Genomic DNA, 126,844 nt, shown 5'->3' with positions numbered 1-126,844 from the left:
GACACACCTAGACACAGTCAATATGTTCAAATTTGCTCATTTATTTACACAAGCTTTTCCACGGCACAAGCCTGTGAAATGACATTCACTACCCATGTGTATGCTTTGCACACTTTGTTTCTCCTTCGCACAGCATGTCCTGCTTGCGCTGTCACACTCCCACTCTCCTCTTCCACAGACCAGCTTCTGACACTGCTTTTTAGCCTCGTCATAAGCTGCTCTGCCACCTACTCTCTTACCAGATACTAAAAATAAGGGAGGCATGATTAGAAAGATAGTCCAATCTCACTCATAAATGTAGACATTAAAATACTTTGCAAAGCCCTTGCAAGAAGATTAGAAAAACTCACTCCATTCATAAATACATGCTGATCAAACAGGTTTTATCAAGGCAGACACTCAGCCAATAATACACAGAAATTAATTAAGGTAATAGATTATTGCTTTGATTCATTATTCATAAATTGGATCAAAACACTATACAGCTCTCTAAATACATCTGTTAAGACAAATTATGTTACATCCCAGAGCTGTCTAAATCTAAAGAGGTGCACCAGACAGTGGTCCATTTTCATCAAACCACTAGCAGCAGCAAAATGTAGATATTAAAGGAATTTAAACTGAAAATACAGACCATAAGATAAGCCTATATGCTGATGATGTATTGCCTTTCCTTCTGAAGACAATAACATTCATAGATAAGTTCTCATCCATATCAGACTACCCCATTAGCTGGAGTAGATCAACAGTTCTACATCTGAGCTGCGAATTTCAGAACACCTCCACCAGTCCACTACAATTAGGTAACATTAGATAATTAGGTATAGATTTTTCGACCAGGCTCTCACACTTGGTACAATTGAATCATATTCTCCCACTAAGAAGAAGAAGAAGATCCCACGCATTGGAATACTTTACTCATATCACTCATGGGAAGAGTCGCACCACTTAAAATGATGATTCTGTTTCAAATAGACAACTGGTTCTTGCTGATCTCGAATAAACTCTTTACTGCCTGGTTTAAGTCACTAGAAAAAAACCATCACGTATAAGTTTGAAAACTCTATTAAAGCCAATAAAAACCAAAACAAACAATGGTGGTCTACAACTACCAAAATTGTATTACTCCTTCTTGACCAATAGATTGCTTTATCTTTCGAAATGGATCAAATCAAGCTCGCCTGTGGCTGCACCTAGAAGAAGCATTGTGTGGGAAAGTGAAAATCTCTAGTCTGCCTTTCATAAGCCTAGAAAGCATTAAGCATCATAACTGCTTTAAAAGCCTTAACATAAACACCTCTCTGACAGCCTGGTGGGAATTTTTAATAAATAGCTCATTCTTGACTTATCCCATGTAAACTAACATCTATTTAACAATCCAGACATCTGCCAGAAACTTGCTGGTCTGCGTCCTTTGAAAGCTCTGAGGAGGGGAGGTCCATGGAGGTTTCCAGAATGTCTGGGGTATAATAGCAGGCCAGAGGGCAGGCAAGCAGACAAGGAGGTGAAGCAGATGTCCAGGTGAGACCAAACTGTGAGAAACAACAACCTCTAAATTCAAGGAGAACAAGGTTACACAGGGAAAAGCAGGTAGAGGAGGTCTACAAGTCCAGAGGTTCTGGCAGAGGTTATGTGAAGACTATCCACATGGTTTAGTTGCTGTATCCCAACCTCACTGAAGCTGAGCATCTTGGCTGACGTAAGTGAATTAGATAGGGAAACAAAAACATCACATATAGTCCTTACTGCCCTATGCATTGCTAAGAAAATTATCCTCATAACTGCAAATGAAAAAAAAAACAGTTTGTGTATTACTCAATGCAGAATTTTACTTCTAGATCACATTAGTTTGGAAAAAACGTCTGTCTCCTCGAAAAAACAAAAAAACAAAAAAACAAAAAAACAAACTACTGGATGAATTTATTTCTTATTGGTCTGCACTGATCAGTTCCTTTACTCAGTTGGGGGTGGTCGGCTATAGTCACATTTCCCTGTGTGGCTTGCAGGTGGCTGGGGGTGAACTCTAGGTCTAAGGAAGTCTGGCAGTTTTCTGGGGTCCTAAAGGTTGCAGCTGCTGTTTTGTGGCATACGTATGTCTGCTTTGGTCGGTGGTGGTGGGTGGCTGTGAGGAGTGCTGCCTTGTAGTCTTGGGATGTGGGGCCTGGGGTGGCGGGTGGCTGGTCTCCCTTGCGCAGGTCTGGGTGCAGGGCCCAGGATGGACCAGTTGAGCGGATGGCGTCACAACGGGACCCACACACAGATTCAATCACAGACACCAAGGATACAGTTCTCACACAAGCTTTAGTGCAAAACGTAAAAGTAAACAATGGCACAAGGAGAGATTGCTTAATGTGCTGGGAGGAGAAGACTAGGGAGAATCTTGTGGCTTACTTGGCAGGAGGAGCGGAAGAAGCTCCTGGGAGAAGTAATATTGACCGGGTGAGTGTCCAGAGAGATGGGAGTGTGAAGTGAATCCAACCTGGTTTGTACAGTGATCCAGAGCAGTGGAAGGCAGGAAGGCGGTGAAGCATGATCCAGAAAACCTGAAGCAGCCTGAGAATTTCCAAAATGGTGACCAGCATCCGGGTAGAGATGCAAACTGCACACAATGTGAGAACAAGGTAAGTTAATTATAGACGTGACTTGTGAAGCAAAGGTGGCCTGTTACTAACACAGGTTAGATAACAAACTGGCGAGGAACAGATGTGGACATTGGTCTTAAATACTGCCTGTTGATACTCCTGGATCAATGACAGGTGAGCATAACGGCCACCGTGCAGGGGAAAGCACAGCGTTCGATAATGTCGACCATAATATCCTATTAGAGCCATTAGAGCACGCTGTAGGTATTACAGGTACTGCGCTGCAATGGTTTGTATCATATCTACAGTGGGGCAAAAAAGTATTTAGTCAGCCACCGATTGTGCAAGTTCCCCCACTCAAAATGATGACAGAGGTCAGTAATTTGCACCAGAGGTACACTTCAACTGTGAGAGACAGAATGTGAAAAAAAAATCCATGAATCCACATGGTAGGATTTGTAAAGAATTTATTCGTAAATTAGGGTGGAAAATAAGTATTTGGTCACCTCAAACAAGGAAAATCTCTGGCTCTCACAGACCTGTAATGTCTTCTGTAAGAAGCTTCTCTGTCCCCCACTCGTTACCTGTATGAATGGCACCTGTTTGAACTCATCATCTGTATAAAAGACACCTGTCCACAGCCTCAAACAGTCAGACTCCAAACTCCGCCATGGCCAAGACTAAAGAGCTTTGGAAGGACACCAGGAAAAGTATTGTAGACCTGCACCAGACTGGGAAGAGTGAATCTACAATAGGCAAGCAGCTTGGTGTGAAAAAATCAACTGTGGGAGCAATCATCAGAAAATGGAAGACATACAAGACCACTGATAATCTCCCTCGATCTGGGGCTCCACGCAAGATCTCATCCCGTGGGGTCAAAATGATCATGAGAACGGTGAGCAAAGATCCCAGAACCACACGGGGGGACCTGGTGAATGACCTGCAGAGAGCTGGGACCAAAGTAACAAAGGTCACCATCAGTAACACACTACAACGGCAGGGAATCAAATCCCGCAGTGCCAGACGTGTTCCGCTGCTGAAGCCAGTGCATGTCCAGGCCCGTCTGAAGTTTGCCAGAGAGCACATGGATGATACAGCAGAGGATTGGGAGAATGTCATGTGGTCAGATGAAACCAAAGTAGAACTTTTTGGTATAAACTCAACTCGTCGTGTTTGGAGGACGAAGAATACTGAGTTGCATCCCAAGAACACCATACCTACTGTGAAGCATGGGGGTGGAAACATCATGCTATGGGGCTGTTTTTCTGCCAAGGGGACAGGACGACTGATCCGTGTTAAGGACAGAATGAATGGGGCCATGTATCGTGAGATTTTGAGCCAAAACCTCCTTCCATCAGTGAGAACTTTGAAGATGAAACGAGGCTGGGTCTTCCAACATGACAATGATCCAAAACACACCGCCCGGGCAACAAAGGAGTGGCTCCGTAAGAAGCATTTGAAAGTCCTGGAGTGGCCTAGCCAGTCTCCAGACCTCAACCCCATAGAAAATCTGTGGCGGGAGTTGAAAGTCCGTGTTGCTCGGCGACAGCCCCAAAACATCACTGCTCTCGAGAAGATCTGCATGGAGGAATGGGCCAAAATACCAGCTACTGTGTGTGCAAACCTGGTAAAGACCTATAGTAAACGTTTGACCTCTGTTATTGCCAACAAAGGTTATGTTACAAAGTATTGAGTTGTATTTTTGTTATTGACCAAATACTTATTTTCCACCCTTACGAATAAATTCTTTACAAATCCTACCATGTGGATTCATGGATTTTTTTTTTTTCACATTCTGTCTCTCACAGTTGAAGTGTACCTCTGGTGCAAATTACTGACCTCTGTCATCATTTTAGGTGGGGGAACTTGCACAATCGGTGGCTGACTAAATACTTTTTTGCCCCACTGTATCTAATAGACTCCAGTTTGTTGGAGAGTCTTCTTCACACACTGACGTTAATTATGGAGTTCCACAGGGTTCAGTGCTAGGACCAATTCTGTTTACATTATACTGCCTCGGGGAAGCATGTATGATCAGATTATTATGCATGCTTCCCATTAATGGCCTCATATTACCACATCACCCTATTAGAGCACATCACTCTCACACTGCAGGTTTCTTCTGTTAATTTGTGCATTTTACTCTGTGAGAGGAAGTTCTCACTCACTTCCTGTATTTATAGCTTCCTGTTTATTGTTGACTTCACAGAAAGGGACAAGATGAAGAGAGGGAAGAAAACTGTTGTCATTTAATAGAAGTGCATTTTAGGGTTTTGTTTGCTTTAGTGTTGTATGTAATATTGTAAAATGTAATGTACACTTTAGAAGTGTGTGTTTTGTTGCTGGTGAAAAGTGAGTAAGAGGATGATTATAATATTTAGTCTCATATATGTGTCTTACATGGATGACTGTATTCTATTTGTATGGACTAGCCCATTGGAGGCAATTTTGTTTGTATAGCTTGAGAGTATTTAAACAGAAGAACTTAGTTGTTCAAGAGACGAGGACCAGGTCAGTGTGCATGTGAGATTCATTTTGATTGGTTTAAGTTTAGTTATGTTTATTTGTCCAAGGCAGCTTTTGAGTTATTGATTCTTGTAAATATTTTTTGTCACAATGTTTGCAAATAAATCACCTGCTACATTGGACAGCATCTGTTTCCTGATCTTCTTCAGCCACTTTGGCCAAGCCATCTCAGTCATTTTGCAGAATTTAATTTCCTGCTCTTTTAGTTGTTCGGCTGTTTTGCAGGGTTATACAAAAATGTTTTCATGAGCTTTTGACTGAGATTCTGAGGTTTCTAAAGCTACGACTGATGTCTGTATTTAAAAAGACTTTGTGTCACATCATACTAAACCTGTTCCCAGGGGCAAGAGGGACTTAAGAAGTTAATAAGTTGTATTTGGGGAACTCCTGACTGAGGTTTCCCTGAGTCAAATCACCAAGAACAATGACTAAGGAGTCCCTGTTTCTCTGCTCCACACAGCATTTGCTGAGCAAACAAGCACTGGGCTTGAGGTTGCATGTACACACAGACCAGAATAAATTAATAAAACTCATGTGGGGAGATTGCAGTGAATGAAAAAAAATATTCCAGATGACTGTCACCAAAGCAGTTGCTAACAGGAAGTCATATGATTGTTGGGTTCTCTGTTGTATTACTGTAGGGTCTACCTTACAATACAAAGCACCTTTTGGCGACTGTTGTTGTGATTTGGTGCTGTATAAATAAAAATGAAACTGAGCTGAAAGCAGTGTTTCTGAATAACACTGAGCATCTTCTTCAGTGTTATTCAGTCCCATCTTTGTTGAGTCCTCCAGCAGTTCCTAGAAAACAAGTTAGATGCGTAAAGGTAGCATGTGTCAATTTCATGCTGACAATGTTTCCATCCTTGGCTACAGCTCTGAGAAGAGTCAAATCAGAGCCAACCCAGCTAAGGTCCAAGCAGTTCTGGACTGGCCAGAGCTAACCACTTGAAAACATCTTCAGCGCTGCCTCGGCTTCTCTATGTCTTTTATGTTGCTTCAGTTGTCCAGTCTTAGAATATACATTGGCCACGCATGTCAAAATTCACCTGTCATCCAGCCAAAGTTCAAGTTGCTACAATGTTGTCATATACAGACAACATTGTAGCAACATTTACCCATAATGTGAATCCTTAGACAAACAAAAGTCTCAGAGACGTCTGAGTGGCTGTCTGCCACCTGTCTTCAAAACAAAACTTCTCCCACTCTCCCAGTTGGTCTGCTGCATCATACCTGGAAGTGCCACTGCTCCCATATTGCACTGGATTTTGCTACCTGACTGCCTCCATCTGCAGGTAACACTGTCGTTCTCACAACTGACCGTTTTTCACACGCTGTGTACTTCATTACTCTCCCTAAGTTCCTCTCTGGCCATGAAACCCCCCACATCGGTTTACTTAGAAATAACTCAGGAAGTAAAAGTTATCAGCAATATTTTATTATCTTAGACAAATGCATTTATATGATATTCCGGTGCATACTCCATACCAGTTTTGAGTGTTCAAAAATCAGGCAGGTGGTAGTGTGCTCTGACTCGGCAGCTGTTCTTTCAAGTCTACAATCATTTTGTTCGAAGACAAGGCAGGGCATGCTGTATGCTATTCTGGAGACTATAAGAAGGATAAGGTGTTGTGGTGGCAATATTCACTTTCTTTGGGTGCCAGCTCATGTAGGGATCAGTGGAAATGAAAAGGTGGATAGGTTGGAAAAAAAGAGCGTTGACTAAAAATAGGACTGAGATGGCAATTACAAGCAGTGGATCTGAAGCAAAAGCTATTGTTTGGAGGCAGGTTGTTAAGGAGTGGCAGACGCGGTGGGACTCGGGAAGTAAGGGCAGACAATTGTATCATCTTAAGAAGGAGGTGGCAGAGAGTAGGTTGTATAGGGGTAATAGGAGAGATGAGGTGGTCATTACCAGGCTTAGACTGGGACATTGTGCATTAAATAAAACACTACAGATGATAGGAGAACATGAGACGGGGCTTTGTGGAGTGTGCCAGGAGGAGGTGGAGACAGTAGAGCATGTAATACTGCGGTGCAAGGGTTATGATGTGGAGAGGACAGTTCTGCAGAATAGGTTGACGGAGCGAGGAATTGGGGAATTTAATCTAAAGAGTGTGTTGGAGGGTAGTAGGGCACAGGTGAGGGAACTGGTGGGGTTTCTGAAGGATATAGGTGTTTATGAAAGAGTGTAGGGTTTTTTTGTTTTTGTTTTTGTTTTGATACAAATTGTAAACTCACTGTCTGACCCATACTCCGGAACAGTAGGAGGCGGTAATGCTCCTTTACGTTGGTTGCCAACCGCCGTTAAACACAAAGAAGAAGAAGAAGACTCCATACCAGTTGGTGGCGGTAATGCACCAATTCGTTGTTTGTCAACAGCCAATGAATACAAAGAAGAAGAAAAAGAATCAGCAGAATATCGTCAAGCATAGGAACTCGGCTGGAGCCACTTCCATCATGTCAGGATAGAAAAGCAAACAAACAGCAGACAAAGCTCGGTCGAACCATCCTTTTCCGAAACGGAGTCTTTACGATGGAAGGCGAGGAGGAGAGGGGTGTTGTTCGTGTCAAAGTCAAGGTGGGAGGATGATGGTTTCTTTGACTTCCACATAGGCTGCCAAAGACTGCTAACAGCGAGCAATCATATTATCGCATAGGTTAAATTGGCTGTTTAGACAGACACGCTCCCGCGTTAATGTTAAACATCGAAAATATGCACTCCGTAAACTGGATGTTTAGCAGTGTGCCATAACAGAGGGGGCCTCTTCTATTTATTTGGGGGTTTTCGGTAGAATTGCTTTTTCTCGATGCCGATCAGTCATTGTCCCTGTCAGTTTACACTGAGTAAACCTGTAATGTACACCTGACACGGTTATCGGTCATAACACGTTGACAATATCCAATGCAAACATCGGGCTGTCACAGAGGTGAGCTGACGTCACTTGCCTGCCCAGAAAATGTGTGCGTATTGTGCCTGTAGGTATCCCCGGCGGTGTTGTTTCCCCTGCGTCGGGAGCACGTCCGGTTGACTCCGCCTCCATTACAAACAGCGAGACGTGGAAGTAGCGATGTTTACTTTAGTGCAAAACTGAAAGATGACTGTCGTTACAAACAGAAAATGATACATTTATTGTTCTCACTTTATGAGATTATTTTAACAAACCGACGACCTTTTGCCCGATAATCATTTTTATCCTCCTGTACCTTCACTGCATAAAGAGCTAAAACTCCAAAATTTCAGGAGTAGCTGGTCATTAGAAGAAGTGTTTGTGAACTAAAAATCAAGAATGAGGGAAACTCTTTGTCCGTGATTTGGAGAGCCCAGTGGGAAGTCTGCCGGGGATGCCGTGGCAGGACAGGTGCACCAGCATTTTTGTTGTGTCAATTGTTATCTGCATCAAAGACATAACAGCTTATAATGTTACGAACCTTTTTGCTGTATGTTGCACAATACTTCAAAGTTTAAAGGTCATAATATGACAAACTTCATGCAGAGGAAAGAAATGTACACTGTATACCCTGCATCATTTAATTATACTGTTAAATTAATGGCCTTTTTGTGACACAAAAGAAATTTATAATACTGTTATAGTTGCATAAATAAAAGTAGGGTAGAATGTGTAGAAACTAAAAAGCTAGTTTCTACACATTATTTCTATCACATTATCAGATATCAAAAAGGTTTAATATTCGAATGCACATTTGAACAAAATGTATTCAAATATTGAACCAAATAATAATGTTGATTGATATAAAAACCAGAAAAAAAATCCCTTCATCCTTCAAGCTCGAGTCCTCTACCAGAGTCTTGGGAGCTCAAGGGTCCTGCACGGTATCTTTGCTGTTCCTAGTACTGCGCTCTGCTGGACACCACTACTGTATCCGGTTGGTCAGCCATCACCAGTTTATCCGCCTGTATCTGAAAGTCCCACAGAATCTTAACTCAGTCATGCTCAACCACCCTAGGGGGCGTATCCAATTTTGACCTCGTGACGTCCAGGACATACAGATGTTCCTGTACACTATGCCGGCCACTTGGTTATGGCGTTCCATGTATGCCCTGCCTGCTAGCATCTTACACCCTGCTGTTATGTGCTGGATTGTCTCAGGGGCATCTTTACACAGCCTGCACCTGGGGTCTTGTCTGGTGTGACAGACCCCAGCCTCTATGTGCTCAGTTCTTGTTCCTGTGCTGCCATGATTAGTGTCTATGTGCTGTCACTCCAGCTTTGTCCAGCCACTGGTAGGATTTCCAGCCACTTCGTCTATCTGCCGGTGGTACATACAGGGGCCTTTCCTTCATGATGGTTCTTCTTGCTCCACTTCTTTCTTAGGTTTCTGCTGCCTGAGCTGTTCACTAAGCACACAGTCAGTTGTGGCCAACTTCCTGATGTACTCATGGATGTTTGTTGTCTCATCCTGGACGGTGGTTCAGACACTCACTTGCCCTCTGCCTCCTTCCTTCCGCTTAGTGTACAGTCTCAAGGTGGTGGATTTGGGTTGAAACCCTCCACACATGGTAAGGAGATTGATGTAATCTCTCCAGCATGTCTTGGGTTTGCCTCGGTGCCTCCGTCTGGTGGGCCGTGCCCAGAACACCTCACCCAGAAGGCGCCGAGGAGGCATCCTAATCAGATACCCAAACCACCTCAACTGGTCGTGCTCCTTTTCCAGCTGAGGACCACAACCTCAGATTTGGAGGTGCTTGTTCTCATTCCCGCTGCTTTACACTTGGCTCCGAACTGCTTTAGTGCAAGCTGGAGGCAACCACCAAGGCCACATCATCTGCAAACACTGTTTTTCCCATGTGAGCGTTGAAGTTTTCCAGTAGAATGACAGAAACACTAGATGGATCACCCTAAAGCATCCCACTCAGTGACCCCAAGAAGGCTGGCTAGTCTGAACTGTCCATTGGTGCATAAGCACAGATGACAGTCAGGACCCAAAGGTGCAGGGAAGCAATCATCTCATCCACCAGCAAAAACCCCAGCATACTGGCAGCAAGGTGAGAGAATACAAGAATACCCATACCTGCCTACCACCTGTCACTGAGACCGGAACAGAGTCCAGCCCCAAGCTGTGCATTGAAGTGAGGCTACTGTAGCTTTATGTATCTGTTAACCTCAGGCTTCTTATTCACCACAGAGGTTACATTCCATGAGTGTGGTCCCATGACGCTTCTTTGGGCTGTGCCTGCCAGCACAGATGGCATAAGGCCCGACCCCCCAGACGCTCACCTTTGAGCTCCCTCTCCAGGCCTGGTTTCAGGGTGAGACCCCAGTAACCCTTTTGCAGATAGAATAAACAGTCCCTTGATTTCTATTCTTTTCATAGGGGTCGACTTAATCGTGCTTTGTCTGGCCCCTCATCCAGGACAAATTTGCCCTGAGAGACTGTAGCACCCCCTAGGCAACCCCCCACCCCCCAACAACAGAGGATGATGTGGAGCATTATTCCATTAATTTTATGTGTTTTGTATGCTTTACATTCAAATAGACGAATTATTATGTATTTTGTTTTATAATTATTTTACAGTTATGGTCTAGTAACAATGCATTGTTTTTTATTTTATTATAGGGTGGTATAGTATCCCATTGACTTGGTTTGTATCTCTTATTCTCCTACCATGGTTTAACCACACCAAGAATGTTTGTATGTTTACTTGTTTGTCAGTGATGAGATTGTAATATGATTTTTATTTATTTATTTATTTTTTCCCAGAAATGTGATGGGGCACTTCCTGTGGAGTTTCGCTCCTTTGCTGTTGATCCCCAGATAACATCGCTGGAGGTTTTGCAGCACATACTTATCAGAGCCTTTGATTTGAATGGGTAAGAATAGTCAGAATGGCCAAACAGACTTATAAACAGAGAAGTGCCCAAAGAATTTATCTAACATTGTTTAAATATCTTTCTTGAATTAGGAAGAGAAATTTCAGCGTTGGTTACCTGTCTCGCGATCGCAGCGGGGCTGAAATGTATATGTCTCTGGTCTCTGACTGGGATTTGGATGTTGCGTTTGTCAGTGCAGCCAGACCATTTCTGCAGCTCAAGATGGATATAAAACCTTCTGAGGACAGTAAGAACACCAGCAACTTAAATCAAGACTGAAAGCAAAAATGTTATAGATTTCTAATTTATGATGTAAATAATATAAATTTTAAAGATCAAAACTACAGTCTGTGGTAGAACATTTTGTTACCCATCACATCCAAACTTTTAAAAGTCTGTTTGCAGAAGAGAAATGATTACAACAAAGAATACCTCTTTCAGATTGAAACCAGGCATCAAAACGTGACACAGGAAGGACTAAAACACTGTTGCTGTTAAATCTGCTTGTCATTATTTCACTGCAGGCCCTGTTTTGGAAGACTGGGACATCATAAGCCCCAAAGACGTGATTGGCTCTGAGCAGCTTCTCACAGAGAAGACTAGATCCTTGGCATCTGCAGCTCTTCCCTTCACCCAGTCTCTACTGTCCCAGGTTCCTTTACCTTTCCTCACTCTGTTTAACCTAACCACACTCTCTGAGCCACGTTTTTGCTGATGCACCTGTTTCTATTCTGTTTAGGTGGGCCGGACCCTGTCGAAGGTCCAGCAGGCCTTCAGCTGGTCTTATGGGGAGGAGATCAAGCCTTTCAAGCCCCCTCTAAGTGACGCTGAGTTTCACAGTTACCTTAACGGACAGGGACAGTTGACCCGGCCTGAGGAACTCAGACTGCGAATCTACCATGGGGGTGTGGAGCCGTCGCTGCGGAAGGTTTAGCACCTGTGTTTGATTAATATTGTATATGAGCACCTTGTACGCTCTAAACAAAATAATCTGGTTATTGTTTCTGGTTATTATTTAAACTGAACAAATTCTCGTGCTAATTCTAGCTATCCTGCTATCCTAGCTCTCCCTCTTGGCTGAGAGTTTTAACAGTCAGCCAGCTTGCAACCAGATTTGAACTGATACGTTCAGTCATTTGCGATTTTTGGATGAAAAGATGGAACTTGAAGGACAATTAAGAACATATATGTGCAATTATAGAATTTGTATTTTATGACTTACATTTCTCAAGGATTAACTCCTCTGTTGTCCTCTGTTGGGTTAGGTGGTTTGGCGTTACCTCCTGAATGTCTATCCAGATGGACTTAGCGGACAGGAGAGAATGGACTACATGAAGAGGAAGACGAGAGAGTATGACCAGCTAAAGAGAGAGTGGACAACCCGGGTTAGTCATGAGGACCTTGAATTTATCCGTGGAAATGTTCTCAAAGACGTCCTGAGGACGGATCGAGCTCATCCATACTATGCAGGCTCTGAGGATAGTCCCCATTTGACTGCCCTCACAGATCTACTCACCACATTTGCCATCACTCATCCACAGGTTTGTATTGGCGCATTATCTGGAACGCAAATCTTCTCCTGCAGTCTGAATCTCTTAACCCTCTGTATCCACAGAAACGCCAGAATCTTGGCTAAAAGCTCAACAAACAAATAGAAGAGCATGTAAACACAAATGACATAAACACAAAGCACGGATTCCCTGTTTGCAGAGTCGCAGACAAGTATGTAACATTGAAAGCCGGCATCTCGCAGATTCCAAAACTGCAAGTTTCATCACGCTCCGACCAAAATTCAGTGAACCAGCAGCAAAAGAAAACCAGACCACGCTTCGAGTTTGAAAAATAGTAGCATGAATTTTGTCTTACCTTTGCTGTTTTTCATCTAAAACCTATTTTGTCACTGTTAAAGTTCATTAACTAAATAACTCCATCTCCTACAATGCCTCAGAGAAGTTTTTCATCAAAGGAAAATCACAATTTTCTGCCCGTTACAGAGATTACTGTCTGATAGTGACGGCACGTATGAGAAGAAAAGGAACAAACCAAGACAAAATAACAAGGCTGATATTTTTCTTTAAGAAAAGACTGATTTGCATGACTTTAGCTTTTCTAATGGTTTGCTCAAAGCAATCCAGTTTTGATTCCTTTAAAAGTATTTTAATGTCGGCTGTTTTAAGGAAGAAAGACCACAGTCTTAAATGATACATTTGATGATTGTGACATGACATATAACGTGATATAGAAATGTGTTCTTTGTGCAAACTGTCATCTTTTGTAACGTTTTGCCATTGTGTTGTTTTTCCAGATCTCTTACTGTCAAGGCATGAGTGACATTGCCTCCCCAATACTTGCAGTAATGGACAACGAGGCACACGCCTTCATTTGCTTTTGTGGCATCATGAAACGCTTAGAAGGAAACTTCCGGCCAGACGGGCAGCTCATGTCTGTTAAGTTCCAGCATCTGAAGCTCCTCCTGCAGTACTCCGATCCTGAATTCTACTCTTACCTAGTGTCCCGAGGAGCTGACGACCTCTTCTTCTGCTACCGTTGGCTTCTTCTGGAGCTTAAACGAGAGTTTGCGTTTGATGATGCTCTAAGGATGCTGGAAGTTACTTGGAGCTCTCTGCCCCCAGATCCTCCTGAAACTGAAGTGGAGCTTCTGGGGCCACCTCTGGAAGCCGACGAAACAATGTTCAGCAACTTTGAGGACAAGACGGTTGAGGACTACTTTCAAGATAAGGAACAAAAAGAGAAGCAGCGTCGACGGCACATGCTGCGACCTTCAAGAGAAGAAGCAGACATGAACATAAATGCCATCGCTGATGAAATGGACAGGCAAAGCGTGAGCTCGGACAAAGCAAATGTGGGTGACGAGTGTGATATCCCTCAGGTAACCATGGCAAAGACAGATTTGAAAGGTGCTCCCTTCGAGAGGCAGACTAGTTTTGGGGAGTTTAAATATTATACTGCCCGAAATGAAGACAGCTTTGATATGGAGGAGGTTGAACAGCATCCTCCATGTCAACAGGGTGCAGTGGTTTCAGAGTCGATAACGAGCATCCCGAGGCGCCAATCCACAACTGACACTGAGGAGGACACGGGAGAGCAAACACCACTGTTTAAAAATTTTGATAATGATGTTTCTCCACCTCTTTTCCCAAGCAGCCAACCCGTCTGGAAAACTGGCTCCTCTGTCTCTCCCATGTCTTCAGTGTCACCATCGAGTTGGCCTGGTGTTTCTCCAGACTCTCCTCCAAAGTCCACATCACCATACGTGAGCAACGAAAGTGAGGCCTTACCAAGAGCTGGCCTAAACGTGTCAGCTTCTTCTACTCAGTTGCCCAGCAGTACACGCATCAGTTCACCCACAACCCCCACTGCACGGACATCCGTCAGCTCTCTTTCTACTGCTCAAAACAGATCCCTGCTGTCTTCACCCATTTTGTCCTTTGGAAGAGGAACATCTTTGTCTGGTTCCAGGTTGTACTCAAACAGTCTCCTCTCACCTGGCAACAAATCCCCCAGCAGCGCTGCTAATACGCCCAGTTCTCTAAAAGCCGAGACCACTGGCATCAAGCCGTGCTCCTTGCCACCTCCTCAAGAGTTTGGTAAAGGCAACCCGTTCATGCTGTTCCTGTGCTTGTCCATCCTGTTGGAGCACAGAGACCATATCATCAAGAACAGTTTGGATTACAATGAGCTAGCCATGCACTTTGATCGCCTTGTGCGACGCCACAACCTGAGCAGAGTGCTGCAAAGAGCCAAGGCCCTGTTTGCAGAGTACTTGCAAAGTGAGGTGTGGGACTCAGAAGAAGGGGATGAGGTTAGCTCAGACTCTCCAACAACAGCTACTGCTACTCAGCACTCCCCTTCTTCAGCCATCTCTGCTAAGCCCATTTACAGCCCTTTAGCATCTCCACAGTTGTCATCTCCAAACTCAACCTATAATTTGGCAAACACCATTCCTTCTCTGATAGCTCAAAATTCCTTTTCCACCAGTTCCTGATTCTGTTGTACATCACTGGCCTCCTTTTCCGGACTGCTTAGTGGATTCAGCTCTTTCAATTCTGTCTCTAATTAAATACATATATTCCTTAAGGTCAGTGTAATATTTTTCATTTTTCTTGCTTGTTCTCTGGAAGTCGGGATAAAGAACCTAAGAAGCCTTTTTTCCATTGGGGTTGCTGATTCTTGAAGCTCAGTAATTTGGGGATCTGATATTTGACCCTGAGCCTGTCTGAATCATACACTTGGTGCATTTAAGCCGTGTTGCCACTTTTATCATGTTTGTTTACAATCTGATTTCCTCTCCAGGAAGCCATGGAAGTATGTTAATTAAAACACGGGAGTTCAATTATTTAAAAACATAATGGGATGGTGGTTTCTTGAACTCATGAGTCAAGTCTTTGCTTTCACTCATCCCGAGTGCACGAACCACTGAATAATTGCAGAATTTGTATGTTTTGTTTTGTTTTTTGTTTGTTTGTTTGTTTGCTTGTTTATTGTTTTTAAAAAAAAACAACCTCAAGTGTGACTTGTTACTCATAAAATAACATGCTCGATAGGGATGTGACCCTGTGACCCCAATAATTTAATCCGATAATCTAAATTCTTTTAGTTTGGATATTTTAAATAAGTGTGTGTGTGAACAAGGAGCCACTCGCTGACTATTTAGTTGGCATGTTGTTTCATTTCTTTGTATCTTCAAAGCAAACATGCAGAAAGGCATTTGCAGTGACATTCACTGTGCTCGGGAGCACATGGTACACCATCCAGGACTCATTTCTGCCTGAAATTGCTTCCTGTTGAAAGTAGGTTGTCCTCTAAAACACTCACTTGAGGCAACTAGTTGTGAACTGGTGCCATACAAATAATATTGAATTGAAAACATACTTGGCAATATTTGACACATAACACGACCATAGCTGCATACTTATTGGCCAGTAGTTCCTCATAGAGTAGCTATGGTCCAGATGAACTGGTTTACTTATTACAAACATATAGCTGCTGCGTATGGTCCAGTCTCTGCTCTTTAGACGTTTTCCAGTCAATTTCTAGTTCTTTCTAATTCATCTTGGAGTTGTAAGACTAGCTCACCATAACCACAACCTACCCTATACTGGAGCAGACAGTATGAAGGCGTAGGTTCTGATGTTGAAACTGAGATGGGGCCGCTGTCTCTGATCCAACCTCTGCTAAGCCGCTGTTAAAACAAACAGCTGTGACGTCTCTTTAAAACATGTTAGCCCAGGACAAAAACTGGCTGCCATGCTGTGAACATCAGTGTGGTTTCAGTCTACTTTGTACAAATGCCTTTTTATTAAGAGACCTTGTGCTGGGGTCACAAATTAAAACTACATCAGTAGTAAAGTAAGTACTGCACACTGTAAATGTGTTTATTGAGTAATGTTTAATTTTAGCACTTTGCTCATTGCTCTTTTCCAAAGACAGTGTTTTATGAATGTACAGCTCGCATCTTCTTTTGTCCTTTTTGGAGGGAAACTAAGATCTCACAGAGTGAACGCGACTAACAGCAATCAATCAAAAAGCAGCTGAAAGCTGTCAGGACACGCCCAGGAGGATTGGCCCTATTTTGTTGTTTTGGTTTTTTTTGAGTTGATTCACAGATTTATTGATCACATTAGATATGTGCCTGTGAAATCAAAGCTTGCATTGTGCTAGCTCTGATATAAACTCCACTTTAACAAAGCTTACATTCATCATTTTCTGTTATTGTTTGTGTCAAAGCAGTTATGCTCATGCTGTGGTTATAAAAGGTGGTGATGATATTCTGGTCTTATTTTTTACCAGCTCAACATAGGTGAAGGGAAGCAAAATACATATTTATGTTTTAGGCCATGACACTGTCAATAAGCTGGGCAGCTGGAGAAATGCTTACTCTGGATGGGTTTTGGCCCCGGTCACATGAATCCATCCTTAGACCACATGCTCGACGTTCCAGACCTCAGCTCAGTTGTGTGCCATCTGTTAGGGATATGAAGGCACAACTACAAATTTTGGGAGTAGATCTTAAAACATTCTTCTTCTTAGCATGGTTTACCTTACCTATTCTTACTTTTTAAGGGATAGGTATTCTGCAAACACAGTACTCATGCAAAAGTAACGCTTATTTGAGAATTACCTTCTGAGGACTGTTTCTGTTTAAACAGAATTTGAAGTGACTGATATCGTTGGAGAAGCTCGTATGGTTCTGATTCTGGGGTTCTGTTTTGCCTCCTTTTGTATGTCAGTATTTAATATCAAAATAAACCAATCTGAAGTAACTGTACTCACTGGACTGTGAGCTAGCAATATGTACATTTATTTAAAAAGATTTATCTCAAGTTATCTATGTAAACAAAAGTTAAAACACAATGTTACTGATTGTATATTGGACACAAATAAATATTCAGTGCAGCTGATTGCATGGAGGATGATTGTTTTGAACTGATTCATGAAGGCTACAAAAGTCCAAGTGTAGAATTTGAAATACAATCCTGTTCTCAAAACTGCCTCAATTTTAATTTTACTTGGGTGGATCTAGTACTTCTTTGTTAATTCATTTAAAGCAATTAAGCATTTTAAGAAGTTAGTCTAACTGATGCACACATGAGGTTCACGCCTGATTATAAATTCTGCTTCACACCCACCATCTGATGACAAAGTTGAGTTGTAGACACAGTAGGGTTGAATTCGATGTCAGCACATCCGTTGCAGCTGTAACAGCATCAGCTCTTCTTGGAAGGCTTTCTACAACGTTTAAGAGTTTAATTATGTCAATTCTGACCATTCTTCCGAAAGCACATTTATGAAATCGGACACTGACGTTGGACCAGAAGGCCTGGCCTATTCATCCCAAAGGTGTTCTGTCGAGTTGAGGCCAGGACTCTGGCGTGGAAGAGCTTGACTAGCCAGAACAAACTCCCTCATATATGTCTTTGACTTTGATTTGTACATTGATGCACAGTCATGTTGGCACAGGAGGGGCCATCTCCAAACTGTTCCTACAAAGGTGAGAGCATGAAATTGTCCAAAATGCCTTGGTATACTGACGCATTAAGAGTTCCTTTGACTGGAACAAAGGTGCATCTGACAGTTTGCATTAAGGTTTGGATGCAGCTGCTCAGCCATGGAAATCCATTCCATAAAGCTCTGTATGTGCTGAGCTAATCTGAAGGCCAGGCGAAGTTTGCAGGTGTGTATCCATTTACTCTACAGAAAAGCTCCGTGTTGCTGTCATTCCCAGTTGCTTCACTGTTATATTACCTGTATCAGTTGACTAAGGAGTTTTTAATGAGGAAATTTAAGATCTGGAATTGTTACACAGGTGGCATCCCGTGTAACAGGGTACTGCTCTGTCACAAGGAGCAGTCTGCAGACTTAGGTCCTTGCTTTTATACACCTGTGGCCAATGAAGTGATTGGAAAACCTGAATTCAATGATTTGGATGGGTGTGTGAATTATTTTGGCAACAGCATCATTTATATTGCTCATGTTATGTTTGAGCAGGGGTAGCTTGTCGGCTATTACGATTGGCTGTCTACCTGCAGAGAGTGTTGTCAGTGGAGGGAGTGTGCAAAATAATCAGCCCACCGCGTCTGTGGGCTTCACTTCCTGTTGTTGTAGCCAATTGTAGACATGAGCAAAGTTGTAACTTACAAAAGAGTTGAAGTGAAATCAAGTGGAGGACTATACAGGAGCACATTTGCAGTGGTTGAAAACATGTACATGGACCCTATGACAATGACAGATTTGCAGGATCATAAACCTTTAATACTTATTTTATGCTTGAACATGGATAGTTCAAAGGTAGCCTGTCGGCACTCACAGACTGATAAAAACGTAATACATCTGGTCTTTAGGCTACTCGTAATTGTTTTTGTCGGTCCATCAGCAAACTGCTGAGAAGATTAAAGTTATAACTTACAAACAGCTCAAGTAAAACGGAATTTTAAAACAATAAAAAATGGTCATTGCAGCTACTGTCTGTTATTTCCATCCTTTATTTTTCATCATTTATGATTATTTTTACATTTCAACTCTCTTCCCCTTTCAGTGTCACACAGTCAGCATTTTACTGAAAAATAGATGATCTGCGTCCAGCAACATGAATGCAAAACTGTTGAAAACATGACAAAATCAAAGCTGAAGAAATGTTTTAATCTTGGGATTTATCAAAGAACATTAAAAAAACAAAAAAACAAGCAGAGGACGAGGCTGTAGTGACAGATGTAGCTGTACTGAATGTCAGCAGCGTCAGGAAGAAGGAACACGAGAAGCTGGAGAAGAACCAAGAGCTGAGAGGAGAACAGGGAGAGCTGTGGAGCGTGTAGGGGTATGATATGGATCAGCCAGTTTGTGTTAGCGCTCTTTTAATCTTAGCAAACAAAATAGTTAAAGCAGATTAATGAACTTGCAGATATGCTAGGTGGTTAGTGATGTGTGGAACTGTGTATACACACGTAAATGTTGCCTGACATTTTTTTCCGAGTGTCATTTCGGTCCACACTCCATCACAGTTGGTGGCGGTAATGCAGCGTTTCGGTTTTTGGTAACCGTAAACAAAAAAAGAAGAAGAAGAGTTGAAACCGTAGTTTCCGGTTCCGGGCTAACAGTATCCTTCACAAGTGGCAAAATGTTGACCCGAATTTCGCGGTTTGGGCTGACTTTGCCCCGGTTACTTTATAATCCACCAGCCCGGTTGGTCTCCCAGTCTAAAGCGAACAGTGCTACAGGCTCAACCGCGGTGACGGAGCTCCACCCCGAGGTCCAGCATTCTGGTCACGGTGAGGTCAGCCCGTATGTCAAGGTGAGTTCTGCTCGATCAGATTTGAGGACAGCATGCTAATGTTATTTTTACACAGTAAAGGGCTTTACACACCGGACGCGTTCAATTCTGTGCGTTTAAATTATTCTCGGACACCCCCATTAATGCAGCCGTTCACGCCGACCGCGTATTTTCACTGGACGAATTTACGGCATTTATTTTTTCCCAACCAGGCTCGATTTTTGCGGTTCTTCAGATCCAAATAAACCGATCTGATTGGTCAGATCGGTTTATTTTGCAACAAGTGCGCTGAGAGTTTAAATTGCGCACCAGTTCTGAATATACAATAGTATCGCAATGATTAAAAATAAAAATTCATTGATTAAAAAATACTATTTTTACCGCAGACATACAGCTAGCCTGCTCTGGCTCAGTCGGTTCTCTGAAATGATTTGTCTGCCCGTGAGATCCGATCAGGTGTTCGTTTTGTTTCTGTTTGTTTGTTTTTTTTAAGCAGTGTATTTTGTGTGAGAACCATTGAATCTTACAAGGCCGCTATTAATTTAAAATAAAACACGAATATGCCTATCAGAAAAACAATTAATATTTCACAAATGTGTAAATATCAAAAACTGTCCATAATATTAGACTGATTTTAAAAGCTGCTTTAAGCTATTCCCTGTCAGAAGAGGTCACCTGATAATGCAGGAAAATGTCTGTGGGACATTTAAGCGTTTGCAAATTCTTCAGTTTATTCCTCAGGTTCAACTTTCCTCTGGCTTGTCTAGATGTAGTCAGATAAGGCGGTTTTAAGTCAGATTCTCCTGAATAAAACAAAGAACTTTAGTTGTTCTGTTAACATACAAATCATATCAGAAAGTGTAGACAGGCCAGTATCATCCTTCCAGTACTGACTGAAAACATGTTGGATACTTAAACTGGTCCCCTTTTGTGGGTTTTTTTCAGAATCCGGAATACCATGGCTTCTCCAGCGATCCAGTGGAGGACGAGTGGAATATGAAAGTGGGCTTCTTCTTCGGCATTTCAGTTGCTCTCGTCATTGGAGGAACTTTTATCCACTATTTACCCGACCATGGGTGAGTTCTCAATTTATCTTTTCATATCAGCTCATTTATATGGTGGCTAGACTTAGCTATGGTTCTTTGTCAAAGGACAGAGTGAAAATGTCAGATGTCTTGTCCTAAGTTAAAATAGGATTATATACACTACTCGTCAAAAGTTTCAGAACACCACAACTTTTTTCTTTTATTGAAAATTATTCAGTTTAATGTCTCATTGCACTCTGAAATGAAAGCATGCTACAAATAAGTAATTGGAGTTTAAAAAAAAACCAAACAAGTCATGGAATCAGTTTATAGACCAAAATTCTAAACCTTTACTCATCAAAGTAGCACCTGATATAACAGCTGAACACACCGGCTGCATTCTTTCTACAATGGAAATCAAATATTCTCCAGAAAGTTCTTCCCATATTCCCATCTTCCTTTTTTCCCAACATAGTTCTAGCACAGCTTGGACTTGTGTTTTGGGTCATTATCTTGCTGTAGGATGTATTGCACTGCAGAATGCTGTTGTAGCTGTTTTGGTTCAGGGAGCCTCTCACGCTGTACAAGTCACCGACCCTGGATCCAGCAAACAGCCCCAGACCATCACACTTCCTCCTCCATGTTTGACAGTCGATGCCACACACTGTGGAACCATCCTTCACCTACTCCACCGCAAAGATCCTGTGTGATGAACCCAAGATTTCAAATGTTGATCCATCAGCCCATAATACCTTCTTCTTCAGTAGTCCAATGGTGGTGTTTCATGTCCCAGCCAAGCCTCTTTGTCTTATTCTGACGTCTGGCTTTCTTGCTGCAACTCGTCCTGTCAAACCTGCAGCTCAAAGTCTTCTCTTCACAGCTGAAACTGAGACTTTCATACTACGACCACTATTAAGCTGCTTGAAGCTGTTGTCCTGTGAGCCGCCTATCACACAGCTGTTAACTTGTCCTCTGATTGAGTCGTGTCTTTGGGTCTGCAGACCTCTTCCTGTCAGTTTGTTTCTGAGCCTTTGGATGGTGAAGGAAACTGGACTCACTGACACCTTGACTTTCTTTTCAGTTTCTCTGTAGGACAGACCGACATTTATAAGTGTTATGATGGTCTGTCTCTCTTCCATTGTTAATCACCTTTTTCTCACCATTTGTGTACCATCACACTGCTTTCTGCATTACAACACTGTTCAACTGATGCTGACGAGCATATGGTACCACAGTGTGTTGCAACACTTCTTTAATGCAGACACAGGGGGAAGTAATCCAGAAAAGTCGGAACAGCTGTAGAAATTAGTAGCACCAGCTTTCAAGGCTTGATCAAGCTCCATTGTTGCAGAACAGATTACATTTTTAATCCGTTTTTGTATAATTCTGAAATGTACATGATATTTCCCCCTTTTTTTTAACCTCTGGCAGTTCACCGCTTTGTACCATTTCAAGCTATTTATTGGACTTGAATTGCAATAAATAACTGGATAAATGTGGGTGTTCTAAAACCACGCGTGTGTGCGTTATGTGTGTACACGGATTCTCTGTCACCATACCACCAACAACGGCGGGCTCCCAGCACACAATTTCAAAACCCCTGCTGACCCTGACCTCTCAGCATAGGTTGAACTTGGGATATAATTCAGTTTTACTAGAGTAAAAATAAAATCAGCTTAACACCTGATTTGATTGTGGCCCATCGAACCATTGACCCAGTAATGGCCAAGAAAAAGACTAAAGGCAGCGAGGTGTCCTTTCAATGTAAAGGTATGATCAATAATTGTCGGCACCACCAAGACTTATATCCAAGTTCATTTGTATGCACTTGTATGTTACTGATATATTAAGTGTGATTATATTTCAGTATAGTGGTGTGCAATTCTTTACCAGTTTGTACCAGTTCCTACTTGGAAAGTCCACTGGTGTCTGCTCAGATCTGCAAACACTTTAAACAACATTCTTTTAGTTATTATCCTGAGAAATGTGTGTTTTGTTTTGGCTTTTTTTCATGTTTTTATTTTTTTATTTTTGGTAAAGCGTCATGGTCAGAGGACGCTCCAAACTAGTAGAGCAGGGCGATATGACCAAAAATATTTATCTATGTCATTTTCTTATCGTTGCCCGACATTATACCAGTATTACCGTGAACGGTATGGCCCAGCTCTACAAACTAGTCACCAGTTCTTGAAATTGTCCCCATTTTGGCCTCATCAGAGTACCTTGGGATTAAGAACACTATGAATGCTGCAAAGTGAGCCGTCGTTTCTGAGCCGTGGTTAAGCCAGCCGCTTACATTTTCTCACCAGGGTGGAAATTGGCACCTGCCGCTGGCCAAATGTGGGTAAATTTCTGAAGTGGTGTGTAAATGTGAACAATGCACAAGCCACTGTGGTGGGTTTCACAGGAGGCTGTTGCTAGCATCAGCCTTGAAGAAGTGCAGTCCCTATAAGAGAGTGAGGAAGATGAAGGTGGAATTCACGTAAGAAAATCGACAATTCGGGCAAAATGAGTGGCTGCTTTGAACATGAGCCACCCTCAGTATCTAAAGTGTAGCAATTAATCCCCACATGCTGCCCTGCTGAGGAAACTAAGATGTCCTAACCAAGCAATAACTGTACCAGCCCGAATAAAAAGGAAAACTTTCAGTAATCAAACAAAATGAAATAAACTTATGTTTGCATGATGGCTTGATTCATAGTTAATCATCCAGGTAAAGAAATCCCCACAATGTTGATTCTGTTTATCTCCCCCTGAAAACACTACATCCAGTTGAATGAACTTCCTGTCATTAAATGTAATTGTTTGAGCGATCACGAAGGGCCGATTTTATTTTTGTTTTTGAATCCCCTCCCTGATCAGCTGTGTTCTTAGGACTGTGGTTAGAGGCGTAGCTGCCACTGACACGTTACATGAAAGGACTTTGAAATCTTTCTGATTCCATTCTGGCCCCTTTGAGCGCGTCCGTACTCGAGGCTCGTCTGTTTTTAACAGTTCACATCATCTTTGTCGCGTTTGTGTAATACAAAGCAGCAGAGGAATAGCGTGAGTGAAAACACTTTCTACATCCTTTTTGTGAAAATGTTATTTTTCACACCCTCCCGCATACACTCAGTATTTTGTTCTCATGTATTTTTTTTATTTATTTTTTTGGGTTAAAAATACAACTGCTTAGATCATCTGTGTTCTTGTCTCGTAGTTTGTGTGTGAGCACCCGTGTGTACACCTGTGAGCATGAGCTAGCTTTTATTCAAAAGGTTCCTTCATGTAATGACTGCTAGAGGGTGTGGGGGGGCCACAGCCCCGTCCTCCAGGGCATGAAGCAGGTATGGAGAAGATCCAGGCTCCAGACATCCAGAGGCCCTCAGAACACAAGAGACCAAGGAAGACCAACGCTTATCAATATATTAATAAGCAATACTTGGGAGCACAGCAGACGCTAACTGAATATCAAGTTAATAACACTTTTTTTTTTTTTTTAAAGAGTGACTTGAGATTAAGAAACTTAAATTTTACAGTTGGAATATTTTTAAAATGTAAATAGAATGAAAGTATTTGCGAAACTCTTTAGAATTGCCTCACATAGAGGATTTAAAGTATAACATGAGGCTTGCAGACAGCAGCGTTTGTAATTGTAAATTCATGAAGGAAATTGTCCCTTTTCCAATCAGTTATTGTCATTAATAACACAGTAATTTAAACTGTGGCTCTACTGAAGCAAGGTGCGAGCAGCATTATTGTAAATGTTCTTGTTCCTGTTGTTGTCAGAGTTTGTCCATAACAAACACAATGTCTGAATCTGAGTGTGTTCTTAGGTTGTCCAGGAGACTTGTGCATTTATGTCGCAGGTTGATTGATTGATTTTTGTATCACTGGATCTGCGGCGTGTGTTCTAGACACTCACGTAAAGAGAGAGGGTGAGCTCTTACTTGATGACTGCCCGGTGGTGAGCTGGATGGGTTGGTGGGGGAGGATCCAAGACACCATGCAAAGAAAAGATCCAAAAATGTACCCATCAACTCTGATTTAACATGGACGGATGAAAGTTGTCCTGTTGACAAAACATCACAATTGAATATTCTTTCTGGAATTCATGAGGGTCTAAGTGGAATAATGAAATGTTTACACCTAAACTTGAGTTAATTATTGTTTAATTATAGGTTTCATTCTGATTTTCTCACCGTCCATATCTGGTGTATTTTTGTGTTCCAGCATGCGGCAGTGGGCCAGAAGAGAGGCCGAACATTTGATTCAGCAGCGCGAGGCCGATGGTGGCCCTCTCATAGAGGAGAACTACTATGACACAAACAAAATCATTCTTCCCACAGCTGGAGGACAGTAACCTGTCCACTGTAATACCTGATTATTGTATTTCACTGATAAAAATAAAATATGTGTGTTGAATTTTGTTGTTATTTTTTGTGGACAGTGATGACGTACAGTGGCATTTTACTCAAAGCCCTGCTTGTGTCGTGGATGTCGATTTAGATGTCAGCCAGTCGTCACCTCTGTTTTTTGTAATGGGATTGTTATGTACTGTAAGTATTGTAAGATGGTGACAGAAATCTTACAGTAGGAGGTGTAAGACATATTAATCCGAGCCAATAAAAACATAGAATATGTTTGACCGTACCTGTCAACCCTCAGCCTCTTCTATTTAAAAAATACACTGTAACTTCAGACACCACATATCAGTATGTAACCATAATAACTGGGTACTTCTACGTTACATGACTTGTATAAAGCTCCTAGCCTGATATAATTCTGAAAATGAAAGACAATGAGGGAATATAATAACTACTCTGAAACATTTTTACAAACAAACCACTCATCCTAAAACACATTGATGAGAGTAATCGCACTACTACACATATTACACAAGTCATAGTTACTGTTGGGACCAAGTAGTGTTAATTATATTAATATTAATGAAAGACCTGAAATAAAACTGTATTCATGAAATAGACTAGAACTTACAGCTAGAGTTTCATAATCTGCATCTTATACACTTTGTTCACTCCACAGACATGCAGAGTGAACTAACAATGTCAAGCCTTTGTGTTTTCCCCAAACACTAAGGATTTGAAAGAAAAGCTCTTTCCATGATGACTTTGTAGTCACTTTGGTGTACTAGTGAGTTACACGATTTGTATAAAAGTCTTTGCCAAGAGGGCAACAGAAGTCACTACATAGTATAACACATAACAATATTCAGTACAGACAAGTGAATCAACGCAATAGCAAACATTCAACATTGTTACAGAAGAGCGATTCTCTCGCTCCTTTAACCTGGACCTAAACTCCCCCACTGTGGCGGCCCAACACTCCCACGTTTTGTTTAAACGTAAGTACTGAGTGTGTAATCCATGTTTTGTATAAATACATTTGACAGCACGGGTAAACCTTTACACAAAGTAGCTATGTAGCCGTCACTCACACATCACGGAGCCGTTGGTATTATGGTTTGTTTTTGATCATAGTGAATTTCATCACGCAAGCAGTTCATTAGGCATAAAGAAAGCTCAGACAGGACCACTCGAGCTACAATTCGAGGAGACTTGTTTATACCCCACAGACGGACAGCATTTGGGCAGAACGTCCTTTCTGTCCAGGGTGGCCATCTGTGGAACAGTCTTCCTCAACCCATTAGAGAATGCTCGACATTCAATTTGTTTAAGGCAAAGGTTAAAAACTGGTTATGGACAAATCAAGTGTGTGATGTATGAGTTGTATAGTTTTAATGTTTTATTTGGGAACAGAATGGTGTGTATGTGTAAGTTTGGTGATGGAGTTTTTATTATGAATGAATGATGAATTTTTATGAATTATTATGTCTATTTTTATGCTTAAGGACAACAGATGGAAATTAGCCCTTGGCTATAATCTGGTATGTTTACATTCATGTAATTTTCTTTTTTTACATTTATGTTCATTAACATGCACTGTCCTAAATAAATAAATAAATAAATCAGTCTGTTAGTTAAAAGTGGATTCTGAAATTAAGTAAAAAAAAAATGCTGGCCAAGTTTTGGGGGGATTGTTGAGAGAAGATGAAGAGTTCAGCAGATTGGTGAGACACTGGAAGAGCAGAAAGATGAAGAAGGTGTGAGAACACCTGCTTTAAGGAGAAAATATAGTTTTGTCTGCTTTCAACAGAAAATGTAATTTGCAGCATTAAGTGACTTCATCCTCACTACAATCCGTTACTTAAAGAATATGTTTATACTATAAAAAGAGACGCCAATAAAACTCTTTCATTAATTACAGGCGATCTATTTCTTAACAATTTTCACGACAGATGTGTGGGGTTCTTTTTCTTATGCAGGTTCACTATGACCAAAACTCCAGACTCCCAGTAAAACATCACGCCAGTGTCACAAGATAAAGTTCAGGAAAGTTTCTGCATAGTTCAGAGGCTGCTCAGCAGAGGATGAAGATGTGCGTGAAATGGACTGTTACGATTGGTCAGAATTATCCCATGAAAATGTTAACTTTTTTTTTATAAAGAAGGAAAACACATGTAGTCTTTTCATTTAAATGTATATTTTTAAGTTAATTAAAATCAAAGCTAACGCTATGCCAGCTTCTCACTTTGGTTGACAGTGTAAAACCAACCTGATGACATGAACTTCCAGAAAACCTAAAAGTCAAACAAACACATTCAAAGTTTCAGGGCTGTGAGCACAAACGAAGCCGTCTGAGCCCAAAAACAGCTGTAAATCAGTGTGGTCGTTACAGTGAACATCGCAGACTTTTCTCTGTTTGTTTTACTATATAAATTGATTTATTGTGAGCAGCAGGAATATTAACAGATGGAGAAATTTGCTGAAGCACATCGATCACTATAGTCACAGATCTGTCTTTAACAGTCTCATTATTTTTTTCCCCTTGTTTGTATGAAAACATCTGCTGATCACAATTACTGACAGTCTGATATAATAAGTAGCTTTGTTTGGAATTGTGCAGGGCATGTCTGCATCATTGTTTCACAGAAAGATGTAGTGATAGCCAAATTGGTCAGTAGATGTCACTGTGGAGATGAGTTTCAGATTATTTTAAAGCCTCGCTCATTTCCTTTGCGGCACTTTTAGGTACAACACCGGCATCGACGCGCGTTTTGTAGTCCATCTTCTGCACGTTGTAGTTTTAGCGTGGCAGACATCAATACTTTGGAGACTGTAAAAAGTCGTTGCGATTCTCAGTGCACTGCTTTTCTCCTTATGAGTTATCCTACCCATTTTCCCCGGACCTGCTCACTTTTTCCATTGAAGGCGAGAAAAGTGGTTTAGAAAATTAAAGGTTGTTGTTGGAGTGTTCAGGATTCCGTGACCCTTTGAACGCACCAGTCGTCAGCGTCACAGTGCGCATGGGCAAGTTAACAGAAAGCTGGCGCGAAACAACAAGAGTTGGGAACTCCTTTCTACTGAGTCTAAATGAGCCAGTGTTAAAAGTACATTATACCACAGTTCAGCCATTTTAACGGGTCAAACAGTAGAAGGGACTACAGCGCTAGAAGAAGTACCTCTCTAAACAAGAACAACTACTCTTGCTGCTGCCGACTGACGCCAGATGACAGAATGCCTTCACTGACTCTTAGCGGAGTGGCTGTAAATTTCCCTTTTTCTCCCTACGAATGTCAGAAGGCATACATGAACAAAGTGATCGAATGTCTTCAGAAGGTAAGAATCGACTGACATGTGTATGTCTGTTAATGGAAACGAGCTGCAAAGGGCAGTACTGAGTAGCCACAGCTATGCGGCCACCATGCTCACCGTTTGCCGCATGACAGAAGTGATCTCGCATCTGCTCGCGCAAAACGCCGCTTCCCAGAAAGCACAACGGCGTATTGCCGACATATATCTGCTGTGTCTGTCGGGATAGGCGCCGTTTCCTCTTTGGGAACAGGTCGTTTAGTGGTGCTTTGCCTGCGTTTCAGGTGGCAGTCGCATCTACGTATTGCTTTAGCGACTTCCTCCTGCTCTCTGTGCCATACTCATACAGGCTGATCTTCTCACTCAGGTCGTGGTGTAATGTGTGCATTAAAATACAGCAAGCATTCCTATATTCTTTAGTGATAGAACAGAGCCAGACAGATACACACGTTAGCTGTTTACATTCGGTCTTCTTCTCTTTATTATCCTATACCTGAAGAAGTTACACACACACACATAACATGGCGTGGTGCCCACTACTGGCGATAGCTTTTATAACACACAATATACCTCGGCTCATACATAACATTATGAATTAAGCAAAAAAGAAAAGCACGTGGATACTTAGTTCCTTTCTAAAATTCAGTGTAGACTACTGCAAACATCTGCTTAGGAATGAAAAGTGATCCAGGCACATGTATGACCTCTTTTTGAAACCTCAAAACACATTGAAGATGACAGAAAGACAACATATCCTTAATAAAGGTGAAAGTAATGGTTTTGCATCTTGATTTATTTTCAACATATACATTCATGCACAGCAAGACTGTGACTGAAGAGGATTCTGATGCAGCAGATTTAAAAATAAAGTAATCGAGTGCAGCTGAATGCACAGATATCTTTCAGGACTGTACAAATACACAAAATGAATGCATTTTAAACAGCTTTATCCAAGAAAAGACATTTCAGCAGGTCCAGAGTAAGCAAGACTTTACATCTTCTTCTTGCAGAAGATTTTTCATCATCTTCAGGTGTGTGTGTTTTGATATGAATTTTACCCCTAAGATTGCAACCATTAGAGGAACTGATTGTAATCAGAATCCACAACATTCAGCTAAAGAGGTTTCCTCCAGGTGAATGTGTTAATGGAGTTACCCTTTGGTAAAAAACAAAATGCTGGAAAATAATTTATTTTAATATACTTTGACTTTTATGTTTGAGGAACGCTGGCATGAAATGTGTTATCTGCCCAACATAGCAGCTAAGCACAGTTTTCTAACAGGGCGCCATCCGCAACAGGACATAATCATTAGGCGATCGTGGCTCAAGAGTTGGGAGTTCGCCTTGTAATTGGAAGGTTGCCGGTTCGAGCCCCGGCTCGGACAGTCTCGGTCGTTGTGTGCTTGGGCAAGACACTTCACCCGTTGCCTACTGGTGGTGGTCAGAGGGCCCGGTGGCGCACTGACAGCCTCGCCTCTGTCAGTGCGCCCCAGGGTGGCTGCGGCTACAATGTAGCTTGCCAGCACCAGTGTGTGAATGTAGTGTGAAGCGCTTTGGGGTCCTTAGGGACTAGAAAAGCGCTATACAAATGCAGGCCATTTACCATTAGCTAATGTTAGTAAACTCTCTGTAGTTTTTCAGACAAACACGTTAATATGATATGAAAATTCACATTATTTTATGTAGATGACTGTTCATCTTCTGTGTCTTCTATTTTCAAACTGTTAGCTTCATTCAAAATCCACACTCTATTTTCAAGACACACTAAATCACCAGGATGGATTGCCCGGAGAGTTAAAAAGCGTTGGTGAAATGGGGGTAAATTATGTTGGCAGTATGTCGCTGTGCTATACTGGATGAAGTGTGATTTATCGAATACGTTCCTATGTAATGCTGGTGTTGCAGTGATGTGCACCACTGGATTTTTGTAACCTCTTCCATTGTGTTGCTACAGTTACAGCTGGTTGAAGAAATGAGTGTACAATCATATTGGTTTTTAATTCAAGTTCAGTTTTATTTATACAGCACTAAATCACAACAACAGTCACCTCAAGGTGCTTTATATCGTAAGGTAGACCCTACAATAATACAACAGAGAAAACCCAACAATCATATGACCCCCTATCAGCAAGCACTTTGGCGACAGTGGGAAGGAAAAACTCCCTTTTAACAGGAAGAAACCTCCGGAAGAACCAGGCTCAGGGAGGGGCGGGGCCATCTGCTGCGACCGGTTGGGGTGAGAGAAGGAAGACAGGATAAAGACATGCTGTGGAAGAGAGATGGAGGTTAATAATGATTCATAATTAACAGCAGAGTGCCTAACACCACTCATCACAGTGAGTGAAAAGGGGTGAGAGATGCTGAAACACAGTGCATCATGGGAAGCTTCCAGCAGCCTAAGTCTATTGAAGCATAACTAAGGGTGGATTCAGGATCACGTGACCTAAAGTCAAAAGTCAAATTTATTTATATAGCACATTTAAAACAACAACTGTTGACCAAGGTGTTGTACAATTAAGATAATTAAAAGAAATAAAAGCATAGGGAGATATGATAAGAGTTAAGAAAGAGAATCACGAAATTAGAAGATTTGAGTGAGAAAGAAGATAAATAAAAGTAATACAAACTCATTCTGATTTAAAAGCCAAGGAATAAAAGTGTGTTTTCAGACGGGTTTTAAAAGTGTCCAATGTTGGGGAGGTCCTGATGTGAAGCGGCAGTTCGTTCCACAGTTTAGGAGCAGTCACAGCAAAGGCCCGATCTCCTCTTTGCTTTAATCTGGACCTCGGGACAGCCAGGAGCAATTGATCCGCAGACTTCAGTGATCTTGCAGGAATGTACCAGTTTAAAAGATCAGAAAGGTATGAGGGTGACCTAGCCCTGACAAAAAAGGAACCTGACTTTTTAACAGTGGCACCAAAAGGCAGCACACACAATAATGTGTTTCAGTGTGTTGTTTCACGTAAACCAGACACTAATTTTCAGCATGCCTCCATAATAAAAGAGATTGGTGATAAACTGACTTGCTTATGGTCCAGATCTGTTTTAATACTTGATGGGGAAAAAGACATGACAAAGGAGGCTTCATGTCATGGGTCTGTCCTTACAATTGCTGTATAGTTTCTATGTAAGAATAAATAAATAAATAAAATAAATAGCACTCTGGTGACCTGTCTGGGGTGTACTCTGGCTCTTGACTGCTGACAAACAGCTGAAATAGCCCCCATGTTAAGTTGAGAACTGATTTTAAAATCAATCTTGAATGTTTTTGAATGATAACATATTACCCAAGCAGGGCATTTTGCTCTGACAGTGAAAGCTTACTTGTGCTTCTTAGTCTAAATTTACCAGGCTCTTCTATTATTGAACTACCTCTAAGTTTGGGTTCTGGAGCCAGACGCCTTCCCTGCTTTTAACATTGGGCTTCAAACAATCCTCTTTGAACTGGATCAGGTGACCCTGAACCATCCTTAGATTAGGCTGCTGGGGAATGTCCCATCTTTGCACTGAACATTCTGGTTGTCTAGTTGCTCTGATAGTTTGCTTTGTGCCATGGCGAGGTGTATGTCTTACCGTTCAGCTGATCTGTGCAGATAACTGCCCTGATAACTGAACCTGGTTCTGCTAGAGATTTCTTCCTGTTAAAAGGGAGATCTTCCTCCACACTGCCAAGTGTTTGCTCATAGAAGCATAGTCTAATACCTGGAAGTCTCTAATACTGCAATATTGTCACTATCACAATGTGGGGTTTTTCTGTTTAGCTTTATCTGTCTGGTTATTTCAGAAAGTCAATGGTGTTCTGGAGAGCCCCACAGGCACAGGTAAGACTTTGTGCCTACTGTGCGCCACCCTGGCCTGGAGGGAGAACTTCAAGGACACCATCTCTGCTCGGAAGATAGCAGAGAGGCTGGGCAAGGAGATGTTTCCAAACACACCTCTGTCTTCCTGGGGGACAGCTGCCACTGACGGTGACAAACCAAGTATGTTTGTATCATCTGCACATCACGAGTCATTTCTAATTTTACTGGGCAGAAAAGAATAACAGATGCATATGCACACATACAGACATGCTGTGTGCTACATTACTGTGCAAAATAAAATGAGCTGGCACTGATTTCTTTATATTTTGGTAAATGGACTGTTTCCTATGTAGTGCTTTTCTACTCTATTTGAGTGTTCAAACCACTTTATATTTTGTTAGGAAAATAGGATTTAACAATTTACTGAAACATGTATATGTGTCCAAACATACACAGAAATATTGTACATAAGGCAAAATCAGCATTTGTACAAGTTTAACAAGGTGGAAGTCAATATTTGGTATGATGACCATTATTCTTCAACATCGTCTAAACTCCCTCTTTGTGATTTCTTCAGGAATAGTTCCTTTTGACTTTCAGTGGATGTTCCAAAGCTGTTCTTTGGTTGTCGGCTACTTTGTGTTCCATTCCCTGTCAATATGATCCCACACTTTTGAGTTATGGTGAGATCTTGGGAGGTCAACCATGACTGATGGTCTTCCATTGTGACTTTCTTCTATTCAAGTATGCTTTTAAAGCATTGGCAGTATGTTTGGGATCATTGGGAATGGCTTAAATTTTCATAACCAGATGTCTTTAAGATGGGATTGCATGCTGGAGCAAAGTCTGTATTAGAGCAGGGCGATATGACCAAAAATATTTATCACGATATACATTTGAAAATTTCTGATAACGATATAACTGACACTAGATAAAATACTTTACAACTCCACAACTTTATTAGTGAAAAAAAAACATCTATGTATTTTCACTTAAACAAGCAGCTGTTTTTTTTTTTTATGTGCATTAAAGTTATATAAAAATTTAACAGTGCAAATGCAAATTCCTTGCTCACAGTTTAACCAAAAGGCATTTCCAGTGGAAATTGGCCAACATATCCTCAGCATAACCATGTATAATATCCACAAAACTTAAAAAGAGGTTATACACACACAATACGGTAATATTATGTTGAAGCACAGTACGTATCACTCCGCCAGGCTCCTGACTACGATAGCTGTAATGCTCCGACAATCCATCAAGCGGTGCGGGTTCGTAGCTTAGCAAAGTCGTACTAAAACATTTGACAGATTTTCGAGCGCCGTGTACATAAAATCGTTTCGAGGTCAGTAAACACAACCAGAGTTCATACATAAGGCCCATTGGATTATAAGGGGCACTGTCGATTTTCAGAAAAATCAAAGGATTGATTTTAAGTGTGCCGTATTTTCCAAAGAACACGGTAATAACGACAGCCCACTAGCATGCTCTACCAAAAATAGTGCTTTGTTGTGTATCTGACGGACGAAAGCCAAACCAGTTCCACACTGAAGTTGCAGCATTTTTACAAACCAATTCTGGTTCATCTGTTTCATTCAACGATTTGCTTTTCCCGACATGTGCGTATGAAAACAAAGGCACTGCGCATGCGCGTTTTACCCATAATCTATCGCGATATTTCATTTTGCTATCATTGCCCAAAATTATACCGGTGTTACCGTGAATGGCATGATATGGCCCCGCCCTAGTCTGTATTCATAAGTTCACCAGTTCTGACAAAAGTCCAACACCACTTGTTGAAATACAGTCCTAAGCCATAAAGCCTCGACTGTGCTTTACAGATGACTGTAGACTCTTACGTTGTACTTCTCTCCTGACATCCTCCAAACATATTGACAATAATTTGAACCAGAACTTTGATATTTTGATTCATCAGACCCGTCACCATTGATTGTCATTGATTGTGTAATTTGGAATACTTTGTCCTTTTCTCTGTATCATGTGTACACAGAATGTAGTGTAATTCAGTTCAGTTTTATTCATATAGCACCAAATTACAACAACAGTTCCTCAAAGTGCTTTTTATTGTAAAGACCCTACAATAATACAAGGAAATGGAGAAAACCCCAACAATCACATGACCCCCTATGAGCAAACACTTTGGTAGGGATGGAAATGGATAAGAATTTAGCAATTCCAGTTCCATAATCGATATCACTTATTGTTTCGATTCCTTATCGATTCTCAATGGCTCTACTTTGAGGAATATATCAAAGACCTTGCCTTCATGCAAATCAGTTACATCCTGCATGGTCAAATGTTTGTGCATGTTGGAGATATTTGCTCTCTTTGCTGTGATCAGTGTTGGTGTCATTACTCCAAAAGAGTAAAGTTAAAAAAAGTTACTACACAACACTTTTCGTAAAAGTAATGCAGTACCTTACTTAATTACACCCAGGACAAAGACATTTGTTATATTACTCTGTTACAGTCGTAGAGAAGCTTTGTGACCAGGCTGCTGACAGTAATAGCAATCGAGGTTGTACCTTTGACTGCAATGTATAGGTTTCTTACCACACCTAGGGTCCAAGCTTTCAGCACTAGTTGCCCATGGAGGTTTTACCTCCACAAACCTTGGTCTCCCCACAGTTACAGTGGGGCAAAAAAGTATTTAGTCAGCCACCGATTGTGCAAGTTCCCCCACTTAAAATGATGACAGAGGTCAGTAATTTGCACCAGAGGTACACTTCAACTGTGAGAGACAGAATGTGAAAAAAAAATCCATGAATCCACATGGTAGGATTTGTAAAGAATTTATTCGTAAATCAGGGTGGAAAATAAGTATTTGGTCACCTCAAACAAGGAAAATCTCTGGCTCTCACAGACCTGTAACGTCTTCTGTAAGAAGCTTCTCTGTCCCCCACTCGTTACCTGTATGAATGGCACCTGTTTGAACTCATCATCTGTATAAAAGACACCTGTCCACAGCCTCAAACAGTCAGACTCCAAACTCCGCCATGGCCAAGACCAAAGAGCTTTCGAAGGACACCAGGAAAAGTATTGTAGACCTGCACCAGACTGGGAAGAGTGAATCTACAATAGGCAAGCAGCTTGGTGTGAAAAAATCAACTGTGGGAGCAATCATCAGAAAATGGAAGACATACAAGACCACTGATAATCTCCCTCGATCTGGGGCTCCACGCAAGATCTCATCCCGTGGGGTCAAAATGATCATGAGAACGGTGAGCAAAGATCCCAGAACCACACGGGGGGACCTGGTGAATGACCTGCAGAGAGCTGGGACCAAAGTAACAAAGGTCACCATCAGTAACACACTACAACGGCAGGGAATCAAATCCCACAGTGCCAGACGTGTTCCGCTGCTGAAGCCAGTGCATGTCCAGGCCCGTCTGAAGTTTGCCAGAGAGCACATGGATGATACAGCAGAGGATTGGGAGAATGTCATGTGGTCAGATGAAACCAAAGTAGAACTTTTTGGTATAAACTCAACTCGTCGTGTTTGGAGGAAGAAGAATACTGAGTTGCATCCCAAGAACGCCATACCTACTGTGAAGCATGGGGGTGGAAACATCATGCTATGGGGCTGTTTTTCTGCCAAGGGGACAGGACGACTGATCCGTGTTAAGGACAGAATGAATGGGGCCATGTATCGTGAGATTTTGAGCCAAAACCTCCTTCCATCAGTGAGAACTTTGAAGATGAAACGAGGCTGGGTCTTCCAACATGACAATGATCCAAAACACACCGCCCGGGCAACAAAGGAGTGGCTCCGTAAGAAGCATTTGAAAGTCCTGGAGTGGCCTAGCCAGTCTCCAGACCTCAACCCCATAGAAAATCTGTGGCGGGAGTTGAAAGTCCGTGTTGCTCGGCGACAGCCCCAAAACATCACTGCTCTCGAGAAGATCTGCATGGAGGAATGGGCCAAAATACCAGCTACTGTGTGTGCAAACCTGGTAAAGACCTATAGTAAACGTTTGACCTCTGTTATTGCCAACAAAGGTTATGTTACAAAGTATTAAGTTGTATTTTTGTTATTGACCAAATACTTATTTTCCACCCTGATTTACGAATAAATTCTTTACAAATCCTACCATGTGAATTCATGGATTTTTTTTTTCACATTCTGTCTCTCACAGTTGAAGTGTACCTCTGGTGCAAATTACTGACCTCTGTCATCATTTTAAGTGGGGGAACTTGCACAATCGGTGGCTGACTAAATACTTTTTTGCCCCACTGTATCTATAGGGAGCTAGGTAACATTCAGCCAGATTTGCAGCTTCCTCTTCTGTCTTTGGATTGTTCTCCTTCACCCATGTGCAGACATCTGGATGACGCATGTGAAGAAACTGCTCTAAGATGACGGTTTCCGCAATCTCTTCTTTACTCCGACTGTCACGTCGCGTCCATCGCTTATAGAGCCCCTTTATCCAGTTCAAGGTTTCTCTAACACACAGTTCCTCTGGTGCTCTGGAACTGGTATTTGTAGGTCTCCTCTGCCACATTAAAATTAGATAATACTGCAGCTTTAATAGCATCATAAGAGTCAGACTGTTGTTAATCCATGTCAGCATAAGCCTCAAGGGCTTTGCCATCCCTGTGTTTTAGCTATGCGTTCAAATCGTACAAAGAAACTTTCAGGATGCTCACCTTCCTTAAAGTCTGGTATTCTTGTTGAGGCTGTGCACGGAGTGGTTGAGATGGAGGAGGGAGCTCAGCTTGGTGCTCAGTGGCTCCATGAGGTGGCTGCACAGCTGATAGCTGAGGCAGCTGTTGTAAAAATGTCACTCTGGACAGAAGGTCGATAGAGAAGTTCAGAATAGACATCATGTTGCAGCTTTGGTATGTTATTGCTCAGCTGTTTAATCTGTTCAAGCAGTATTGTTTTTGTTCTTTTGGTCATTGAATGAATTCTCTAATTTCATCAAAGATATCAGGTTCAGAAAGTTCTTTACCACTGGCTCAAAATCATCCTCGTCAGCCATCGCTCCTTCTGTTGGTGGATCTAGCTTATATGTTTTTCCACCTTCTCTTTCTTCAATGTCAGGAAGGGAACTTTTCCTTGTCCCACGGGTTTTTCCACATCTTACTGCTCTCATTTAGTGTGTTTTCCTCTTTAATTCACTTCTGACACCACAGTTACGCAGAGAGGTCTGGTGAGGATAACAGCAGACAGCACTCTGACTTAACAGAGAACAAGGGTAGTTTATTGGCCCATCTTTGGCACACACAGCAACTTCCTAAATAACAGCCTATCCATCTCTCTCTCCCACATCCTGCATCCTGAAATATATTTGTTTAATCTGCCCATTGAAGTACATATCTTGTTCAAAAATGACTCCAAGATTCCTCAGTGTTACCGGAGAAGAAGATAATGGCATCTGGTTAGACACCATATTTTCAGAGCTGAGTACACTGAACTCTATTTGATCTGAATTTAGAAGCAGAAAGTTAGAGGTCAAGAGGTTAACTAATTGGTGTGTGTTATCTGTGGCGTTATTTTTGTGCCACTATTCTGAGCGCACGTAAAAAAAAAATTGCAGGTGCAAGTGTTGCATTTATCCGCACACACACACACAATAGCAGCCCCTCTCGCTCAGTTTTTGCATTTGCGCTCGCTCGCAATGTGTTGCTCGCGCTCTCAACATTTCTGCCTGTGCGCGTTCAACTCTTTCTGTACACCGTTATATTTGTGCCACAAAACCAGCCAATCACAGACTTGGATGCAAAAAAATCTGATTGGCTGTTTTGGTCTCCAATCAGCTCAAAATGATGAAATGCAATATCCCAGAATCCATTTCGTCCAAAAATCAAACGAGGCAGTGGCGGAGGAACACAGCGTGGTGGAGTTTGAAATATTACTCTGTCTGGGTCACAAAATAAACTTTTAAGATATTTTCATGCGAGAATGATGCTGTGTAAACTTCAAATATCTGCTTGATTTATCAAGACATCACATATTTGCATAAGTTAACGTTTTCTGAGATGCCTGTTACCCACCAGCTGATCGCATAGCTGGACTGGCCATTGGGCATACTGGACATTTGGCGGTGGGCCGATGGTGATTTTTCATTTTTATGTTTGTTTGTTTGTTTTTCTAACGGTATAAACAATGAAAGGTGGTGGATTAGCCAATTGGTCATGATCAGCTCTGGGCTGGACCAATTACAATACATCTGTATTGAGGGGAAAAGGAACGTGATTTGTCACGTACTTCAGCGAGAATGAAAAAGACACAAAGCTGGAGTTATTCTGTGTTTACGCTGCACAGCTGTCTCTTCTTCTCTCATTCTCTCCCCTCTCTCTCCTGTTGCTACTTCAATCATGAAACTGCTTAATGATCAGCTGATCGTCTCTCTTGTTTGTTTATCGCCCACTTTGCGCCAGAAAGACGAAATCAGCGGATGTCGCGCTAAACAACAGTAGCACGTTCAAGCTTGATGAGCTGTTAGAATTTATTTTATATTACTTTCTAGGATCAGCTGATGTTTGCTGGAGCCACAGCTGTTAAAGCTGCTGCTCATGATATCGGTTTGGATATGTGGTGAGAGGGAAACAAATACATATATACCAACAAGACAGTGTACATCACTGTCACAACAGCGTTTGTTTTAGTTCAAAGGCTTTATGGTTTTTCCTGTAATACCTGGTGGTGTAGTCTGTGATTTATTTTTTTATTTTTATTTTTGTCAGTTCAGCCTTATATATTACATTTAACCCGAGTGACCACCCGGTCAGCTGGTGGGTAACAGGCATCTCAGAAAACATTAGAGCACTTATCAAGACATCACATATTTGCATAAATTGAGCAGATATTTGACGTTTACACAGCACCATTCTCGCATGAAAATATCTTAAAAGTTTATTTTGTGACCCAGTAAGAATAATATTTCAAACTCCACCACTCTGTGTTCCTCCGCCACTGCCTCGTTTGAGTTTTGGACGAAATGGATTCTGGGATATTGCATTTCGTCATTTTGAGCTGATTGGAGACCAGAACAGCCAGTCAGATTTTTTTTTTGCATCCAAGTCTGTGATTGGCTGGTTGTGTGGCACAAATATAACGGTGTACAGAAAGAGCTGAGCGCGCACGGGCAGAAATGTTGAGAGCGCGAGCAACACGTTGAGAGCGCGAGCAACACGTTGAGAGCGCGAGCAACACGTTGAGAGCGCGAGCAACACGTTGAGAGCGCGAGCAACACGTTGAGAGCGAGCGCAAATGCAAAAACTGAGCGAGAGGGGCTGCTAGTGTGTGTGTGTGTGTGTGTGGATAATAGCAAACACTGAAATACAGTTTTTGCAGGCAGCAATGAATTTTGTTCACTCAAATTTAGCTTTTCTTCGCTCAAAATAAATTTCTCCTCAAAATGCAACACTTGCACCTGCAAATATTTTTTACATGCACTCAGAATAGTGGCACAAAAATAACGCTATAGTTATCTGGCTTCACGGAGAGATAGAGTTGGGTATAGCAGTGAAGATGTATGCTATGCCTTCTAATGATACTGCCTAAGGGAAGCATGTATAATGTGAACAGAATTGGTCCTAGCACTGAACCCTGTGGAACACCATACTTAACCTCAGCTTGTGAAGAAGACTCTCCATTTACATGCACAAATTGGAGTCTATTAAATAGATATGATATAAACCACTGCAGCACAGTACCTGTAATACCTACAGCGTGCTCTAATCACTCTAATAGGATATTATGGTCGACAGTATCGAAAGCTGCACTGAGGTCTAGCAGGACAAGCACAGAGATGAGTCCACTGTCAGAGGCCATAAGAAGATAATTTGTAACCTTCACTAATGTGATTGTTGTACTGTGATGAGTTTAGAAATTTGACTGAAAGTCTTCAAATAAACTATTCCTCTGCAGATGATCAGGTAGCTGTTTTACCACTAATATTGTTTGTTTTGGTTTGGTTTTTTTATTTGTTTTTTTTGTTTGTTTGTTTTAGATAAAAGGAAAGTTAGAGATTGGCTCATAATTAGCTAAGACCTCTGGGTTAAGTGATGGCGTTTTAATTAATGGTTTAATCATTGACACTTCTGATGAATAGTTGATAGAACAGCTGAAGGGCCAGATGCAGTTCTGCTGTGTCCTGTACTAGGTCTTTGATGGATTTCTTTCCCATTTCTCAAGGACATGACATTTAAATATTCTTAATATTTAAACGCAATGGAGGTGCTGAACATGGTCCACTCGGACTGAATGTCCCCAGTCTCCTCGAAATGCTGTCTAAGTTCAGATGCGGCAGGCTGTTCCAGCAACACCCCTGCAGGTCTCGTTGCCCAGTAGGATGAAGAAATTCAGAAACGAAAATACTGATAAATCAGATCAGTGCGTGAAATGTTCATACACACGATTTGTGCATACACACTGTTAGTAAATGATGCCTAATATCCCAGAAGTTTGACTTGATGCTATACGATGTTAATAGGTGTTCTATTAGGTTTTTTCAGCAGTGTATAAAGCCCTAATTGTCTTTTCTTCTTGTTCTCAAGCTTACTACACTGATGTCCCCAAGATTGTATACGCATCGAGGACACATTCTCAGCTTGCACAAGTTATTAGTGAATTAAAGAACACTTCATACAGGTAAGCATTTCTAAAAACTACTGGATATAAGTTTTTGATTATGCATGATTGTCTGAATTAGAGCTGTTCACAATATAAAACAGTTTTATTTTATACAATTTGGGGAGGAATTCAAAACAGCTGCAAATTTCAAGGTCATCAGTTCTTGAAACAATTGTACATAAGTAAGTTATTTGTCACTGCTGGCAAGACCCTGTTAAAACGGTTACCCTCCGATGAGAGGAAACTTGGTTAGGATGGACAACCCAGGAACCACAAAAGCTGGAGCCTACCATAACCTGGAAACTTCTACAGCATCAGCTTCACTGTTCAGTGAAGCGACTTTTACATTACCATGCACTGAGGCTGTCAACCAATATGCTCTTAAATCAGCATTTTCAAGCTCATCTGCAATTTTCAGCTACCTACATAGATGGGTCGAAACCCAAATCCATTTAAATTGTACATTGCACAAAGTTACAAAATTATCCTGAAGCTTGTTGAAAGCTACTAAAAGTGTATGATCAAGGTGCAACTTGCTAAGTGGCATTTGACCAAATATTAGTGGGGCTTTAAAGGGTTATTACATATGCTACAATCATTTTGAGGCCTTACTGAGTCCAGCACCTCTTGTCTGTTCTGGTTTTGTTGACCATTTATGGTAATTCAGTTCTCCAATGTCTCTGTTGATTCAGGCCAAAGGTGTGTGTGCTGGGCTCAAGAGAGCAGTTGTGTATTAACCAGGAAGTCATGCGTCAGGAGAGCAACCATGTCAAAGTAAGTTATAAATGCAGTTTTAAAGATATAAATATAATGGGATGTTTTAATTGTTATGTCCAATGAATTGTATTAAACACAAAACACTGAATGTTTGCAACCTCACTACTGATTTACCAAAAAATATCTATTTTTGACAGACTCACAAAGACCAAACATCAGTTGTACCAACTCTACTCTATTGGACTTACGCTCAGAACAGTAGCTTCACTCTTGTTCTGCTCAGCGGCCTAAAACTATAGCATTACATAAACCAGTTCTCCATCTGCTGCAGGGTCTGGTTGGTGTGGGCCAGTGTGCAGTAGATCTCAAGAACAGAGGTGCTACTATCACCAGCTCTAGTTCAAGACGGTGGAGTTGCATTATATCTGAGGCTGCTCAATGAAATCAACGACCATCTCAACAGCAACTTTAGATAATCTGTAGATAAGCTTTGTTGTCACTGTTGCAGGAAAACTGAAAAATAGTTTCTTTGTTCAAACTCATTGTTGGATCTCTTCAGTTTAGCATCATGAATCCAGAATAGAAGATGATGATGAACTTTTATTTTGGACATATAAAACAACCAAAACAATATATACACATACACACAGATACATGCATAAACAAAATCAAAATGACATAAAAATACCCACTCATCATCAAGTCCAACCCCATTATCAACATTCTATTCACCATATTCATCATTACCCCCACTCCCCCTCAGATGGCTGAATACACTTGCCCCACACAAAAAAGAGGGGAAAATGTAAGTATAAAGATGGGTATAATAATTAGTATAATAATGATTCCAATCATATCTATTATCAATGTCCAGCCTTGTGGACATTGATCCTGCTCAGCACCGCTCCTACATCGGTGGGGGAGAGAGTCAGACCACCAACCTCTGACTCTCTCCCCCACCGATGTAGAAGCGGTGCTGAGCAGGATCAATGTCCACAAGGCTGCAGGCCCTGATGGCATCCCCGGGCGTGTTCTCAGAGCGTGTTCTGGGGAGCTTGCAGGAGTGCTCACAGACATATTCAATCTGTCCTTGGCCCACGCTGTGGTACCGGCCTGCTTCAAATCCACCTCCATCGTCCCGATACCCAAAAACTCCAACCCATCTTGCCTCAATGACTATCGCCCAGTAGCACTCACCCCCATCATCACTAAGTGCTTAGAGCAGCTGGTCCTAGCACACTTCAAATCCTGTCTCCCCCCCACCCTGGACCCCCACCAATTCGCATACCGCCAGAACAGGAGCACAGAGGATGCAGTCTCCATCGCACTGCACTCTGTCCTCTCACACCTGGACAACAACAACACATACGCCAGAATGCTGTTTATAGACTTCAGTTCAGCATTCAATACAAACCACCCCTCACAACTCATCAGGAAACTGACAGACCTTGGCATCAGTTCCCTCATCTGCAAATGGTTACTGGACTTCCTGACCAATCGCCCCCAACATGTCCGGCTGGATAACCGCTGCTCATCTACAATCACGATGAACACCGGTGTACCACAAGGCTGTGTGATGAGCCCTTTCCTCTACTCCCTCTTCACCCACGACTGCAGACCTGCTGATGGTTCCAACACCATCATTAAGTTTGCAGATGACACCATGGTAATTGGCCTCATCAGTGACAACGATGAGGCCGCCTACAGGGAGGAGGTGGATCGTCTGGCTGAGTGGTGCGACAGAAACAACCTGCTGCTTTACACCGAGAAGACCAAGGAGCTCATCGTGGACTATAGGAGGAATGCTGACCCACATCCACCCATCCACATTAAGGGGACGGCTGTGGAGCGTGTGAGCAGCTTCAAGTTCCTGGGAGTCCACATCTCCAAGGATCTCATCTGGACGATCAACTGCTCCAAGCTGGTCAAGAAGGCTCACCTGCGCCTCTTCTTCTTGAGGACTCTGAAGAAGAACCACCTGTCCTCAGACATCCGGTGAACGTCTATCGCTGCACCATCGAGAGCATCCTGACCAACTGTATAACAGTCTGGTACGGGAACTGCTCTTCCTCGGACCGGAATGCGTTGCAGAGGGTCGTGAAAACTGCCCAGCACATCGCCGGAGCACCACTTCCTGCCATAAAGGGCTAGGAAAAGACCCCAGTCACCCATCACATGGACTCTTCACCCTCCTGCCCTCTGGGAGGCGCTACAGGAGCCTCCGGACTAAGACCACCAGGTACCGGAACAACTTCTTCCCCACAGCTGTCAGACTCCTGAACTCTGCCTCCTGACATCTGACCCACGTTAAACTCATGGACTGAACATATACACACACACACACACACACACACACACACACACACACACACACACACAATGGACAACTGTACCCTCAAACACACAATAATAACATGGACTGAACCACCACTCACAACCACTAGCACTTGATATAGCCTCTGTAGAAATTATCCACACCCTCACTTATCTTGACTGCACTACTGTATAGCTCTGTGTAAACAATCATTCTGTACATATGATAATTTTTAACCCTACAACTGTTTACAACTTGCATAGTTCCCATTTCTGTATAACTGTATATCTCAGATTTCTGTATAGTTTTTCATATTTATATCCTGTCCATAGCCTGTACATACTTATAGTTATAGAATATTCACAACATACTTCATACCGTGTACATTATAACATACCATAATAGACCCATTTCTGTAATATACTTACATATCTATATTATTGCTAATATATATTGTAATATATCTATATCACTAAAGCACTTCTGGATGGATGCAAACTGCATTTCGTTGCCCTGTACCTGTGCATGTGCAATGACAATAAAGTTGAATTCTATTCTATTCTAATATCTATTAGCATAGTTGTATATAATATCAGTCATCAGTGCCATTCATTTCATAATGGCACAGATTTTGTAATCTATTGTTCCATCAGCTTTGAGGGATCACCTGATGAAGGCAACAGAACCACATCATCTGCAAAAAGCAAATGAGGTGACCTCCAAATCTGAGTCCATGTTATTCAGAAGGAAATGGGTGGTGTGCCCACTCCGGGTCAGGGACGAGTTCCTGCCCCAAGTGGAGGAGTTCAAGTATCTCAGGGTCTTGTTCACAAGTGAAGGAGGAAGGGAGATCAACAGACGGATTGGTGCTGCAGCTGCAGTGATGTGGACGCTACACCGGTCCGTTGTGGTAAAGAGAGAGCTGAGTGTAAAAGTGAAGCTCTCAATTTATTGGTTGATCTACGTCATGAGCTGTGGGTAGTGACTGAAATAACGAGATTGTGGATATGAGCTTCCTCCGAAGGGTGGCTGGTTTCTCCCTTAGAGATAGGGTGAGGAGTTCGGCCATCCAGGAGGGGCTCAGAGTAGAGTCACTGCTCCTCCACATCAAAAGGAGCCTGTTGAGGTGGTTCGGGCATCTGACAAGGATGGCTCCTGGTCGCCTCCTGGGTGAGGTGTTCCAGGCCCCGGGGCAGACCCAGGACACGCTGGAGAGATTATATCTCTCGGCTCGCCTGGTAACGCCTTGGTGTTCCCCTGGATAAGCTGGAGGAGGTGGCTGGGGAGAGGGTTATATCATCTGCAGACAGAGAGAGAGATGAAACCTTGTTTTTTCACTTAACAGTCACATGAAGATTTACCTTCCAAGGCCTCCCCCCAGAGGCCCCCTCACTCCCAAAGGTCAGAGAGGGGTCTCTTCCTCTCCAGTGTCTAATGGTGCCTGGGTGTGCCAGTCCACATCTAACTTACAATAACTGTGTGTGTAAAGCATAAAACACAAATATGATGCTATCCTTTCTATCTCTAACTAATATCTCTATACGTATTCTATTGTAAAACACATAATCAATACACTAAGGTAAAAGAAATTTCCATCAGAGTACCAACGTGAAAAAAATATACAATAGCAGATCATTAAGAGCGACAATACAAACAGTCACACTGCCTCATGGTAACCGTTCCTGACAGTTTCAGTTCCTTCTGCAGATTATTCCAGGAAACTTAATTTGAACTTATGGACAGAAGTCATTAGTAGGTTCCTATTTTTACAGTTTTTTTGTTTAAATACTTCTAATGCTTTAATTTGTATTAGCTAATATTTTTTTTCTTTCATTTTTATTCTGACAGTCCTGTTGAGTAATGAAAAAGATTTGATTATTTTCAAATTCGTAAGTTTCCTGGGTCAATCTATCTTAACACATTAATTTGCTGCACTACGTTGCCAGCGATCTAGCTGGTAAAAAAAAAAAAAGATAAGTAATGGGTTAGGGCTAGATGGTTAGTGGTTTGTCTTAATGTGGAATCATTTTTTTGTTTTTCAGGTTCATATGTGCAGAGCCAAAGTTTCCACCAGGTCATGTGTCTACTACAACAACGTTGAAGGTAATGGTCTAACAGAGTGACTGTATCCGTGTAGCAGAACGCAGTCTGGAAAAGCATGTCCTGTTACCTTTTTATGTTTTACTGACTACATGTATAATTTAAATATTATATTATTTGACACTAATAACTCTCAAAGTATGGCACAACCTCTGAGGAAGCACTACTGTGAGAAAGTTTGGAGTCCAGGAATGTCCAAAATGTGCATATCAACAAAATATCTACTGCCTGCTTTCAGTTGATTTAAAAAGGGGGGAAAACTGTTATGTTGAGAATCTAGTCCATGCATTTGTTACTTTGATGACAGACTATTATAATTATTTATTATCACCAGAGGTGTGGACTCGAGTCACATGACTTGGACTCGAGTCAGACTCGAGTCATTAATTTTATGACTTTAGACTTGACTTGAAAAAATGTTCTAAGACTTGTGACTTGACTTGGACTTTTACACCAATGACTTGGGACTTGAATTGGACTTGAACCGGTTTACTTGAAAAGACTTGATATTTTACCCCAAATATAAAATTTAACATGCATATTATATAGAGATTGAAAATGTGACGTCATTCACGGGTAGAACCGCAAAGGATTCTGGGAACTCGTGGCAAGAGGTACTAGCGCACGCAGGCTTTCAATTAAAATCAGTTACACAGCGATAAAAAGAAACACAAAAATGTCAAGAAGCTTTTGTATTATTAACTGCAATAGCCGGTCGCATGACAGCCACGGGAAGCCGACGGGTAAAGAGATCGGTTGTTATCGGATTACGTCGTTGAAGAGAAATTGTTCAAGCCATGTTTCCGAAGTAACAAAGACGCGACGGATGGCCTGGATTGCAGCCATTCAAAGATCAAATATAACGTCCCAGAACCCTCCAGCTCACAGGTTAGTCTGCTCCAAGCATTTACACGAAGGTCAGTGTTTTTTAGTAGTTAATACGTCATTTTCATAAAATAATTGGTGATATAGGTTACAAGCAAGTCTGGCGCTGAACAGAAATTGTCGCGCTATGCTCCTTTATTTATTGTGTTTATTGTGCATAAATAGTGAATTGTCCTGACACAATATTGCGTTTCGCTTCTGTTATTATGGTACATTGACAAAAACACATACTTTTATTCACAGGATAAAACTGTTGTTTTGTATCACTAATTGCCCAGTACGATTACAGCATACAATATTATTGTCACTGCTACATTTCTGTGATGCTACCAGAAATTATTTCCACTGCTAATTAATTACCGTTGAGCTCACAGGTCCTATTAATAAACGGTTAAGGAATGTGTATTTATGAAGACGATTTGTGAGACTGGTAAACTTATGATATGTACGATGGTCTTTACTTTCTACACGGTGCATTTCAAGGTCCTGCACCCATCTGTCGGTAAACTGTACCTGGGCTTGTTGCAGTGACCTGAAGTTACTAAACTTCATGAGTGTGTGCACTCACTCCAAGAACCGTATGATTATAAATATGCATATAAATATGCTACGATGAGATAGCTGACTTCATCTAACTAGCAAATGTTGTCCAGGCTACGTTGGTGATACAGTTTTTTTTTTAATGTGTATGATATTTTTGTCATGCTATTTTAAAGCTGGTCCTACAACCGCATCCAAGAATAACATGCAGCTTATCTCAGAACTGTCGGTGAAAATTATTCTTGGAGCTAGGTTTAATTGAGCTGCATTTTAAAGAGGTGCAATTTCACAATTTGTGTATATTTTCTAAGTTCACTATTTTGTCATGTGTTGAGAAAAACACAGATTTTAAAATTACATGGTCTAATATTTACATTTAGCATAACTGCAACATTATTTTTTCGTTTTTTTTTTTTTTTAAAGACTCGAAAGGACTTGAAATTCAAAGTTTCAGACTTGTGACTTGACTCGGACTTTTACACCAGTGACTTGAGACTCGACTCTGACTTGCCTGACATTACTTGAGACTTGACTTGAGACTTGAGGATAAAGACTTGAGACTTACTTGAGACTTGCAAAACAATGACTTGGTCCCACCTCTGATTATCACGCTGTGTCAGCTCTTTTTCTTGCTGTGGAAAATGAGATACAGTGGGGCAAAAAAGTATTTAGTCAGCCACCGATTGTGCAAGTTCCCCCACTTAAAATGATGACAGAGGTCAGTAATTTGCACCAGAGGTACACTTCAACTGTGAGAGACAGAATGTGAAAAAAAAATCCACGAATTCACATGGTAGGATTTGTAAAGAATTTATTCGTAAATTAGGGTGGAAAATAAGTATTTGGTCACCTCAAACAAGGAAAATCTCTGGCTCTCACAGACCTGTAACGTCTTCTGTAAGAAGCTTTTCTGTCCCCCACTCGTTACCTGTATGAATGGCACCTGTTTGAACTCATCATCTGTATAAAAGATACCTGTCCACAGCCTCAAACAGTCAGACTCCAAACTCCGCCATGGCCAAGACCAAAGAGCTTTCGAAGGACACCAGGAAAAGTATTGTAGACCTGCACCAGACTGGGAAGAGTGAATCTACAATAGGCAAGCAGCTTGGTGTGAAAAAATCAACTGTGGGAGCAATCATCAGAAAATGGAAGACATACAAGACCACTGATAATCTCCCTCGATCTGGGGCTCCACGCAAGATCTCATCCCGTGGGGTCAAAATGATCATGAGAACGGTGAGCAAAGATCCCTGAACCACACGGGGGGACCTGGTGAATGACCTGCAGAGAGCTGGGACCAAAGTAACAAAGGTCACCATCAGTAACACACTACAACGGCAAGGAATCAAATCCCGCAGTGCCAGACGTGTTCCGCTGCTGAAGCCAGTGCATGTCCAGGCCCGTCTGGTTTGCCAGAGAGCACATGGATGATACAGCAGAGGATTGGGAGAATGTCATGTGGTCAGATGAAACCAAAGTAGAACTTTTTGGTATAAACTCAACTCGTCGTGTTTGGAGGAAGAAGAATACTGAGTTGCATCCCAAGAACACCATACCTACTGTGAAGCATGGGGGTGGAAACATCATGCTATGGGGCTGTTTTTCTGCCAAGGGGACAGGACGACTGATCCGTGTTAAGGACAGAATGAATGGGGCCATGTATCGTGAGATTTTGAGCCAAAACCTCCTTCCATCAGTGAGAACTTTGAAGATGAAACGAGGCTGGGTCTTCCAACATGACAATGATCCAAAACACACCGCCCGGGCAACAAAGGAATGGCTCCGTAAGAAGCATTTGAAAGTCCTGGAGTGGCCTAGCCAGTCTCCAGACCTCAACCCCATAGAAAATCTGTGGCGGGAGTTGAAAGTCCGTGTTGCTCGGCGACAGCCCCAAAACATCACTGCTCTCGAGAAGATCTGCATGGAGGAATGGGCCAAAATACCAGCTACTGTGTGTGCAAACCTGGTAAAGACCTATAGTAAACGTTTGACCTCTGTTATTGCCAACAAAGGTTATGTTACAAAGTATTGAGTTGTATTTTTGTTATTGACCAAATACTTATTTTCCACCCTGATTTATGAATAAATTCTTTACAAATCCTACCATGTGGATTCATGGATTTTTTTTTCACATTCTGTCTCTCACAGTTGAAGTGTACCTCTGGTGCAAATTACTGACCTCTGTCATCATTTTAGGTGGGGGAACTTGCACAATCGGTGGCTGACTAAATACTTTTTTGCCCCACTGTAGGCTTTCAGTGACTCCCATATAACTGAAAATGATATCCCAAGGATCTGGTTTCATTCAAGAAGTCTGACCTTACCTCACTACTGAGCGCATACACTTCATGTCCCTGCTGGTCCACAGCCTTAGTAAATTAATTTTGCCCTTGTATTGGGGCGACCGTGGCTCAGGGGTTTGGGAAGCGTATCTGTAACCGGAAGGTCGCCGGTTTGATCCTTGGGCTCTCTGTCCTGGTCGTTGTGTCCTTGGGCAAGACACTTTACCCTACTGCCTACTGGTGTTGGCCAGAGGGGCTGATGGCGCGATATGGCAGCCTCGCTTCTGTCAGTCTGCCCCAGGGCAGCTGTGGCTACATCCGTAGCTGCCTCCACCAGTGTGTGAATGCGCAAATGAATGAAGAGTGGCATTGTAAAGCGCTTTGGGTGCCTTGAAAAGTGCTTTATAAATCCAATCCATTATTATTATTATTATTATTATTATTATTATTATTATTATTACTATTATTATGTAATTTCCAGCTGCACCACAGGATACTTATGAAAATCCCCATTCACACACCTGATCTCCACCCACTCTGCCTCCAACAATGCCCCCGTCCAAACCAGGTTTTGATGGGCCGAGCTCTGCCGCGTGGCATAGTTTGGAATCTACCCCTCTGGTACCCTACAGGAACGCTGTATGGCCCTCCAGAAATTGGGGACACAGAACACATGGCCCATCTCAATTAACAGACACTCGGAGGTTGTGCAACTGCAGCACTCCTGCCCCGACATCTGAGTGACCCATGGTAAATCGGGTGCAGTCGCCACCGGAATCATGGGGAGAGAGAGGGAGAAGAAAGAAAAGGGTCAGTAGGTCACCACAGCGGTCCCTCAGTGACTGGAGGTGATAGGACGGAGCCAGGAAGCTTCCCCATTGGGGCCACAGGGGGTGTAACTGAAATGCAGACAATTCAGTTCGCATTTCTGTGTTTACAGTGATTAGTCTTTACCCGTTTTAACGTCCACAATTCTGGTTCCAGTCGTCTTGCTGCCAAGCTTGGCGTCACGTCTTGTTCCTCCTCTCTTCCCAGGTCTTGGTGCAATATTAAAATACACAATGAATGTTTGGAGGTTTTAATGTGAGCTGTGTTTGCTAAGTTCACCTGGTAATGCCACCAACTGATTGAGTGTCGGAGCTCAAAAGTAAACATCGAGCATCCACAAATACATCAAGATGATGTCTCCATGTGTGCGTCAGGCACCTGAAAACACATGGTGGTGAGGAGCCACCATGTGTTTTCTGTTTTCTCCTCTCTTTTTGTCTTTCCGGTGAGCCCCCAACCTGTCATGGCAGATTTCCCTTTCTGAGCTTGATTCTGCTGAAGGTTTCTTCACTTGATTTTGTTTTATTATTGTGATTTTTCTCCTAAATATTGTAGGGCTTTACCTCGTAGAATGACGCACCTTGATGTGACTGTTTTTGTTGGTTCTATATAAATAAACATGAAGTGAACCAGCTCCTGTTTTGAGTTCAGGCCACAGACTGGTGTGTGTCTGCTCCTGAACTCTACATGTTTTTAATTTAGGCTTCAAACTTTAATTTTGGATAAAGCTTGTAGTAGGTATGGAGTTAGTTATGCTGCTAGTTATAATGACACTCATACATTCTGAATGTTTTAGCATTGTAATAGTATGTGTAATTAATTACACTTTATATTTTGATTACACTCTAGCCTTCTGTACATAGTATTTGATTTATTATAGTCCTTCTAGGAAAAAATCTGTTTGAGTCTGAAGGTTTAGGACCTGCCTGACCTGAGGCATCGTCTGGAGGGCAATGGGTCAAACAGGTGGTGGGTGGGATGCAAGGGGTCACCTGTGATGGCCCTGGTTTTAATCACATGTTTCAGTGATTTAGTATCCTATAAATACCAGATCTCAAGCTTGATTTTTCTTCTTCTTCTAGATAAGAGCACTGACAGAGATTTGGTTAATTCTATCCTCGATGTGGAAGATTTGGTCCAATTTGGCACCAAACAGAGGTTTGTAGTTCATGTGTTCATTTTTTTGTAGTTGTCTGTTTCAGTCTCTGTACTGCACTTTCTTTCTTTGGTAAGAAATAATCATTGGTAACATTGGCGGCTGGGTGTCTCTGTGTGACACCAAACTAATGTCTTAATATTTGATTTTTCTGCTTCTGATTCAATCTGTGGAATCATTTAAAAAGTAGTTAAAAACTTTTCTGTTTAAACAAGCCTGCTGTTGATCAACATTCTTTTTAAAAATACATTTTTATTTACATGTAACCTTTTGTATTGTCTATATTGGTATGTTTATTTTAACTTTTGTGTACAGCGCTTTGTGACTGCACTCTCTCCAGTGTGAAACCTCCATTGTGATCCATCTGTCAGTAATCTACAGATGGTCACAATTTAGAAAGCTGAAGTCTTGATCAGAACAGTGAAGTGATCCAATAAATATGTGACCAAATATGGGCATTTCATTAGAGTGGGTGAGTCTGCTTATCCACTTAAAGTGGGGATATTAAACATGCAGCAAGAACTAGACTTCCAAAGGGTCCACTGTAGCATCACCTCTGCAAATTAGGAAAATTGCAGATTTATTAAAAATATTAAAAAAAAAACAACACACAAAATTTTTTTCGATACTCTTGTTTAGTTACAAAATACTCGTGAGTGGTTGGGGGGAAAACTGAAGTGTACAGTTAGCTTCATAAGCATTTAGACAGTTATTAAATGTGCCATACAGTAGATTCTCACAGTCAACAATAAAAATGTGATTTAAGTGTACACTTGCAAAGTGAGTGGGGTTTAACAGACATTAAGTCTTAATTGTTTCAGAATTGCAGCCATTTTTAATGCATCGTCCTCTATTTTTAGCAGTTTAAAGTAGTCGGATGACTGACTGATAGACAGTTTCATGGCCAGGTGAGGACTGTTCTCTCATTCCATCACATATTAATCAGATAACAGATCTAGAGTTGATTCCAAGTGCTGAATTTGCATTTTGTAGCAGTTCAGTAGAACTTTCATTATGAGGTCCAAAGTCATATCGAAGTGAAGGAGAACATTATTATGCTGAAAAACCCAAATTACTCTAAAATAGGAGTGGTCAAATCAACAATCTACAAGTGCCTGAGTGTGAAATAATAATAAATAATAAATATGATTTATGAAATAATAAATTGGCCACTAGAGGATATGTGGGCCACTGATATCAGGACATGAAAACTCCTCACGATGTATAGAGATCTCCATCAGACGCCCAGCACCACAGGCAACAGAAAGAGGCGAAGTTACAATGCAGGATGAAACACTGAGCATCCATGAATTCATCAGCAAGATGGGCCACCCGAGGTGAGCTGCTCCAAGTATGCCAAAGACATGATCAGGAACCATCATGGACAATCCCTGCAGTGGACGTACCATCAACATATCAACATGTTAGCTAGAAAAGGCCAGGTTAAAGGACAGCAGAGTCCTTAACGGACAGGACCCAAGTTGCAGACTGTGCAAAGGTTCCCCGGAGACTATCCAGCGCATAGTAGCGGGATGTAAGATGCAAACTAGGGCAGGCTACACTGAGAAGGACTATCAAGTGAGTGGGATACAGGAACATCTGTGCTGCATGTGTACTAGAAGTCCCCAGGTCCTGATGGGAGACAACACCAAAGGTGGTTGAGAAAAATTGGGCCTGTGTCCTGTGGGTCTTTCAAGTAACAGAAAACCGCAGCTGTGATAGAGGGGACAGCAACATCAGGTAGGAGCACAAGAAAATAGAAAAGTGCTAAAATAGAAAATGGAGAAGGGCTAAAGTAACAACTGGAGCAGATTTGAAATGAATGAAAGGGCCTTATCACAAATGAGCCATTATCATTTGAAGGATGCTTTTTGACTTTCTTTCAGTAGTTGTCCTGAAACTTCACTACCAAGAAACAGTACCAGAAGCATGATGTTTTTTTTTTCATTTTAATGTCTTTTTAACCCTTCAAATTCTGAGTCAAAATGCAACAGTCATCTGAGCAATAAATCTTAAAAGTCTTAACAACCACCTCCCCTAACAGTGCAGCAACTCGTCCAAGAACCACTGAAACTCAGTAACTGCTGGGCTACGTGGTCACAGGCTAGTGGATGGAAACTATACCTTTTGTACTATGTTATCTCTTTAAACAGCTATCAGAATGAGTCAGTTTTTCTGTAAAGTTCACGTATTTGATTTCGCATTTGCAAATTTTTCCACAGAGTCTGTCCTTACTACCTCTCCCGTTCACTGAAACAACAAGCAGATGTCATTTTTATGCCATACAACTACTTGCTAGATCCAAAGGTAAGCTCTGTCATACACATTACATCTGAGGCTGACATATGTGACCATAAATGAGCATCAACAGAGACTTTAGTGTTGTGATTGGCACTGTCATTTCTAATCTCTATGAATGCTAATATTCAACTGCCTCTCCCTCCCTCTCTCATTCCACAGAGCCGCAAGGCACACAATATCGACCTGAATGGAGCGGTGGTTATCTTTGACGAAGCTCACAATGTGGTAAGGTTATATCTGGTTTCCCCTGTTAAATGTATTCACTAAAAATTGGCATTGTTGTATATAAAAGCTTCAAAGACCACAAGTGACCCACTACTAAACGGGGATGGTCTACACTAGAGGGTTTCAAATTCATGTTAACTTGCAGGCCACATCGGGCCTAATTTGAAATCAGAGGGGCTGGTCTACTCAAACCATGAGGACATATTAAAACCAATGTTTCCTTTGAAAACCAGATATTGAACTAATATCTTCAGAAAATGTATGATTTTTACTACATCCCATGTCATTACTGTGCATTATAATTTATAGATCGCAGTAGATCTCGAGTATTTTGCAAATGAACAAGTATTTTCTTCTATGACCTGAAAAACCTGTCAAAGCATATATTCTCCTGTATCATCATGCCATGTATATAACTTGGAGATTTCACAGTGTAATCTTCACATTCTGTCACCAAAGCACACTCTCTTTTGATTCACCCACTAATTATACTCACAGTATTCATTCACTGTATCTTTAGGAATTTGCTCACTTCGATTGTAGCCGACTCTCTAGCAGCACGGCCTCTTCACCTGTCCCTCCTCCACATTCCTGCTCAGTATGTCAGAGCTTTAGTTACTCCTCGGCCCTCTTTAGTAATAACGATACTTGTAATAAATGTAGCCTGTTTACAGCTCTGGAGTCCCGGGTTCACCTGTATCTAGCCAGGCCCATGTAGCAGGTGCAGCCAAAGCTAGCATAGCCACCGTTAGCTTTCACCCAGCATATTGTCCAAAGCAGCCGGGAAAACGGGACAGCTGGGTGACAGTCAGCAGGAAGCGTAGTCCTAAACCGAGGCCCCGGTACACCACCACACCTGTCTATGTCTCTAGTTGTTTTTCCCAACTTGGTGACACATCCTCTGAGCAGCAAACTCTAGTAATTGGCTAATCTGTTTCGACACATGTGAAGCTCGAGACATTTTCTTATTACATTTAAATTTACAGTTAATGCACAATGCAAGGTGCTGCATATTTAAGGCATGATTCATCATTGAAGAATGTGATAAATATGTGACCATGAACTCAGGGTCAAGGTCAGAGGTCACGCTTTCTGAAAATCCTACTTACCCTGATGCTGAGGTGTAGCACTGGTGCCTGCCAATGTTATAATATTTTTTTGGTCAATCATTTCAGTGGTAGAGAGCTAAACAACATATTTGGGATTTTTGCAAAGCAACAATCTAAGCATATGTCATTCTTGATTAAAGCTAATTTGTTATGATTATTAATGTGAACACTGTTCTGGAACATGCTCATCCTGTTATTTTCATCTATTTATTACACGATGGCCACTTTTCCTGACAAAATCTCATTCAGCTTAATGCAACAAATGTAACTTGAGACAAAGGACTCGTTGGTTGTGATGGTCTAATGCCAGTTTGCTCCACTAAAATCTATGTTTTTGTGGACACAACATTCTCAGACAAACTCTACATTTACATTACCTGTACTATCATTCTTTGACATGTAGTAACTACACACCATTTTCATTTCATTCACCGGGTTTAGAGGTTCTATATAAATAAAGTTACTATTTACAAAAACATTGGTTGCACAGACTTATAATAATGTTTAAAATGAATATTTGTTATTTGAATTATGCTGATAATTACTTTTGTTGATACTATCCCACCTGATCTGATGTCTTTTTTGTTTGCAGGAGAAGACATGTGAAGAATCAACCTCGTTTGATCTGACTCCCTATGATGTAGCCTCGGCCATCAATGCTGTGGACAGGCTGCTTGTGGAGCAGGCTAAAGAAATCAGCCACAAAGACTCTGTGAGTGAAGACGTCAACGTGGAATCCCTCAGCTCTGGTAAGAAAACCTTCGCTTATACACATGTTCCTAACAGAGTTTTCCATCTAATACTTAGAGTGTATAGTTGTTTATGAATGTCATGGTACTTTGGGCTACTTGTATACTTTAAAAGTTTGGATTTACTTCTACTTTACTAGCCTTAGTTTTGCCTTGGCCTTAGTTTCATTATTACAAGTAATTTTAGTTTATTCTTTAGTAAAGCAAGTAAAAGGTTGTCAGCTGCAGGTCTTTTGATATTTTGTCTTTTGTTTTGTTTCAGGTTTAAAGTTAGATTTGTCCACCATCGCTAAAATCAAACGTAAGTATTGTGGAGTCGGTCGTCCTGTTGGTTGGTGATTGGAGGTCTTTTTCTAAACTTGTTTTTTGCTTTAACAGAGATACTACTGGATCTGGAAGCTGCCATTGATTCCTATGATGTTCCAAGTGATAAAGGCATTACTAAACCTGGAATGTAGGTGACAGCAGTGCTGAGCAGGCTTTCAAAATAAGAGCGTATGGGTTGCCCATTAATAAACTGATTATACAGTTGTTCCAAACATATGAAAATGAATAAATAAATCTCAAAGCACACTTGAAGAGAGCTTGTCCAAGAAAATAATAAATATTGTCAAAGCTTTTCCACCTTCAACAATGCAGGTTTGAAATATGATGGCATTAAAATGTTTGCGTTTTAGCTTCACTAAGATACACACATCCTTACAGAACAGATAAGAACATGTATCTGTTCATGTTTATTTTGTTGGTTCCCTGAATGCCGTTAAGGTCATGTGGAAAAAGCAGACAATGTAAGAGAGAAAGCTTCTAAGGCAACAAAGCCAGACTTGAAGTGCAGTCAGTGTAAAACATCAGTAGGATGAGGGCAAGAAACAAGACTTTAAGTGATGACATCTGACCAGGATGAGAGTAAATTTTATTTTAAAGGCGTCAATTCGTCATTTTTCCAAAACAGACTGTCGACATTTATTTCCACACACGTCTGAGTCGGTTCTGTTCCATAGAGTATGGTCCAGGTAAGAAAACACACGTCACAGGTTGGTGTGTCGTATCGCTCGTGTGTGTTTTATGCATAGATTTGTGCGTTTGTGCTTCGTATGATGTCTGTTATGTTTAAAGGCTGTCTACATCCAATTTTCATTCATGGGAATGCCCTGAGAACTTCCTGACATTTAGCACGTGCATTTCCTCTCTAACCCAAAGGTTATATGCAAACTCAATCAGAAATCATAAGTGACACGTACGAGTTCACGCTTTGACCCCTGCCTCACTCGGCTCCGCCTCCTATGTACTGCATGTATCAAACAAAAGAAAAATGCCAAAATTAGTCTTTTAAAAAAAGGCTAAAACAATGTGGCCTCAAGAAAAACACCTGATTATAACTATTATTATAGATACATTGGTTCTTATATATAATGATCATATCTATTGGATTATAAGTGGAATTTATAGAGTGATTAAGACAAATTGAACATTGGTGACATCCTACATGTTATATACACAATGTACAACATTGTTGTGCAGAAGGAAAAACTGAGATATCACATTTGATTTTTAGCAGCATGAAAAATGCTTTTCTTTTACATCCATATTTGAAATAATTGTCTATAATGTTTTGTGTGAATCAGTGTTAACTGCATACAAAAAACATTTTTTTAAAAATGTACCTTAGTCAATTTAACCGCTGTTAAAATGGACACACAGCAGAACAACAACAAGCTCTGAGTCTGAGATCAGTTTTACTTATATTGTCATACTTTATTGCAGGAAACTGACACAAATGTTCCCAAAGTATTTTAGGGTAGTGTGGTGACACTGTGACAAATCTGTGGTTGGAGTCATGTATTTAAAATAAAACAAGAAGAAGAAAGTGGTCAGAGACTGTGTGGATAGTCCTTAGACTACCGTGACATAAACCCTAGTGGGGTTCTTCCTTAGGTGGTCAGAGAATGATTCTGAATGTTAACTGTTATAATAAACCTGCACTGCATGTCTCTCTGTTGTGTCTTAGTTTCATCTATGAGGTGTTAGAAAGAGCTCATCTGACCTACAGCAACAAGACGGCAGTCTATGAAGCTCTGGAGCAGATCAGTGGATACCTGGCAGGACGTAGGACACATTATCACTTCATTTATCATCTGTAACATTTGCTGGGTGTATTATACAGATCATCTTAGTGCTACTAAGTAACAAGTGACCTGTTTGATGCATGTTTCTCACCAGAGCCCGGAATATTCCTCAATACAAGTGGACTCCAGAAGCTGTCTGATATCATACAGGTACACTTTGTATGGATATTAAGCTGTCAAACTGCTTCTTTGTTTGGGTTTTTGGATTGGTCCCATAATATTTGTGTGATTGAGATCATTCAACAAAATGATAGACTTTATTACTATTTATTGCATAAAGAGTAATTATTTAATCACCTCGTGGCGTGTTTGAGCGATCCCCTCTGTTCTGGTGTTTTCAGCTGGTATTTTGTGGTGAACCGTCAGAAAAGGACAGACAGCACCAGATGGAGACCAACACGGCTCATTTTAAGGTGTGTTTTTGTACAGTTGTGTTCATATTGGAACCAGCTAACATATCTTTGCCACACTTGATGGAGAAGTAACTGAAACTGTAACCATTGTTTCGGCATCTTAAATGTTTAATTTCTTTTTTTCTTCTTTTTTTTTTTTTTTTCTTGAAATGAAATGACTAATGATGAGCTTGTGTCATGTGTTTGGCTCAGGTTCATATCCATCGGGACACCAGCGTTCACAAAAAGAAACAGAGTGTTGACGTGTGGGCTTCATCTTCATCAAAAAAACAAGGTAACGATGCACAGCGTGATGCGTTGGTGGGTTACATGGAGTCACATGAACTGAATGTAATATCATGATATTTTCTTTTTACATTTAGGTCAGAATGTGAACCCTGTTATGAGTGTATGAACTATTTGTACTGTAAGTAAATGTGATTTGTTTCTCTGCATATTGCAGGCAATATTCTGAGTTACTGGTGCTTCTCTCCGGGCTTCAGTATGCAAGATCTGGTGAATCAAGGCGTTCGCTGCATCATTCTGACCAGTGGTACCCTCTCTCCCCTGTCGTCTTTCACATCTGAGATGAGAATGTAAGTTAGCTGTCACTCTGACTGCACAGTTAAATTTTTCCCACCTGAGTAGCAGCTCATTAAAATAAAACAAAAACACAATGGCCTTTATACCTGTTTAGGCTGAACACTGTCCAGAGTGAACTGTTCTTAAAATGTAAATCTTTGGTGATTTTTGTAACTCACCATGAAAGTTAATGATTCGTTTTAAAGCCAGAAGTATCAGCATAAAAAGTGGTCTTTAACATGGATAAACCAGGAATGCTGATACATTATGTTGCATTTATCTGTCAATAATTAAGAATGACTCTGACATTAGACAGACCTGTGTTTACTTGTTAGCATCCAAAGGCAGCATAGCACCTGCTGATGAATTACATCTAAAACATGTAACATATAGGTTTTTGGAAAGTTAATGTGTTTTGAAAATGTTGTAACCACACCTGGATTTTAAATTAAACAGTCAGACTGTCCAAACCAGGGGTGCCCAATCCCGGTCCTCGAGAGCTACTGTCCTGCAGCTTTTAGATGCATCCTTGTTCCCACACACCCGAATCAAATGAATGGCTTGTTATCAGGCCTTTGCCAAACATGATGGCATGCTGAAGAGGTAATCAAACCATTTGATTCAGCTGTGTTGGAGTAGGGATGCATCTAAAAGCTGCAGGATAGTAGCTCTTGAGGACTGGGATTGGGCAGCCCTGGTCCAAACGATTGCATTAACTGTTCAGAGGTTTCAGGCAGTTTTTACCCCTTAAGGGTGTGATTGTCCCCCAACCTGGCAGGTGGGTGGTGTGGACACACAGGTTTGTGAATGTGATAAATCATGAAGCAGCTGGTGTATGACTTTTAAATTGACACCGTAGGTGGATTTAATAACTCGTAACTTTAGTGTATTCACTTGATTGTCAGTGCAGCCCCTAATGAAACAGTGTTATGCATGTATCTGGGCCAAATATGTTTACTGTAATACATCTCTATATGCCAGTGAGTTTCTGCTCCTGCTGTTACAGAGAATTCCCAGTACGTCTGGAGAACAACCATGTGATTGAGCGGGACCAGATCTTTGTGAGCATCATTGCACAAGGGCCTGATGGAGCGCACCTAAGTTCAGCGTTTGATCGGAGGTCGGTATTCTTTTTTAGCGTATGATTACTTTCTAACAGGTCGGTCAAGTTTTGCCATGTGCCTAAATACAAATGAAGGTGCATGGCAAAACTCATTTAGCTCATGGTAGTCTCTGACCTCTGGGGAAAAGTTGTCAAACCATATTTTTTCTCATCTTTTGATTTATTAGAAAGTCAAGTAAAATCCTGCTGTGTGTGTGGAAGACTTCAACTCACTTTTATATAACACTAGTTCAGGAAAACTGTCTTCTTAAGGCACTTGATATTAGAATGAACACTCCAACAATCAAACTGTTGTGCATTAGAGGTAAACTGTAAATAAGCTGATTCTTATATAGAGCTATTCAGAGATTATTAAGCTAAGCACATAAAGTGGAAGAGTCATAGTAGCAATAAAATCAGTGTTCACAAGACATGAGATTCCAGATTATCTACTTTGTTTCTACTATATTACCAAAAATGAAAACACACTCACTGAAACACACTGAAATAAACAACTCGGCTACATCTGGAAAAAAAAACAGTTGCATCAGTCAGACAATTGCAGAATATGATCAATTGGAACTGAGACCATTTAAGTACATGGATCCAGACTAACTTGCAACTGCAGCATTTATTCGATGAGATAACTAATGAAATAATTAAATCGAAGCTTTGGCTTGATAAAAACAAATTGTCATTAAATTTGAATAAAACTAAAAATATGTTATTTGGAAATAGCAGTTTAACTACAAATGTTAAGCTTCAAATAAATGCTGTTGATATTGAAAGAGTCAATGAAAATGGATTTCTTGGGGTAATAATAGATCAAAGACTTAACTGGAGAGCTCACATAAGATATATTCATTCCAAAGTATCAATAAGTATTGCAATACTAAACAAGGCAACGCAGGTATTAGACTGGACATTACTTCTACTGTTCACTGGTTTCACCTTAATTAAGTGGTGGGATTAAATAAGTTTGCATTTCTTCAACTTCTTTTTGATATCTAACTGAATCTTTGCTAAATGAACTTTTGTATATACATATACATGATCAAAATAAAAATTAGCAAGAAAACAGAACAGCAGGTTAAACTTATTACTTATTCAGACATTCTCATAGATGCAAATCTGAAAGTGCTGCTGAGCCTTCACCTGTTCAACTTGCCTTTTACATTAAACCAGACATGGTCAGAACTGCTGTCTCTTTTCTCCATCATAGTTACAGCTTTCCTTACTAATGTATTAAAGGCATTATTAACATTATTAACATTATTAATTTTTCACATACTTTGGTACGTTTTACTTTATGTTTATTTTTAGATTTGATGAAGAAAGCACCACTTTGGCTTTCTTGTCCTGACAGAACACTACAGTGTTCAGTATATCAGAACACCAGTGATGAGTTTAAAGCTTTTGAGGGAATCAAAGTGTTTGTAAGTTCAAGCCTTGGTCACAACCAGTCCAATGGACAAGGTGACAATGCAAACAAAAAAAGAAGCTGCTAAGGCAGTCACACCAGGACAAAGGAGATCCTTTTGTTGTAATTCTAGAATGCTAGCAAGGAAACACTACTATAATAATAATAATAATAATAATAAAAAAACCCAACTACCAGATTTATGGTTAGGATATACAAGAGGGATACCTGGAAGCTAGAAAGCATTCTGGAAACGCATGAGTAGCTAAGATATTTCAGGATACACACAAAAAATGAAGGGAGTACAAGAGAAATGGGAATTGAGGAAAAACAGAAACAAGCTTGCTGTCTGTGGTTGGACAACAGGTTGTCCTTGCAGGAAGATGAGTCCTACAACGACAATAAAGGCTGTCAGTGGCATTGAGCTATTAGATCCACATTCACAAGAAGGAAAGATCAGTGTCGCAGCAGGATACATAATAAAGAGATACATAACACTTATAGTGAACCGGGTCAGGGAGATGTATGAAAAATCCTAGGAAAAAAAATCCAACCTTATTTCCTGTTCCATAGAACGTGTTTGGTTGATAAGAGTTTAAGTAACTCTTGGTTAAATCGAAATTTTGTAACTGGAAACTGTTATCTTATTATGAAAAACCTTTCAATATAGTGCTGATTCATTTGTAAGACGTTAGACAGTTTTTGTTTGTTTGTTTGTTTGTTTGTTTGTTTGTTTGTTTGTTTGTTTGTTTGTTTGTTTGTTTGTTTGAAATAAAAAAAACCCTGATTTGTTAACCCCTTAAAACCAGTGGGAGCGCTCCTGTAGGGTTTAGGTCAGACTTTTAGATCAAATTACCATAACTCTTAAAACAATGGGGCAATCAAAAAATTCCAGCAGTTTCTGAAAGTATCACCTTTTTCAGTTATATTAGGGTCATTATGGTAATCCCAGGCAGGGCACCACATCTAAATCTCAGCAAACAACACAGAAAACAACAAACAGCAAAACGGTAAAAAAAAGAACCCAGATGCCCAATAAAATGTCAGTTTTCTGTAGAGCTTCATCACACTCACTCCCTCTCTCTTCTCTCAACCAACCAGTCTTTTGGGACTGCTGCAGCACTGTGCCTGGGTTTAACGTTATGACCCAAATATCACTGTATCGCTGCTTTCAGGAACCACGAAGTCTTTCAATTGAACAGATGGGAGTTACAGATGTTGAAAAACCTGTCTGATATCAGCGACAGGCTAGGCTTTAGAGGGCTAAAACAGGGGGTGTAATGTGTTAGAGAGATGTCCCTCAGAGGCACCCATACACTTTTCAATTCATGGAGGATGTGTCACTAGGAGATAAGAGCTGTTGTGGCTCAGCAAACAATGATGCTCTAAAACAGGGCTGGGGAACTCCAGGCCTCGAGGGCCGGTGTCCTGCTGCCTGATCTGCCTTATTTGTATGACACAGACAATCCCTTAGCAGTAGCAGTTGGTGAGAGTGGGAAGGAAGAGCTCCTTTTTTATATGTTACCTCATATATATTTTACTGGTTCTGACTTTGAAGTTGTTACTTGAGTGCTAAACTCAAACTGTAAATTTGTGTGGCAGGTTTGTTCCTGAAAACATGGCGTCTTTAGGCAACACCATTGGTAAGATCACAGTATACAGCATGGAAATCGTTTGATTGTGCTAACATCACCAACATTGTTAACTTTTAGCTCTGTTGTTCATGGTGATGTCATATTGCTTATTACCTTTTTGATATTGTGTTTAAGAGTAGCACTTTTTACTACAGCTTGGCAATAACTGGGTCATAAGGTAGAAACAGAAGGTACTCTTGTACCTGTGCCTATGAAGCAAAACTAATGACTGATAAGAATAGCAATATATTGATTAGACTTAATAATACTACTAATACTGGCTGATGCTGTGACATATAACATATTACTATTTCTACACTATATTGCCAAAAGTATTGAAGACAAGTGTGCGATTGTTTTTATCACTATTTTAATGATGGTGCTCGTGTTAATTTGGTCGTTGGTTGTTGATCAGTGGTCAAGACAATCATGACCGCTCATTGTTCCTCAGTGCTGCTGGTTTCAGTCATTATGCAAATGTACTGTTTATAAGGTTGGGGAAACCTGAGCTGAGACAGTCACCAGGTAGAGTGACGAAATGTCTCTACTGCTGACAACAATACATCTGTATGAACAGGATTAATGTTTTAGGACTGTCCATAAATTTATTTGCCAGTGATGTAATAAAAAATAACCATAACATGATTATAACATTTATATTTAACACACAGACATGTTTTTCTTCTGTTCTGTTTTTTAATTATAGGAAGTATACACACAGATTGTGCAGATTGTTTAATGGTGTACTAATACGACACATTAAATAATATTTACATTGTTACCTTTAAACAAAGAGTAAGGTTGTTAACACAAGGCAGGATTAAAATCCAGCATTATAATACAGAGTATCCTACTTTTTAACCATTAGTTACTATTGCTTTGTTATTATAAGGTTAATGTGAGGGGCCAGTATATACATATTCAGATGCACAGATATAGGAAGATTATTATTAGCAGGTATATGTCATATATGATATATATCATATTGCCAGTATATTACTGTAACTAATTGGTTTTGCCTTATAGGCATACGTTTTTCTATGTTATTACACCCAATTTTGGCCCGTTACCACAACTCGCCTATAACCAATGTTGATACGAGGTAAAAAATAAAAACTGCTTAGATATTATTCTGGTGATTAAGTTGTAGTAATTTGCTATTTCCATATTATTACATTTTTGGCTTTTAATGTCTCGTTATTACCACATTACTGCTGAGCTATCATAGGAAGTGCTACCATGTTGGATTGTATATGGAGTGTGAAATCTTTTGTTTTGATTGTGATATATATTTGTAAGTTATACTCACATATATTTGTAACTTGTGTTCTCTCCTCAGCTAACCTGAGCCGTGTGGTTCCTCACGGACTCTTAGTATTTTTCCCTTCCTTCCCTTTAATGGAAAAAACATTGGAATTCTGGAAAGTAAGTGGAAAGTCAGCAGAGTCACCTGAGGAAAGAAATAATAGTTTGGGCGCGGCGTTTTTAGCTTTTCTAGTGACTTTTATGTTGATGGGGGTTTTTTTCCCATGAACTATATTTTGTATTTTCTAGCAAATTAGAAATCAATTTACTGGAAATTTAATATGGAGACGACTATGCCAATGCTTCTGCTACTGGTTGACTTGTCAGCAGCCAATAAGAGGTAATGGGATGTGTGACAATTGTGTCACACATCCTGTGGAACCAGGACCCCAGTACAGGAAGTCTGGATCAGGTCTCTCTGTTTAAATAGTCCAGTCTCTGAGCCTACGAGTATTAAAAATTGCAGAGAGCTTAGATGGAGCCAATTGATGAGGGGACTCGTCCAGTTCCAACTGCCTCTTAGCCTCCCGATGTCTACTCTGCCTACCCGAAAAACCAGGGCTGAGTAGCCTTGCAGTGCAGAACACCTCACTCAGGAGGCATCCTTGTAAGATGCGTAAACCATCTCAGCTGGCTCCTTTCGATGTGGAGGAGCAGTGGCTCTACTCTGAGCCCCTCCTGGATGGCTGAACTCTTCACCCTATCTCTAAGGGAGAGGCCAGCCACCCTTCGGAGGAAGCCAATTTCCACGATCTCGTTCTTTCAGTCAGTACCCACAGCTTGTCACCGTAGGTGAGGGTAGGGACCACCAGTAAATTGAGAGCTTCGCTTTTACACTCAGCTCTCTCTTCACCACGACGGACCTGTACAGCGTCCGCATCACTGCAGCCGCAGCACCAATCGTCTGTCGATCTCCCGCTCCCTTCTCCCATCACTCGTGAGCAAGACCCAGAGACACTTAAACTCCTCCTCCTCCTGGGGAGTGAGAAGCGCTGGGAATGAGGTGCTGATTCTCATTCCCAGCGCTTCTCAGTCGAACCATTCCAGTGCAAGCTGGAGGCGATCACCCGGTGAAGCCAACTGAACCACATCATCTGCAAAAAGCAGAGATCAAATTCCGCGACCATAAAACCGAATAATCAAATCACTTGAACTATACTTTTTCAGTTAACCTACTCGGAGCTAATGCTGATTCTCTTCTGATCTTTGAGAGGAGAGGGTTTGAGGAGAGAAAGAACCAAAGAATGTTAAGCCAAATTGTAAGTCCATAGTTTGGGCAGCAGTTGATCCCTCTGGCGTCTCTGCTGGAACTTTCAACTGTGAACTATGAGATCCAATTTTTTTATTTTACTTTATTTTATTTTAACTGCTCATCTTCTAGATGACAGATGGAAAACCCTTTATTTGTTCTGCACTACAGTATTATACTTGGTTATCCTTTCTCCCACCTCTCTTCCTGGATGTCACATCTTCTGAGGGGATGTCTGGGCTCACACCCATTGTGGCATCCAGTCACTGTTGTTGGCATTTAATCACTACACCTTACCATCCTCCCTGTCTGTTTCTCTCTGTGACCTTACTTCATCATGAATTTAAGCATAGTTTAAACTTCCAAATCGCTTTAACATTTTTTTATTTTCTCATCATTATTTCAATTACATAAATACTTCTTCTTATACTAATTAGAAGCTAAGAATTGATTTCTGAAGTGTGCAAGAAATACATAAGAAATGCATATTAAAAAATAGAATGTAAAGATATCAAAAGAGTTAATCATTAAGTCAAAAGCCTTGTAACCTGTATGAACCAATTTATTTATGTTACGTTTATGTTACTCCGCAGTCAAATGGATCATTTATAACAATCTAAGATGCTGCTGTAAATCATTTCCTGCATGTGTGTCATCACCAGGCTAACGGACATGCAAACCGCATTGAGAACATAAAGCCTATGTTTGTTGAACCTAAAGGGAAGGGCACCTTTAATGACGTGAGTGGTTTTTTTAGGTATCTAATCACTTGGCTGTAAACCCCTCTATTCACATTTTCACATCTAAAAATATTTCCTAAGTTGCTTATAGTAAAAAAAAAAAAAAAGTAAAGATCTGATTAAACTTTAGCCTCTGTCTATTCCCAGGTTATTGATGGTTATTACAGCAAAGTCAATGATCCAGCATCCAAAGGAGGATCCTTCTTTGCTGTGTGTCGAGGGAAGGTGAGGAGGCTGTCCATGAAGTCTGTAAAAGTCCTAAAATGTTTTCTGTTATCATGTTTCACCTCAAAACTTCAGCTGTATACAGTGAGTATGCAGTTGTAGTCAGAAGTTTACGTACACTCATCGTGAGCATGAATGTACAACAGGCAAATCATCCCTCTGTATACTTGATAGTCGGCGCGGTGTTCTTAGGTTTGAAGGCCTCACTTTTACTCGTCCAGTCCAGTTTTCATTGTCTGTGAAGGTCTGTGAAGTCATCCAGGTTATCATAGTCTAAGGAGCTTGGAAAGAAAAGCATTTGACCCTAGAACTGAAGAAGCTTCTCAGCTGAGAGGTGAAACGTCTTCAAGCAACTTAAAGAAGTCCAGACACTTTTCTTTCCAAGCTCCTTAGACTACCTGCTCATTGTCAACAACAACACAGTCGTTGTCTTGTTTGTCCAAAAAACTTTTCTCGAGAAATCATTTGCCTTCTCTGTGTGGGCAGCTGCAAATTCTGTTGGTGTTGAATATCCTATTTTCTCAATCTGAGGCTGACCGTTTGAGTCTCCTTCCAGAGCTTGATAAAGTGGTGAGACATCTGAGTAACTTGTATTTACTTAAATAGTTTGAACTGATGATCTTGGAATTTGCAGTTCAGAAATGTTCCAATTGGCATAAATCTACAGTTCTCATTATTAGCTCATTACTGAGTTCCTTGGATTTTCATATTGTTCTGAGTATTGGTCAATCCAGACAAATCTTGTAGTTGTAATGGATCATGATCACTAATGAGTTTATAGGCCTTGACCTCATCAAGTTAAAAGACTTTATGAAAGATTTTAGCAGATGTATGTTAATATTTGAGTTTATGCTTTTGACCCAGTGCGAATAAGAGAAAATCTCAATTAATTTAAAGTTGTGCACTCAATTTTGTGAAAGTCATAAGAGATGAGTGCTGTAACATCATTCCACCCTGAATAAAGCAGTTGGAAGAAATCATTAAAAGCCCCAAATAATCATGACTTTTATACCAAGTAAACCTCTGACCACACCTGTATATGATATTCAAAGGACATGTTGACACGAGAGGACAAGGGTGCCAAAGATGTGACATCTTTTTTTTTTCTTTTGTTGACACACTGCATAACTACACAATGTTTTTGTAATGATGGCTCGTGAGTGTGAATGGTTGTCTCTCTTTGTTAGCAGTTTTATTGCTTTTCCAGGGTGCACGCTACCTCCTGTTCTGTGATGCTGGGACTAATTGGATAAACATTTAAGAAGATGCATAGACAGATTTTCTTTCATGTTAGTGTAGGGTTACACAAATAGCCGTTCTGTAATGATATCTTCTTGTGCTAGGCGAGCGAGGGTCTGGATTTTGCAGACACCTATGGTCGGGGTGTTATCATCACTGGCCTTCCTTTCCCTCCAAAGAACGACCCTCGAGTCATCCTGAAAATGCAATTTTTGGATGAGATGAATCGAAAGAAAGCTCCAGGGCTCAAGGTGAAAGAAAATTAACTATTGATGTACACTAAAAAGTTGCTCTGTCGTATTACGGTAGTTGGATCTCTCTGTCTTTGTGCGTGTAAACAGTACTTATCAGGGCAAGACTGGTACAAACAGCAGGCTTTCAGAGCTGTGAATCAGGCCATCGGTAGAGTGATTCGTCACAAGGAAGACTATGGAGCGATCTTCTTGTGTGATCAGAGGTCAGAGCTGGTTTACTTCAGTAACATCACATCAGAGGGAACATCCTCCACTATACCACACAGCAGCACACAAGCTTCAATTAAGTGCTTCGGTCACCTTATTTATTATTTATTGATGATAAAAAAATGATTGTTAAACTAAAGGAAAACTTTCCCCACAGATTTAAAAGTGCCGATGCCCGGGCTCAGCTTCCATCGTGGGTGAGGTCGTATGTGCGCCTCTGTGACAGCTTTGGCAACGTGGTCCGTGATGTCTCGCAGTTCTTCAGGATTGCACAAAAAATGGTGAGTTGTCGCACCTGCATGGTTTATACAATGCAGCAAATTCTTGCATTATTCAGTTTTGTTAAAGAACCAGCTCATAGTACTGATTCTGATCTGGAGGGAAGGTTTTTTTATTTTAAGCACTGAAAAAATGGAAAACTTTTTGATTTAAAACACAAAAAGTGAATAATTACCTGGAGTGTTTCCATTAATGGCTATGACACTGTTCATCGTGCTGAAATATAATTTGATGTCAAGTGTTTTCTGTGAGTTTCTGTGGAATAAAGGTGAAGATAAGAGTTTTTTTAACACCATGTCAACCTTATTACTTTCATAATAAATGTCTACTAACATATCGTTTATCTGGTTTTCATTCATTGCATGTGCAGTAAAGGTGTGTAGACACTTGGTTACAGTTCAGGTTGTCAGCTTATACTCACAGTTTGTGCATTATACATTTAAGAGGCCTGTGGTTGAGAAGAAGGCTCCAGCAGACAGCTGTGCGGCTGTGTGTTCATCAGACACTCAGTCCTCCAGTTTCACCTCTTGCTCCTCCTCACAAACGTCTCACACCCAGAAGGCCAAAGTGCTGGACACCTGCCTTCCCAGCCTGAAGAGGAGGAGACTCGGTGAGTACACAGATGATGGATGTGGTTTGATGTTTTGCTATTAAAGATGAAGGTGTTCTTTTGCTATACTAGATACGTTTAGCAAAGGGTTTCACAGGAGTGTCTTTAGAATTCATTATGCAGTTGAAATGTAGAAAAACTACAGTAGAAACACAGACTTCAATAATAAATGGTAGAAATTCAACTAAGAGCCAGTTAATCCTAAACCTACAGCTGGAAGCACTAGTTTTAAAATTTCCAGCTACAGCTACTCTAAAGTGAGTCCTTGATGAATTTTAACCCTTGTTTTTGTGGTCAGATGAGAACAGTGGAGCCAGTGGAATGGCCAGGATCTGCCTTGAGTATGAGAGTGAGGTGCAGGACAGTCAGAGGAGACCAGCCAACCTGCTGGATGCTTTGGAGCAAGGCAACCACGGCACTGGAGAGGACAGTGATTTTACCATGGGAGAGGAAAAGGTAGCTCGTTTTATTAACTCACATCGTGTGTGTGGGGGGGGTGGGGTGAGGTGGGGTGTTACACTATAAAACAAAAAAGTTTAAATACCACATTTTCCACTTGTTTTGCTTTTGAAGGCAAATCATTTGTCCACACTGTCTCTTCAATACGATAAGAGGATGGAGGATGAGTTGCGGGGTGCAAAACGTAAAATCAAGTTGGTCCAAGAACAGGTAAGTGGTGTTCTAAACAACACACAGCTGGACTCGGTGAAAACGTCTTTTCTGACTGTTGAAAGTTGGGGATGAATCGTTAAAGTTTAAAGGGTTGGGATAATTATGTTTATCTGTGGCCTGCTGTTAACTCAATTTGAACTTTTAAGCAAATATTTATCTAATAAACCTATGGTGCACACACCTGATGAAAGTGCAGACAATTAGTAAGAATGATGTGAAGAGGATGAAAACTAGAAAAGCTGTTGGTCCAGATGACATACCTGTAGACGTACAGAGATGTGTAACAGAGGGCAGTGAACTTTGAACCAGATTGTTTAACATCATTTTGAATTTACACTGCTGCTGAGATTATCTTTTCCTCCATGGTTATTGAAGAAGCCGAGTGTCTCTGAGGATTTGTCTGAAGAAGGAAAGGCGAGCAGGGCTAAGAAATTCCTGGCGGACATGAAGAAGTCCCTGAGTCAGGTCAGCTTTGACCGCATCATACGGGCTCTGCAGACCTACAAAAAGACCGACAACCTGGATCACCTGCTGACTGAGACAGCAATTTTAAGTGAAGACACTAATACTCAGAGTCTCCTCCATGGTAAATCTTCTGCTCTAATAAACACAAAGCGACCTGAACATTCAGACTCGTATCTGAGCCTCAGTGTTGCATGTGGTAGCACTGCATGTTGTGTACTGATACTAGAAGGTACGGCAATACACTGCTATTAAAACGATAAACACCACACATAGTTAACACTGAAGAATGACAGTACGCTGCCACCTATAAAGTATACCTGCTTTGCAGACGTCTGAACTCTACAGAACACGTTTTCTTAATTTATGATTAGACATTTTACGCTCTTTGTAAAATGAGTCTAACTAGTGCAACTATTTACAAATCCGTTAAAGTCTTTGCACTCTTTTCAATAAAGTGTTTTAAATTATTTTAATATGTATAATTAGTATGTTTTAAAACGTACACAGCACGATAGTTTGAATATGTGCAGAATGTATTGACAAGCAGGGTTTCTATGAAGATCACATTTTCTAAACTGCAACGTTCAGGTTGTTTCATTTGATATACAACAAATGACTGTGCTTTGTTGCACTCGAGCACAGTGCAAAATTGTAAAAGTTGTGTCTCTGTTCACATGGTAAGGATGAGATAAGCTTTAATTCAAAGGGTTTAAGTATTGCTTTAACTGTTAAGGAATTATAACATGCATTTTCAGAAGCTCAAAGTAGTTAGACAAACCAACATAATTTTAAATAAAGATTGTTTTTAATAACTGGGTGAAAATCTCTTGCAGTCAATGATTGCCTAAATTGCCCATGAACATTGCCATATTTAGATACAGTGCAGATCATAGTCAGTCAGTATGAGTTTTCAGCCTTGTGTCTTACAGAGATTTCTCTACAATAATAGAATCGTTCTTTGTAGTTTGCCCTGTTTTTTCACAGTAGTGTAAGAACACCTCACCCAACGTTACTTTTGAAAAACTGAACATAACTGTCAACATTATTAGTCTTGATATCTACACAGGAATAATATCAATGTCAAAGTCATGATTTCAGTATCAGGGCACCACATTAACAGTGTGTTAATGCAAAACAGGTTGTAGTTGACTGCTGTTGCTGCCTTGTGTCACAGGCTTCTACCAGTTTGTTCGCCCACATCACAAAAAGAGGTTTGATGAAAATTGCCAGGAGCTGACAGGGAAGGGCTGTGGATACAAACCTGATCACACTCTGTCCAAGGATGAGAAGAAGACTGTAATGCTGCAGAACGGTATGAAACACGCTCTTCATTTTGTTCTTGGAAATGTGTGTGAGATACATGGATTAGAAAAGAATGTCAAGGAAGAATTTTGGAAGAATAACACAATATTCCATTTTAAACATGAAAGACGAATTCCAGGCCATACTCGGTACAGATGTTCCTGTACACTATGCCGGCCACTTGGTTATGGCGTTCCATGTATTCCCTGTCTGCTAGCATCTTACACCCTGCTGTTATGTGCTGGATTGTCTCTGGGGCATCGTTACACAGCCTGCACCTGGGGTCTTGCCTGGTGTGATAGACCCCAGCCTTAATGGATCTTGTACTCAGAGCTTGTTCCTGTGCTGCCATGATTAGTGCCTCTGTGCTGTCTTTCAGTCCAGCTTTGTCCAGCTACTGGTAGGATTTCTGGATGTCAGCCACCTCCTCTATCTGCTGGTGGTACATACCGTGGAGTGTTCTGGCTTTTGTTTGTCTCATCCTGGACTGTGGTGCTGACACTCACAGTCCCCGGCCTCTTTCCTTAGCTTAGCTAAGTCCAGCACCTCAGGGTGCTGGACTTGGGGTGAAACTGTCCATGCATAGTCAGGAGCTTCCTGGTCTTGATGTCAGTGGCTTCTATCTCCTCCTTTGGCCAGCTTATTATCCCAGCAAGTTACCTGATCAGGTGTTGATAGCCCGGATCTTGTTCTTACTGTTCAGCTGACTCCTCAGGACTTACCTGACCCTCTGCAGGTACTTGGTGGTTGCAGCTTTCCTAGCAGCTTCTTCATGGTTCCCATTTTCCTGTGGGATCCCCCAGGTACCTGTAGGTACCTCTGTGTCTGCAATGTTGTTCAGTTCTGACTACCTTAACTCTCTTTGTTACCATCCAACTACACTTCTCCAGTCCGAACGACATTCCGATGTCATTGCTGTATATCCTGGTGGTGTGGATCAGTGAATCGATGTCTCGTTCATTCTTGGCATACAGCTTGATGTCATCCATGTACAGGATGTGGCTGACAACTGCTCCGTTCTGTAGTCTGTATCCGTAGCCAATGATCTCACGAGGGGGTTCAGGCCTATGCAGACCAGCAGCAGGGACAGAGCATCTCCTTGGTAGAGGAGATCAACAAGTCACCTTGGTTGATGGTGACTTGTGCTATGGGCTTGAAGTTGGCCTCTAGTGTTGTACGCCACATTCCCATTGAGTTTCTGATGAAGGCTCTTAGGGTCCTGTTGGTCTTGTACAGTTCTCGGCATTCCAGGATCCAGGTGTGGGGCATTGAGTCATAGGCCTTCTTGTAATCAATCCAGGCAGTGCACAGGTTGGTGAGCCTGGTCTTGCAGTCTCAGCTGACTGCTCGGTCTACCTGTAGCTGATGTTTTCACCTATTCTCTGCATATTATGCTGCATTTTTGTCAAACAGTAATGATGTTTACTTAATACATACCCATACAAAAAACTTGTGTCATGTAATGTGTGTCAGTGATGGTTAAGCATAAAACTATGTTGATCAGGTTCTACATCAAAGAATGAAGTCCACACTACCTTTCTGACTGATGTGAAAAAAGCTCTTGGGGCAGAGAGATCGACACAGCTCTTTCAGGCTATTCACACCTACAAAAACACAGACAACTATGAAAAACTGGTGACCACAGCAGTGAACTTATTCACTGAGAGAGATGAGAACTTCGGCCTTCTTGTCAGTAAGTGTTCTTCCAGATCATGAGATGTTCTCTGCCATCTTCCTGTAAATGTTTGTGGTTTGAAACGACTTTCTTGTGTTCCTTTTCTTAAGGATTTGGTATGTTTATTCGTCCTAACCACAAGAAGCAGTACAAAGACATGTTGGATGGCTTGATAGGTCAGCCAGTCTCTACTCCTGATGTTCCTGTTATGATTGAGGAGCAGCAAGAACAACCTGAAGGTAAATCCCTGTGGTCTAGAAAAGTGTGCTTTACCTTGTGACTAATCATTCTCATTCATTCAGTTTTATTTATATGGTGCCACTTCACAATATACTGTGGGCATATAACTTTACCCACCCCGCAAAACTGAATATTCAGTTCTCGTTTAGTTTTTTATTTTTTGGTTTCTGTCAGCGCCTTAACACATGACAGATACAGATAACTCTTTATTGTTATTGCACAGTCATACATAGAACAACAGTACAACGAATTTGGAAACTTTTTTCCATGTGTCATCCTGTTGTGTGTTTGATGTCATGTTTTTTTAAGTAACGAAAAGGATTTGAAATAATAAAATGAACACGACATCTGACATATAAAACTTTCCTTTTGCATTTTTTCTTTGTTTTCCAGCTTCGCTTTTGTCTCCTTTGAGGTCCCAAAGCAAGATTTCCAGTTATTTCTCAAGCAGCCAAAGAAGATAGAATGCAAGTGAATACTAAATGAATGGTCCAGAATTCCTTATTGAGTTCAGGGTATCATAGTTCAAACTAACGTGAGTTAAATTTCTGTCTGTTGTCTTCAGTGACCATCCCAGGAACAAGTCTGTTCCTCTGCTGAGTGGATCTTCTTTTTTTAACTTGTTCTTGATGTTTGATGTTTTGAATGTAACTGTAAAGAAATTAGCTTTTTTCCATGTGATGAAATGTAAATCTGATATGGATAAATAAAATCTTTTTCATTTTGTAAGATAATTGAATTGATGAAATATTCTCATGACCTGAGTTTCATTTGTACGTCCAGCAATGCTCGAAGCAATAAAGTGTAGCTTATTGATTTGTAAACAAGTCATACACCAATGAAAATAATTAGTATTAGCATTACATTTATAGAAAGCGGAGACTGCCCCCAACACACACACACACACACACACACACACACACACACACACACACACACAGTTTCACAAGAATAAATCAGATCAAATCATGCCTAACATACATAACAAATCATTTGTGCTGCCTGTCTGAACTCTACATTCCTAAGTTAAGTAAATATTTCCTATGTTACCAAAAATATTTGTTATTAGCTGAAAATGTCAAGTAATGGAAGAATTTTTTTTCAAATCATTCTATTAGGAAAAGAATCAGGAAAAACACTGTTACAACTCAGTACACTTAAAACTGTATTATTGTAAAAATGCAACATCAAATGGACTATTGTCACTGCTGCATATCTTTGACACGTGGATTGAAGTTGAAATCATTTAAAATATTTTATATTTAAATTCCAGAATCATATTGGATAAAGTGTGTGTGTGTGTGTGTGTGTGTGTGTGTGTGTGTGTGTGTGTGTGTGTCCAAGTATATATTAATTTTAAAAATCAGCTTAATTACAAGACTTGAGCAGCGTGACATTAACTGTCCATATCTGCAGGTTGGATTAATCATGATTTTAAAGGCTGTAGGTTGCAGTCATCACTTGAACACTGTATAGAAATGTAAGGGCTCAGTGCTGATTCTTATAGTTGCATCTGCTTCAAACTGTAAGAAACATGCGAAACATCACAATACTAAAAACGGTTGGCAGGTAGGAAGCACCAGGTTAAATCTATATTTTTATTTGGAATTCGAAAATCGTTTTTGAAAAGATGTTTTTATTGAGAGTTTAATTCTTTGTTTGTGAATTTTTTTTTTCAATTTGAAATATTCAATTTTGAAATATTGAATTATAAATAGTGCTTTCATTTTTAATTTAATTATTAAATAATAAAATCATTTTTAACAAATGCATGTATTAACGCATATTTTATTGCACAATTCATTATTGAAGCACAAAACTGTTTATTTGATCCGCATGACTCTTCTGGTTTTCTGTACTGGCAGCTGATAAGATACAAAGGCAGTCACATGACGTCACGAGATTGTCATTTAGTTCTCGCGATATCTCATTTTACCACTGTACAGTATTTCCATCATGGCAGGCAGTAAGTTGGTATTAGAGGCTAGAGTAAGTATAAATGGCTTTATCTTAGGGCTTAGCGTGGTTGTAATTCCTCTGATCAGAACCTGGTTTGGACGTCACGACTGGGTCTTTGATTATCTGACCGAGACTCCCGGGAAAATTGCGATTTCTTCTCATATTGCCCTTATTAACGGCCTCTTACTTCTGATATACAAGGGACCTCTGTACAAGGTAGGTGCTGTCATAAGGTTACCAACTTCCTGCTTTTGTGCTGAATCTTATGCTGAAGTCGTATTTTTTGTGACCTCAGTTTGTTTTGGCATCCTGCAGTTAATATAGCAATCAAGTTTTACGCCATTTAATATTAAATGCTAAATCTTGCTGCTAATGTTATCCAACTGAGTCGCCTAGCTAGCCTAGCTAACACTGAGTTAATCTCATTAGCAAAAGAAGAGAGAGGCTGTTGGTATTAGTGTGCTAAACATAGAAGTCTGTTAAGCTTAGGAACTTGCTGATTTTAGACAGTTGAAATGGCTAAACTCTATAACTGGTACTAACAGTTACTTTATGTGCTGTGACAAGAAAGTAATACAGAAGTCCATTCAGAAATCTGCTCATTTAGTCCTGTATTGGTTTGTATCTAATATAATTTACTTATACAGCATTGCTTGAGTTGATGAATGGAGAAAGAGGCAGTGATAAATTACAAAATGAGAGAAAGGAGGACAGTTACAGGATTAGGAAGCGCATAGGATTAGCAAGGAAGATGTGAGGGCTATAAATAGAATGAAAAGTGGAAAGGCGCTTGGTCCACATAACATACCTGTGGAGTTATGGGATTGTCTTGGTCTCGCTGAGAGAGCAGGGCAGCGGACTTTGCAAACACATTGTTTAATGCAATGCCTGAGAAATAGAGGAGGAGGATACTGGTACTGCTTCTCAAGGACAAGGGTGATATGTAGCACAGTAGTAACAACAGAGCGAGAAAACTGTCGAGCCTTACCAAGAAGCTATGGGAAAGAGTTTTTGAACTAAGACTGAGAAGACCCCTACAGATTGTATGTTTGCATTGGAGAAGTATAGATAAGGTACTGTCTTTCTGGATGTAGACAAAGCATATCTTAGGATGCTAGGAGACACATTGTGGTACTGTATGAGTAAAGTCAGGAGTGACATAGAAGTGTGTGAGGTGTGCAGCTGGAATGAGTTCCAGGGGATACATGGTCTGGTACTTGTATACTGTGCACTCAAAGCACTTTTTACTACAAGACTTATTCATCCAATAATACACACATTTATTCAAGCAGTTTTCCTATCAATGAGTGCATTGTCTGTCATTCACTCACGCTCTGCATTGTGGATGCACAGGGGGCAGCTTGCCCATGGATCATTTGACATTCAGACTGGAGGAGCTGTGAAACAAACTATCGATCTGGAGATGACCCCTTCTGAGCCACAGGTGGGGCTGGGATTTGCCTTGAGCCCCATCTTGTTCACAGGTTGAAGATGAAGTCAGGCAGGAGTCTCCCTGAACTTTGATATCTGCAGATGACATTGTGATCTGTAGTGAGAGTACAGAGCAGGTGGGATCAAGTTTGGAAAGGTGGAGATATGCTCTGGATAGGAGAAGAATTAAAGTCGGTAGAAGCAAGACAGAATACATGTTTGTGAATGCGGAGCAGACGGGTGTAATAGTGAAGGACGAGTTTTAAATACCTGGACAGTGAAAAAGTGAGTGCAGAGTGTGTTAACAGCATGTCCTCGTTCTAGGTTGCTGTGAGGGCCTGCTTTTTGGGAGTGACCTTTGGCTGTGGTTTAATTATAACCTTCTCTGAAACCACTTGGACACATTTTGGCTGGTATGTACAATTGTTATGTTGTGTAAAACTATATATATGTCACACTTTCTTGGTTAAATTCTACATAGATTTTCATACGTTGACATCAGGATGTGTTTTTTCCTAATATAGGCCGGCTACAGTTGAACGTGAAGTAATCCTGTCTTTCTGCAGGTACATGTGTTCCCTGTCGTTCTTCCATTACTCCGAGTATCTGGTAACGGCCATCATCAACCCTCGCAGCCTGTCGTTGGACTCATTCCTGCTCAACCACAGTGTGGAGTACACGCTGGCTGCTGTCTCATCATGGGTGGAGTTCATTGTGGAGAAGCTGACCGTTCCAGGTTGGTGTGTCATCTGTGTAATGACCTGCACTCAGTCCACTCAGAACTGTTGAGAAGGGAGGTTGCCTGATCCAGTATATTAGCTCATGCTGAAATAACAATGATCTCAGATTACATCCAGACTGTGGAGCGTGTGCATGGGCTAATGGATTCATGGCTGACTCACATCCTATGTGCAGAGCTTCTGGCCGTGTCGTAGTACCCAGTATGATGCTGGCTGCTGCCAGAGATGTATCACTTTCCTTGCTGTCACATGGGTATGACAATCAACAGTTCCAAAGAGTGGTTGGAGATTCGTGTTTCAAAATAGGAAGTAAACATGTTTGTTAAGTTTAAGTAACATTATAGTTTAGCTGGGAACCTGTGGCGACATGCAAAATGCATGAACAGCTATTCGTGTAACCATCAACATCAAAGAAATATAATAATCTGTTTTTTTAATAGATAACAGAGAAGGAAGGAGAAAGAGGCCAGCCATCATCCTTTCATGGGAACATACTGACACCTAATGTGCTCACACCTCTGTTGAATAAAGGAAGTGATGTACCCTGGTTTCCTGTTGGCCTGCAGACCAGCAGCTGGTCAGATCCTGATCTGCGCTCTCAGGCTTTTTATGTGCTCACCAGTATTTCATCGGTCTTTCTTATCTCTTATAGAACTGAAGCAACTCAGCTGGTTGAGCGTCTTGGGTCTCTTCATGGTTCTGTGTGGTGAAGGATTACGGAAGGCGGCCATGTTGACAGCCGGTTCCAACTTCAATCACATTGTCCAGAATGAGAAGGCCCAAAGCCATGTGCTGGTCACCAGTGGGGTCTACGCCTATTTCAGACACCCCTCCTATGTGGGCTGGTTCTACTGGAGCATAGGAACACAGGTGAGCTGCAGCAGCAATCATTAGTGTTTAACTTCAGCTCATTTTTCCACCTGGTGTGGTTTGTTTGTGCAGGTGTGAACACAGTAATCGCGCTCACGTGCAGACCAAAGCAGCCTCAGCGAGACTGTTTGGTTCTGTGTGGTTCCAAACAAACTCCAGAGTGACTCTGGATCACAGTTTATGATGTGAACGTGCTCACACACTAATTCGAACCATCTACCAGGTGTATGGTAGAAGTTTGATCTCACAGGAAACATCCTGTAGCCACGTATGCTTCGTATTCTCAGTGCAGGAAGGCGCTATAAGCTCTGCATGGGCTAGCAGCTAGCTGTGAAATGACTAAAGAAGTCTTCAGGCTCTGAACGTTTCTCCCACTGTAAACACTACGATCAGATGAACACAATCAACTTTCTGGGGATAAAGAAGTCTTTTCACTTTCTTTCCAAGCTCTTTAGAAAACCTTTGGGATGAATTAGAGGAGAGACTGAATCAGGCTCATCCAACATCAGCCTCACAAATGCACTACTAGGTGATTTTTAAAAGATTCCCATACACACACTCCTAAACTTTGTAGAAAGCTTTCCCAGACAATTTGAAGCTGTTATGCTGCAGGGTGTGCCGACATCCTAAATCCTTAAACCTTGTAGTTTAAGAATGGGATGTCAGTTAAGTTCATGTGTGTGTGACGGCAGATGAGCAAATACTTTCAGATCTGGAAGCTACATCCATCTTTTATAATGTCTGTTAAGCCCACGCAGCCCCCAACAGCAGCAGTGATGACGATGCTGGCACAGTCTAACATGGAGTCTGTTTACAAACTGTAAAGAGCGAAGAGGCGGAGGTTTATGTCATCCAAAACAGCAGCGCTGTTCCTGTGGTCACCATTAAAACCTTTACTGGGAAAAAAGCGAGTGTGAGTCCTTCATCGTGGCGATCGTGGCTCAAGAGTTGGGAGTTCGCCTTGTAATCGGAAGGTTGCCGGTTCGAGCCCCGGCTCGGACAGTCTCGGTCGTTGTGTCCTTGGGCAAGACACTTCACCCGTTGCCTACTGGTGGTGGTCAGAGGGCCCGGTGGCGCCAGTGTCCGGCAGCCTCGCCTCTGTCAGTGCGCCCCAGGGTGGCTGTGGCTACAATGTAGCTTGCCATCACCAGTGTGTGAATGGGTGGATGACTGGATATGTAAAGTGCTTTGGGGTCCTTAGGGACTAGTAAAGCGCTATATAAATACAGGCCATTTACCATTCATCAAAGCAGCTGATCAACAAACTCCAACATGAAGAAAAGCAACTCAGCAGCTGTTTGTTTTATACAGAGAAAAACCTGCAGATGAACTGTGAACTTAGTCCGATAGCATGTTTAAATGATACTGCTGAATGATGACGGCAGCCATCCTATTTTACATGGAAGAGAGCAGGGGTGAGCCTAAAGGGGGGCATGGGGGGCACTAGACCATATTAATTTCAACGCTATCGTAACACGTTTCAGATTGAAAGTGAAATAATATAAAAATTTGTGTTTGGTACGTCGCATTAATATTTTTGTACATGGACCAGTAGAAGATGGAGCCGCTGACCTGAGGGTTGTTAGGTAGATGTTGGTAAACTTTAAAACATTGCAATTTCTAAAATGGAAACCAGTAAGCAGTTCATTTAAAAGCCTGTGTTTTTTTTCTCTTTTGAATATCAATTATTGCTCGTTAATAGAGCTCGCTGAGTGATGTAATGAGATCTCTGTCTCCACCTTTCATGGATCTTCTTAAAAATAAAGAATGTAATTCTTGAAAAATGTAAATAAGCCCTTTTGAGCTATAAATAAGTCAAGTGGGCTTTATATCGTTTTCAAGTGCTGTTTATGTGCAGCGGATCTTCAGCAGGAGTTTGTTCATCAGTGAATTGAATCAGAATTTGTAATGAACATATTAGAAACCCTGAGATGATCTAAATGTGTATCTCAAACGATTTAGATGCAGTTTTCTATGCATCTAACAGCTCTGTCGTATCTAAGAGTAATGAGCAGCACTACAATAATAAAGGTAAAAGAAAATATTGATACTGTGTATTTTTACAATTAGGATCATTTTATCTTCTTGTTTGTTAAACACAAGGAACACAGTTTGATCAGAGTATAGCATCAAGTCAGTTAAACATGTGGGATATGTTAGGTAACGAGATTATTCAGTTTCAGCTGCTTTGGAGTTAAAAAAATGAACAAAACAGGAAGTTTTCCAGGTGGAGGCTATTTTATTTAATTTGTCACTGCCTGTGCCCTGCAGGTACCACCTGTAGTCCAGCTGCTCTGTGATGATACTGTGTGTGCCACTGCCAGAAGCGTTGCTGTGTGGCACCGATGGGCCGCTACTGTAGAAGAGCTGGACAGGGCCATAGAAGGTTCTTACACCATGAGCAGGACCAGTATCTGTTCTTTGTAGGAGGGACGCAGCGAACAATTAATAACAAATACATTTGTCAAGTTTTAACGCTGAGATCCAAACTTAAAACAAAACAAGCAAAAACATTACAGAAGACGTAACGTTTGATGTGATCGGGCACACAGAACAGAATATGAAGGGTTACTGCTCGGCTGCTTTAATGCAGCTGTCAGTGTTTGAAATCCATCATTTGTGGTTTGTATGTTTTGGAACACTTTGTGTAGAATTATGAAAGATTTCTTAAAGTACTAACTATGAACTACATGTCCCACTCCTGCTGGTACACAGACCTCAGTCACTGGTTATTTGGTTTACTATTGGAGGGGTTTTCTAAATCAGTTTAATGAATTGTTTGTTGTTGCTGACATCTGTTGTCTTTTTCTGGCTGCTGCAGGTGATGCTGTGTAACCCACTGTGTATCCTGGCTTACACAATAGCCAGCTGGCGGTTCTTCCGGGAGCGGATAGAGGAGGAGGAGCTCTCCCTTATCCATTTTTTCGCCGAGGACTATGTTGAGTACAAGAAAAGGGTTCCCACCGGGCTGCCCTTCATCTCAGGCATCCGTGTCAACTAGACTGAGGAGGTGGATGCTGGACGCAATAGACTTAAAGCTCTAAAGCGAGTCAGACCTGATGGGTGGGTGTGTGTCTGGGCACGGCCCTCCCGAGGTAAAACCCTGCAGCTGACTGAGAATCCGTAGCTCACAGGCAGAAACCATGATAGCTGCGACAGTGTCAGGCTGCTGGACTGCTGTTTTTATATCAACCTCCAACATTCAGTTTAAGGCCAGACAAGCTGCACTCTTCTACATGTGTCCCATTTCATTTATTTCTCATGTGTCATTTGTACACTTGTAGCACGCTTTGTGTTCTCACTGATTACCTGTGTTGTTGGAGAGTGATGTGATCATTCTCTCAGGGGTTAGTAGCAAATGTTTGGACAGGAAATCAACCGGGTTCAAAATCATTAGTGTACAAATTCTTGTAGTACTTCTCCATTAAAGCAAACTATTTTTGATATGAGACAGACCCACACGGAGACTCATTATATTCAAGTCCTGATGTCTAAGTCTGTGTTTATCATCACCATGTTTCCAGTGGCAGATGTGCAGAATAAATGTCTGTTTATCCTCTGAATCTGGATTTAAATGAACAAGTCAGATTGGTTGGGAATGTTTACATTTTCTTTCTAAACATGTCCAATTCCACATCGTCCCTGCTAATCCCAGTTTGTCCAATCACACGTCTTCATGTGAAACCTGCAGTCAGGCGTTGCTGTTAGGTGTAGTGTCAGCATATAAATAAAAAGACTTTTTGTAGCGTCATCTGTAGTGTGATGTAACAAAAAAAGTCTTTTCTATGTGAAAAGACCAAAATTACAAAGAGTGAAATTCAGTAGCACAGGTTGGCTCAGTGCGCATCCTCAAAACATGTGATCTGGTTTAAAAGGAGTTGGACAATAAAACATGTTATGATTTATGGAGACAAATAGTCCCAATTCTCACTTTGTACCTCAGCTTTTCTCCTTTTTTTGAGCTGTGAGCAGAGAGGAAGATGAGCAGAGGTGTTTAATAAGATCAAGGCCTCACTTTGAAGTGACATTTGTTCAATTTTAAATGTTCATGAGAACTTTTATATTTACTCTTAGTTCCATTTACAACATGACAGTGTGACAAGAGCATATGAATACCATACAGTTTTGTTTAGTTACACTCTTACAGAGCATTTCGTCGTCGTATATGACTGACTGCAAACGTAGACCTTCATATGTATATCGTCCCTGTTTGCGCCTCCTGTAAACCTGTGATGTGACTCAGAGGCAGGAAAGGCGAGAGAAGTGACAAGGTAGAACAGAGTGGAGTCACAGGAAGTGCTCACAGAGAGCAGTTTATCACAATAGGACAAACATTTTTGCAAAAGGGGAAATATAAGAGCTCAACAGGTTGATACAGGTTGAGTGATGAATATGTGAAAGGTTGGTTTTTATCAAGTTAAATATACAAAAGTGTTTAACAGAATTTTATGCATGGACTGATGAAATAAATGAAGCTATACAGGAATCAGCCCCAACATTAAATCTACTTACAGCTTAAAAAACATTGAGTATTACTAAAACATGTGATGCATGGAGGCTCAAACAATTCTCACACAAATGTCTCAGAACCAGAGACCAGGTGACATCACCAGAGGTCCTCGGCCACAGCTGTTTACAGCTCAGGTGGACCAACACAGCACTGGGCACATGGCTTTAATGTTGTGGCTGACAAAAACTTGATTAAGGATCGTTTCTAAGCACCTGAGTACAAGAAGGACGTGTGCATACAGCATTAAACAAGTGTTTAGTGCTGTATGCTCGCATTATAAAGTACCTGAGGCTGTTAAAGTAACGTGAGCATGATCTGTATTCAACAGGAAGTGCTAGCAGCGCTCCAGTGCTAGAGCTCCTTTTGTATTTTAGGAACTGATTTTTCTTTTTGTCTCTCCTGTCAGCTTGTGACGCTCAAACTGTTATCCAAATCAACCAAATGACTTTATACTGTCAGCTGTAGCCGACGGTATAAAGCGCCTTTAGGGAACAGTTGTTGTTAATTGGAGCTACATAAATAAATCTGAGCTGAATGACTGAGTTATATTTGGTGTTTTTGTTTTGAGGAGAGATTGGATTACCCTTATCTGACTGTGTGTTTAAGGCTTTAGTATCAGATTTCTACTCATGTAGTAAAAACACTGAAACCACAATATTGTCTGTAGATGCAGAAAAGTGTTTACAGAGTAAACTGGAATTTTTTATTTGCAGCTTTACACGCATTTGGTTTCATAAACTGGTTAAAAATAGTTCCCCAACAGCATGTGTCAGGACAAATGAGCAAACATCCTCCAGCTTCTGTCTCCAGGCAGGGATGCCCACTCTGCCCTTCACTGTTTGCAATTTTTAACCAACCACAGCATCAATCAGACAGGCTTTAGTGATTAAGGGCATTAAAATCAGTCTTTATGCAGATGATGTGTTACTTTTTCTCCAACAACAAAGACATACGCTCATAGATGAGCCTGGCTCATCAGAACAGGCACTATGCAATAATATAGAGACCATTCATTACCATTCATCAGCTCAAACATCAAATGATGCTGTAAAGCAGGGTGGGAGTTTCTATAAATGAAATGAGATTTAAAGACAGGGTGTCCTGTTTTCTGTTAGCAGTGAAAACATCAGTGACGCCCTCATGAAAGGGAAATGTTTTGAGGGGAATGTACTCGTGAGCCGTGAGCAAGTTTAATAGTGTAATTCTGCTGGATAGAACTGACATCTGTATGCAGATGACTCTGCTACGACAGAGAGAAAAGCTAAATGGGAGGAATGATGGTACTTTGATGAACCGAGGTGCAAAAGGTGGAAACTGCAGAAAGTGTGTGTGCACAATAAGTTAGCATTTTTTGTTTGTTGTTGTTGTTTTCCCACATTCTACATTCCATGAATCACACGAGCTGCTTTTCTTTTTCTCTGTTGGATTTTAATGTGAAATATTTTACTTTAGGTGTGAGATGACAGTAATATTACAGTACTGTGTACAAATGGTATATTGAAATGGGTAAATAAGGTCCAACCATCTGGTTCAAACAACCAAAACACCACAGTCATTATTAAACAGACCTTCTGCCCATAGATGCTATGTGACCATCAGAAACTGGGAACATGGCAACACTAAGAGCGTAGGCCTTGTACCTGTTTCTGTGTTTAGCATGGCAGTGATCTGACTTCACCTGGCAGGCAGATGTTTTGGCATTTCACCCTCACTCAACATGGTGTTTGATTAGCTTCACTGTTTAACTGGTAACTTATTTGTATGTGTGTTAACGGAGACATCCATCAGGGTAGTCAGCATGAAGACCCCCGCAGTGAGACAGCACCCTGACCCGAAGCTTTACCTGCTTCTTATATATAATAAACCAAACACTACGTTTCCAGGTGTCCGGTGGTGCTTGAATACGATTAATTTGTTAATGTTTTAATATCTCATGGTAGGAGTGGTTACCATAACAGCACACGTGCAGCACATCTGGAGAGTATTAACTCAAGTTTAATTGTTCCACGTTTTGTCATGTTACAGTCTTATTCCAAAATGGATTAAATTCATTTTTCACCTTAAAGTTCGACACACAATGGCCCATAATGTAAAAATGAGAACAGATCATGAATGAATCAGATGTTTCTACAACTTCATTGGAGTCCGCCTGCGGTGGAAAATGCACACACTCAGTAGTTGAGTGTGCATGTCAGAGCACAAACTCAAAGTCAAAGAAATTGTGTCGAGGCACAGATTTGGGGGAATGTACAGAAAGATTTCTTCAGCATTGAAGTGAGCACTTTGAACTCCAAAATCACTTAATGGAAGAAGTATGAACCATGCTGCCAAGAGCTGGTCGCCCCGACACGCTGAGCGATCGGTGTAGAAGGGCCTTAGAGAGGAAAATGACCTGGTTCTTAGTAACAAAGTAACACTGTGAGGAACCTTGGAGTCATTTTTGACCAGGACATGTCCTTCAATGCACATATTAAACAAATATGTAAGACTGCTTTCTTCCATTCGTGCAACATCTCTAAAATTAGAAATATCCTGTCTCAGAGTGACGCTGAAAAAGTAGTTCATGCATTTATTACTTCTAGGCTGGACTACTGTAATTCATTATTATCAGGAAGTCCTAAAAACTGCCTGAAAAACCTTCAGTTAATCCAAAATGCTGCAGCATATTTCACCTGCACTGACTTCTCTTCATTAGCTCCCTGTTGAATCCAGAATCAAATTTCTCATCTCATACAAGGTCTTGAAAAATCAGGCTCATCATAAAGACGTTGTAGGCTGTTAATTTACTTGTTCCTAGAGTATTTAAAAGTAGAATGGAGGCACAGCCTTCAGTTTTCAGGCCCCTCTTCTGTGGAACCAGCTCCCAGTTTGGATTTGGAAAACAAGATTCCCCCTCTACCTTTTGGATTAGGCTTCACATTTTATTTTGCCAGTTTAAAAAAGATTCTATCCCCAGGTCAAATACATAAATAAGAAATACACTATACATATAAGTTAATATATAAATAAATATACTTGTTCTGTTTTTAATTGCTGGTTAAAAACTGAGTTGCATCAAGTAGTGACTAACATTATTAATGTCATCCAAAAAAACGTTGATTCTGTTCATCTGGACGTAGCGTTTCAGGGAGAGAAATGTGTCGTCACTCATCCAGGTGACTTCTTCAGTCTCAGCTGACTGCAGGTTTCCAACCTTATAAACAGAGGCTCTCTCTTATCACCCGTAGTAATCCCATATGTGTCAGGAGTGTCAGAACAGTTGAGACGCATTTTTTCTAAACACTGCAGGCTCTGTGAAACTCTGTGGCTTTTAAACCCCAAAACACGCTGCGCCAAAAATTGGTCCACCCCAAGGATCCCCCAACACAAACAGAGTAACAGAGTGTACGCTGTTGGAGGATTGCCAGGATTTATACATCGGGGAAACCAAACAACCTCTGATGAAGAGGATGGCACAACACAGAAGAGCTACCTCGTCAGGCCAGGACTCTGCAGTCTTTTTACACCTACAGGCCAGAGGACACTCTTTCAAGGATGAGGATGAACACATCCTGGACAGGGAGGAACGCTGGTTTGAGGGCAGTCAAGGAGGCCATTTACGTGAAAAGGGAAAGACCATCTCTGAATGGTCTAAGGGTACATCTGTCACCATCTTACAATGCTGTGATTGCAGTCATTCCCCAACTCTCTGTGAATGGTACTCATGGACATTGATCAGTGCAGGAAACCTGCAGTCAGCTGAGACTGAAGAAGTCATCTGGATGAGTGACGAAATGTTTCTCCCGCTGAAAATGTCCAGATGAACAGAATCAACCTTTTGGGATTTCTTTACCTGGATGATTAAGCATCGAGACATTTTCACTTAGGTGTAGAATAAAGTGCTTGTATGAAAGGGTCTGAATGGGTGAATGAGGCATGTTGTATAAAGTGTGTTGAGTGCTCCAACAGTTTAAAACAGCCATATAAGAACCACCACATGTACTGCTTAAAGAAGTCCAGTCACGTCCTTTTTTCAAGCTCTTAAGAAAGGATCAGGTCATTGAGCAGTATTTATACTGTAGCACTAAAACTGATGATAAGGTTACCTTTGAGCTTTAGGTGGATGCTGTCTGTAGAAAAGCTTCCCAGCACATCTAATTTTAGGTTACTGTTTTATTAAATCTGCTCTTCCACTCTCTTTTTTGTCTGCTGGTGCAGGCACAACGATACTTCAAGATACAGTGACAGAGTCCAGCACAATCGCAGGTGTGGCCCTGAATGAGCTTCCACACCTGTAGAAGGTTATGGCAGCTCCTCCACACTCCTTATTAGAGGAGTTTGAGTTGATTCCATCTGGTTGTAGAAACAGTATCCCAGCATACAGGACTGCAACTCCCCAACCATTCGTCTTTTAAATAACTCACCATGTTCTCAATGGTCATATTGCTTTGTTGTGTATTTATTGCACATTATTGCATTTTGCTTGATGTTTGTGTGATTTCTACTGACTGCACAACAAATTTGCATTTGGGGATAATAAAAACCTCCCTGATCCTCCAGAGTCAACTTATCCTTCTGTCCTCCACCCGTTGTCTCTGTCTCTGTGTCTTGCCAAGTGCGTGGTGTATATGGACGTGGACATTTGAATGGCCACAGTCATAATATATATGGACATACAGTAATAAGTTGAGAGATGTGATAAAGTGCGAGGCTTCTTCCCGCTAACCATCAGAGCATTCCACCGGAGTGTTGAATTCCATGTTTTGTTTCTTGTGGCTTGTCTTTGCTGTCATCTCCTTTGTGCATAGCCTCATGTACCAAGGAGGGAAGCGAGTGGAAAACTTGGAATTACCTGCCAAGTTTCTTTCTGTGGAGCCTTGGAAAAGCCACTCGAACTTTTATTCCTGCCTCGTGTCCTGCGCTGGAGTCCAGTGTCCCATTGAAACTATAACACGACTGTGCAGCTCAGTTAAGCACCATAGAAATAATACTAATTCACTTTCAGTTAAGCTAATTTACACAAAATTTTATGACAGACAAAACAAACATCTAAGTATTTTTATTCAGAAAAAATATTTTATTCAATGAAATTTCCTGGAAAAGCTGTTAAGGCCTTGAAGGTACAGTATTAGAAAAACCGGTGAAGATATCTTCAAGAAGGCCTTCGATGATGTTGCCAACGCATGTAGAAGATAGAAGATGTGAAGCCTCCGGCAGAATCCTTTATTCAACACCTTTCATGAACTCCAGGAACTCTATCAGAGACAACGAACAGGTCAGTACATCAGTCACATCAGCAAAGCTATTCATTACTAACGATCCATGACTGGGTACAATGGAGGAAATGTTATTTTGAACTTTTCTACACAACACTGTTTGATTTAAAATCTATGGGTTTTAAAATCAAAGTCCATAAATATCATTTTCACAGTTACTCCTTTGGATTTTGTTTAGTTGCCTTTTGAACTCAGTTTCTGATTTTTGTTACTTTATGCACTTTGTCAGCCACAATAAAGAGCTCAGTGACTCTGTAATCATTCTCCGTGAAATGGTTTGTGAACGTGATGAGAATGTTCTCCTTATGTTGTCAGGAGACAGCTGTTTTGTGCACATTTTAATTACAAATAAACTGCTTCCCATACCATCATAATCAATTTTGCCATCATTGTTTTTGTCTCCATCCTTCATCAACTCTTCGATGTCATCTTCAGTGATGGCCTCTCCAGTGGACTCCAGCATGGACTTCAGCTCTTCTAAGTCTATGTATCCATCTCCATTCCTTCACATAAAAATACACTCATCAATCCTACGTGGAATACTCGCTGAGCTCTTTTGGCATTAAGATTTTTACTGTATGTGTACTTCACATACGCAATAATATTCAAAACATCCCTCAATCTCCTACTGGCAGTTAGCAATGATTTGTGTGGTATCAGGCTGGTGGTATTTTCTTTGTATTCTGGCTGCGTGTGAACAAAAAATGCAAAAGAGACCTACTTATCAAACATGCGAAAAAGTTCAGCCAACTCCTCCTCAGATTTTCCTTTGCTCTCCTCCTTCATGCAGCGGACCATCATAACCAGGAACTCATCAAAATCTACCGTCCCACTTCCTGTGAAAATACAGCAAATAAATAAATCAGGACTATAATGTCTTTTTCACCTTTTAATTTTTTTAAATATGCAAACCATGTCGTGAAATAAACATGTTCCTGATGGCAACATACTAATACTGACATACCATCTTCATCCACCTCGTCAATCATCTCCTGTAACTCTTCAGGAGTGGGATTCTGTCCCAGCATTCTCATCACCTTTCCTAACTCCTTGGTACTGATGCAGCCGTCCTCTGCATCCTGAATGAAGATATCAAACGCAGCTTTGAACTCTGAAAAAACAAATCATTTTTGTTACTGAGATTGTTGTTAACGTTGCACACAACAACAAACAGCCGATGCAGACCAGACTGATGCTGAAAATATAACATCTGTGAGGACGAAACTAACTTTGAACTGTTTCTATCGGGCGCTTGTTTACATCATCTAATATTACAGGAATTCACTGATTATCCTTTGTTATGATAAAAGCTGTCATTTAAACACAAAGATCCAAATCCTATAATCTTATAATTTATCCACAATGGAAAACAGAAAACAAAAGAAAATATTTACACTGGAAAAATACTGTTATTTATTCTGGCACCATTTATGGGAAAGAAATAGGCTTTCCTGTGGTGTGAGGTTTATTGTCAAACAATGAAATAATCCAACAACCACAAATTTATCAATTTAGTTTTATTTATTTTGTTTGTTTTCTGTTTAACCATCTTTGATTTGTCTAAAATATTTATTTATGCTTGCTTGAAAACGTAGCTTCACATATCAGATACTTCACAATCTCAGGCCTTTTTCCACACATGGAAATCTGAGGCAATGATCAGGAATCCCTCAAAAAGTATTTAAAATAAAAGCCTGAAATGGTTCATTGGTTTCTCCTGTCATGAAAAATAATCAGGATCTGTAATTGAAACAAAATGAACACAAAAAATAATGAAAACAAAACATATTCATATTATTAATATAAAGTGCTTTGAGGTGACTGTTGTTGTGATTTGGCGCTGTAGAAATGACACTGAATTATAATTCTATAACTTCTTTCTCAAAGGTGGGATGAATAAAGCATTTTTCATTTCATCTAATAAAGAGAAAGACAGCAATGAAAAGAAGTCGTTTCCTCACCATTTTTTTGCTCCTCTGTTAAGTTCTCGACCTGGAGGAAAACATCACATTTTAATTGACATGAAATTCATCTGACTTGTGTTTTTCATTTGGTGATTGTTTGTGGCACTCAGCAGCAGCAGAGGTTCACGTCTGCAGCTTCACTCCTGCTCTCAGTATGGACTGCAATGTGACACTAATTTCTTCACTTGCTATTCTTGTTTATGGGAGTTGAGTTGACGGAGTCAGCAGCTGTCACTTCTCTTCTTCCCTTCAACTGTCCAGCTGTTCTTTGTTCTCTTGTCAGGCACCATTTATTTATACATATAAAAGTGACATTTTCAAACCATTTTCAGACCAGCGTCTTGACTCCAACATGAGTTTGGTGACCTCGGGCAAATATTCAAATGAATCCCTTTTTCTTTTCTATGAACTTTCTCCTAAAATTCTTCATTGCACTGCATTGTGAAGTTGGTCAAATATATCACACTGGTACACAAGGCTGACTGAACTCAGATTTCACTGTAAAGCTCCAGTAACGCAAAGCTTACAATAATAACATAACTTCACATTTTCAGGAGGACACTGACAGTTGTTAAAAAACAACTATACAGTCTGTCTCATAATATAATTATGTAATTGTCCAATAAATATGTATATCATAGAAAACATGTTATAGAAGGAAATATAACAGCATACTCGGCAATATCAGTACTCACCGCTGCTTTGTATACATCATCCATGGCTGCTTATCTGATCCTGCAGTTGAAACAAGAGCACACTCAGACACAGCACGAGGACTGGCAGTTATAACTCCCTCTACCTTTATTGTGAGAGGACTGTGAAACTAAAAAAAGGCTCTTGACCTATCTCACAAAATTCAAGGAGGATGGTGGGAGGGGTGACAGAGGGATTAAAGGAGAGAAGTCTATAAATAGGAAACAACAGAAGGCAGCAAAGAACAGTGAAACACTGTCAGTAGCCCCTCAGCTCTCCACTGCAGCACATTTGAATCATATCACTGCAGGCTTCAGCTTTTTCTTTTGGTCTTTGAAGGTTACTCCCAGTAAACACCAGGACTGCTGTAGTTCCCAGTGACCTACACTTACAGGACTGTAATGGACCGTAATATCTTAAGAGCTTCGCTGATTTAAAAAAGACATGGTGTCATTGAACCGCTAAGTGCTGGAGGGAGCTTTAGTCGACTTCCAGTGAAGAAGAAGATAACGTCCTGCCATTAAGAAAGTGAACGTTAAAATATTTATTGGTTAGAGGTCAAGTGGGACATGGCAACATGGGGGAAAGGTTTAATGATCACTGAAAATGTCCTTTTTTCATGTCCCATGAAATCGAAATAATTCTGCCAAAAGTGAGTAAGTGATGAGCCAGAGAGTCAGTGAGACTGGGATGGATCTGTGACTGTCAGGTTTTAGAGAGCAGGACTGTATGAGAGAAAGCCGAACGCAGACTGAACCTGTGTGATTCTTTTAGAGCATTGTCTCACCAGTCATCCCCCAAATTTAGACCCAGTTCACGTTCCCAAGCAGCCTTTAGTAACTGGTGAGGAATCAAAAAATGACATTTCATTATAAACTTTAGAGCTAATTGGCTTTTGAAGAGGGTCTTGGCTCATAAGCTCCTCCCACTGCTGTGGAGAAAAGAACTGGGAATAAAACCTTGGCACAATGTCTAATCTGAAAGCACTGAAACAGGTCAGAAGGACGGAGATCTGAGAGAGAGAGATCTGTGACGCTGCAGAAAACACCATCATTGTAAAAATCATTAAAACATGCCAGCCCCTTATTATATCATGCTAAAATGGTTGAAACAGATGATTCCTCAATAAAGGAGATAACGTAGATACTTAGAGAGTTAAATTTGACATGCCTCCTAGACTGATGCCAAATTTTCAGTGTGGAGTGAACTAAGGGTTAAGCCAGAGAGGTTGGATGGAATAGAAGAAGTAAAGCATTTAGAGTGGATGAGAAACAGGACGGGGGCTCTACACTGCGCCATAGAAGGTCCAAAGATCTGAACCAGAAGGAGATTTTGGGGATATGCGCTGTCCAGTATGGAACAGGAAGTTAGGAAGTGACAATCCGCCTCTGAATTTTACATCTCTGAAGTGTGGATTTGTTCAGATGGTCATTTTAATCACACTGATTTTACCAATAAGTGAAAGAAGTAAGCTTCCCTATCTTTGGAGGTCCTGTTTAATTAGCAGAGAAAACAGCATTTAATGTTACATTGATCCTTGATGTTTAAAGTCAGAGGGGCCTAATTTAAAAAAGGGACATCAGAATGTGTGAGCAGTAATGATGATAGGCTAGCATTAACTTTTAGCGATGGTCACTCTATAATCAGAGAATGAACCAAATCTGTGAAAAGCAGATAAAATAAATGATTTGGAGAGAACAGGATCTGGGACATACAGCAATAAATCATCAACACAAAGCGATAACTTAAATTCTGTGCCTAATTGGGAAATTCAGCTAAAAATAGAGGAGGATCTCAGAAAGACTGACAGGTGCTCTATGTGAACAATAGGGGGGATAATGGGGACGCCTGTCTCGTGCCACAGGAAAGACTAAAAAAGCCTGAGTGAATGCTATTGGTGGAGATGCTGGCATGAGCAGATGTATAAAGGACTCTTATAGAAATGAGAGCGGCAGATTTTGAAATTAATCCAGTTTTAAGTGAAACTACTGCAGTTGTCAATGGTGACAAAGGCACCTGTTTGTCCATTATGGAAACTGTTAGCCGATAAAAGTCTAATCATTAAAAGTGCTTCTTTCTGTCACTGTCAGGCTCTTATTATAAATGTCTACAGCTGCTTAGAGAGAGATTTGTTAAAGAGCCTGATCATTTTGGTTTAAACAGAAACAAGTGATTTATGCCAGAACGTCCTGTCCTCCCTGTTTCTCCTCACTGCTTCTCTGATATCCGCCCCTCCTCCTCCTCATACCTGCTGTGGCGAATGAAGCCTTTGGGCCTAACCACAGTTGGTCATTGAACAGTGTAAAGGTAAACCAAAACATTTTTCTTTTTTGTTTCTGTCAATCTTGAATGAAGTGATGCTAAAATACTGTTTCTGTAAACGGAGCTCTGCTTTGAACAGAGAAGTACAGATGCTTTTTGTGATGGAGGAAAATTATTTTATTCATTTCACAAAAAGATGTATCTTTGTAGACCATAGCGCTGTCAAACACTCACAGCTGTACATGGCTGTGATAAAACAAGTACTATCAATGAAAATACTTTGATGGCATGAAAAAATGTAACAAAAGGGCAAATTATTATGTGTAAACACAATACTGATGTAAAAAACAGTCTGGCGTGCTCAGTCATCCAGATAAGGCAATTCTGCCTGACCGGAGAGGTGATGAAACGTTTCTCCCACTGAAAACATGAAAATAGGACTAAAAATAAAATATTAGTAAAAGTACAAATTTATGACAATTCTTGCATTGCATCAGTTTTCCTAATTAACTGCTTAATAAGTGTATATTAATGTTACAAATGGTAATAATGTTACAGAAGTTCTACATATTCATATTTTTATGCACATAGCAGTGTTTGAAGTATGATGTTGTTTTTCAGAGAGTAACTTATAATTGTGCAAAATATTCTTGCTGCACCCTCCTTTATAAATGATCTCAATAGGGAGCTGGAACAAGTTGTCCCGGTGGCATCTTCACCATCACTGTTGAGAGAGGCGATGCCAGCACAGACAAAGCATTGTTTCTTACATGGATTCTGCATGTGCAGATTCAGGAACACTGAATCTCATTTACCCTCAGCAACTGAAGCCGGCTGTGAAGTACTTCAGAACATCTTCCTTCAGCTGGATGCCAGCAGGCTCTTGACCAAAGTACAGATGCTCAATAACAATGTGTATGAATGAGCTGAATCTTCTGACAAATGGGCAGAATTTTATTTTAGACTGAAAGTGAATAAAATGATCCATTGGTTAAAACAGCAGAGGAGGGAAAAACTACACTTGAGAAAATGTTAGCAAACTTTGTAACGTTTGTTGAAGGTTGGTGAGCAAGTTCAAATTATATGTTTATGAGGTATGTCGTATTTATACTCCATGCAATACAGACAAAGAGTAAAGAAAAATATGTGATTTTGACTGCAGGGTGAATGTGCGTAAACATACTTACATGTGCACGACTAAAGTGTCATCTTATTGACCTCTTATGTTGGCAGAAATGTTGTCATTTTCATTTATCTGTCCATCAGTGTCATGTGGTTTGGGTTTTTCTTTTAAACTCACCTACAGTGCAGGCATGTATTGATCAGTATTACAGTTAAAATCTACACAGATCCATAAAGGAATACATCCAACCAGTGTTCCCTCTAAGCTGTGCATGGAGACTGTGTCAGCAGTGCGCGATTGATCCAACTAAAGCAGGATAACATTTATTGTTCCTGAGCTTCATGTCAAAGTAAGGAAAAAGATCAGAGATGGATCATCAGCGCAAGATTATTATCAGAAATGGTTTCCATACTGTTAACTGTCGAGTGGTTTGAAGACGCAAGACCATTAAGATCGGTGATATGCTCGGACTCAAGTTCATCATTGGCTAGTTTAGTATTTAGTATTTATTTATTTATTGTCATTGTCAAGAACAATGAAATTGCGTTTGGGGCTTCCATACAACCCAAAAAAAAGAAGAAAATAATAAATACCCCTTAAAACCCAAGTGTACATATTTAACCCAGTGTGACTCCAATGCAATAAGACAATCCTTAGCAATAATGTTCGTAGAAATTCAGACAAAGACCTGAGAAACATGACAAAATACAACAATGCAACCCATTCAATATTATTGTACTGTGAGATATGATATCAGATATGATAGTTATCTATTTAAGAAAGAGGGGGGGGGGGGGGGGGCAGGAGGGGGAAGAGAATAAAGATATGATGCACCAATGCAGACCAGTTCATTGCTATTAAGAAGTTGGATTAGTTTGCAAGACAGTCACTCAGATAGCAGGCCACACAATCTGATAGAGATTCAACAAACACTATGGAGTTGATACGATGGGGCTAATGGTCACCTTCTTGGGTACCAGCGCATCATGAATCAGGGGAAATGAAAAGGCAGGTGTTATGGGGAATCTTATGTTGAGTAATTGTATTTGTAATGTTTTATTGTAAGTTCGGGGCACTGAGAATTTAATTCATAGAGTCCCCAGGAGACATTGAAACAATGTTTAGTCAATATCAGGTGATTCTATTGAATCAACGTAGTGAATTGTAGTGAATTGTAGTGAATTGCTCACTACACTCCCCTCAGAAAATAAATGTGCTTTTGTTTTATCTTTGTTTTAAGACGATGATCAGCTCAAAGTGCTCAAAACGTACTTATAGACATTTCTCATGCTGAAATAAAGAGCACTTATCAGCCTACTGGAAACAGATTATTTCAGCCCGGTTTCCTGTTTGTAAACTGACTGATCTGCTGCCCAGTGTCCATCACTCCCTCCCGTTAAATGCCGTTTGTTACTTTTAACCCAGATCAGTCACTCTGAGAGGAAACAGGCTCCAACAGTTCTGCGCTGAGAAAACGGGCTGCAGTTGTTTATTTTGTGGAGGCTGACGTCACCAGGGGTGTCCAACCTCAGGCCTCGAGGTCCGGTGTCCTGCAGGTTTTAGATCTCACCCTGGGTCACCACACCTGAATCAAATGATTAGTTCGTTACCAGGCCTCTGGAGAACTTCAAGACATGTTGAGGAGGTCATTTAGCCATTTCAATCAGCTGTGTTGGATCAAGGACACATCTAAAACCTGCAGGACACCGGCCCTCGTGGCCTGGAGTTCCCCCACCCCAAACAGCAGCTGTCCACGTTAAACCGTCACTGTCACGTGGGCGTGTTTCCTGTATCAGCAGCAGGTGTTTAACAGCTGACAGGTAAACCCGCGGGCCCGTCAAACTAATCGTTGTCGTGAGGAAAATGTCGACTCGTTGTTTATGTTACAAAAAGACGGACCAGGCAGAAGGTGTTTTGGTTTTTTTTTTTAATTAAAATAATTTAATTGTTATCTTAATATAATATCGATACGTGTATATATTTGAACGAGCTGGAGATGGAGACTTTATTTTGCGGAGGTCTTTAATATTGTTAGAGCGATCAGACGGTTCCGTGAAAATGACGAATCTGCGGGTGCAACATTTTTAACACGGAGAGTGAAAAACAAATCTAACCAGTTAATGTAAAAACTAGTTAACAAGGAATACCGGGACTATTGCGAGGTTCTATGAACATCCATTGCTGTTTTTAAAAAAGTTTATTGGATGAATGGAAATGAAGCGATTTTGGGACAAAACGAATTCCATCAATTTTTCGGCGTATGATGTGTAGCGCATGCGCACCGCTTGCTCTTCCTTTTTGATAGCTTCTTCACCATGGCGCCTATTGTAAGTAAAAAGTCGTGCTAAAATCTATCGAAGTTGTATCTTTTCCTATATGAAATCTGGAAAAAACTGGCTTGTTGCATCTACATGGACTAAAATGCAGGGTTTGGGTCCGTTTGTGATGGTTTTTTTCGGTTACACAGCTGAGTTTTTTGTGGCCTATGGCTGTCTGTGAGTTAACGTTAGCTTAGCAGCGTCGCAGAGCTAACCACGTTGCTAGCCCTATAACGATACCTTTGTTTAATAAGGTGCGCAGATAAGGTTTTGGAGGCTGACAGTATCTACGGAGCTGTGTTTGTTTGTTTGACCTGCTTGTTAGTTAATCGCTCCGAGACGTGGACGTTACTAGTCGGGGGATTGACGCAGAGCTCAACTCATGGAGATGTTTTTAATTACTTTTAGTCGTACTTATCAAAACATTAAAGAGTCGAAAATAGCACTTATGCATACTTAATGTTGTCATTGAATGTTCTTATAATTAAAGTCGAGCTTTGGCTAGAATCGAAGTACAGTTGCATCATCACGTATATTAAACTGTTATGCTGAATACATATAACTCTGTAGGTAAAAGCAAAATCCGCTATTAATTCAGATTGCAGGATTTTTGCGGTTGAATGTGATGGTGACCAGATTTTACCAATCGCTCTTTGGACCTATGTACTGCACAAACGGGAAATTAACATTTTGATACATTGGAATGTTAACAGTTGGTTGTTGTTGGGTGTTTTACTAAATTTTGTTCATATAAATGTAGTGGACAGCCTAGAGGTTCTTTGCAGTGAAGTAAATGTTTGTCCTTCCATTGGCAGAGGAAGCAGAATGTCAGCAAAGGTGGTAAGAAGAAAAAGCAGGTCCTAAAATTCACACTGGACTGCACGCACCCTGTCGAAGATGGCATCATGGATGCTGCCAACTTTGTAAGTTTTAAGCTGTAACTTTTTCTGAGTTATTTTATTACCAATTTAAGACTAAAGGCTGTCCTGCACAAGCTGCAGGGCTTCTTTGAGATGACATTCCTAGCCAGATCTGGCTCACTCTACACCCTTTTTGAGTTCAGCCTCCATTTGGATTAGCTCGGGAAACCACACCTTTACACACACACACCTAAGCTTCGGACTATTTTTTTTTTCTTCTTCTCTTCAGTCGGTAACATTTCTTGCTACAGATGTCTTTAGGGCCACATGACACTAATGGTAAATGGCCTGCATTTGTATAGCGCTTTTCTAGTCCCTAAGGACCCCAAAGCGCTTCACACTACATTCAGTCATTCACCCATTCACACACTGGCGATGGCAAGCTACATTGTAGCCACAGCACTGACAGAGGCGAGGCTGCCGGACACAGGCGCCACCGGGCCCTCTGACCACCACCAGTAGGCAAACATGGGGTTAGTATCTTGCCCAAGGATATTTGGCATGCAGCCTGGGATCGAACCACCGACCTTCTGATTAGTGGCTGACCTGCTCTGCCACCTGAGCTACAGCCACTAAGGATGAATGTCATTAACATTTTCTCAGTACTGGTAGTTGTCAGCACCTAGTTACTGATACTCACTATAATTTAGTGTGAAATGCTTAGTTACTGGTTATACTTATACGAGTTGTTAAGAACAAACTAACAAGGCCAATGTGGTTATGTATTACAAAGCTGAGGTGGTGGCAATTTTTCTGGCAAGTGGCAAGAAACAGTGTGTTTACATGTTTAAGATGATATCTAAAACAAATAAGAGTAGGGTTTTTTTTTCTTCTCTTTTAAGCAACAAGAAAATTGGTAAGTACCAACCAAGTTTCTGCACGTTGAACAGATAATGAGGTAAAGGTCTCCTCTCTGTGTGGCTCCTGTCAATTGATGAAGCTTTCTAGGTGCTAATTAGCTTTCTAAACTGCAGTTATTGGTTATTGCTCACAAGCATTTTGATGTCAACACAGCAGCATAACAGCTGTGATTGGAACACCTGAATTCAACAACTTGGGTGGGTGAGTGAATACTTTTGGCAATGTGGTGTACGCGCCACCAGAAAAGCTGTGCACAAGGACAAACGTTCTCATAATGCCAGTAACTGTACCTAGGATAAAGAAATGCAGATCTATTGCTTAAATAAAAATAGTGCTCGTTATTTTGACTTGAGGTGGAAAAACACTTGAACGTTTAGTTTGAAGATTGAAGGCTTTGCTGGAAACACAGGACTCTAAAGCAGTTACATGTAACACAGTCAAATGTGCTGCACAAAAAAGTCAAAATGAATTAACACCGAAGGAATAACCCCAGAAATGACTAATCAAACTCACAGCCATACAATTGGAAAACAGCTCGTAATAATCCATACTACTGTTAGCTTCATTTAAGCAAAAAGGCCTGATGCATTTAAAATCCACAAACTCATTCACCGAAAGAGCTTTGTTGGTTTTATTAGAACTTTGCTTGTTACTCTTCAGTGAACTTGTTGCTCATGTGGAGCATAAATAGAGCCGTCGATATAAAGTAACATTTTTACCACATGTTAATTGCAGGAACAGTTTCTGCAGGAGCGCATTAAAGTGAACGGCAAGGCCGGGAACCTTGGTGGCGGTGTGGTCTCCATTGAGAGAAGCAAGAGCAAGATTACAGTGTCCTCTGAGGTGCCCTTCTCCAAAAGGTATCAGGCACTCACTGTGTTGTTTGATCCTAATGTAAAGTTCTGAGTAAGATGACGAGACCACATTACTAACAGAAGCAAATGTAAAGACCAGTTAACTCAACATCTTCATATAGATCATGTGACGTTACTAAAAACTGCTATTGGTGATTTCACTGTGCTGAAGGGTTCATGCAGCTGCAGCCATTCACAAATACTAACATTAACATTTTCATTTTAAGACATTAACAATATGGTGGCATATCGGTGTCAAACGACAGCTGACACACATCTTTAATCCTGAATGATCGGATATCGGAGAGAATGTAAAAATAATAATAATGAAACGATGTCTAATAAAGTGTCAAATATATTATATGAAATGTAACTTTCTCTCTTGCTGTGCAAGAACAAAGCTGCACAGGGTTTTTATTGAGTATGACATCATGTGACGTGAGCTGGGATATTACAACTGAAGACTGGAACCTGTAGTTTAATTGAAAGTGTAATTTCACAGCTAGTGAGCTTATTAGTCAGTTTTTTTTATTTAATAGAGGATTCCAGAAAAGCTGAGTCTTTTCAAAACTAAAAATGGATAAATGTATTTGCCACGTAAGCAAATAGTTTAACAATTAATGATGATGTCAGGGAATGGATGTTTAGGGAGTTCATCATCATCATGATCGATGAGAAAACGGCCCATGGTGAACAGGATTCAGTTCTTAAAGGTATAATGGCAGTTATGAGTTCAGATGTCGCCACACCACCACTCTGTTGTGTTTGTGGGGGAAAAATGTGCTATTTTCATGGCATTGTTAAAGCAAGGTTTGCATAGCTTTTTGTAACATTCCATATACCAGGAAGCTATCCATTAGAGATGGACTGATCCGATATTACGTATCCGTATCGGTCCGATACTGACCTAAATTACTAGATCGGATATCGGAGAGAAATAAAAAATGTAATCCGATCCATTAAATATCAAAAATCACCTCACAAAACTTGCGACATGGCATAACTGCTCATAACCGTAGCGCGTCGGAACAGTATGCATCACGTGATAGAGCGGCTGTGGCGTGCGGGACCTGTCCGCGGTCTGGTTGAGCATTTAGAGTTTGAACTTATACAAAATGCAGCAAGATATTAAAAAAACAGTTTTATTGATTAAAAAACACTATATCGGATTCATATTGGTATCGGCCGATATCCAAATTTATGATATCGGTATCGTGCCATCTCTACTATCACCCACCGTGCTGCTGTTCCCTGAAGGGGATTCAACTGATGATTCAACATCTCTTGTTTTTCCAGATACCTGAAGTATCTGACAAAGAAGTACCTGAAGAAGAACAATCTCCGTGACTGGCTGCGTGTTGTTGCCAACACCAAGGAGAGCTATGAGCTCCGCTACTTCCAGATTAATCAGGATGAAGAGGAGGAAGAAGATGATGATTAAAATGGCAATTAATCTGATTTTGTGTATTTAAATAAATGTTGTTTACAATACAGAGTTTTTGTTTAAGGTTCTTTTTCATAATGTGATGACAGATCCGGAGCAACATTATTCATTCCAGTGTTACTGCACTGTAGAGCACTCACTGTAGGATCTACATAGGACCCAATGAATCATGGAAACAAGATTTTAAAAAATTGCAAATTAAGCAGCTCAGATGGGCTGAAATAAAACTGAGCGATGTGATTTTGTTCATTCTTCATTGTTGTGAAGTGGGCGGAGTCTTCATATGGTCAAATATGAGTCAATTACTGCTGGAGTTGAAAACAAACTGCTTGTAATTTAATGTAAGAGTTCTTCACAGGGTTCTTTCTGTCCTGTGACAAACCCAGTACACCCTCTGACTTATTAGCTTGTAGATCCAGCTTTAGGAGGACATGTTTTCTGTTTGTCTTGCGTTGTTGTAGAGCAATTTTGGCCCCACTACAACAATCTGTTGTGGATTTGCTGGTGTGTTTGGGGTCACTCTCCTGTTTCTCAAACCAGTTTTGCTCCTTTCGTAGTCTTGATGGTGATGATTTGGTGGCTGAGGAAAGGCACAGACCAGTTTCATGTCATTCCACATGATACCACTCAGCCAATCAAATGTGTGTATTCTGGGCAGCAAACACTACGACTGTACAGTACAGACAAGATTTAGAGGCAAATGATGCAGAAAAAGATGGTAGAAAGCAAAAGAGAATGATACATGTAGGGGGAAAAAAATGAGAGCAATACAGTAATGAAGTACCAATACTTCAGGTTTCTGTATTATTTTTTTTTCTGACAACGTTTTGCTTTTAATCCCTACAGTTTTAAACAGGTATCTGAACTTTCTACTCCTTTCACAACAGGCTGTTTGCTTAAGTTATGGTCAAACGTCTTAAAATACCCCAATTTGTCCTGTTATCTATTGTAATTCAAGTTGTTTAAGTACAATGAAAGCTTGAAATGTTACAAAGTGGTGAGCTGGCAGAGGTTTAAAAAAGTAAGGTTACTCAAAACTGAAAAATCATGTACATTTCACAATGATACATGGGTTAACAATTTAAAGCTGTTCTGCAGCAATGGAGGTTGATCAAGCCTTGAAAGCTGGTGTAATTCCTACAGCTGTTCCAGCTGTTGTGGATTACTTTGTCTGCATAAAAGTTGAACAGTGTTGTACTACAGAAAGTAGTGTGTTGGTACAAAAATGGTGAGAAAAAGGCTATTAACAATGGAAGAGAGAAGGACCATCATAATACTAGCCAGCTGAGTCTAATAATATGGGGTGATAACAGGAGGAGGAAAAACTGCAGAGGTGTGTAAGACTGGCCCCCACTATAGTCACGTTTTGGGTAGGTACAATAAGTTTGTCCAGGTTTCTAGAAATTAGAGCTGCTCCAACCAAACTGGGATGGATTCTGTGTCTCTTAGAAAGACCATGTTTTCCCCAGAAAATTTCCAAATGATCTATGAAGCCCACATTTTTGGACACCACTCAGACAGCCACCATTTTAAGGCAAACATGGACCCTAAAGATCTTTAAAATGTTTTTTCTAACCAGATTCTTACTCTGGATGGCATTACCTTGGCCTCCAGTAACACTGTGAGGAACCTTGACCAGGATATGTCCTTCAATGCACATATTAAACAAATATGTAAGACTGCTTTCTTCCATTCGTGCAACATCTCTAAAATTAGAAATATCCTGTCTCAGAGTGACGCTGAAAAAGTAGTTCATGCATTTATTACTTCTAGGCTGGACTACTGTAATTCATTATCAGGAAGTCCTAAAAACTGCCTGAAAAACCTTCAGTTAATCCAAAATGCTGCAGCATATTTCACCTGCACTGACGTCTCTTCATTAGCTCCCTGTTGAATCCAGAATCAAATTTCTCATCTCATACAAGGTCTTGAAAAATCAGGCTCATCATAAAGACGTTGTAGGCTGTTAATTTACTTGTTCCTAGAGTATTTAAAAGTAGAATGGAGGCACAGCCTTCAGTTTTCAGGCCCCTCTTCTGTGGAACCAGCTCCCAGTTTGGATTTGGAAAACAAGATTCCCCCTCTACCTTTTGGATTAGGCTTAAAACTATGCAAGTGCTGGATCAGGTGACCCTGAATCCTCCCTTAGTTACACTGATGGGGGCTTCCTTTGATGTGAGGAACCCCCCTCTCTGTTTCTACACTACTCCGCATTAAATCAGTCATTATTTCTCTCTGGTTTTCTTCCACTACAGTGTTGTCCGGTCTTCCTGGTCATGAGCGCCCCTCTGAGCCTGGTTCTGCTGTAGACTTCATGTTAAAAGGGAGTTTTCTTTCCCACTGTCACCAAAGTGCTGGCTCATAGAGGACAGCAGATTGTTTGGATTTTCTCTGTATTTTCCGATGGTCTTAACCTTACAATGAAGCACCACGAGGCAACTGTTGTTTGGTACTGTACAAATAAAACTGAACAACCTCCCCACCTCTGAGGTGGATGGATGGCTGAATCGTTTTGTTCAATCTGACCTGAGTAGAGGTTTGACTGCACAGACAAATTCATTTACAGGAATCTTTATTCAACCATTTCAATGAAATATAAAAAAAAAAAGCAAGAAACAAACCAAACAAAAACATAACCCAGAGAAATTTCACCATTAAAAAGAACGCACTGCACCTTATCACGTTGAACGAGTTTAGACAGTGCATTGGTGGTTTTGAAGATTCAGACCTGTTTGTGAAATTGCTTAGAGCGCTGTAAAAGTTAAACTTAATGAAATAAACAAGAGAAAAAAAAGAGCTAAGAGACTCTGTGGTCTTGGAAGGACTGAGGCGCGCATCATTGATGCAAACATTGAAGAAACAAGGAATGTAACATCAACATGAAGTGCACAGAACATGGCTGCTGTGTCTCAGGTAATATTCTTCCATACACTTACTATTTAATGCATAAGTGTGCTCACAATGACAAGTGCGACTGCATAGAGTAAACAGAGTACCTGAATGGTATACTCAACAGCTGGACCAGGATGCATACGAGCCATCCGTGTTGTTGCACCAGATCATCTTTTCTTAGTTTCCTGTATATCCATAACAACAATAAGCTTGGCATTTTTCAGACTTTTGGCAGTTGTTAATAAAGCTGTGGTGTTGTAAAACTGCACGTGGATACTCCAAGTATAATTTGCAAAGGAAAAAAAGCTTTTTAAACCTCATTCTGGGGCAGTCTCCAAAAGTGTTTTAATCAGATTTGACTTACGATTCTATGCATGCAGTTTGGTCCTGGTGAACACTAAAGTCAAACCTTCAATTCAATCAAAAGAAGCTTCAGAATAGCTGCCCAGAGGCATTACCAAGATGGCTGCCAAACATCAAGACAACTTCAGTCAGTGGAGAGTATACAACCAACTGTGTTTAATCTGGGTAAACACTATCCTGTCGACCTTAATGCAGTCTGCAACAAAGTACTTAAGTGCACTATATGGAAGTGTATTACTGCAAGTATTCAAAATGAGACACAGTGTATGTTCCAAATCCTGATTATAATCTGCAGCAGTCGCATACACTCGGTCACACTGCCACAGACAAGATGGATCAGCTGATCCTCGGAACCAAATAAACAAGAATTCCATAACCTGAACATACATGTAGAAAAAGGCACAGGTATGGAGTGTTGGTCTTTAAAATGCCCCCAGTAGGAAAAGACCGAGGGCTCCTGGAGTAGCACCTGTAAATGTCACAACTATCAATACTGAAACAAACAAACAGAATTAAGAGACCCGACATGAATGAGAAAAGAAACTGGAATGGGTTTTTTGGGAAGCACAACTTTGCTGGACGAGATGTGCTTAGAACAAACCGTTGCAGGCTCATTGGGAAGTAAAGATATCTTGACCATTCATTGTGAGAGCTGGACCATCCAGAGCATCTGTCAGTCTCCAGTCCCATCTTCTCTGATTTGAGTGTCCAAATTGTTGTGGAGTCTGTTGGGAGTCGAGATGTGTGGATAACCTTCAGACTCGTGAACACCTCTCCCCTCAACTCAACCATCCCACTAGCACGATGCTGTGACTAGTAGCGACTGAACAGGTCAGGTATTCCTGCTGATCACATGGTTGTTCCTCTGCTCTGTGAAATGGGTTGAGGTGTCACTGCTGGTGGGCCCTTCAGATTGTTCGGGGGTTGTACTCAGGCAGCTTTTTAAGTTTCTCCTGTTCCTGCTCAGTATCCTGTCTAGCAATGACCAGAGAGTGAGAGTAGCCCATCACCACCTGGAGAAACAACACGCACGTTATTTGAAAGAGAAGGACATTTCCCTGCTTCGTGGTAAATAGACAGGTTCTTATATTTCAAATCTACCCGAGTCCTCAAAGCGCTTTGTACAACCTGCCTCGTTCACCAAGTCTCACAGGCACTTTTGTCGTATGCTTTTTCAATTTAATTTAGCTGACTTTTTTTTTTTAATATACCACCACATCACAACAGATGCCTCAAGGAACTGTACATTGTAAGGCAAAGAGCCTACAGCAACTATTAGTTGCTATTGTTATTATTAATTGCTACAATGTGTAGCAATTAGTCTACAGGTTTAAGGACATCACTACTGAAGTGGAGTACAAGCAAACTAGGGCTGATATAATGCTTATTCAAAGTTTTACTTTTATTCAATCCAAGCTCACACACATTATACAGTTTATCTACCCGTAAGCACTTATAACTCACACACACACACACACACACACACACACACACACACACACACACACACACACTCTCAAGTTTTTGGGAGTCTGGGATCGACTCTGCAACCGTCTGATTGGTGGCTGACCAATCAAATCCAAGACTGTCTGAAACTATGCATCAGATTTGGATCGGATCATTCACACATTCTAATTATGTGAAACTTTGGCACTGCTTAATTTGATCAACGATTGATCAACGATTGATCAGCGATTGTAACAGTATGCATCTTAATGACTCTACTTCAAATAGTTACCACCTTGTCCATTTACCTGCTCAATGTAGATGCCATCCAAGGTCTTTACCTCCTGGGCGGTGGTGGAGGATTTGGGTTTGGTGTCTCCGTATCCCTGCAAGATCAATGACAGATGTGATCAATGTTCATCTCCTATCTTACAACAAAACAGCCAATATCACAATATTTCACTTGCATAAACATTGTTCGAATTTGGAAGCAAGTCACTGGTCAAATTCATCTTCATGTGAATGTCAAAGAGATTTTGACAAGACTGTAGCAACACTAAAGCACACTACAAAGTTTCAATGTAACAAGACTGTGGAGTCTTATGATCGTTTTCCAATTCATCCTCCAACTTTAATTTTCCTGTGTCCCACTTATTTTAAGTTATATTAAAATAATTTAAGTACTAAGTTGTTTTGCATCCTTTTCCCCTGTTTTCCCTCGCTGCCTACTGAACAGCCATCGGATGGTCTTCTGGTTTTTCGCCTTCACAAACTATACAACACACTGATGGCCCTGGATACTCATACTGCAGTCAAAAACAAAAATGCACAAGGTTGGAATCAGGCGGTGGGATAAAATTGTTCTTAGTATACAATGAAGTGCAAGCTGCGCCAAGTTGCAACTCTTACAGTTTAACAAGTCCATTTCAGTCTGGACTGTCAAAACTGATCCCAAAATAACTGACCAATGTGAAAGATGCAATGCCTCTTCTTGTAACCTGAGCCACATGTTTCCACTCCTGGTGTAAAATGAACAAATGTCAGACTGACTATTTCATGATCATGTCTAAGGTTTTAGGGACACGGGTAAATGCGGAGCTTTTCATTGCTATTTTTGGGGGTTCCACTTGTTCCCCTGTAGATTACAAGTCGTTCTCTGTTAGGAAGATATATCCGCCTTCTCTGGAGTTCACTTTTGACTTCCCCAAGTTTTTGTGGCTCAAAGACCAGATTTCTTTGACTGGAAAAGATCAATTTCACATTTAAAAGGTAGCTCTTAATTTCTTTCAAATTTCTTTTATTGGTTACATTTTTCCAACTATGTCTGTAGTTTGTGTATACCCTGTAAGTTGATTCTGTTCATCTTGATGTTTATCATAAATCCCCCCTCCCAACTGGAAAACTTGCTACCTGGCGCACTGCTCTGAGCATGCGTGTTTAAATACTGTCAGTGCGAGTTTCAGGCGAGCAATGAATGAGACTCGCTCGTCGCTTGGATTTTAAGGAGGATGTCAAACAAAATGTGGTAATTTCCAAAACATGCTGTAAAACTATTGCTGCAAACGGAGCAGTGGCATGAATTTATTCCACCAGCTGAATCATCCACTGCAGAATTAAGACTGTTTTACACTCTGCACGCCAACGTCTCCCCACACACCAGCGGAAACGTTAAACCAGCTGTGGCACCTGTGACTGTTCTCGGTCAGTAGTTTTTACACTCAGTATCTAGACTTTTGTTTCTGTAATTTGAGGGCATCACATTTTTTATTTCACAGATTTTATGTTATTAGCACAAAAGAGCATCTGTGTAATTTCAATCGTTTTATTTTGTCTCACAAAATATTGATATTTTCACTAACTAAATTTTAATTTTATTTTAACTAAATGTTACTATTTTAACCAAACAGAACTATTGTTCTGTATGTTTTTTGTTCAGGTTTAAAAACAAAAATAACGACAGATTATGTAGACGATGGCCTACAAAGCTGTTAACACTGGACATGTGATGTCTCATAATGACTCTTACCAGCTCTCCAAATGTGGGCGAGGGTCCCCAGCTGATTGTACTCTCATCTGCAGCAATGATGATGCTGCTCTTCCTGATCGATACAAACATGCAAACAGAGTCAGAGCTACGGATGTAGATAAGAAAACAACAAATAGTCCCAAAAGTGTATGTAAAACACTATTAAAAGTGCTTTACTTACATTAATTGTATTGTAAAGTACTATACATACATATTACACATAGGGTGCTGAATAACGACCCATCTTATCTTAAAGACCTCATAGTACCATATCACCCCAAAAGAGCATTTGGCTTTCAGACTGCAGGCTTATTTGGGTTTCCTTCAGCTTCCTGGTGCCTCTTCTGTGGAACCAGTTCTCAGTCTGGAGTCAGACACCCTCTCTACGTTTAATGCAACAGGTCTATGCTGCTGAAGGCTTCCCATGAGGAGTGTGACGTGTTTTTTCTTCACTCTCTTTTTTCATTCACTGTGTTTTTACACCACTCTTCATTTAATCAGTTATCCCTGAACCTTGTTCTGCCAGAGGTTTCTTCCTTTCAAAAGGAAGTTTTACCTTCCCACTATTGCCAAAGCGCTTGCTCAAAGGAGGTCATGTGAGCGTTTTCTCTGTATTATTGTAGGGTCAACTGTTGTTTTGATTTGGAGCTATACAGGTTAAACTGACTCTAATATGCATATGATAATATATCAGTGTGTGTGTGTGTGTGTGTGTGTGTGTGTGTGTGTGTGTGCACGCACAGTGAACCTTCAAAGGTCAGTCTATAAATCAAAGCGTGAGAGAACTGACCCTGAGGAACTGTCCAATTAGGGCAAGATAATCCCAAAACCAAAAAATACTGCCGGCTGTGAGTGGTACCCCTCAGCTACACCTATGGCATCAATATAAAAAAATCCTAGGCGACTTCCTTCCTGACTTATCACATTCACAATATTTTCAGAAAACGTGCCTTGTGATCTTGAGGTGGAGGTTTAAACTTATCTGAGGTTTCTAGTAGATACATCTATGGTATGAATCTACGTGAGCTTGTTCTTGAGTTATCACATCAACAAACCGTCCACGCTGTCCACCCACCTGGTGGGGTCCCCACAATACTCAATCAGGCTTTTATGGCTGAAGGGTAATAAAAACCAAAAGAAAAAAACGAAACAAGTGACGACAGCACTCACCCACATGCCAGGCTGCGGATCTTCCAGCCACAAAGATCCTGCACAGCTTTGGGGTACATGGTTGACTCTCTAGAAGTATTGGTCACCCCCCAGAAAAACAGCCCACCTGTAAAATACAACATGTACAGATTTATACGTGTGCTCCTCTCACACCTCTCATTAAAATTGTAGTTTCTGTAAACAACCTTGCAAAGAAAAAAAAAAGTTTTCTGTTCTTTAGAAGACAGAAAGTTAAAGCCTTTCTTTTTCACGATTACTTCTTTATGGTTTCAACAATTTGAATTCATTAAAAATGGAAAATAATAATCGCAGCTTGTAATGGCTTTTTGTAGCAGGAAATAGCCATGGTACAGTTTTTGTCCACTAGGGTCTGAATGGCATACACGTCATCATCTGCTAGGCTTCTGCTTCAGTGACGTCTGAGGGAGTCCATCCTCTTTATATTGAAGAACTGGTTTATATTTAATTGATTTAATTCTTCGTTCTGCCAGTGTAATCTTATGCAAATGACTATAACACAAGTCTAAAGTATGAGCAGACTGATAGGCGCCTCTTTTATGCTCCTAATTTCCTTCAAACAAATTTACTGTGCAGCTACAAAGTTACATTTTAACTCCATGAGACTTGTTTCTAAAATTCAGTTTGTCTAAACTGTTGATGGAATGGACTGGTGGGCAATTCTGCGTGCCATATGACTTCACTTTCCTGAACATCCAAGTTAAACAAGAATCTGTGAAAACTAACAGTATCAACGTTCGTGCAACCTACTTGAGCGAGACTGTTTAGAGATCTTGTTGCAATGTGACATACCCATCTCGCTGACAGCAAACGAACATTGGTAGCCTGCATAGATCTGACTGGCACCACGGCCAGGAAAGTCAAACAGCTTGACCAGCCGGGGAACCATCTCATCCTTCTGCTCGGTGTGACCGAGGCGCCCATAGCCGCCAAAGCCCCAGGTGAACACGCGCTTCTGAGAGTCCAGCACCAGCTGAAAACACAAACAGCAGCAGTTTGTAAACCCTTTTGCAAAATTAAAAAAATCAATCAATCAATCACTGGCCATCTAATTTGATTTGCTCCTGATAAGACTTCTGGGAATCCTCTCACCGTGTGATTAGCCCCGCAGGCCACGTCTCTCACAACCACGTTAGGCACAGGCATGATCTGGCCATCCTTGGACTTCTCAATGAAGATCGCGACACGACGAGGGATGAGCTCACAGTCGAACTCTATGCGCTGGGCACGAGCTATGAACTTTCCATCACTGTTGTGGCCTGCAGTGACAGAGATGCAGAACAATAAAAAACTAATGGAGTTTATCGTTCCCAACACATCAGTGCTTTCCAGTGCACAAACTACACTACTGTGTCTACATGATACATATCCCGTGGTATGAATTTCAGAATTCTATGCCACCTCATTCTCAAGTTATCACATTCACAAACTTGGATGTCCATGCTGTCAGCCCAAGTCTAACCTGGGAAATTCACCATGATGAAAATCATTTGCGTGCATTTAACTACAGTTTTCTAGAATAAATCAGCAAGAAAGGTTTTGTCAAACACGTCAGTGATGGTGAACTGTAATGGGCTCGATATAAAATGTCATTTCATCTTGATAAGTGTGTAGTTTGTTAACATATGAAAACACTTTATTTACCAACCCAAACAGATGCACCTATGGTATCAATTTCAAAATCTCGAGTTAACACATACACAACATTTTTGGAAAACTTGACCCTGAGGTTGAGATCGCTGAAATTAAAACTGCTCTAAGTTTTAGTAGATGCACCTATGGTAACAATTTAAAACTCCTAAATCGCTGAGGCGTGAAAACTGGTGTCATTGCAAACAATCTTCTGCAGCCTTAAGCAGTTTTAAACTGTAAACAATGTTAAAACATGAAAACAATGTGCTGAGAGCTTACCCAGCTGTCCATACTCTGGGCAGCCGAACGAGTACAGGTTTCCTTTGCAGTCCACCACCATGCTGAATTCAGCACCACAAGCCACCTTCACCAGGGGCTGCCCATTGTAGGAAATCTAGAGAGAAACACAATTCAGTTTTATTTATATAGCGCCAAATCCCCACAGTTGCCTCTAAGTGCTTAATACTGTATGGTTGCACCCTAAAATAATGGAGCGAAAACCACAACAATCAGACAACCCCAGCAGCCTAACCCCATCACAGCAAAACTAAGGGAGGTTTCAGGGTAATCCGATCCAGCCCCAACCAGCTTTATTAAAAACGATGCTTTAAGCTTATCTTAAAAGCCACGAGTATATCCGTCTCTTGACTGACTGGTTCAACAGAAGAGGGACCTGAAACCTGAAGGCTCTCTCTCCCACTCTACTTTTAAATAGCCTAGCAGGCAGTCTGAGAGGAAGTGATATGGCTCAGCACGAGTAACAATAACTTTAATTGTGTATCACATTTTAACTGAATTTGTGCTTCACAGTTTGAATAAAAGACACATTAAAAGTATACATGTTCAGACATACAGACCAACCACATGGGGTAAAACATTCATTCCAACATACACACTTAGATGTAAACTACAGCCCAAAATAAAGAGGAAAAGATTAAGGGAACGCTAACCTATAAATGTGTTTTCAGCAGTCGTTTAAAAGAAATCTCACGCTCAACCTGACAGGGTGTTTGGGCACCACAGCCTCACCAACATAATGTTAGGAGACCCTGGTTAGAGGATTGGACAGGTCAGCCGCAATGGTAAGCTCTCTGAAGTTTACCAATGCGGCTGACTAATCAAAGGTCCTGGGACCCTGTTTCTCAGCTCATTCCAGGTGCTGCATGTTTGTTTTTTTATTACAGGTACAGCAGTTTGCCATACATTATACAGAGCTCGAGACTAACTTTTTTTCTTAGGTGCATCAGCATAAAAGTTGGGTGCACCCAAATTTTTTTGACCGCATCACATTCTTTACTTTGAAAGGGCCTGCTTCACCGCTCCACTTAAGATCAAAGTGGTATGTGGCCCGTGATGTAAAATGAATTTGATACACATCGATCATAATTTAAGACCAATGCATTAATTAATCAAAGGAGTAATTAATCATATGATTATTGGGGTTTTCTCTGTATTATTGTAGAGTGTTTACCTTACAATATACGTGCCTTCAGGCAACAATTTGCTACATTTATACAACACTGTTTCTGATGCTGGATTTAAGAAATAAGTTCGCTTTTAAAACATGTAAATGTTTTGTTCTTATGTATCACTTTTCTACTCTGCAGGAGCGCTCAAAGTTCTTTATACGATGCCTCATTCACACCTCTTCACACAAGCACTGTTTCAATGCAGAAGTGCTTTCTCTCTAACATTCACACACATTCATGCTCTGATGGATGCAACAGAAAGCCACTCCTGTTTGAGGATTCTGACAAGAGGAGGCAGCGGTGTTGATTCATTTAAATTAACCACCTCACTGCTGTAACCAGGTTTCTAGCAGGCAGAGTAAATCAATAACTTGATTAAATAATTAATCATTTACTCACAAAGACTTAGAGCGAGACCACTATAGAGTAAGTTGTGCACAAGAAAACTATAATCCAGGCAAATAATTTCATTTCACAGGATCAATTAAATTCCTTGCATGTAAATTCAATAACCTGCATGTGAACTTAGCAGCCACATGCACAAAGAAGCCACTGTCTACGTGAGTATGTCTCCTTGGTGCACTGTTGCAGTTTCACAGTCTGTGGGTAGCTCTCTGCGCTCTAAATCCTGTATGCACAAATCAACTGATTTCTGAATGTTGGAGGCAGAGCACAAAGGAAGGAGGTGTCCTGCTGTGGTCACTTTGATGGACTGTTCAGGTTACAGCTTTAAACTGAGTTACATCGTGGCAGCGCCGTAAGCGCCGTTTTAAACCATATTTGTTTACAATTTGGAAAATAAAGTTAGCAGAATTAACGATCCACAGTCATTGTTTGCTGTGTAGCAGAGGAATTGCTGACAACCAAAGGATTCTAAGGTAAACTATGAAGCCACTGCACTGCTGTCCCATTAATTAACAATTTTGTTTTTGTTTGATAATTTTATATAATTGTTTTGAGTTTGTTTTTGTTATTTTGAAACCATAAAAGCTATGGAATAGCAGATTAACTGTATTCATTTCCTGTGACTGACGAGACTTGGACAGCAGTGACACCTACACCACCACACTTTATCATCTGATAAAGGAAGGAAAAGTACGAGTTACACCCTGGCTTACCAGTGCTGGGGTGAGGACTGCATCAGTCTGGTTGCCCTGACCAAGCTGGCCCAGCTTGTTCTCTCCAAATGAATACACAGCGCCATCCTCTGAGGAGACAGAGTACCATCAGCAAACATGTTAAAAGCACAGAGCCATTACCGACTGGATTTCAGTTTGGAAACATCCTTCGATGACCTGTGCAATCAAACCAATAATGCGTAATCCAATCCCAGAATACACTGGTGTTTTATTTCAACAAGCGGCTGTATTACATGATCTTGTGGCTGTTCTGCACAACCACTGAAAACAGCTGCTGTTGTGCAAGGAAAACCCACACAGTCCCCAGTTAAGCCTACCTGTGAGTGCCAGGGTGTGATTGCGTCCACAGGCTACAGAAACAATAACATGCTCTGCCAGGGCCTCGATTAACTTGGGAGCTTCCAGGCGCTTGGTGTCTCCATGACCCAGCTGACCTTTGTCATTACGACCTAAGGAAGCAGGAAGACAAGCTCAGTGTCTGATAACACAACCAACACAGACAACCACTGTGCATGTTACTTACCCCAGCTCCACAGCTTGCCCTCTGTGGTTATGAAGAGACTGTGAGCAGCACAGGGGCCGGACACCACGCAGCTAACCTGGACGTCATTTAGGCAGCCATAACGATGAGGGCCCCAGAGATTTTGGCCCAGGTTGCGGAAAGCAGCTAAGAAACACACACAGAACCCGTGTCAAGACCCCCCACACACACAAATGCACAACACTGGCACAACCAGTGTTGCCAACTCCTCATTAAGGAAAATCGCTATTGGCTGTCCTAAAAGTTGCTAGAAGTCGCTAAATGACGTCATTGCCTAATTTGCATAATTGGTCACGCTAATCTAATTGTAACCTATGTTGTTGGAGAGAGAAATAACATCGTGGAAGAGACATAAAGTGAGTAAAAACGTCCTAAATGCATTTAGAGTTTATTTAGAACTACAAATTAAATTTCTTTTAGCAATTGTTTTTTTTAATGTCACAATTCCAACCCTGCTCCTTTGTCCTTGGACCGGCAAAAGTGACCCGAAATAGGCACTCTGGTGGAGTTACTTTGTGTGTGTGTGTGTGTGTGTGTTTATAAGTAGTTTTAAACCTTGTGATCCACAAAACAGCATAAGAGTAAAAGAGTAAAAGAAGAACTGACTGCGTTACAGCACCCGCTGCTTGTTGAGAGTAAAAGCGATATACACTTTCACATCTTTTTTTAGTGACTTTTTTTAAGAAAAAAAGTCGCTAAGGGGTCTGAAAACTCGCTAAATATAGCGACAAAGTCGCTAAGTTGGCAACACTGGGCACAACGCTCCCTCTGTACCTTATTCTGTTCATAAACACTGCATTCTTTAAGAATGCTGACATTTCTATAAACGGAGCACAAAAAAGAACGTTTGTGTTTGATCATTTCTTGTAACAATACTTCTTTGTAATAACTAAGCTGCACGGTTGGCTTGGAGAACTTTAATAGTTTAACTGCACAAAAAACATTGTCAAAAAAAACAGCGTTGCCTGTATTTATGTGCCAAGTCAAAAATATACTTTCTAAAGAAAATATTTTTGTTAAATGCAAAAATATATAAATAATGTCAAGTGCAGTCAAAGCTTAACATTTTTATTGGTCTGTGGAAAAAATTTTATATTTTTAAATAAATGCAATTTCATTAACACAATATTTTATATTATTTCAATTTTATTTTATTCAAAAAATATTTCAAGTGGATGTGGTCTGACACTGCCCACGGCCCCCTTTAGACTCACCCCTGCTTGGCCTTCAGTGAGCTGTGTAATATAAACATGCTAAGTTAACAGTTCATCTGCTGACTTTAACGGAGGATTTTTCACTGTGTAAAACAAACAGCGGTGGAGACAAAGTTTACTTTTCTTCAGGTCAGCGTTTGTTGATCAGGTGGTTTGATGAGGACTTTGCTAGCTTTTCCCAGTAAAAGGTTTTAATGGCGATTACAGGAACAGTGCCGCCGGTCAGCCCGACCTCCCGATGTTATCAGCTCCACCTCTCTGCTCTTCTCCGGTGTGTAAACAGACTCTAGAGTGACGAAAAACTAATAAAATGCACCTGGAAAGTGTGGCGCATTATGGCGTGCATTTTTAAGGATGCACTATTCAAAAATCGGTGACAACCACCTCAAAAAACCAACTTATCATACATCTAGTTTCCTTTGAAAACTGCAAGTGGCCAGAGTCAGGAAAGACTGAGAAATCCACTGCTGCAGCTGAGCTGTGGTGTCTTTCAGGGAGAGCAACAGCTTCCCACTCCTGCTGATACACCAGGACAGCAGTGAGAGGAGGCAGCCAGCTGAGAGATGGAGAGCAGAATAGACACGCTGTTGTGCCTTTATCAAAGACTGATAGTTTAAAAATAGTTACCCGTTTTCAGGTAATATTTAAATAATTCTGTCATTAAAATGGGATGTTTTCAGTCGTGCTCAGGTCCTACAAGCAAAAAGTAAACAGGTAGTTAAACCTTCGACAACACTTAAACATCCAGTCACATGAAACATGGTGTATTCTGGATTATACTACTGTTACATCTATGTATTTGTTGCATGTTATTGTTGCAGATGTCAAATGCTTTATATATTTTACAGTAAGTTCACAATGATGATATTCATTTGCATCATCTCTGCGCTGTTAGAGCCGTTTAAGACTGATATCTTTTCCATCTGGCTTGAAACAGTGCACACATACAAGTACTCCCAGTGTCACGCGAGCTTTTATTTCCTAAACAAAACTTACACTTTAATTTTTTTTTCCCATTTATACTTCCTTTGCAAAAAAATATGTTTGTAAATTCTGGATTTGACATAACCAAATAGATTGGAATATAAATACTCACTTCATGTAGTTAACACCATCATCAGCTGGTTAAATAAACAAGCCCATTCACTCATTTGCGGTCCAGATGTCAGCATGAATGAACCTATTTCAGACTCTTTGGCTGCAATGATTTTTTTAACCCCAGGATCACACAGACTGTGATGTGTACGGCCAGTTCATAGTGAACAGGCTGCATCATCAACTGACTTCTCTACTGCAGATGTAAACTAATCAACCACTTATTGATTTTGTCTGGGTCTGTATGCCCCTGCATCAGTTCTGCACCATAATGAGAACAGCAGTCAGGTAAAGACAAGAGCATCCACACAGCAAACAAAAGCACTCACATGCACAGAGAGTGCTTTTTCTTGGAGCCAATTTCTTTTTATGTTGTTTGGGAAACTTTTGCAGTCATTTATTGAAAATTTTGCAAATAAATGAAAATACAGGAAGCACAAAGTCTGTGCAGTTCTAATGAGCTTGAAATGAATATTTGATACGTCTTTGTTCTTTGCTCTCCTCTATGAAGATAACACCACACACTGCTGCATCTCTCTCGACCTCCTACATAGATACCAGATATTGTAAATTTGCATTTGTCACTCCTTAAGACCTGCTGTCACTGAATTTTGAGGAAGCTTGTGAGAGCTTTCCTTAGTAAATCAATTTTTTGCCATTTCTGTCTTGAACAAAGGTGACGACAGGATTCAGGAAAAGTTGACTCTAGAGGGTAAAGAATGGCTTCTTGACAGCCACACATCTACTTCTGATGAGGCTTGGCATACAGTAGACTGATCAACTGACAGGCCAGATGCATCTTTTAGATCCTGTGTTGAGTCTTTGCTTGATTATGTTCTTATTTCTTATGGACATTAGTTCTTGAAGATCTCTGAAAGCTTGGAGGATTATTGTTTACAATATTAAGCAAAGTATAAAATAGAAATAAGACGGCTCAAGATTTTTGAGGAATCATTTTCAATGAGTAATTAGTACTTTTAACTGGTTGTAATGAAAGATACAATCAATGTGACTCAAACTGCTCCAATGTTACAGGCTTAAAGCTTTCAACATGTCCTGATGTTGTCTCCACACTCTCAGATGTCCAACTAGGGGCTAAATTTGACGAGTACCTGGAATCTAGTTAAGTGCTAGGGGTTCAGCTTCCAGTGCAACAAGTCTGCAGCAGTATATCACAGCTGATAACATTTGTCTAGATCAGGGGTGCCCAATCCCGGTCCTCGAGAGCTACTATCCTGCAGCTTTTAGATGCATCCCTACTCCAACACAGCTGAATCAAATGGTTTGATCTCTTCAGCATGCCATCATGTTTGGCAAAGGCCTGATAACAAGCCATTCATTTGATTCAGGTGTGTGGGAACAAGGATGCATCTAAAAGCTGCAGGACGGTAGCTCTCGAGGACCGGGATTGGGCACCCCTGGTCTAGATGATGTTCAATGATTTCTCTGCCCAGGATATGCCCCTAGTGCCCCTGAAGACAACAACACATGGACTTGATATCTACAATATGGTGAAGAGATTCTTCATGGAGGAAAAAAAAAAAGAAGATACCAGTGAAAAAGCTGTTGACGTAACTACAAATGGAACAGGCGTCATTGTGCAATGTAAAAATTACACAGATTTCCCAACATTTCTACATTACCCCCGCACCATTCAGCAGCAGGTGATACATGCAATATGACAACTCCCATCATAGAGATCATAATTAGCATCTGGAACTTTTAGCTGAATATGGTAACCTGTTACAAAACACAAAGATCCGATAGTGCAGGCGGGGGGAGTTTGGCAGTGTTTTTGTCACTTTTGAATTCAATGAGTTAATGCAAACCCAAAATGAAGACATCTCACTGGAAATGCATTTAAAGCTACGATGAAAATTCTCTCTGTACATTTACAGAGGAAGAAAAAATCCCTGCACTTTCCCTCTGTGCAGTCAGTGCTGAATAACAATGCTTCTGCATCTGGGGCTTTGGACGAAGCTGCAGACAAGTACGCTCAAGTCTTAAACAGACTCGGGCAAGAGTTTGAGAACAGGTTTAGTGACTTTGATCGACTTGAGCCATGTGTGTGTTAGTCATCTGAAATCATTTCATGTAAGTGTACACGACATGCACTGCTGAACAGCTAAGTTCAACTTGGATGCTGAACAAGATTAAAATCCTAACAAAATGACCTCCACACATCTCAAGACTCACTCAGAAGTGCAGTGTTGTTTATATTGTAATTATAGCCCAGATTACAGTTCACTGGTGTACAGCATATCTGTAAGTGGGAAACCAGGCTTCCCACTAACAGATATTTACAAAGACGTTTTCAGTAAAAGACGCTGTAGTTCTGTTAAACTCAAATATTGTACAAAAATGTGATCAGTTCAAATAAAAAAAATGTTACATGATTTGAAGTTGTGACAGTTAATGGTTTCTTAAAGAAAATTATTTTAGACAAAATGCTACAAATGTGTTCATTCATACAAAACTGTCAAAATATTTACAAAAATATCACAAGTGGAAACAGACTTTCAAATGTTGATACAGAAGATTCGCACAAATAAACAATGTTGTGTATTTAAATCTGCGTTCCCCAAATAATTGCAAATATTAATTCTGGGGAATCCTTGACACTACTGTGATCAGGTCACCCGCTCTCAGATAGAAATATTAGCACTAAAGGGGAACAGCTAAACTTTGTTATTCAAGATATCATACAAGTAGCACCTTGTACTACTCTGTATGCTTCAAGTAACTCTCAGTTTAACAAAAGGTCGGTGACCCTTGACCTAAAGCGCAGCATAGGTTGACCTCACAACTACCAGCACCATGGAAGCTCATGAAAGGTGTGTTTGTATCAAACAACAGACAAACTGTTTGATAGAATAGAAAGGTAAAAATAACATTTTGTAGCTTTGATTATGCACTGAAGCCTTTTCTTGATAAAAATAGTTTCTCTAACAGGCTCAGGACTACAGTGTGCACTCTCTGTACAAGGACCTCAGGAAGCTTCTTAATCACGCCATCATCACCAAAATATTAAAAATGACTAGAGTCATACTCCCTAAGAAAACAGGATACACGTGGCCATGCCAACATACAAAAACTAGACTATCCTGCGACACAGGTACATTATAGGATAGCCATTTGAATGGTGTTTACCTTGCTGTTTGGGAACCTCCTTTCTTCCAATCAAATCCCAGTTGGTTGCCCCAAAGATGAGCAGTTGGCCCTTTACCTTTGGGCACTCGAGTTTCTGCAAAAAGAGGACAATAACTATAAAAAACAAACAAACAATGAATAAACAAAAAAATTAATCTAATCTATTTCCTGGGTCAAAGGGAAAAGTAGGTTTTATTTTGTATTATTATTTAGCAATAACCAAACAGGGACAGCTTTAACACAAACTTTTCATACAGCAAATATTTCTTTTTAAACAAGAAAAACAATGAAAAAATTCTGATTAAATTTCATATTACAGGTCAGGCTGTACTATGAGAAGGGAAAAGCATAAACACACATGCTGATGAAAAACAACAAAGAAAGGCGAACGGTTTGACTGACGGTCATTATCAGGTAATAACTGAGAAATGTTTGTAACACAGAACACTTTAACTTTCAAAAACCAGTCAGTCTATGTTTGATCAAACGCACTATTTTCTCTTTCACGTCGTCTGCCACAGTGACCGGTTGGAGACCAGACTTGGTGGTGGGTTTGCCGGATTTCTTGTTGTTTTCCTGCTCAAAGTCAAACTCGTCATCACTGCTGAAATCCCTCTCTCTCCTTTTCCCGCTGGCTCGCTTCCTTTTCATCCCACCATTCCCTGAGACATCTGTCACCTTCTTGCGTGGCATCTTTCAAACTCAAGCTGTTTTCTGTGGAAAAGAAGAAACCACATAGTGTTATTCAGACCACATGGAAACTTAATTGTCAAAGAAACAAAGGCTGTGGAAAAGACCAAACGAAGGCTTGTTGAATAAAACTACTAACGTGTTAAATTACAGAAACACTTATTTGAAGTACAGCACAACACAATAAGATGTGAATGAAAAACCCTGTGCAGGAGTTAATTACCAAAAACTTCAACTCATTAAACTCGTGGGCTGGTTATGGCGGAATGGACGTTATTAAAAATAACTAAATGCTTCAAATCGGTCTTTTGTTAACGTAAACTTTGGCGAATTGGCGAACTTCACTGGCTACAAGTTCACACGCTTGAGTTGATGCTGCCAGCACTATATGTGTGCCGTTATATAAGTTTGCCACATTCAAGAAGCCCTAATTCATCTCTATTGTTACGTACAAGCTAATAAAATCTCTCCGGTTTTCTTAAATTACATTCTTAGTGGCTGTCTAATACTCGGCTATTCGACATTGGCGTCGGGGGAAATACACAAACAAAAACAACCACCTAGCTTGTTATGCACACACAAAAAAACCCCAGCAAACTATAACAGTGCACCGGTTTAAGTTTGCGAGCTAGCTGCTAGCCTCATTAGGCTGAGCGGCTAACCTCTGTCGCTCTTTGTTCACATAATGGTCGGGTACCAAGCTAGCTGATGTGCTAACACACGGCGTACGAAGTTAAATAGTTAGCCGCTACACAAACAAGCTGCGCAAAGTTTGTATATTGTACGAAAACACCAACACTCTCGAACCCACCGTAAAATAATATCACATAAAATGGGAAAAATAGACGACTTGATAGGTTTCATTAAGCTAACGTTACCTCTCTACTGTATGCTAACACACATCCTAAATAAAGACATAAACACAAACACTCTGTAAAACGATGATACAACATAAAACTTTATCCACGTTTTCTTGGCTGGAAATATTTTTTAATAAGCCCAGGTACAATCTGTGTGATTTCGGGAAATATCATTATTAATTTTAGACAACTAAAAATAAATCAGTTACCGGCGATTTCCTGATTCAGCGGCTCTCTGTCCGTCTCTGGTTTGATTGATTTGAACAAAAGAAGCTGCAGTCTGCTTTTACACCACGTGGTCTGTTTTTCGTATTCATACAGGAAGCCGATACACACAGGGGTGCCGCCGGGTGATATGGGGCCCCGTGAAGAAAAACAGCACTGTGGCCCCCACCTCGTTCATATTGCAAACCATGCGAGCCCAAAAATATAACACTGTGCAGACATCAATATTCTGCTTGGATAATTACATTTTATGACTCTGTGCAAGCTTGATGAGATTTTTAATGTTAATGTTTGCTAATGGTTGGTACCTTATACTAAAAACTAATAAAATATACCTTTACTACTGTTTAGAGAAATATATATATATATATATATATATATATATATATATATATATATATATATATATTTACTTAATGCACAGTTTGTGTGAAGCACCTATAATTTTGCTGTACATGTACAATAACAATAAAGGGCTATTCTCTTCTATATAAATTAAATAATCCTCTGATATGTTTTTTCAAACAAAGTATTGCAACATGAAATTTGTCTCTGTCCTGAGACCTGGTGGAAATAAAAATAGATTTTAATCTGTTTTAGCTTCCTGAAAGCTCTCACCACCTGCAACAGTCAAAGACAGTGTGCAAAATACACCCAGAGCTGTACATCTCTAAAGGTTCTCTGCTCATGTTACAAAATAAATAATGTGTAGAAAAGTATATTTCCCAAAGGGCCTCCTGCAACTTTGAACATCACCTACTTCTTGGGTCCTACCTCTGCTCGCCACACAGCACAACCCTGACAATAGCAGCCATGGCAGTTTGTCTTCCTGCACCTGTTGGCTGTTCCTACAACAGTCCCAGCATGGGAATAATCACTGCCTAGAATATAAATAAAAACACCTTAATCTGTTTTATTTTATCTTATTTTTCACTGTGGTTCATTCATTCATGTAATTTGTTTTTGATTAATGTGTGTAGACATGAGTGATTGTGTTTATGAATACTGCTGTGATGGTAACTATTTATTTTATTAAGAAATAATATTTTTTCCATATGCTTGACTCGGGTGTTTTTTGGCAATAAGCTCTCTAGCTTTGGAGCAAAACCCTTTGACATGAAACTGAAGATAGAAGGGTGATAGAAGTGTTGCACAGCAAGCCTCGAGGGCCGGTGTCCCTGCAGGTTTTAGATCTCACCCTGAGTCAACACACCTGAATCAAATGATTAGTTCATCATCAGGCCTCTGGAGAACTTCAAGACACGTTGAGGAGGTCATTTAGCCATTTCAATCAGCTGTGTTGGATCAAGGACACATCTAAAACCTGCAGGACATAATTCACACTAACACTCTTTCTGAAACAGCGAAGCTTCAGACATCGTTAGATGTTGTGATGGCCAAACCCGTGGCCACACTCTAAAGTCGGTAACTTTTGTATATTCAGTTTTCATTTGAACATAGTAATACATTTTAGTTGCCAATAACTTTATTGATTGGTTTGGATACATTTGTTCTATTTGTAAGTGCGCACATTTAGTTTACTTATGTATTCATACTACTTCATTTCTTTGCTTTCTGACTAACCTTTTTCTTTTTATTTCTTACCTGCCATCATCCCTGGGAGTTGCTGGACAAAAGATGGCAGCCAGGGTTTGAAACCATTAAAAAGGACGATAATTGGACCACACCACCACTTCCTGCTGAGGGGGGAATGTGTGTTTTCTTTACTTTGAAAACAAAGTATTTGTATTTAATTAAATATTTGAGTTTAGGGTTTAATGGGGTTTTGATTTTCTTCTTTAGGGTTTAGTTTATTAACAAACTAGATTGTACTGCATCGTTTATGATTTATGATTTTGTTTTGTTTGTTACCCCTCATGTGTCACAATGGTGTGATCAGCCATTATATATACCCTTGTATGTCATTTCATGTTTAGGTCAGTTATGTTTGTTGGTAGCAGTCATTTGGGTTGTTAAGTTTGCAGTCTTTGCCTGAGTTCAGTTTTGTTACTTTGACCTCTTTTATGAGCTCAACATTTATTACTCTTGTAAATAGACCTGACATGGGCTGCCCACATTCAGGTCCAGACCAAAAAGGCTAGACAGCGCCTGTATCACCTACGACAACTGTGGAAGTTCAGGGTCTCTCCAAAGATCCTCAGGATTTTCTATACAGGCGCTGTGGAGAGCATCCTCACACAGAACATGACATCGTGGTTTGGGAACAGCTGTGTGAAGGACCAAAAAGCTCTCCAGAGAGTGATCCGTACAGCAGAACGCTGCTGCAGGATTGCTCTCCCCCCGCTTCAGGACACCTACACCAGGAGATGCCGGACTAGAGCAGCGCAGATACTGAAGGACCCGTCCCATCCTGGCAACAAACTGTTCCAACTTCTGCAATCTGGTAGAAGGTTCCGCATCATCCGGGCAAGGACAGAGAGACTCAAGAGGAGCTTCTATCCCCAAGCCATCCGTGCCCTAAACACACACACCCGCCCTCTCACATCATCTATAATTGACTGAGACAGGACTCTTCCAGACACTAAACCAAGGAACAATGTACATTTCAAATTCCTTTAATTTTAAACATGTTTATATTGTCTATCCTGTAAAATAGTCAGATGTCTATTCATATTAATGTACAGAATTCACCTGCTTGCTGCTACTACTGCACGTAGTACGTACGTATGTACGTACGTCCACACAATTGTTGCACATGTCAAGGAGCGTGTCAGGCTACATTTCACTGTGTGTTATACTTGTATAACTATGCATGTGACAAATAAAGAACCTTGAAATATAATTTTTGGGGGTTAAGTAAATGGAAACTATATTTTTCTAATAATTCCTGGGACTCCTCCTGTTTTTTCAACTCGGTCCATCACAGATGTCAACAACATGATCGGATGTCACATGGTCACAGTTTCAACCACTGTCCAAACTGTGAAACCTAAAATTAGTTTTGTTTTTTTTTGGCTTTTTTCTCTGCTCATTTTTGTCATGCTGGAGTATAAACTCCACAGTAGTTATAAATCCATTGTTCGCCTTTGGACTTGACTTCTCTTCTATTTGTTATCCCTACACAGAAAAGAGAGGGGCGCTGGTGGCCATCGCACACTCGTTCTCTCTAACCTTCTTACTCACAAGGATCAGCACACAGTAAGCATTATAGCATAGAATAGGTCTTTATTGTCACTGTTACAAGAACAATGAAAGGCAGTTTGGCATTGTTCCATGAGTTTAGGGTTTAATGTAATACTTACACAATAGCGTAAGTATTTACACAGTAACACCGACAATTTTACATTAACACAAGAAAGATATGTACAAGTTATATATACATCTGCATACATACAGATACATTGAGTGTGTGTGTGTGGGGAGGGGGATGCTGCTGTTGCACATCGAGTGGGGTGGGGGTGCTGTTGCTACTATAATAATTACAGTTTAAAAATGTAGGAATGTTGGTTGCAATATAGTAAAAATAAAAATACGGTCTATAAATAAGGTGTAATGTCCATGAGTGTTGGCAGTGCAGTTATCCTCCAATCAGGGTGGAGGTAGGGCATGTTTGATAGCCTGTGGGTAAAAACTTCTATTGAGTCTGTTTGTCTTTGAGATGATGGACTTGTAGCATTTACCAGAGGGAAGGGGGAAAGTGAGTGTCCAGGGTGCGAGGGGTCCTTGATGATGATGATGCTGGCTTTCTGCTGAAGTCTGCCAGTATAAATGTCTCTGAGGGGGGTTAGTGAGGTGCCAGTTGCCCGCTCTGCTGCCCTCACCACCCGCTGCAGTTTCCTCTTGTCTTCCGCGGTGCAGCAGTAAGTCAGGCTCTCGATGGTGGAGCGGTAGAAGTTTACTAGCAGTCTCCGGGGTAATTGGGCCGGACGCAGCTTCCTGAGAAAGTACAGCCTTTGTTGTGCTTTCCCTACCTGGTGGGAAATGTTTGTGGACGAGGTAAGGTTGCCGAGATGTGGACTCTGAGAAACTTAAAGCTTTCTAACCTTTCTACCTCCTCCCCATCAATGTAGAGGGTAGAATATCTCAGAGTAGGTTAATTAGGTAAGTATAATTTCAGGTTTTGATTATTTTTTATTTGATTCTGCTTTTGCTCTGCACCTGCTAAACTCCTTTAATAAAATACTCCGCAATTAAAGTGTAAATTGTTGACATTTCCTTTGTGAAGCAGTAAAGATAAAAACTTGAGAATTAATCTACATTAATATGAACAGCTCTCACTCCAGCAGTTTAAAAGTAACAGACCCTTGGGGCTTGGTCCAAGCCATTAAATTCAACCCAGTCAGTTACCAGGTACACAGATCTAGAGGTCAGCTGTCCTTAACGGGTGTGGCTGGTAGGACCAGGCCTGCAAAGCTACTCAAGCTCCCAGTTTTTAATCAAAAGAGGGAGGGTAGACACCCAAAGGGCTTCGATCGCCTCCCCCATTGTTTGTGAATGTTAGACAGAAAGCTTTTAAGCAAAAAAGTGCTTGTACTTAATACAAAAGTGCTTGTATTAAATGGTGTGAGTGGGTGAATGAGGCATGCTGTATAAAGCACTTTGAATGAACTGGGATATTACTTGAGTGTACTGATGCAGCTGCAATCACAGCATTGTCCTCTGTTCAGAAATGCTCTTTCCCGTTTTACATAAATGGCGTTCTGTCTTCTTGTTCGTCTGTTTTGTGACATTTGTTTAGGCTCATGTTGTTTGCTTTCCCGAATGATAGATCATGCATTTCTCCTGGCACGTAAAAGCATATGTTACTCTGTGCTGAGGGTTGGGCACATTTTAACGCTGGTTTAAGGTACAAATCAACTTTTAATTGTCCCCTATTACTAATGAAAATCTCACTATCAAAGTCTAGCATGTCCCCGTTGGTAAACTTGATTTGTTTTTTAATCAGGTTAATGTGATCAGTGAATTGTGGCACCTCTTGAGATTTAATTTTGACCAAAAGTCTTTGCCATTGTTAAAAATCTGAATTCCTGTGGATTTTTACTATTGTTTATGCCATCTGCATTTTCTTTTCAATATATCCACATACCTGAACTGATGACTTGGTGGTGTTCCAGGCTAGGATAACAGAGCGCTCTTTTTCACTTCCTCTATATACAAATTGGTGTCAGTAGGTAAAACTGGGGAACCCATGGCACATCCATGTTTCTGCCCGTTAGTACTGGCCCTTGTATGTCAAATATATGAAATGAAGACAGTTCCAAGAGCAGACTCACTTGAATCGGTGCTGATCCTGTTGCTGACGTTGGGACTAGCCTGTAATTTCTTACAAACCTTTGGGGCTTTCAAACCCCAAAACATGCCAAAAACTGGTCCACACTAAGGATAAAGTCTTCGGTACAAATAGTGTATGCTACTAAGTGTCAGGGGGATTTATCATCTTTCTGGGATGTTACCTGAGTCTTTGCTATTGCTGGTATCAGAGGCTGTAAATCCAAAACTATTCTACATATCTGTGGGCAGTAAAGGATAAAACAGAAATGTGTGTGGAAATTATACAATATACAATACTGGGGGTTATAAGCCTTAAAGATGAAAATAAATTCTAACATAAGAAAATATGTATCCACTAGTTAAATTTGAAGTCTAGTATTTCTTTTTATTTCCTCCACTAACTCTAAGAAAATTTACTTTTTAAGGAACACGGTTGAGTATTTAGTAAGTGAACTAAACAACTAAAGTTTTACCATATTGGTAAATAATCAGCTAAATTCCACCAACATCAAACTCTGATACAAAGTCAATTACAGTTACTTCAATGAGTAAAGCCCCAGAACACCTGCAGCAATAATCATTTCACTCACTGTCAAAGCCTCATCTCACAGTCTCATGTTAAGCTGCAGGCAGCTGCTGCAGTACTCTCCTGAGCGATAGGTGTCGCCACTCAGACAGTATCTCCACATAAGCGTCTCAGCTTCTTGCATAATACAGTGCTGCTCGCTCGTTGACTTTGTTA

The 126,844-nt window shown here is 40.7% G+C and overlaps 7 protein-coding genes across 11 annotated transcripts; 5 read left to right on the top strand and 2 right to left on the bottom strand.

Moving 5' to 3' along the window:
- Window positions 1-7,500: 7,500 nt before the first annotated feature.
- tbc1d25 (TBC1 domain family, member 25) lies at window positions 7,501-15,040 on the top strand. Its single transcript, XM_026153737.2, has 7 exons — window positions 7,501-7,689; window positions 10,833-10,942; window positions 11,035-11,189; window positions 11,467-11,594; window positions 11,682-11,870; window positions 12,208-12,483; window positions 13,248-15,040. Exons 1-7 carry the CDS (start codon window positions 7,645-7,647, stop codon window positions 14,946-14,948), a joined length of 2,604 nt encoding a protein of 867 aa, XP_026009522.1. The 5' UTR covers window positions 7,501-7,644; the 3' UTR covers window positions 14,949-15,040.
- A 4,160-nt stretch (window positions 15,041-19,200) lies between these two features.
- On the top strand, window positions 19,201-25,159 carry ndufb11 (NADH:ubiquinone oxidoreductase subunit B11). The gene is made up of 3 exons (XM_026154893.2): window positions 19,201-19,751; window positions 20,676-20,806; window positions 24,968-25,159. Exons 1-3 carry the CDS (start codon window positions 19,578-19,580, stop codon window positions 25,095-25,097), a joined length of 435 nt encoding a protein of 144 aa, XP_026010678.1. The 5' UTR covers window positions 19,201-19,577; the 3' UTR covers window positions 25,098-25,159.
- A 2,955-nt stretch (window positions 25,160-28,114) lies between these two features.
- On the top strand, window positions 28,115-74,470 carry LOC113013410 (regulator of telomere elongation helicase 1). Of its 3 annotated transcripts, none has more exons than XM_080294432.1 (33): window positions 28,115-28,434; window positions 32,192-32,387; window positions 40,734-40,827; window positions 41,502-41,583; window positions 45,883-45,943; window positions 51,561-51,636; window positions 53,857-53,941; window positions 54,095-54,160; window positions 55,862-56,018; window positions 56,281-56,319; window positions 56,397-56,472; window positions 58,027-58,124; window positions 58,239-58,294; window positions 58,486-58,557; window positions 58,750-58,831; window positions 59,000-59,132; window positions 60,125-60,238; window positions 63,243-63,283; window positions 64,614-64,699; window positions 66,491-66,568; window positions 66,716-66,793; window positions 68,137-68,283; window positions 68,374-68,489; window positions 68,651-68,774; window positions 69,217-69,382; window positions 69,681-69,838; window positions 69,956-70,051; window positions 70,430-70,640; window positions 71,694-71,831; window positions 73,326-73,514; window positions 73,607-73,735; window positions 74,130-74,203; window positions 74,302-74,470. In XM_080294432.1, the coding sequence occupies exons 1-32, from the start codon at window positions 28,333-28,335 to the stop codon at window positions 74,198-74,200; spliced, it is 3,417 nt and encodes a 1,138-aa protein (XP_080150558.1). In that variant the 5' UTR covers window positions 28,115-28,332; the 3' UTR covers window positions 74,201-74,203; window positions 74,302-74,470. The 3 variants fall into 3 exon arrangements, with proteins under 3 accessions (XP_080150558.1, XP_080150559.1, XP_026010071.2); XM_080294433.1 differs by having other exon boundaries at window positions 74,130-74,207; XM_026154286.2 differs by having other exon boundaries at window positions 74,130-74,470.
- A 1,197-nt stretch (window positions 74,471-75,667) lies between these two features.
- Window positions 75,668-82,299, top strand: icmt (isoprenylcysteine carboxyl methyltransferase). The gene is made up of 5 exons (XM_026154682.2): window positions 75,668-75,911; window positions 77,451-77,539; window positions 77,693-77,862; window positions 78,519-78,736; window positions 81,558-82,299. Exons 1-5 carry the CDS (start codon window positions 75,693-75,695, stop codon window positions 81,735-81,737), a joined length of 876 nt encoding a protein of 291 aa, XP_026010467.1. The 5' UTR covers window positions 75,668-75,692; the 3' UTR covers window positions 81,738-82,299.
- Window positions 82,300-88,281: 5,982 nt separating this feature from the next.
- On the bottom strand, window positions 88,282-91,494 carry LOC113013885 (troponin C, slow skeletal and cardiac muscles). Its single transcript, XM_026155103.2, has 6 exons — window positions 91,161-91,494; window positions 90,463-90,493; window positions 89,466-89,612; window positions 89,223-89,337; window positions 88,868-89,004; window positions 88,282-88,480 (listed from the first exon to the last, which is right to left on the bottom strand). The coding sequence occupies exons 1-6, from the start codon at window positions 91,182-91,184 to the stop codon at window positions 88,449-88,451; spliced, it is 486 nt and encodes a 161-aa protein (XP_026010888.1). The 5' UTR covers window positions 91,185-91,494; the 3' UTR covers window positions 88,282-88,448.
- A 4,840-nt stretch (window positions 91,495-96,334) lies between these two features.
- Window positions 96,335-100,991, top strand: LOC113013631 (large ribosomal subunit protein eL22). Its single transcript, XM_026154685.2, has 4 exons — window positions 96,335-96,870; window positions 97,677-97,784; window positions 99,378-99,502; window positions 100,793-100,991. Exons 1-4 carry the CDS (start codon window positions 96,859-96,861, stop codon window positions 100,935-100,937), a joined length of 390 nt encoding a protein of 129 aa, XP_026010470.1. The 5' UTR covers window positions 96,335-96,858; the 3' UTR covers window positions 100,938-100,991.
- Window positions 100,992-103,495: 2,504 nt separating this feature from the next.
- On the bottom strand, window positions 103,496-122,550 carry rcc2 (regulator of chromosome condensation 2). 3 transcript variants are annotated; one of them, XM_026154177.2, is made up of 13 exons: window positions 122,476-122,550; window positions 119,588-119,809; window positions 119,096-119,189; window positions 113,619-113,762; window positions 113,413-113,544; window positions 113,075-113,163; window positions 110,767-110,881; window positions 109,948-110,114; window positions 109,648-109,828; window positions 108,838-108,943; window positions 107,668-107,740; window positions 105,950-106,027; window positions 103,496-105,208 (listed from the first exon to the last, which is right to left on the bottom strand). In XM_026154177.2, exons 2-13 carry the CDS (start codon window positions 119,786-119,788, stop codon window positions 105,104-105,106), a joined length of 1,485 nt encoding a protein of 494 aa, XP_026009962.1. In that variant the 5' UTR covers window positions 119,789-119,809; window positions 122,476-122,550; the 3' UTR covers window positions 103,496-105,103. The 3 variants fall into 3 exon arrangements, with proteins under 3 accessions (XP_026009962.1, XP_026009961.1, XP_080150560.1); XM_026154176.2 differs by lacking the exon at window positions 122,476-122,550 and adding an exon at window positions 120,855-120,990; XM_080294434.1 differs by lacking the exon at window positions 122,476-122,550 and adding an exon at window positions 120,597-120,627.
- Window positions 122,551-126,844: the final 4,294 nt, after the last annotated feature.

Source organism: Astatotilapia calliptera, chromosome 20, assembly GCF_964374335.1.
Source record: "Astatotilapia calliptera chromosome 20, fAstCal68.1, whole genome shotgun sequence".
NCBI classification, from domain to species: domain Eukaryota; kingdom Metazoa; phylum Chordata; class Actinopteri; order Cichliformes; family Cichlidae; genus Astatotilapia; species Astatotilapia calliptera.
The sequence above is the reverse complement of the archived record's forward strand: the minus strand, read 5'-3'. Positions and strand labels throughout refer to the sequence as shown.

Excerpts from the sequence above, each read along its gene's own strand:
- tbc1d25 (XM_026153737.2), top strand. The coding sequence starts at position 7,645 with ATGGAAGGCGAGGAGGAGAGGGGTGTTGTTCGTGTCAAAGTCAAG. Across the intron at positions 11,190-11,466 it reads TATAAAACCTTCTGAGGACA|GCCCTGTTTTGGAAGACTGG; the intron begins GTAAGAACACCA and ends ATTTCACTGCAG. Across the intron at positions 11,595-11,681 it reads CCCAGTCTCTACTGTCCCAG|GTGGGCCGGACCCTGTCGAA; the intron begins GTTCCTTTACCT and ends TATTCTGTTTAG.
- ndufb11 (XM_026154893.2), top strand. The coding sequence starts at position 19,578 with ATGTTGACCCGAATTTCGCGGTTTGGGCTGACTTTGCCCCGGTTACTT. Across the intron at positions 19,752-20,675 it reads AGGTCAGCCCGTATGTCAAG|AATCCGGAATACCATGGCTT; the intron begins GTGAGTTCTGCT and ends GGTTTTTTTCAG. Across the intron at positions 20,807-24,967 it reads CACTATTTACCCGACCATGG|CATGCGGCAGTGGGCCAGAA; the intron begins GTGAGTTCTCAA and ends TTTGTGTTCCAG.
- LOC113013410 (XM_080294432.1), top strand. The coding sequence starts at position 28,333 with ATGCCTTCACTGACTCTTAGCGGAGTGGCTGTAAATTTCCCTTTTTCT. Across the intron at positions 41,584-45,882 it reads AGGAGAGCAACCATGTCAAA|GTTCATATGTGCAGAGCCAA; the intron begins GTAAGTTATAAA and ends TTTGTTTTTCAG. Across the intron at positions 68,490-68,650 it reads ATCTTCTTGTGTGATCAGAG|ATTTAAAAGTGCCGATGCCC; the intron begins GTCAGAGCTGGT and ends CTTTCCCCACAG.
- icmt (XM_026154682.2), top strand. The coding sequence starts at position 75,693 with ATGGCAGGCAGTAAGTTGGTATTAGAGGCTAGAGTAAGTATAAATGGC. Across the intron at positions 75,912-77,450 it reads ACAAGGGACCTCTGTACAAG|GTTGCTGTGAGGGCCTGCTT; the intron begins GTAGGTGCTGTC and ends TCCTCGTTCTAG. Across the intron at positions 77,540-77,692 it reads ACTTGGACACATTTTGGCTG|GTACATGTGTTCCCTGTCGT; the intron begins GTATGTACAATT and ends GTCTTTCTGCAG.
- LOC113013885 (XM_026155103.2), bottom strand. The coding sequence starts at position 91,184 with ATGGATGATGTATACAAAGCAGCG. Across the intron at positions 90,494-91,160 it reads ATGATGTATACAAAGCAGCG|GTCGAGAACTTAACAGAGGA; the intron begins GTGAGTACTGAT and ends GTTTTCCTCCAG. Across the intron at positions 89,338-89,465 it reads TGACGAGGTGGATGAAGATG|GAAGTGGGACGGTAGATTTT; the intron begins GTATGTCAGTAT and ends GTATTTTCACAG.
- LOC113013631 (XM_026154685.2), top strand. Across the intron at positions 97,785-99,377 it reads TCATGGATGCTGCCAACTTT|GAACAGTTTCTGCAGGAGCG; the intron begins GTAAGTTTTAAG and ends TGTTAATTGCAG. Across the intron at positions 99,503-100,792 it reads GAGGTGCCCTTCTCCAAAAG|ATACCTGAAGTATCTGACAA; the intron begins GTATCAGGCACT and ends TTGTTTTTCCAG.
- rcc2 (XM_026154177.2), bottom strand. The coding sequence starts at position 119,788 with ATGCCACGCAAGAAGGTGACAGATGTCTCAGGGAATGGTGGGATGAAA. Across the intron at positions 113,164-113,412 it reads TCACACCCTGGCACTCACAG|AGGATGGCGCTGTGTATTCA; the intron begins GTAGGCTTAACT and ends CTGTCTCCTCAG. Across the intron at positions 108,944-109,647 it reads GTTTGCTGTCAGCGAGATGG|GTGGGCTGTTTTTCTGGGGG; the intron begins GTATGTCACATT and ends TGTATTTTACAG.